The 142,289-nt window shown below is 41.0% G+C and overlaps 1 protein-coding gene across 5 annotated transcripts; it reads right to left on the reverse strand.

The window, feature by feature from the left end:
- Positions 1 to 5,447: 5,447 nt before the first annotated feature.
- Positions 5,448 to 108,999, reverse strand: NIN (ninein). Of its 5 annotated transcripts, XM_069596134.1 has the most exons (33): positions 108,516 to 108,999; positions 107,968 to 108,020; positions 99,017 to 99,220; positions 87,842 to 87,923; positions 73,406 to 73,575; positions 58,949 to 58,988; positions 57,284 to 57,474; positions 52,523 to 52,669; positions 51,878 to 52,045; positions 51,302 to 51,438; positions 50,850 to 50,990; positions 50,425 to 50,599; positions 46,894 to 47,004; positions 46,428 to 46,517; positions 44,260 to 44,398; positions 42,330 to 42,451; positions 40,733 to 41,238; positions 37,493 to 39,637; positions 36,070 to 36,195; positions 35,892 to 35,961; positions 32,494 to 32,709; positions 29,849 to 29,962; positions 27,064 to 27,186; positions 25,635 to 25,748; positions 24,697 to 24,843; positions 22,803 to 22,982; positions 21,369 to 21,518; positions 19,345 to 19,446; positions 14,831 to 15,031; positions 11,224 to 11,337; positions 8,926 to 9,128; positions 8,126 to 8,194; positions 5,448 to 6,004 (listed from the first exon to the last, which is right to left on the reverse strand). In XM_069596134.1, exons 3-32 carry the CDS (start codon positions 99,197 to 99,199, stop codon positions 8,143 to 8,145), a joined length of 6,459 nt encoding a protein of 2,152 aa, XP_069452235.1. In that variant the 5' UTR covers positions 99,200 to 99,220; positions 107,968 to 108,020; positions 108,516 to 108,999; the 3' UTR covers positions 5,448 to 6,004; positions 8,126 to 8,142. The 5 variants fall into 5 exon arrangements, with proteins under 5 accessions (XP_069452235.1, XP_069452236.1, XP_069452237.1 ...); XM_069596135.1 differs by lacking the exons at positions 5,448 to 6,004; positions 8,126 to 8,194 and having other exon boundaries at positions 8,205 to 9,128; XM_069596136.1 differs by lacking the exons at positions 5,448 to 6,004; positions 8,126 to 8,194 and having other exon boundaries at positions 8,504 to 9,128; positions 11,211 to 11,337.
- Between the last annotated feature and the right edge of the window lie 33,290 nt (positions 109,000 to 142,289).

Below are 142,289 nucleotides of genomic sequence, written 5' to 3' on the forward strand. Positions count from 1 at the left end.
ATGGTGAATGGAATTGTTTCCTTAATTTCTCTCTATTCTCTCATTATTAGTGTGCAGGAATGCAAGGGATTTCTGTGTGTTGATTTTATATCCTGCAACTTTACTATATTCATTGATTAGCTCTAGTAATTTTCTGGTGGATTCTTTAGGGTTTTCTATGTAGAGGATCATGTCATCTGCAAAGAGTGAGAGTTTTACTTCTTTTCCAATTTGGATTCCTTGTATTACTTTTTCTGCTCTGATTGCTGTGGCCAAAACTTCCAGAACTATGTTGAATAGTAGTGGTGAAAGTGGGCACCCTTGTCTTGTTCCTGACTTTAGGGGAAATGCTTTCAATTTTTCGCCATTGAGGATAATGTTTGCTGTGGGTCTGTCATAGATAGCTTTTATTATGTTGAGGTATGTTCCTTCTATTCCTGCTTTCTGCAGAGTTTTTATCATAAATGGATGTTGAATTTTGTCAAAGGCTTTCTCTGCATCTATTGAGATAATCATATAGCTTTTATTTTTCAATTTGTTAATGTGGTGTATTACATTGATTTTGCAGATATTGAAGAATCCTTGCATCCCTGGGATAAAGCCCAGTTTGTCATGGTGTACGATCTTTTTGATGTGTTATTGGATTCTGATTGCTAGAATTTTGTTAAGGATTTTTGCATCTATATTCATCAGTGATATTGGCCTGTAGTTTTCTTTTTTTGTGGCATCTTTGTCACGGTTTGGTATTAGGGTGATGGTGGCCTCATATAATGAGTTTGGAAGTTTACCTTCCTCTGCAATTTTCTGGAAGAGTTTGAGTAGGATAGGTGTTAGCTCTTCTCTAAATTTTTGGTAGAATTCAGCTGTGAAGCCGTCTGGACCTGGGCTTTTGTTTGCTAGAAGATTTCTGGTTACAGTTTCAATTTCCATGCTTGTGATGGGTCTGTTAAGATTTTCTATTTCTTCCTGGTTCAGTTTTGGAAAGTTGTACTTTTCTAAGAATTTGTCCATTTCTTCCATGTTGTCCATTTTATTGGCATATAACTGCTGATAGTAGTCTCTTATGATCCTTTGTATTTCTGTGTTGTCTGTTGTGATCTCTCCATTTTCATTTCTAATTTTATTGATTTGATTTTTCTCCCTTTGTTTCTTGATGAGGCTGGCTAATGGTTTGTCAATTTTATTTATCCTTTCAAAGAACCAGCTTTTGGCTTTGTTGATTTTTGCTATTGTCTCTTTTGTTTCTTTTGCATTTATTTCTGCCCTAATTTTAAAGATTTCTTTCCCTCTACTAACCCTGGGGTTCTCCATTTCTTCCTTTTCTAGTTGCTTGAGGTGTAGAGTTAGGTTATTTCTTTGACTTTGTTCTTGTTTCTTGAGGTATGCCTGTTTTGCTATGAACTTTCCCCTTAGCACTGATTTTACAGTGTCCCACAGGTTTTGAGTTGTTGTGTTTTCATTTTCATTCATTTCTATGCATATTTTGATTTCTTTTTTGATCTCTTCTGTGATTTGTTGGTTATTCAGCAGCGTGTGTTCAGACTCCATATGTTGGAATTTTCAATAGTTTTTCTCCTGTAATTGAGATCTAATCTTACTGCATTGTGGTCAGAAAAGATGTTTAGAATGATTTCATTTTTTTTTTAAAATTTACCAAGGCTAGATTTATGGCCCATGATGATCTATCCTGGTGAATGTTCCATGTGCGCTTGAGAAAAAGGTGAAGTTCATTGTTTTGGGGTGAAATGTCCTATAGATATCAATTAAGTCTAACTGGTCTATTGCATCATTTAAAGTTTGTGTTTCCTTGTTAATTTTCTGTTTAGTTGATCTATCCATAGGTGAGTGGGGTATTAAAGTCTCCCACCATTATTGTGTTATTGTTAATTTCCCCTTTCATACTTGTTAGCATTTGTCTTACATATTGTGGTGCTCCTATGTTGGGTGCATATATATTTATAATTGTTATATCTTCTTCTTGGATTGATCCTTTGAACATTATGTAGTATCCTTGTCTCTTTTTACAGCCTTTGTTTTAAAGTCTATTTTATCTGATATGAGTATTGCTACTCCTGCTTTCTTTTGGTCTCTATTTGCATGGAATGTCTTTTTCCAGCCCTTCACTTTCAGTCTGTATGTGTCCCCTGTTTTGAGGTGGGTCTCTTGTAGACAACATACATAGGGGTCTTGTTTTTGTATCCATTCAGCCAGTCTTTGTCTTTTGGTTAGGGCATTCAACCCATTTACGTTTAAGGTAATTATTGATAAGTATGAGCCCTTTGCCATATACTTTATTGTTTGGGATTCGAGTTTATACACCCTTTTTGTGTTTCCTGTCTAGAGAATATCTTTTAGCATTTGTTGGAGAGCTGGTTTGGTGGTGCTGAATTCTCTCAGCTTTTACTTGTCTGTAAAGCTTTTGATTTCTCCTTCGTATTTGAATGAGATCCTTGCTGGGTACAGTAATCTGGGCTGTAGGTCATTTTCTTTCATCACTTTTAAGTATGCCTTGCTATTCCCTCCTGGCCTGAAGAATTTCTATTGAAAGATCAGCTATTATCCTTATGGGAATCCCTGTGTGTGTTATTTGTTGTTTTCCCCTTGCTGCTTTTAATATTTGTTCTTTGTGTTTGATCTTTGTTAATTTGATTAGAATGTGTCTTGGGGTGTTTCACCTTGCATTTACCTTGTTTGGGACCCTCTGGGTTTCTTGGACTTGGTTGACTATTTCCTTCCCCATTTTAGGAAAGTTTTCAACTATTATCTCAAGTGTTTTCTCATGGTTTTTCTTTTTGTCTTCTTCTTCTGGGACTCCTATGATTCGAATGTTGGGGTGTTTAACACTGTCCTGGAGGTCTCTGAGATTGTCCTCATTTCTTTTAATTCGTTTTCCTTTTTCCTCTCTGATTCATTTATTTCTACCATTCTATCTTCTACTTCACTAATCCTATCTTCTGCCTCTGTTATTCTATTTGTTGCCTCCAGAGTGTTTTTGATCTCATTTATTGCATTATTCATTATATATTGACTTTTTTATTTCTTCTACGTCCTTGTTAAACCTTTCTTGCATCTTCTCAATCCTTGTCTCTAGGCTATTTATCTGTGATTCCATTTTGATTTCAAGATTTTGGATCATTTTCACTATCACTATTTGGAATTCTTTATCAGGTAGATTCCCTCTCTCTTCCTCTTTTGTTTGGTTTGGTGGGCATTTATCCTGTTCCTTTATCTGCTGGGTATTCCTCTGTCTCATCTTGTTTATATTGCTGTGTTTGGGGTGGCCTTCCTGTATTCTGGCAGTTTGTGGAGTTCTCTTTATTGTGGAGTTTCCTTGCTGTGGGTGAGGTTGTACAGGCAGCTTGTCAAGGTTTTTTGGTTAGGGAAGCTTGTGTCGGTGTTCTGGTGGGTGGAGCTGGATTTCTTCTCTCTGGAGTGCAATGAAGTGTCCAGTAATGAGTTATGAGATGTCAATGGTTTTGGAGTAATTTTGGGCAGCCTGTATATTGCTCAGGGCTGTGTTCCTGTGTTGCTGGAGAATTTGCATGGTATGTCTTGCTCTGGAACTTGTTGGCCCTTGGGTGGTGCTTGGTTTCAGTGTAGGTATGGAGGCGTTGATGAGCTCCTATTAATTAATGTTCCTTGGAGTCAAGAGTTCTTTGGTGTTCTCAGGGTTTGGACATAAGCCTCCTGCTTCTGGTTTTCAGTCTCATTTTTACAGTAGTCTCAAGACTTCTCCTTCTATACAGCACCATTGATAAAATATCTCCTTTCGAAGACAATGGACTGCTTTTCTGGGTGCCTGATGTCCTCTGCCGGCATTCAGAAGTTGTTTTGTGGAATTTACTCAGCGTTTAAATGTTCTTTTGATGAATTTGTAGGGGAGAAAGTAGTCTCCCCGTCCTACTCCTCTGCCATCTTAGGACTGCCCCCCTATTTATATTCTAATATATTTATTTATTGCTTGAGATCTTAAAGACAGATACTCAAACAGGAAAGAAAAATGATTGGTAAATGTTCATCTGGGCTGTAAGGACATTTCAGAGTGTTTACTTTTCCTTAGCTAGTAAAGTACATCTCATGTCATCATTTCTCAGAATTAAATATTATTTTAACATAAGGGTATCCTGTTCTATTTTTATACTGTTACCTACTCTTTATTTCACTGATTCAGTTTATAGTTCCTTGAAGTTTTAATTTTTTAAATATGTCCATTTTTCAAAATTAGTCATTTTTCCTGATTGCAAATGAGGCAAAACAAAACAAAGAATAAACACTTTTTTGACTTGTAGTAACTATATTAAATTTAACTTCACAGGTTACAGACATTTTGCATTAGGTCAAAATTTTGGTCTTTGGGACAAAATTCAACATTATTATGGGAATATGTATATCAGGTATATATTAGAAAAGTTAAGACTTTTTTCAATGCAACATGAATAAAAGAGACTACAAAACAATGAAGTACAGAGTTATATTTAATGCTAGGTTAAGAACTTTCCCCATTTTCTTTGTTAAAATAACTGAGGACACTTATCTTGCTTATCTTAGTACCTGTAGTGCTGAGTCCATCAAGAAAACTGGGTTGTTTTCTCCTACTGATCTAATTTTTTCTATTTATTTTGTGTGTGTATAAATTTCACTACTCTACCCCAGTTTATAAACAGAAAATCAATAATTTTTATATTTTTCTTTAGAGAGCAGTGCACATGGTAGGTAGTTAATTGTACCAATTAAATGTTGTTTGCTAGAAGGAGAAATGGATACCTGTTACACTGCAAAATACTAGAACAGACAAACCTGCCTAGTGAGTCCTGAGTCCCTTACTGAGCTGGCTGTGTGGCCTTGAGTAAGTCATAATTTTGCTAATTTTCAGTTTTTTCACCTGTAAAATGGGGTTAATAATAGTTCCTGTCACATAAAGGCAGTGTGAGATTGGTATAAAAGCTTCATAAATAAAACATGGCTTGTAAGGTCTCATTTGGCCAATATTTCCATTCTATATTTCAGTACTCAGCATTATTAACTTAATGTGCTTTTAGGTCAATTTTTTTTTTCCAGTAGTGGCAAATAACTGAAAATTATGAATCACCCATAAATACAGCCAAGTGAAATAAAGGCATGCCTGAAGCAACCAAAATCTCAAGTAGGGCCTCACCCGAGGTTGTCAGGATTTTAGAAGTAAATTATGAACCGCCATAGGGGTCTCCAATTGGCTGGTGTGATGGTCGTTGATTCTGTGACAGAAATGGAGAAGCAGCGCTCTAGATCACATACAAATCATTTTGGGACTTGGGGAGGGTGGGGTTTAAATACAGGCTCTGAGTCAGTAGGTCTGGAGTGAGAGCTCCAGAGATTCTGTATTTGTAAAATGTGTTAGTGCAATGTTTTGATGCTTTCACTCTAAAAACCGATGATAAACATACTGAAACTGTTTACAAAAGTTCAAGGTGTATAGAAAACAAGGGCCATATTTGCAAAATTATTTATTTACATTTTAAGCTCATGGTAAAATAATTCTAGGATAGAACTGCTAAGATGAAATACACCAAGTCAATATCAACACACACACATTTATCTTTACATGCAAAGAATTCTAGTGATGGCTATAGATGAATTCAGGTTTTCCTTTACAAAACCAATGTTCCTTTCAATCATGCTGTGATAACGTCTTCCAATAAGAACAGATTTAATGTATATCATTCAAAAAAAATCTGAGAAACAAAAAGCTGACTTGGATAGATTTATTATTAAACTGCTATCCATATGTCATAAAACCAAAAATGTTTTACAGGGCTGAGATGTTCAAATAGGTCCAAACATGATATAATTAATAACTTTTAAGTAAGGAATGCTTTGGCTATTAAGTTTTGACTTAGTTTTGGCATTACTTGCATAATTTATATCATTTCAGTTAGCCAGTAATCCGTTCAAACAAGACTTGCTTAATACTATCACAAAGCACTTAGCCTTACCTTGAGTAGGAATATCTTTAAGATTCTGACAATAGCAACACATTTCTCTTCTCCTTCACTCAGAGAAAAAGAAATCACAAAAATAAATTCATTTTCACATGTTGAAGTTTTACTCATTCTTAAAACACCAAAAGTTCCTCATCATAATACCTACTCTGGGTATTGGTACATTATCAAAATGCTAGACCTGTAAGAACTCCTCCTATACCTCGAAAGCCTATGACTTTGTGATCTACATATGTTTAAGGTTAAATATATAAACAATGCATTTGAAGCTTCTGGGAAGAATTCACATTTACAATAGTTTTTAAAAATCTGGGTTTATTACGTTTTAGAAAAATAAATACTGTGGTTGGTTCTACCCTCCCCATCCACTTTTCTCCCCTTACAAATTTGAGCTTAAGAGTTCAGGCTTCGAAAAAGCAGAAGAAAGCAAAATAGAACAACGTAGATTTTATTATTCACATTTTCCCTTTCTAAGGGTAACATATTATCATAATGGCAAACTTGATTCTCTTTCCTTGAAATGAAGATCCTATCTCCTAAAACTAATTTAAATAACTGTTCTTAAGAAATCAAATGAATTTAACAACCAGTACTTTTAATAAACTAGGAATTAAATGACTATAAAATATATAACATGATTTTAAGGAGTTCTATTATAAAGTCTGAAAGCAAAATCTAAATATTTAATAGTTTAAATTTAATCTCTTTAAATTCTTTTAAAAGCTGAAGCTATATTATAAATTGCCAGTTAAATTCCCACTCTAGTCTACAAAAATAATCTGCTGCACAAATATATAAATTTAAGGTAACTCTATTTCTTGTATTGATCTTTTTTCCAGTCTCATAAGTTCAGTAAAACAAAAAGTAAGCACCTAGATATTAAATTAAATTTCATTTGAGCAGCATTTTGATTTTAGATAAAGGGATTCCAGAAGTAGTCTAAAACTTTCCAGAAGTCATATTTACACTCATTGTACAGCACTTTATATACATATAAATACAGATTTATAAGAAATAAAAATTAACCTACACTTTTCATACTGTAAAAAATAAAGATAAAAATACAACATATGTGATCATATGGTAAGCCATCTATTTGAGAAGTATGTTTGGTGTTCAGTTCTGATGGCAAAAGCCTTGAATAACTTAAGGCATATCATATAAAAACACCACAGGCGGTTAGTTTATTTATGATCTTAACCTAGGCCTATCCACAGTTTTAAGTGTTAGTCAATGCCATACAAGTAGTTGAGTTTACTAGTAATGTCTGCACTGGACAAAAATGATTATGGAAGGTATGACAGCAGATATCAAATGTTTTAAAATATAACTATAGGGAGGGATTAAAATTAATTCTTTTCCGGGGAAATCAGGAATTTCTGATAATAGAACTTTCTTTAGCAGTTTGTCTCACGTTTTGTTCCTGCCCATAAGGTAGTGTTTGATTTTGCTGTGATACCTCTTATAAAAGATTGATGGACTTGACTTTCCTCTAATACAGCAGAGTGAATTTCTGTGATCTAATTACTCTTCCAAAAAAACAAATAGGTGGCTGTGATAAGCAGCCCTGTTTGTGTCCCACACACAGTAAATTCTTTACCAACCAATTCCTGGCTAGAAGCAGGGATTTTACCTGGGGAAAAAAAGTTACTCAAAACGTTTACTGTTTTATAATGTTCTAGTCTTGAGACTGATTGGAAAATTCTATTTGGCACTCCTTTACCTCAGATGGCATGCCAGTTCTTATCCCAGTAAGAAATTCTTATGATCAGATTCAAGGTACAGAGGAATAGGAAGCATGGAAATTTTGACCCACATTAAACAAGCAAATAATAACTCTTCCATAAGTTAAAAGAGGCTTTTAACTCTAAAAGCAAGGCCCTTTCCCCAGAAAATTAAATTCATTAAAAATGTAGAAATAAAAATCCCATTATGGCTCTAAATATACAACAAATAAATAGTCATGTATTTTATACATTTCAAATTTTTTAAGAGCCCTACAGTATTTCAGGAAGATGACTTAAAGTGTTGTTCCCTGAGTTTCTGATGCAACCCCAAATATAAGTTCATGAACTCCAAGACCTTAAAGAGAGAAAAATCCACATGGTTTGCTTCCTCTCTCTTTTAGGATTAGCTGTTTACTCCAAAGCAGTCTGTTCAGTGCTTACCCTATAGTTCAAATGCTTTAAGAATGTGGCTTTATCCATTTCTTAGAAGACAAACTCCCAAAGAAACTTCTAAGAAAGAAAAAAAAAAGGCTGTTTAAAGAAAGTAAAGTTTTAACATTAGTTTACAGTGCAGTTGAGTAAATGAGTTTTATATCTACAATACATCAAGAGTGGTAATACTGTCATAGGTATTAGAAGGTAGAGTTCTATGAATTCTGCCTTTTCTGACCTCAGTGGTTATTGACTCTAGTTTCTGTTACCAAACAGAAAGTCTAACAACTAAAAAAACCCAAACTACTAGAAACAGAATGACTCTTCCATATTTAAGTGTATGAGAAGACATAGATTTGGTTTTAAAATAAAGATCAAAACAACCAATTAATAATATCTCAATTTTTAAAAATCTGCAATCTACATAATAACTTGTACATAATAGTTATAACTTGTCTATAATAGTAATTTTCAAAAACTCATTCAAAACTGGGGGTTTAAAATTCTTGAATTGTTTTCATATCACCTTCTTGATGGTTATTAGAATATTTTTTAAAAATTCAAAGCTTGGGAATAGTTCAGTGAAATAAATATTTGTTTACAACTTCCATTACAGTCTATTTAGAAAAACTAGTTACAGTGAATAGAGACTTTAACTCTGTTCCTGGAAGTTTTAGGTTAGGCTTAACTTTAAGCCACTAAAGGTTTCTAAGAAAACAACAACAACAGTTGAGAGAACATCTGAAATGTCCCATCCATTTCAGTAAAGTGCACAATCATGAGTGTTCATCCTTTGGCTTGGCTATGACCTCAAGGGAGGTGTAGAAGTCAGTGGTGCTGGTGTCAGATTCCTGACTATATTACTGAGGCTGGCAATCTTCTCCTCTAGGAGGTAATTTTTCTTCTCTGCTGTTTTTTGTCGCTGTTCAGTCATTTCCAGAGCTTTCAACAACTGGGCATTTTCCACATACAGATCTTTCACTATTGCATCTGCTTTAGTATTCTTACAGAGCTGGAAACAGAACCAGAAACATCTTGATGCCATTTCTGTTATTCTTTTAAAAGATCTGACATAAGGACAGTTGTTTATAAAGGCAAATGACTTCTATCAGTTACATTCTTTTATTTTACAATACAGCTTTAATATCAGACCTGGTACCAGGTATACAAGTAAAACAAATCTACTTATTCCAGGCTGTTTCTTTGGATAATTTGTTTGTAGAAGTCACTAATAAAAGAACAAATTGATATTTGAGGATTCAAAAGTGAAAGGTATTTTTCAGCCTAGGTATTATTTCTTTATTCATTCTCTAAAAATATCACAATAATTTTATATTTAAATTTCTGAGGTTGTGAACTGTTTACCTGTTATGAATGGGAGATAAGCCTCTATTGTTAATAACTACATACAACCTACTGATTATTTTAAAATGTGGCTCATGTATTATAACACAAAGATTCAGCAGTTACTTCCTTTTAAAATAAAACCTTGTCTAGAAGAGATATTCTAATCTTTACGGTTAAAATATATAGTCTTGGTTAGGGTGGGAACACTCTTCAGCAGAATAGGATAATTTGATTTTCGATCTCCTTAGTTAATATTTTCCAATCCCCTTTTCCTTGTTATACCTTTAACTCCTCATTTTACACCCAGTTTCAGGCAATGCATCTACAACTATGAAGGTTTAAGGTAATATAACTTAGAAAGAAAGTGAAGTCGCTCAGTTGTGTCCGACTCTTTGCGACACCATGGACTGTAGCCTACCAGGCTTCTCTGTCCATGGGGTTTTCCAGGCAAGAATACTGGAGTGGGTTGTCGTTTCCTTCTCTAGGGGATTGTCCCAACTCAGGGATCAAACCTGGGTCTCCCACATGGCAGGCAGACGCTTTACCATCTGAGCCTCCAGGGAAGCTTAAGAAAACTTAAGGTGTGACTAATTAATTTACATAGCATCATTTCAAACAGCAATGCTAAAGACTATCACACAGAAGCCCAGAACCTAGGTGACTGGCAAGTTTAATATAAAACTAACATTATTTTCTATTAAACCGTTTTAGTGTATAATCTTTCCTCTTTCCCCTCCATTAAAAAACACTTCAGTGACTTTTATCCACTACACAACAAAATCCAAACTCTTGTGGTTTAGCACCAAGACCCTCTACTATCTACTCTTCCCTCTCTAGTTTCTTTTGCTTCTCCCAGAATAGGATGAACTGTTAATGCCAAAGTGTTTGTAGATGTCCACACCCCATGTTACCCATTTTCTTGGTTTTTCAACTGCTGCTGGAAGTACTGCCAAATGGCAGTAGTACCATGTAGGTGAACTATACTCCATATGGGCAGGGATTTTGCTAGTATTTCTAGTACTTGGAACAGAACCTGGCATGTAGTGACTATGTGTTGAATAAACGATTAAGGGACTGGATCAATAAATATAAGAACAGGACTTTCTCTTTCTCTCCATTCTGTGTACTAAGATTTAGGACACAGGAAAGTTCCTGTCCACCATTCCCTTGGGATTATTCTTCTCAGATTCTACATATCTAAAAACCCAGGTTGGGCAATTTCTACCCTCCTACCCCCTGCCACAGTTTGTCTCAATCTCAGATTCCAGAGAGGTTATAAAATTCCCTAGAAAGTAGTCTTTTCTGTTACGTCTCTTCAGTGGATGCACAAATAATTTATAAGCACTCAGGCCACACCTGCTGCCAGCAGGAAAAAGGATCAGCCTACTTGGTGGTCCTGAATTTGAGAGTCCAGATTTTGATTCAATACAGAGCCTTTTGGGGTCTGGCTATAGCCACAAGTTAGATTTTGAGGTTGTCATAGTTGTTGCAAACAAGAAAGCTAAAGTTACATTTATTATCCCCCCATTTTTTTACAAATATAAAATTTCTGTTTATTTGGGGAAAAAAATCTATAAAAATTCAATGTGGATTGAACCTCATTAGAAATGCTTTAGAAATTCTTCTAATTTAGGAGTTTATAATAGAGTTTGCCTTTATTAGACAACAAAACTTAGCAAGTTAGTAGCAATAAAGGGATGTAAAACTGGAGTTAAAGCAGAAAGGGAGATGGGTGGGTAGATATGACCTGGGAAGCTCACTTGTTCTTTGAGCTGATTCACTTTCTCCTGAAGAAGCCTTTTCACTAGTTTCAATTTCTGTTCAACTTCCAACATTCGTTCCTCCATGACAGTTACCAGGTATTCCTGGTTTCCCTGAAGGAAAAGAAAAAAAATTGTATTGTTATTTGAAAATCATGCCATGAGAAAGCACTAGTAGTTAATTTTCCCCATAAGATACCTAGAGAAAGGACAGCAAATGTTTGCTTTTGAATAGCAAGGGTGGATTTCTGATGAAATGGGAGTTCTGAACACTGCATGGGTTGCACAGGTTAGAACGGTAACCCTATCAAAGAAAGAAATCAAAGATAAAAAAAAGACTCTTACCTGTGCTACCATCTTCCCTGAGATAAAGCAAAATTCTTAAAACCAATACTTTAAGATCTATGTGTACTTATTGTAGTAAAATAGGTATCCAAAGTAAATTAAAACATGGTTATCAACCTTTCATCTGTGATTTGGGTCTTTGCAATACTGTGGGACTTTCAACAACAAAATGAATAAAAACTGAGTTTAGTCAGGATCACCTAACATTTCCAATCAGCTTGCAGTATGTGTGTCTGTTTTTATCTTCAAAATGGCTAGTTACTGTGAGGGTGTTAGTGTTTCTAGTAGCCTCTTCCCACTAGTTCTTCTAATTATTGGTTTTCTAATTTGATTTGTCAGTGTGGAGCAAATACCTGAATTGGAGGATGGACTTATCATTAGAACATATTTAATTTTCTCCCCATAAAGAGCTCCTAGATGAAACAGGGCAGAAAAAGGACGCTGGCTTCTCCTCTCCTTATACAACAGTGATGGATTAAGGTGTGTGTGGGTTTTGAAGTGCACAGGGACCTAGAACAAGATTTAGAGTGCAACTGACTACCCCTTCTCTCGGTCTACCAAAATGTTCACATAAAGAATTTCAGATTTTAAAAGGTTCTTCAAATGTTTAAGCAAGACTCCAGTGTTAGTAGCTGATGGCATAACCTGTCCTTAAAAATATAACCCAAAGTGTCCTTTAAAAAGCACAAAGAATGACCAAATGTGAGGTGAAAGCCAACAGTTTGTGTATTAAATAACAGAATTTATTCAAACATAAAAGAAACAGCTAAGCCATGCAACTAATTTAAAGATAAAACCTGTAGTCGGCAAAAGACTAACACAGAATTTTAAGAAACCAGGTCCTAAGAGCATCTAAAAATCCTATATTTTAAAAGGTATAATGGCTTTTAAAAATTCAAACGTAAATGGAAAAGGCCAGATTTCCACTTGCCTTATAAAAAAGAAGAAAAAAGTATAACAACGCAAAAAACCTGGATAATTAATTCAAAGAACATGGGGCATGGCAAAAGAGTGCGGAAAGAGGAAAAACAAAAGCAGTACTATATTTAAAACTTATTTTATTTCATCAAAAATGTCCTTTTTCCTGTCAAAAAAGTTTATACATCTTATATAAAACAATATAAATAATCCTGATTTTCTTCAAATTCCATATATAAAAGCAGTACCTTTTGTTAAAAATATTTACAATGTATGGAATGAGAATATATAGAATACATCAAGAATCTCAAATCTACACTCTTTAGATGGTATAAATAATTAAGTGTAACAAGCTGAGATTTGTGAATTTGATTCACAAAATTCACATCCTTTCAAGAATCTCAAATTCATACTCTTTAAACGGTATAATTAAGTGTAACAAGCTGAAATTTGTGAATTTGAGTCACATAAATAAGAAACATAATACTACAAAGGCTTAATAATAAAACTTAAAAGAGCACTTGATTCCAAAACATTTCTCAGCTTATATCTATATTAGTGTGGTGTGTGTGGGTGTGCATTTGAGTATCTGCCATGGTAACAAATGCCATCAATAACAGCCCAGTTTTCACAGGTGCCCAATCCTTCTGTAGGAATCTGCATGCACTGCTCGCTGCTCCGGTAGCAAGGCCTAGAGAAAGAAGGCAAGTGGTACACTTCACCCTGATGTCAAGATTATGCTTTTGGGGGGGATCTAAATTCACACATTTACAATGCAAACAATTTTTGAAAGCACACATCAATACTACATATGCAAGCGAAGCAACACAAGGCAGAAGAAATCATATCACTCCACACACAGAGACAACATGCAGATTCTAACAACATTCTCTATTCTTAAAATCGGTGTCAGCTCACTCAGTTACCAGAAACAAAGATAGCCTGCTGTCAGAGCCTGCCGTCACCTTCTCGTGAGAGCAATAAGCAGTCCACTCTGCCATCTGGCTGGAGAAATCCTCTTTCTTTTTAAGCACAAAAGTCTTAACAGTTTTTGTCTATCTAATCCTCAAGTAATTGAAGTAAAGGGATACTTTTTACTTTTAAACACTGGTAGGTGGGTTGGGAGGAGCATGTTTTAAAAGTAGTATATATGAGAGAGTAATGAGTAGGATCTTAGTTTGATCATTTGATTTAAAATGTCTATTAAAAACTGAGACCAAGTTTTATGATTCACTTCTATAATGAAGAGCTGAAGCATCTGTCCAATACCTACCATCACAATTTTACTTCTGGAATTAGCTTTTAGTATTTGGAAATTGAATGTAGTTGACATAGTTGAATTGAATGTCAAAACATGGATTTTAAGCCTTTGCTGGAAAGAATAGATGATGATTACATCATGCAAAAGCATAGATATATACTAGTAGGCAAAGAAAACAAAATTGCTCCAATGTACAATTATGGTGCTAATAAGACTTTGCAAAGCCACTGTGACCAGATTACAGAAAAAGAATTGGGAAATTCCTTGTCAAATGTCACCTGAGAGGCAAGGTACATTTTGAAAACAGAAGAGTTATTCAAACTAGAATGAACTAATCTAGAATTCTGCAAATTAAGGAATGTTTTTAATTTTAGTTGTAATTTTGAGGAAGAATTAAGAGATTTTTGAAAGAAGAGAATCACGAATGAAGCACTAAAAAGAAAATTTAACTATTTGAAAACTTAGGTAATATAAGATTGTGTCTGGTAGTGAGCTGGGATAATGCTAATTCAAAGGGAAGAGGAAGAAGATCTTTATTTTCTTAAAAATAGTTTTTCAAACTAGATCATTTAAAAAATAAGTTAAATGAACTATGTCAACTTAAAAAAGTCGCTGATGACACATTCTACTTTAATAGTTGTGAAAAGTCCCCAATTGTGAATTCCAAGGAACTCAGGCAGGCCACACCCTCTGGTACAAGAAAACCCAGGATGCTTTGTTAGTAGTAATACATATCCTAGAGTTGCACTTGAATTCTGTAATATTTTTGGCATCAGACAAGAATGTTAGGTCAATTGCACACTATGCTCAAGTGAGCCTGACACTTCATCATCACTTAGCAACTTGCATGAGACCCAGAACTCTTAATTACCCAGCTTAGAGGCTGAGAGCTCAAAAGTAGCACTACAAAAACCAAGACCAAAGCCAAAACAGCACTGCAGTTCTGTGGATTTGTAATACAGGTAAGGTGTAACTGACAAAAGATTGAGGTTCTTCATCCCCACCTTTGAACTGGTGTAACTTCCAAATAGGTAAAATTAAATTAGGTGATCTGCATTTACTATTAGAAAAAGATCATCATACCTGTGGTGTGTTGGTTTCAGAAGTCCTATTTTCAAGTTCCTCCTGCAGGCACTGGTTTATCCTTTCTGCCTGCAGCAGCTGATGCTGAAGCTGCAGAAACTGCTCCCTGGGAACCACTGGACAGGCTTGCTGCTGGAGCAGTTTCAGTTCCCAAGCATGAGGGGATGGGCTAAGCATCACAGTGGACCTCAGGTGCTGCATCTGGAGAATAAGAGCAAAGCCCTAGTCAGCTACCATGCCTTCAGTCACAGAGCTGCCTTGAAAGTAGCAGGCAGAGAGAAAGGAAGTCTACGGATTCATTAATGGCCTCTCAGACTTACTGATAACTTTAAAACAGGCAGCACATGATCCCAAGTAAGAATAAAAAATCATTTTGCTTAGGAGGTAATATATTTAATGAATAAGCAGGCCTTAAAAGTTTTAGACTTAAACTATACTTCCTCAGTCTTAAGCAACAATAAAACATGAGGTACATGGTGCACATATGTCTGGATTTTCCTTTTTTCTTCCCACACTAGAACATTTAATTATCCCTCTTTAAAAAAAAAATGGTGGAATAGGCAAAGGGCAGAAAGAGGTTATGCTCTAGAGTTTTGCTACTTACCAGTCATAAAGATTCTTAAAAGCAGTTCAATGACTACTTTTTTTCTAAGTTAGCAATTTGTTTTGAAAATCTCATCTTGCATCTCAAATTATTTTCATCTATCTTAGTTTATCAGACAGGCAATTCTGGGACGTAAGGTGATATTCCAGAATATTTGGGAATTGAAGTACATGGAATGAAAGGATTTATTCAAGACAATGAAGAAATAGTATATGTATCACATGCCAATCAAATGTGGGGCAAGGGAAAGAAGGCATTGCATTTGGTCAGTGAGGCATGCCACTTCACATTTGTGGACACATTCAGCAGACACAGAGCTCAATGGAAGACATGCAACAAATATGACCAAGTACTAAACTCATGAGGAAGTACCCCCAGGCATGTGAGAAGGGAAAAAGGCCCTCTAAGACAAAACTAGAATTAAATGTTATCATGAAACTTCAGAGCCACTATCCATTTCCTTAAATTTAAATTTCTGAGGTGGGTTATTACCCATTTTGAAATATTTCTAGTTATAGATTTAGAAAACCCACCACTTTATGATCCCCTGATTTTGTATCAGTGGGATGATTTTCTTCACTATGTCTTTAAATATTGAGGGAAATCCTGATGGAAATGTAAACAGATGTATTCCAGAGTTAAATGAAATTGAATACTGGCTCTTAAGTATTTATTAACTGTCACAGTAGTAGAAATGATTACATGAAAAAGGGGTTTAATGAGATGTCTCCATGCTATGAAATTCATTGAAAGAGAATGTTCTACCTTCACACACTATCTCAGGCAGAGAACTGCACCCTTCTCTGCTAGTTCCAACCACAGAGTTCTAGGTACAGGTTAGCCACAGATAAAACAAAAACAAAAGAGAATTACAGGAGTTAGAGAAAGGAAACATGAGTTATAAAGAGAAAGAACAGCACAAAACAGGGTATATTATATACTTTAACATGTATGCTCCAGTCAGTAGGAACTTAAAAAGACCAACATTTACATTTCTCTGTATATAAATTCTACAGATATTAAAATGTCAAACAGCTCTTAATTTTGCAGCCACTTCCTCTTCTATTGTAATTTGGTTGGTTTATGAGCTTGCTTCTTTACCTCAATTCATTCCAATATAATAATTCAGAAGATTTCAAGTGTAGTATGGAATAGACCTGATGTTAAATGCCTTGTGGAGATGCAGGATATAAACCACAAAACTATTGGCTATCAGAGGTACACATCAGACTATAAGAACTGCTAACAATCTTTAACTTTTTCTTTAAGTGTTCAAAACAAATTGTTTATGGAACATTGCCTCATATAGTTAAAAAAACCATGGAGTGGGAGGCGAATTCTTCCATTTCCTTGTCTAATAATTTGGGATCTTTAATTGCCTTGGGGTAAGGGTATGTGTTATATTAATAATGAGTTTAAACTATCATATAGGGATAAGAAGAAATTCCTTCCCCCAAGGGAGTACATACATCAGATAGAATCACCTAGAAAGCTTTCCCTAAATTACTTGATACCAAAGATTCTGATGTAGGACTATCTCCCTGCCTGCCTACTGTCCCTCCCCTAAACCTGATAAGAATCCATGCTGGAGTGAGAGGAATGTACCTATCCCCAGGTGAGCTGGGCAAAAAAAAATGGTATGAAAAACCACTGTACATCCTGAAATTTGGCCTAATCTTTAGATATCACAGCATAAACAAAAATTCAATTTATAGGCCCAGTGGGAAGGGGAAATGAAGAGTTATTGCTTAATGGTTAGAGTTTCTGTTTGGGGTGATGAAAAGGTTTTAGAAGTAGTGGTGACATTGTGAATGTAATTAATGCCAGTAAATGCCACTTAACAAAATTTGCCATTTTAATAATTCATGTATATATATATTTCTATATATATAACCGCTGAATTAGACACTTTAAATGAATGAATTGTGTAGTGAATTACATTTAATAAAGCTGCTAAAGAATTATGTCTGCACAGAGTCCACAGCTCAGTCTTATTTCAATGGAAGTTTCATTAGAATAGTGTATGAGGTGTTCTTTACAGTGTTCCAATTAAAATTTCATGCTTTTTCTTTTTTCAGCTCCAGTGACAAGAACACTCAATCTCCCTCATCCATTACCAAATATTTACTACTAGATCAGGGAGAAAAGTAATGAGGGGAAATTGCTTATGATGATTAATCATGTAAAGTATGATTGGGAGAGAAGGGGCCAAAGAGAGCAGGTGGAAGAAGACTCAGCCTGTTGGAAGAGCATTTGGAAGAGCATATACTTAATCAAACAGTGATTAAGTATACCCTGTTACTTTTCAGTTTGGTACTAGACATGTCATATGTGGCTTCAGATATCTCATTCATTAGAGTATATAATTATTTCATCAGAAAAGCATATCTACATCTAAACACAGCCTGCAGATCAAAGTTTTAATAAATACATTTATTATATGCAGAAAGAAAAGCAAATATGGTTTGGATTTCATTCTGTACAGTTTCACTAATCTCCCTATTAGTAGATAAATCAGAGAACATAAAATTGACAGAAACCTTAGTGGTCATTTAAATATAAATGCGATATGTTTGCCCATATTTCATATTTAAAAACCAAGCATCTATTGAAATGTAATTACCTTTGCATGTGTCCAGCTTCACGAAAGAAAATATTTACACATCTCTCTTCCTATAATTCTGGCTTTAAAATATTTGTATACACAGAACTTTTTTTTTCATTCATTCATTTATTAAGTGTCTTCATGAGCCAGATACTGTTCAGATGCCTTATTTGACATATCAACATTTATAATCTATTTTATAATAATTACACCCTTGCTGATTTAAATTTCTTTTCTTCTTTTCTTTCTCACTTGTTTCCAAAAATACAGCTGAGTTGGGCTTTAAAAAATGAAAGTTCAATTCAGCTGTTCAGTCGTGTCCGACTCTGTGACCCCAAGGACTGCAGCACGCCAGGCTTCCCTGCCCATCACCAACTCCTGGAGTTTACTCAAACTCCTGTTCATTGAGTCAGTGATGCCATCCAACCATCTCATCCTCTGTTGTCCCCTCCTCCACCCGCCTTCCATCTTTCCCAGCATCAGGGTCTTTTCAAATGTACACAGAACTTTTTAAGAGCACAGAAAGATTTTTTACCTGTACCTCTCTACCTTATATAAATGTTCAGTTCAGTACACAGGTCATCAAATGCTGGAGTAACTAATATTTTTATTACCCAAAGTAAAGTACCTCAATGAAATTTTTACTTATTAAGGAAGATTTTACATAAATTGTTTTATATCCTATAATTGCACTTGGTGTTCAGAAAGCAATCTATTAGACTAGAAACTCAATGTCCAAGCTGACAAGTTTTACAAATCCACTTTTATATTTAACAGATGTACCTCTCCCAAGGCAGTGCTGCGTTACAAATATAGAAATGAACAATGGCAACACTTGAAAATTAAATGTCTAAATGCTAATGCTCTTAAACTCCCGGAATGTACTTCCTAACTGAATAGGCTGTAACAGAGCACATCACATCTATAAAACACTACACTGCAGGAGGTATTGGGAAACTATTAAAACCACAGCATTGGCGAGAGAGCTCCGAGGCTCCTGGTCAGTACTGGTCAGAGTCCCTGCCCCTTGAATTTGTTGAGGCACAGGTCCTTGCATTTTAGGATAGTCAACATTATTATTATCCCTTCTTCTGTGAAGCAGTATATATTCCTATGGCTGTGTAATTAGCAAAAATATCTATCAAACTTGGTAAGACCAACCAAAGAGTCCAGCTTGGCAATGTACTTAGATTTTCACTGTTTTCGTAATAGGAATTTAATGCTATGCTAGCCTCTCTCAACAAATGGGTCCTTCATGGATTAAAATATTCTTCATATCTCAGGTCACTTCCCTTAAAAACTTACCTCCATTAGCTGTTCATCCAGTTTTACTTGTTTCTTTTTCAGGCCTTCATTTTCCAAATGAATTGTTTCTAATTCTCGCTCAAGGGATTTCATCTGACTAACCTGTTGAAAAACATAAAACTCCCTTAAAAAAAAGAAAGCAACCTGAATTGCTCAACTTTTTTTTGACAAATTTACACTAATCAGAAATCTCAACTCTTGGAAGAAAGCTGAGTTCATTCATCAAGGGAAAACAACGAATAATTCAGTGCACTGATTGTACCTCACATAGAACAGAGTCCTAAGGCAGGTAGCTTTCAAACTTCAATGCCACTCACTGTGCGAAATACATTTTATCTTGCAACCCAGTACATCCACACACCCCCACATGTACATACATGCATAATCAGCTCTAAGTATACATCACTAAAAGAAAACTTCCATGAAATAATACTTATCCCTACTACAAGCCACGTACTTTGATATTTTATAGTATATTTTATTAAAGATGCTGTCACAACATTGTAAAGAAACTATAATAAAAATTTTTTTAAATGCTGGTATTTCACTAAACTGAATTCATTATCATCTATGGATCTGCAGTAGGGGAAAACATCTGAAAACATAGTACACAAAACCTGATTTATTTAACTCTTTTCTCAATTTTAAAGGAGAAATTTGAAAATTTTATGAGGATCCACTTTTGGAATTCTCTTTGGTATAGAATCTTATGAGAATCTAATGAGCTAGAGGACACTCAAGGATTCAGAATATTGCTAAGTAGAAAACATATGACACAATTCTAGAATGCTGATCTTTGCCTCCATTAAAAGAGCTGAGGAGTGTAGCAAGAACTGTTAAATGGAATTCGGGTGTATGCTTTTCAGGCACACTTCAATTCATTGTTATTTTAAAACCAATCGTTAGACTTTCCCCTTGGTAAGCAGCTGGATGAAACCCAACATCCTTCTGAAAAGTTTACTTGAATATAACCTAGACTTTAAATGACATAATTATGGAACCATACTTTCATTTGCACTGGGAAACTAAGAAATTCATGTGACTCACTTTACTGTGGTTGTCTGGAACCGAACCCGGAATATCTCCAAGGTGTGCCTGTAGTGAAAACTCTTGAGTTTTAGTTTAAAAAAAGAAAGAAAGGAAAACAAATACCAAGAACTCCCACAGTAACACTGGTCTAGAACTCAAACTTAATGTAACAAAGAAAACAAAGCAAAGGGAATCGTGTTACAGAGGTTTAACCATGTGGTAGCCAGCCTCTAAGCAGTCTGAGTGATCCCTATCTCACACCCTTGCCTGGTCCCCTGCCCCCACTATACCTGAGTTAGTCTGTGTGACCTATAGAATACAGAAGTGATGTTGTGTGACTTCTGAGATTGGTTTATAAAACATATTACAGTTTCCATCGCGGTCTTCTGGAATCTCTCTCTTGCATCACTCATTGCCACATCCTGAGAAAAGGTCCAGGTAGGGAGTGCCTGAGCCTCTGGCAATCAGCCAGCAAAAAACAGAAGCTTCTTCCTAACATGTTATCTGAATAAATCTGGAAGTGGATGATCTCTAGCACCAGTGAAGCCTTTGGATATTGCAGCCTCAGCTAATATCTAGAGAGCAATCTCAGGAAAGACCTTGAGCCAAAATCATTCCATTAAGCTGCTTCCAAATTCCTGACCTACAGAAACTGAGACATGAATGTTTTGTCTTTCTATTATACGGCAGTAGTTAACCAAATTAAAATGTTCCTAATATTCAGGTATATATGTTTTACTAACTTAGAAAGGTTTATATACTAATGAAGATGATTAACCATCTTCTTTATGAAAACTTAAATTGCTCCTTTTTAGCAATCATTCAATCAAAAAGAACTATGATACTGCTTTGACAAGATGACAAAAGTACAGATAAAAGGAAGAACCAAAATATGCCATTAGTCATTTCTTTGGAAGCACACAGGGGAAGAAACATACATTTAGAGATGCATCAGAGTCAGCATATAACCACGTGGTAGTAACTCAAAAACTCACCTTCCTGTTAGTAGGAGATCGCTCCTTTTGAAACTGTTCACATTCTCTCTTTAAGCTCAACTTCTCCTGCTCTGTGGGCTTCACAGTACCTGATGAATTTAGATGTTTTTGGTGCTTAGGAGAAGGAAGGTTGGATTCCAGCTGATGGACCTAACAAGAACCAGTATAACAGGAAGAAATGCTAATATAATCACCCAGCCAGGAAAAACAAAAAGCTAACATAATGAAAGTTTTTATTCAGTGCTTGGGTTTTGTTGTATTAAAAAAGCTTTTTCCAGTCAAGTCTGCCAATTTTTGAAGCTAGCTTTTTTGGATTTCCAAAGATCCTTTCTAGGTTAATCTATTTTTAGCCTGATTCAACACTAAGCATCAGGGAAGAGGGGACTTCTGGCTCAGCCAAAGCACTGGGAATCAATAGAGCCATGTGGCCACCAAGCAAACAGATGTAATCTGTAGGCACCTGTGTGCCTAACATGCGCATAACTTTCAGGAGTGAAGGGGGTGACAGTTCCTCTGACTCTGTATTGGCCTGTTCACACCTGAACAGTGCATTTACATCAGCTAGGTTCCATGAAGACAGCGACCATGTTTAGTCTTGTTCAACACTGCAACTTTAGTGATAGTAGTTTCTGGCACAGGGTAAGAGTTCTAGTGAGTATCTGTGACTCCTAGGAGTTCTTTCTCAAAAGAGATATTTAAGCATAGGTTAAAAATAGTTGCTCGTTCATACTGATGTATGGCAGAAACCAACACAGTATTGTAAAGGAATTATCCTTCAATGTAAAGTGGGAATTTGCTGTATGACACAGGGAACCGAAAGGCAGTGCTCTGTGACAATTTAGAGGAGTGGGAGAGAGTTTCAAGAGGGAGGAGTCATATATATACCTATGGCTGATTCATGTTGATGTATGGCAGAAACTATCACAATATTGTAAAGCAGTTATCTTCCAGTTAAAAATAAAATACAATTAAAAAAAATGCAAATAAATAAATAATTTCTTGACTACTCAGCAGAGGTAAAGAATTTAAACATCAGCTGAAAAACATGATCTTTAAATACCATTCTAACCTTGAAATGCTGAGTCTTTAAAGAGAGGCAACTTTTCCTCTTACAAGGAGTTAGATCAACAAGATCTGAGTTTAGTTTTGTCATTTTTGTACTATCAGTCTTGGTGGCTAGCCTATTTGAATGAGGAATATATGGTTAACATAATTTCCATTTATAAAATCACAGATTTAATATAGAACTGCTTATACAAAAAATAGTATATAAACATATCATGATAAAATTATATTGCAAGTAAATGATAAATTATACATTCTTAAAATAAGTCTGCCACACCAGAATACTCAAATCCATACCCTAGAATCACTGCAATCATATCAAACACTGACTTTCAAACCTAGGCTACCACGTGCAACTTTTCAAGTTACCTTTTCCCGGGAGTGTATGAGTTCTGGTTTGGTATTCTGTACCATGGTTTGGACTCTCTCATTCTCTTGCCAAAGTAGCTGTTGTTCCTCGTTTATCAGGTGATCCAGCTTGTCCCAGGACAGCCTTTGCTGTTGGTTATGGAATCCTGATGGATGGGTGCCTATTTCTGGGGCCCGGTTCTTAAGAGAGAATTAACAGAGTTAAGCCTTAAAAAACAAGCTGATTTTTTGTTTGAGTGTCTTCTAATGTGAGTGAGCACAGGTATATATAGATAAAAGTAAAACAATATTCTTGAGTTTTTTATTTTAAAAAAGGTTTGGAAATTCTGTTTTAAATGGTCTTTGGCAAAACAGCTCTATCAGATCTAATAGCAAAGCTGATTGTAGGGCAATGCCAGGTTCCACATAGGACCCAAGTGCATAGAGACTAAGTGTCCTTAAAGATTACCTCATTCTTATGAAGTTATGCTTTGAATCCATATAAGCATTCTTTTGGTAAACATAGGACACAAAGAGAACTCTGAAATGCACAGCTAACTTGAAAGGGTTCACATGCCAAACTCTAGTTTCCTTTTCACATATGCAATCATATCCTTTTTAGAATCCAAAGCATGTATCATCCATATAATTGAGACTTGAACTCAGGAATATGCTTTAAGCTACCACAGTGCTTTTTTTTGCTCCTGAAAGATGCTTTAAAAAATATTTTTTTAAGGTATCACAACTAGGTAAGCCTTTTTCTTTTCAAGCCAAAACATGAAAAAGAAAAAAAATGGTACAGTCTCATTTTGAAAAACATTTCAGCCCCAAAGTCACTTTTTAAAATGGAAACAACTATTATTTTTTTTTTTAAAGCCACAGTTAAAAAAAAGTATCAGCAAGAGATAAAGTAGCTGAATTTAGCACCAGTTTTTATGGTAGGACAAAATCTTAACATCTATCCAAGGCTGACATACATCAATTCAGTTCAGTCACTTAGTCATGTCCGATTCTTTGTGACACCATGAACCGCAGCACACCAGGCCTCCCTGTCCATCACCAACTCCTTCGAGTTCACTCAAACTCATGTCCTTTGAGTCAGTGATGCCATTCAACCATCTCATCCTCTGTCATCCCCTTGTCCTCCCGCCTTCAATCTTTCCCAGTATCAGGGTCTTTTCAAATGAGATAGCTCTTCGCGTCAGGTGGCCAAAGTATTGGAGTTTCAGCTTCAGCATCAGTCCTTCCAATGAATATTCAGGACTGATCTCCTTTAGGATGGACTGATTGGATCTCTTCACAGTCCAAGGGACTCTCAAGAGTCTTCTCCAACACCACAGTTCAAAAGCATCAATTCTTCGGTGCTCAGCTTTCTTTATAGTCCAACTCTCACATCCATACATGACTACTGGAAAAACCATATCCTTGACTAGATGGACCTTTGTTGGCAAAGTGATGTCTCTGCTTTTTAATATGCTGTCTACATATATTGTTCTTAATTTATTTGCAAACAGATGAAGCAGCATTGTGATATATTAAAATGAGACACTTTCTATAATATCAAAATGTTTTTACCCATGGTCTTTTGACTTGCACAATATAAAAAATTACCTTGTCACTATGGTTCCATTTATGTGAAGTTCAGAAACAAGCATCCCTAACCTATGATGGCAGAAGGTAGAGAAGTTGTTCCCTTGGGGTTGTCAACTGAAGAGGACGCAAGAGAGCCTACTGGGTGCTGGAAATGTTCTTTATTTTGAGCTAGGAGGTGGTTACACAAACATACCTACACACATTTCTAGGTAAAATACACATTTATATATAGATACATATATATGTGTAAAAATAAGTTATAAACTAAAACTGTGTGCATTTTACTGTATAAAGTTATACCTCAATAAAGAAGAGAAATTACCTTGTCACTGGCATTCTGAAGTTGCTTGTGTAGAGACATCACTTCTTGCTTTAAAGCCTCCTTTTCCTGCTGAGTCACTCGTAGATCAGATTTAATTCGGGACATTTGTAGGTTTACATTCTGAAGAGTGTCTTCTAAATTCTGAACCTACATCAGAACAAATGACAAATCCTCATGGTCTCAGGTATAGCATGTGCATGTATGAATGAACTAGGACACAGAACTTCAAAGTCCCTTCTGTTTCTACTTACTATATCCAGCTCTTTTCAGTTGCTCAGGGAAAACCAGGATATTATGTATCTTTACAGGATGTTACGTTATATTTAAGAGAATAATGAAATATACCTTGAGCAAGGTATTGCTGGTACAGTCATCTAGTGTATTACCAAGTGATATCTTACAGAACCAAGGAGTACCAGCTGGCATCACAATAGATAATTTTACTGAATTTTGCAGAAATTACATTTTAGACTGTGGTGGTGTTTTGCAAAGGACCTCTCAGTTTAAAATAAAACCATATCTTTGTAGAACCCTACTCCATGCTAATATCTCATTTATATTTCAATTTTTAAAATTTTAAATTGGTAAATGGAATGTCAATAGATATCTTTAACTATAATAGGGCATGAACCTGCCTTAGAAATCCTAATTCTAAATTAGAAATAAGAAGTCATTTTTGCACACGATTCTTAAGCTTTCATAAATAAGTAATCTCACAGCGATGAGGCAATCTCATGATTATTTCATAATAATGAACTTTGGAGGAAACACTGTTCAACTTATTTTATTATACTGTAACGTGTGAAATATTAGTTAAATTGAACCATTCTGAACCCTTTTAGACCACATCCACTTAGAACATTGTTTCCACTTGGAGTTCTGCTGGAAGATATAGGAAAAAATTAACTATATGGATGAAACAAGAATTGTCCACATACCTTTTCCTGTGAAGCCACTAGTTGTGACTTTAAGCTTTCACTCTGGTGTTCCCAAGACTTCTGTTCTTGCTTCATAGTAGCAATTCTGTGCTCTAAAAGACTTGATTTTGCCAACTGTTTCAGGAAAAGAAAAGAGGTAATTTTTGCAAACATGTCTAGCTGCAATTCATAATTATATGCCTCCATTTACACTGAGAAGATCAAGTACCATCTTTTCACATAGTGGACTGGGGCAAGGTAAAAGACAAACGTCTCCTTGACTCTCTTTTCTACTTTAATTTTGAAGAGTCTCTTTTCTTTGGGGATTTCCAGTTTTCTTTCTCATTGCCTCATGTTTTGTGGGTGAGACATGAAGGGCTGGAAGGCAATTAGAAATCCCAAGAGTGTGCCATAATAGGAAAACAGAGTGTGTCTATTAAGGCAGATATAACAAAAGCAGTGTTTCTGGATTTGGCAAGGAAAATATAGCAGGAAAAAAAGAAACTATGCAACAGGCTTCAGATTGTTAAATACATAATATTCACGTTATATGTAAGTAAACTAGTGATATATTTAAGCAATATATATTAAGTAACAATGATTATTAAAATGAGACAATCTTTATATTACTGTATTTAATATTTATTAAACAACTAATCTAGACTCCTGTTAAAATCATGGCTTCAGCAATCTACAGATTTAATGTGATCCCTATCAAATTATTGATGACTTTTTTACATAGAACTAGAATAATCCTAAAATTTTTATGGATTATAAATACACATGTGGTAATACATATACATATGGTATATTACTCAGCCATAAAAAAGTGAAATAATGCCATTTGTAGCAACAGGGATGGGCCAAGAGATTATCATCACAAGTGAAAAGACATAGCAAGTGACAGACAAAGACAAATATTACACGATATCACTTATATGTGAAATCTAAAAAAATAATACAAATAGGCTTATTAATACAAAATAGAAACAGACTCACACATGGAAAACACACTTACGGTTACCAAAAGGGAAGAGTGGGAGGGATAAATTAGGAGTATGGGACTAACAGATATACACCACTATATATAAAATAAATAAGGATTTACTATATAGCACAGGGAATTATATTTAATATCCTGTAATAATCTATAGTGGAAAAGAATAAAAAAAAAAGAAGTACATACACACACACACACACACACACACACAGCCAAATCACTTTGCTGTATACCTGAAACTAGCACAATATTGTAACTCAACTATACTTTAACACAAGAAAAAAAAAACAAAACTAATGGCTTCAGGAGCTCTAAGGTCACAAAATGCCAGCAAAATGCTGTTCCAGGAGACTTTTAGGCTAACACAGTGGGCCCATATGCCACTGGCATTACAGAAATGTTCATTACAGTACATACCATACGATGATGGTAAAGTCTTATTTTTATTACCTTATCAACACAGATATTTAATTCTTCACTTAGAGCTTCCTTTTCTTTCAGCAGTTTTTCATTGTGGCTTAGAATACTAGAAATTTTTTGCTGGAAGTCAGAGAGATCAGGACATCTGCAGAGCTGCAAGGGATAAATAAATGAGCCCACCCATCACATCTCATGAATGTATTTATAGACAGGACATTTCATGGCTGTTGCCATTTCCCTATCTATTTCCAAGGACATATAGACTCCAGGGGACTATAATTAACTTTGACAAAAATCTTCCCCACTTCTCTCAATTCTCCAATTGACTGCCGAAATGTCTGCTCAGGAAAAATCTACCAGACGTTGTGAAGTAATGGTCCCAGCCTTCTGTTTTACCTTCAGGATAAAATAAATAACATATTGCCATTCTGTCATCAATTTAACGTGGGTACATATGACAAAACATTTTCCTCATTCTTTTTTAACTAGAAAAAAAAATCTTTTTTCAATCAAGAATACAGAATTGGCAACAACCACATATAATGTATCAACCAACACAAAGTCAAGTTTAAAGATAAATCAGTCTTTTTCAGCTCATTTTACATACCCTTCACTTTGGGAGATGCTTAAATTGACTGGCTTAGAAAAATGTTGCTGGTATGGACACACTTGCTTCTTCCTCTGCATTTTATGGAATCATGATAAACCAAAAACTTTTTGTTCCTTTTCATCATCAACTTGAGCACTACTGACCCTCAGGGCCAGGTAATTTCTTGTCATGGGGGACTGTCCTATGCACTGTAGGATGGTTGACAACATCCCAGGCATTACCTATTAGATTCCAGTAGCACACACTCCCTGCCTTGTATACCCAGTGTGGAAACCAAATGTGACCCCAGATACTGCCAAATATCTTGGTGTGTGGGAGCAGTCTCCACCCACCACAAACACTGCCTTAAAGAGACTGATTGTTTCTTACACTTTTAGAGTTCATATGTTTTCCATTTCCCTCTGCTTCATCTGGCTTTCAATTTTCAATTATTTACTGTCACGATTTTATGGCCACCTTTAATGTTTTACCTGAAGGTCTTTTGGAACAGTATAACAAAACAGACGTTAAGGATTGAAGCTTGTCTTCAACCGGCAACAAATTCAGCATAATTTACAAATCTAAACAAGTCAGAAAGATGAAGAAAAATCCATGTACCTGGGCTCGGGTTAATAAAGGACTTTTCTCCTTTACTCACTACCTTGCCTCCCTATCCCGAGACCCTCACAAAGCCTGGTACCAGTTTGGGTGTCTACAGACTGTCATGTGACTACTGCTGGTGCTAGTCATGTTTCTTTTCAGTGCAACAGATAATACAAACAAAACTGTTTTGTGAACAAGAAATTATTATGTCATACAGAGCAGCATGTGCTTTCTAGGTCCAAGCTGTACGGCAGCAACAGCTTGACACCATCCTACTCCTGTGATCTAAGAGTCCAGGGACGATGAACAACTTCCTACCGAAAGCAAAAGGGCTCACATGCAAGAAAAATGTGCCAAAATGATGTCCTGATCATGTTGCTGTACTCTCAACTCTGCTCCTTTTCTTTTGATCCATAGCTTGACAAAATCACAGCACATACATTTCCCATGCTTGGACATGGGACCCATCATTATCATCCGAAAGGTTGAACAACAGAAAAAGGAGAAAATTATGCCCAAGTTAATTAGGATAAATTTGGTAACAACAGTCCTGGAATACTTATATAACACAGAAGGGCCTTTTAACTTCTGGAATGTTTATAAGGGCCAACAGCTTCTGCTATGGCAGGACAGCTATACCTTGCATAGCAGCATCTGACTGGAAAAGGTTCTTATAAAGCACCTATTAGATAGCCGTACTCGATTAGGCACTGGAAGAGATACAAATTCCCTGAGTCTAACAACCTTATTAGGAAATCAAGACTTATGGGTGTCAATTAGGGATCAACGCAAACGTAACACGCCCAGGGGTACAGGCTCTATTTCAGCATTCAGAGAAGGACACCTTTATGCTCATAGGCTGGATAGATACAAGAGAATTTTATAATCTAAAGATATCACGGTCTTAAAGTAATCCTTTGGTGAAACAAATAAAATGGAAAAACTAAATTCTCCTATTAGATATCAAGATTGCATAAACTGAGAAATTCATGTACTCACTGAAAGGTTCAGAATAAAGAATAAAATTGGACAGTGTTCAGCATATAAATTTTAAGGTGGACTTAAAATTATACTTAAAATTAGGTCTTTGCTTGAAACTCTGAAATATGCTTTTTAAAGCCAAATTCATAGGTGAGACCACATCCCTCATAATGCTTTAGAATCTATTCTTCTGCCTAAGATAGATGCCTCAAACTCACTATGAGAAAAAGGGAGAACCTGGATCTCACAAATCTGGGTGAATAGTTATTAAAGTTATTAGCAAGAAAGTCACCAGTTTTTTAGGCAAATTTATATTACCTTAACATCTGGCTGGGCAAAGGTAGAGCAAAACATTTCTTAAACTGGTGGCTGGGATTCATTTATAGTAAATTAATAGAATGTCAGCCTACAACACACATAAGTTAGATAACTAGAACAACATTTGGAGAATTAGTGATAGGAGCTCTTATAAATTAGACTTGTATTGCATGCCCTGAACTTCACTAAGCAATAAGCTAGTTAACACGATTCAGTAAAAGGGACTCTCAATGGCTAGAACAAAAAAAAGACAATCTGGTACATGTTATTCTATGACTCCCACACATATCTCCTTGCCCCCACCTAAGCTGCACACAGTCTTACTCGTTTCACTTTCTCCAGTTCATCTTTGAGAAGGAGGTTTTCCTGTTCCACGATGTGAGTCTGTATTTTAACTTCAGAAAGTTCTGCCTCCAAAGAAGACACTAAAGTGGAAGACTAAGAAAAAAAATTAAAAAGTCAAATAACACACTCATTTAGCCTAGGGAAACTTAATAAGGTCACAAAAGGCAGCATTAAGGAAAAAATAGTGCATACTCAATGGCACACTGTTTTAAGATCATTTGTACTCAGTGGAACTAACCCACACTATCTTTTAAAAAACTTTTCACTAAAATGGTATAAACATGATTTCTTAAGTTTATTTTTGAAGATTCTCCACTGTAAAGTTACTATCTTTCTCTGGGGGGCAGATGCTTTGAGACCATGCAAACTGTGTTTTTTCTTAAGCATTTGCTTATTAATTTTAGTGTCTATCAGTGGATTTTATCGACAACAATTACTACTTTGGTATTGCTTAATGAAGACTTGCTATTTCCTTCCTTCCTTCTACATTTATTAATTGGAATTCTATGGTAAGGAAGATCTGTTATTTCTCTCTCCTTTATTTACCTATTCCATCATAACAGTATGGACCTATAGATATTAATTTCATTCTGTATTTTATAATTATGCTTATTTTGTGCTATGCTTTATTTTGTTGATCAAATTATTTCAGCTTTGGCCATTAGGAGCTTCTTCAGGTTGTGTCCTGTCCTTTTGACATGCCCCATTTTTTTCAGGGGGTACCTTTTTCTTTCTGGCACCATGAGATGTTCCAGGCTCATTTTGAATTGATCCTTCACCAGCCTTGGGATCAATCATCTCTTTAAGAAGCCCGGGTTTCTCATGTAGGAGAACAGTGTTCAGGAATCAATAATTGGGTGCTCCATTAATATACACACATCTACATTTCTGTATCTGCCTATATACTAAACAAATAATGAGTTTATTCTATTAACTCAAATTCCAGCCCAACATCAGAAGGTTCATTTTAGCCTTCCTAGTTTCCCCACTTCCAACCTCCTTGTCCCAAAATGAGAAACTCAGTTCTTACTATCTACAATATATTTAGTTATTTGTTCAATTCTGGTACATACAGACTAGTTCCAGAATCACTAACATACACCCTCATGAGAAACACATTTAGTGACTATTGTAGCATTTATGTACACTTCCTTTTGTCTTAACCTTACCATGTACAGTCAAGACACTCCTTTCTAAATTACTTATTTTCTTCCACATCATGGTTACGTTATCCACTCATAACACTGTTAGGTTCACTTGCTAGTGTTTGTGTTCCATCTAGTTCCCCCTCCCCTGATCTTTATTTTCTGGATTGGTTTTGCTTATTTATTTGAGGGGGTATGTGAAACATGACCATGGTTCTAAGCATCAGACTGTATGAAAAGGTTCTCAGAAGTGTCACTCCCGTCCTCACCCCTGCTATCCCATTCCCATTCCTCTCCTTCATTCCTTTCCCATTTGCCCCCTATACGGAAGCATCTCTTTAGTTAGCTGGTTTATCATTCCTGTATTTCTTTTCCAAAAATTCTGTATTTTTTTACACAAATACATGTGTATTGTCTAATATCCCCTTCTTTCTTACATGGTTGGAGACATACTAGAGAGACTCTTAGATATGCTTTTCAGCTTTTCCTTTTTCACCTGTTTCTAGTGTGTCCTGGAAATAATTTCATACCAAAAGATCTTTCCAATTCATTCTTTTTCTTTTTTTAAACCTGTATAATACTCCTCCATGGTGTGACTCCCTCACATTTACCCAACAACTCTCCTATGTGAGGGCATTTAGGTTGTTTCCAATACTTTGCAGTTACAAACAATGCTGCAATGAATAGCCAACCCTGTGCATGTGAATTTTCATATTTTTGGAGGAATATCTTTAGGGTAAATTCCTAGAAGTAAGATTGCTAGCATACAAGTAAGTACATTTATAATTTTGTTAGATATTGCCAAATTTCCTTCCAGAAATACGGTACCAGTTTATATCCCACCAGCAATGTATGAAACTACCTGTTTTTCCAAACTTTTGTCAACAGAATATGTTGTTATATTTTTAAATTGTTGCCAATCTCATAGGTGAGAAATGAGATATCAGTGTTGCTTTATTTGCATTTCTCTAATTCTGAGTAACCAAATATTTTTTCATAGGTTTGAGAGCCATTTTTATCTCTTTTTCTTTGTGTGTGACTATTTTGTTCATGCATTTTTCCCATTTTGCTATCAGATTTTGATCCTAAGTCCTTTGATTTTTAAGAGTTCTTTACATAGTAGGAATATTAGCCCCACTCTTTGTGGCATATGATGTAAATATTTTTTTCCCCAGTTTATGAGCTGTCTTTTGACTTTAATTCTGAATGTCTAATGAGTTGTCCAGGTACCACTTATTAAAAAGTCCACCTGTACCCCAGTGATTTGAGAACCCATCTTTGTTATATATTAAGTTTTCATTTGTTATATACTAAGTATCTGGGTCTAGTTCTAGACTTTCTGTTCATCTCTCTACTCATGTGCCAACACTACACTGTTTTAATTATTAGGACTTAAATGCATAAGAAATTAAATGTAAGCATTTCTTTTTTTTCACTGGATTTCCTCCAAAAAGGCTATAGAGTAGCTATAGACCATACCTGCAATTTACAGTGTTCCAGTTCTTCTTTGAGATTAGACTTTTCTTGTTCCCATTCCTCACATGCACTGTGTCCTAGCTCTTTGTCCTTCTGGCTTAGCATTTCTGCCAGACATTGATTAAGTTCTTGCAGCTCTTTCTGATTCTGAGAGTTCTTTTGGCTAAGCTCCATATTTTCCATATCCAACTGCTGGTTTTTGGTTTTTAATTCTGAAATCTAATTAAAATTGAAATAAGTGTTTAAAATTTGTTATCCTACTTCTGCTAAAACAGCTTATTTAGAGATTGTTTTACCCTCTATGTAGATAGTTTATATATATATATATATATATATATATACACACACACACATACACATTTAATAGCAGACACAATTCATACTCATTATTACAAAGTCAATTAGACACTTGTCCAATCCCACTCCACAGGGGTAGCCATTGTCCACAGCTGGATGCATCCCCCTCCAGATTGTTTTCGATGCATATACAAACCCATATGAGGGCTTCCCTGATAGCTGAGTTGGTAAAAAATCTGCCTGTAATGCAGGAGACCTGGGTTCGATCCCTGGGTTGGGAAGAACCCCTGGAGAGGGGAAAGGCTACCCACTTCAGTATTCTGGCCTGGAGAATTCCATGAACTATAGTCCACGGGGTCGCAAAGAGTCGGACATGACTGAGTGACTTTCACTTTCACAGACACATATACACATAGTGTTTTTCTTCTTTAGATCGAAAATTTGCATAATTTCAGATGTTTAGATACTCTGCTTTCTCCACTTATAATATCTTATAGACTCTTATCTTTCCAAATCAGTGCATTCAGAAACTGCCACATGCTGTATTTTTATGCGGCTGTGAGGTATTCCATGTAGCAAGACATTCCATACTGCATTTATCCATTCTCATATTGACAAAAAACAATCTTTTGGAAAATTTGTTTATACATGGTGGCATTTAGTATTTAGCATCTCATTTTTGGAAGTTGGGCTGCTGGGTTAGAAGGTATGCATATATATTACCATTTTGATTGACATCCCCAAAATGTGTTCTTCATAGCACTACCAACTTATAGTTCTATCAACAATGTATGAGTAGATTCATTTTCTCACTCCCTTTTAATACTAGATGAGATCAATCTTTAATTTTTACCGATCTGATATGCAAAAAAAGGAAATATTTAATTTGCCCTTCCCTAATGAATAATGAGGCTAACTTACTTTTTGTATGTGCTTTTTTCTGACTTGACCATTCATATCAGTTATCCATTTTCAATTGGGTTTTGCAGTTTGTAAGAGTACAAAATATATTTTGGATGTTAACACTTTGTCTATTTCAAATGCTGAAAATACTCTTTTCCCAGGATGTCCCTGTCTTTTGACTATTTCAGACTGATTCTCAAATGGCCTTTCTTCACACAATTGCACATTGTTGAGATTATACGAATTGGGCATTGAATGGCACACACTATCTAAATAAATCATAATTCTGTGAAAATATACATGGACTAACTAGTATTCTATATCTGTAAAATTCTATTCTTAACCTACTGCTTTTAATCATGCTGAAGAAAGAGGAAGGGGCTAACCTAAATGAAAACCACATGAGGAGCTGCAGTCCTTGAGAGAGTATGGTACTGGCACAAAAACAGATATACAGACCAATGGAGCAAGGTAGAGAGCCCAGAAATAAACCCAAGCACCTACAGGCATCGTATCTTTGAAAAAGGAGGCAAGAATATACGATGGAGAGAAGACAGCCTCTTCAATAAGTGGTGCTGGGAAAATTGGACAGCTACATGTAAAAGAATGAAATTAGAACACTTCCTAACACCATATACAAAAACACACTCAAAATGGATTAAAGACTTAAATGTAAGGCCAGAAACTATAAAACTCTGAGAGGAAAACACAGGCAGTACACTCTGGCATAAAGCACAGCAAAATTCTCTCTGACCCATCTCCTAGATTAATGGAAATAAAAACAAAAGTAAATAAATGGGACCTAAAAAAACTTAAAAGCCTTTGCACAGCAAAGGAAACTATAAACAAGATGAAAAGACAACCCTCAGAATGGGAGAAAATAATTGCAAATGAAGCAACTGACAAAGGGTTAATCTCCAAAATATACAAGCAACTCATATAGCTTAATATCAGAAAAACAGCCCAATCAAAATATGGGCAGAAGCCCTAAACAGACATTTCTCCAAAGAAGACATACAGATGGCTAATAAACACATGAAAAGATGCTCAACATCACTCACTATTACAAATTCAAATCAAAACTACAATGAATTATCACCTCACAGCAGTCAGAATGGTCATCATCAAAAAATCTATAAACAATAAATTCTGGAGAGGATGGAGAGAAAGGAGAACCCTTATGCACTGTTGGTGGGAATATAAACTGATACAGACATTATGGAACACAGTATGGAGATTCCTTAAAAGACTAAATCTACCATATGACCTAGCAATCCCACTACTGGGCATATACCCTGAGAAAACCACCATTCTCAAAGACACATGTATCCCAATGTTCACTGCAGCACTTTACAATAGCCAGGACACGGAAGCAACCTGGATGTCCATTGACAGATGAACGGATAAAGAAGTTGCGGTACATTTACACAATGGAATATAACTCTGACATAAAAAGGAGCAAATCTGAGTCGGTTGTAGTGAAGTGGATGAACCTAGAGCCTCTTATACAGAGTGAAAGTCAGAAACAGAAAAACAAATGTCGTGCATTAACACTTGCATATGGAATCTAGAAAAATGGTACTGATGAACCTAGTCGAGAATGGACTTGTAGACACAGCAGGAGGTGAGGGTGTGACGAACTGAGAAAATAGCATTGACATACATACACTATTATGCGTAAAACAGACAGTTAGTAGGAAGTTGCTAAATAGCAGGGACCCAGTCTGGTACTCTGTGACGACCTAGAGATGTGGGATAGCGGGAGGGAAGGGAGGCTCAGGAAGGAAGGGATATATATGTATGTATAAAATTATGACTGCTTCATGTTGCTGTATGGCAAAAACCAACACAAAATTGTAAAGCAATTTTCCACCAATTAAAAAAAAACAAACATATAAGGGATAGAGCTAGTTTTTCATAGGTTTGGTTTAGATGTTATCATCTCCCCATTTCCACAGATTATACGGCTTGTATTAAACACCCAGAAGTCTAGAAATAATGTACACACATTTTGAAAATAATAAATATATTTTCAAAAAATAGAAACTGAATTTAGAATTAGCATAAGGTAAGTTTCCATTTTTAAACTCAGAATTACAACCTTACCATTATTGGCTATGTTTCCAGTGGCATGTGCTATAAATTTCAAATTTAAAAAAAGACAATTTTAGAATCAGGAAACATTGAGAAATACCTCTTACCTGTTTCTTTAAATTTTCAACCATCTTTTGAACTGCAGCTTTTTCCTGTTTTACAGTTTCTATTTTTTGCCTAAAGGGACAATGAAAATATAACTTAAGAGTTAGGCTTTAAACAGTGAAGTACCACAGTTTTAGTCCTTGCAAAAATGCCTTTAGAATATTTAAGTATATATCTTACCACATTTCTTCCTCAGATCCACTTAATTTCCCTAATTTCAGGTTAGAAATGCTGTCTTCTTCATTTAAAGTAGTAATTTCACTTCTCAAAATAGAATTTTCCTCTTGAAGCTTCTCAGATTCATATCTGCAGTACAGAGATTTTTAAAATAGTTATAAAAAGGCCATCATCTGGCATCTTTGGAAAACACTTTCTAGTAACTTCCAATTAAATTCATATTCCATACCAGTTAAAGAGAAAAGCCTAAATTAGTAGTCTCTTGGTACTTGGAAATCAAGCTATGACAGTGACTCATTTCTTTTGGGAAGTAAGAATTTTACTAAAAGACATTAGGGAAGTGTGACTAAAACACTTAAGCATTGAGACACAAAAGAGACTCAGTACCCATCCTACTTGGTGACTTTCTCATACTGCTTTGAGCAAATAACTCTGTATTTCAGTCTCAAGTCCTGCCTGCTCCTCAAAGACAAAAGCCATATCACTAAGCTGTATGAGCTTTAGTTTTAAACCCCAAGGTACCTAGAGAAAGAAAATTCACTACATAAATGAAAAGGACATATCAAAACATGTACACTAATGGTTACCTTCTAATTTCTTTCATCTCATTATGATTTTTGGAACTAAGAACTAAGAATTTTGGAACTAAGAATTTTGGGGTCTAAAATAAAAAGAGGAAAGACTACACCTAGAATTATTTTGGGTTTTTTCCCCCATATCATTAAGATATTTCAGACATGAGGTAAATTCTACAATTTGTTTGAACCAAATTTGTTAGAAGACAATTGCTATCATATTTTATAAAGTCAAGTGAGCAGTGGTTCAAATTAGTATATTTGTCTTTTTTCTTTCAGCACATGAATATCTGATAGGTCCTCAAAAAACTGTATGTTCTAAGATGAATTTCCAATATCTATAGAATATCAGCATGCACTTTAAGTGATGTAAGTGAAAAACTATAAGCCATGAAACAACATTTTCCCCCATATTAGTATAAGAAGAAAGTTCTTATCTACCAAGTGAGTTAATAATACACAAAAGGCATTCATTCTCATATAACTGGTTTCATCAAAATGAGGAAAATAACATTTAGCCAAAGGAAAAAAGTCTGTCCATCCCAGTGAAGTGCTAGAAAGGAGTTAAAGACGACATAGGATGATGATGCACGTGGTTAAACAGCCAACACTCTCCATTGTGAACTTTCACCCCCCAAATGAACAACATTTATTTCCTATAGAGGAAGGAATGCCTCCTAGGCTGGGTTATTCTACTTGTTAATACAACAAAGCAGCAGAAGGGAGTCTAAAGTACTGCTCTCTTTTTGAAGACTACCAGGTTAGTTTCTCTAGGCACAGCAAGCAGCAGAAGTGAGATGTGGTGCGGTGCTCTGGGTGACTCCGTGAAGCGCGGAAGGTACATACATTACCTCAGAAGCTCAACTTTCTGCTGCATCTCACTGCATGTGATTTGCAGGTCATGCATCATTGCCTTCAGCTCTTCCTCCTTTTCTCCTTGAGAAGGTACATCTTTTTGCTTGACTAAAGCAGTGACTCTTTCCCTCAACTTTCTAGTCAGCTCCTGCAGCTTTTTTTTCTCCCGTTCTAACTCTGCGATGGTGGCCTGGTGCTGAAAATGCTTGTCTTGAAGGCCGAGGAGAGTAGTGTTTTCCTCCAGTATAACTCGGTTCTGTGCTCCAGGCTTGTCTCGATGTGTCTGGAGTGTTCCGTGTAGCCAGGCAATTTCATGTGCTTTTACTTTCTCTAAGAGCTGTGTATTCTCCTGTTCTAGGTACTGGTTTTCTTGATACAAATGTTCTTCTATAATATGGTGCACACTCATAACATTTGGTACACGCTCATCCAGTGTTTGGTTTAGTTCAAAGACCTTCGCATCAGGTCCGACTTCCAGGTTATCTAAACGGGCTTCCCATAAGGAGAAGCAGTCACCCTGCACGGCTGCTCTTTCTCGTAGCTTCTCATTCTTGCCTTGAAGTCTCAAAACCAGAACATGCAGTTCCTCATTTTCTCTTTTGATCTCATTGTAACTCTTTTCCAGGCTAAGGAATGTGTCAGTCATTTTTTCAGCCTTCTTCAGCTCATCCTGTAATCTGAACATTTCTGAAGTGAGCTCTTTGTTACTTTCTAGTGCTTCCTCGTAGCGCTTCTCCATCCTCCTCAACTCCTCCTGAAGATACTCATTTTCTCTACTGGCATCTTCGTATAACAGTTTATACTTGGGGGAAGCCTCAGGAATTCTTTCAAGCATCTTCAGTTTCTTTTTTAGCACAGAAACATCAAACAGGAGGTCCTGTTTCTTTTCAGACGCTCGATCACAGTCTGCACGTAAGATCATTAACTGCTCCCGAAGCTGGCTGACCTGATTCTTCAGGTCCCAGCTTTCAGTTCTGGTCTCCTCACTATTTTCAAGCTCGGAAAAACTCTCTATTGATGCTTCAGACTCCTCCACTCTGACCTGTCTCTGACCAGAGCTCGTCCCTGTACTTTCGAGGTCACAGACCTCATCGCCTTGTAGGTCACTGAGAATATGCGGCGTGGTTCCACCTTCTGCTTGATTGATTCGGTTTGACTGTAAAAATGGCTCTGTTTGTTCCACTGAATTTCCAAAGAGCCCAGAAGCTGGTTCATCTAAACAAGGAGACATTACTGACTCTGGTTCTAATTTTTGCAGCCTCTGCTGCAACCTAGAAATTTCAGTTGCCATTTTCACATTTTCCTTCACTGCTCGTTCATGGGCTCTTTGCAGGCTTAAGAGAACATCTCCATTCTCTTCCAACAGCTGTTCTCCTTGCTGAAGCAGGGACATGGCGCCATTTTCTTCTGCCTCCTCCCCTCCTATCACCTGACAGCTATTCTGAAGCCTGGAGGGAGGAGACACTACCTGCTCCATCTCCTTGATTTTATTCTGGAGCCTGGAGATTTCTGTGCTCATCTCAGCCCTCTCTCGATCTGCTTTCTCACAGGTTGCTCTGTGGACACTCTCCATGACCAGAAGCTTGGACATCATTTCCTGCCTCTCCTGGTCATGTTCCCTTTGCAGCTGTTCAAGCCTCTGGCTGACCAGCTGCTCTGAGGTGCCTGCCTGGCACAGGACCTGCTCACGGTCCTTCAGCTCTCTTTCATGACTGCCCTTCAGCTCAAGTATCTGGTTGGACAGGAGACTTTGCTGACTTTCAGACACGTTTCTCAGATCTTCCAGGTCCCGTAGTAGCTGCTCTCTCTCTACAACCATACTATTCAAATGCTCCTTGTATGTTTTCTCCAGCATCTCTCTCTCCTGGGTGAGGACCAAAGAGGTTGTTTTCTCCCTCTGGAGAGTCTCTTTAAGCTGCTCCTGGGCTTCCGCACATTCCTGGGTGAGCTCGTCCTTCTCAAACTCCCACTGGGACCTCTCCTCACATTGTTGGTCCAGGAGCTCCTTCAGCTGTTGGCGGTAGTGCACCTCCAAACTCCGCAGGGCGTGTTCATATCTCTCAGTGACTTTCTGACAATCGGCCTGAAACTGGGCTTCTATCTGAGAGGTTCTTCTATTACACTCAGTTTCCATTTTTTCCCTAAATGTGGTCAACATACAGCATTACTGAAACTGTCATCAACTCCAGAAGCAAACAAAAACACATTTTCCCATGCATAGAAGAAGCAGCCAAGCAAACAATGTAAATATTTTCTAAAAAATGGTCTTCACTTATTTCTATACTCAGAAGGGATCTCATTTCTGAGTGCCAAACAATGGCAGCCATAATTAATTTAAAAGACTCACTTACCTCTCTCTGCATTTAAAAAGATTTAGAAACCAAATTCTCTGGCTTATTCCCAGATATTCATGGAGTTTTAGCCGAAAACTTACAGTGCTTTCTCATTTAATGTTCAAATACATATCACCCTAAACCCTAAATAGGAAATACATAAAATTCTTTCATTTTAATTATGTATACTCTGGTGCCTCAGATGGTAAAGAATCTGACTGCAGTGTAGGAGATCCAGGTTTGATCCCTGGGTTAGGAAGATCCCTGGCAGAAGGAAATGGTATCCCACTCCAGTATTCTTGCCTGGAGAATTCCATGGATAGAGGAGCCTGACAGGCTACAGTCTGTGGGGTCATAAAGAGTTGGACAAGACTGAGTGACTCTCTGTCTGTCTATATGTAGTTATATAAACCATACATATATGTTTTGCTTTCTATTTAATGAAGTACCACTGAGATAAAGCATGAAGCACCAAAGCCCTCAAAAACATCTGAGGTTTCACATGAGGAAAGTAAGCACAAAACAGTGTTTCATAACTCTGGGAGGAAACGTAACTTTGCCCAAATCTAATAACTTATAAAAGGCCTTTCTCAGAAAACAACAGGACTAAACAAAGAAGAAATCACATTTGTGATAATCTTATTCTCATCTGGAACCTTAAAAAGTATATGTTTGATAAAAAACAAAACAAAACCTTCCTCTTAAAAAAAAAAAAGTTTCAACAATCCCAAGGTAGGCTTATATCTGAACAAGGACAAAACAAGTTGAAAAACTAAAAAAGAATTCTAGTCAGTTTAAGTGGGTGCTTACACCTTCTGGTTTTTCAAAGTCTCCTTTATTAACGGGGACTTGTGGTGCCCCTGAGGACTGGTGCCCCCTCCTCTTCTTCCCCCGCTTTCTTACCTTCCCTCATGTAGTTCCCTTTGGTGTTTTTCCAAGAGCTCTTTTTGCAATTCCTCTTTCTCAAGAATGTGTTTCTCCACCAGGCTTTTCAGCTGCTCCTGGTGAACTTGTTCTAGTTTCTGAGTCAAGCCCCTCACCTTCTCCTCTGTCCAGGCGCCATTTTGAATGAGTCTTTCCCTCTCTCTGTTAAAGCCTTCCTCCACCTGCTCCAGCCTAGCCCTGAGTGCCATCTCATGTTCCAGCCGCAGCTCCTCCTGCACGTGAGCCTTTTCCTCATCCCACTTCATCTGCAGCTGCTTTTTCTCCTCCTCATGTCTGCAGATAGCCATGTGTTGTGCCTCCTTGAGTAGCTCTGTCTGGCCCTGAAGTTCTGCAATCTTATTTTTAAGGTCACTTATTTGTTCTTCTAAGATGTGTACTTCATTCTCACACTTGAGCTTCATGTTCTCCTGCTCCTTTTCAAAGGCAACTTTGGTTTCATCTAGCTGCTTTTCATAATAGTTCACCTAAAGCCAGAAAGCAAAACCACCACAGTGTTATTCAACTCAAGGCCATGGAAAGGCTCTGGGGCAGTAAAGACTTTTTTCTTACATTTCTCAGTTTTCCTATTTTTGTTTTAAAGTAACAATTCAAAACACATTAAATAAGATATTTTAAAGTCAGGTTTGATTTCCTTTGTAAATTGGTTGAATTTTATTAGTTTCTAAACAACTCTGTTAAAACTAACTAGACCTTCACATAGACACTGTATTTCTTCATAGGCATCCTTTCCAACTGCAAACTGCAAGTCTTAACATAGATAATTATATTCAAGTATTTATTTAACACCTGTCAGGTACTCTGCAGGCCTCATGGGGACACAAGTTGGATAAGACACAGCCCCTTCTCTAGACATGGTTATGACGAATATAGAGAAAGTGTACTACCAGTTAGAATAAAACATTTAAAAACATGTGTAGGAAAAATACCTACAATGTAACCTGGGGACTCCAAGGAGGTGAAAATCATGTTTGGTTGGGAGAATTCAGGAATAGAAGAGGTAGCATTTGATGGAAACTCTGAAGGTTAAGTAGACTTTCAAGAGGTAGAAAGAAATAATAACATAGCATGCAACAGCATGAGCAAGAGAGGACAGTTTGGTGAAGAGCAGCAAACTACCAGGTCTGGCTGGAAGATAAAGTAACTCAAAGGATGATGAGAGAGAAGACTGGAAGCATAACCTAAAGCAACACGCTAAAGGGTTTTGAAACCAAGATTCAGAACTTGTACCTAATTCAGGAGGTGATGCTGTATCAAAGGACTTTTTTTTTTTTTTTTTAATGAGTTTGAAATAATGTAATGACCTTTCAGCTCCATGCTGGCTAGGACTGAAGATATTCCATTTTTAAGAATCTCTCTCCTACGAAGAAGAGCCCTCAAAGGCCCCTTGGCCTGGGAAAGCATCCTTAGGAAGTGAGTTCCTGGTAGCCACCCAGACGCATGAGGAAATGTACAGAAAGTGCTGCTCTGGGAGAAAAAAGAATGGAGAGTGTCGTACATGCAAAAGCTTGTCAGAGCTCAAAGAAATCAGAGAACAGGATTGAGAAGAAGGTCTTACTTTATCTTCAAGCTCCAGTCTTAGGTGACACACGTCCCTGTGATGTTGTTCTTTCATCTGTTCGATGACCAGCTCTGCCTCGATGCTCATATTCAGTGGATTGCATTCTTCAGAACCAAGCCCTGAAAACACATGGGATCTGTTGACCCGGCTGCAGGTTCTTTCAATAACACAACTGGTATTACTTATGGAATCCTAAAGTGCAATAGATGATATCTACTAGGAAACAGCAGAATCCAAGAGTGGTCTCTTGTTTTCAAGCATAAGGGAAAATGAGATACAGGCAGTGTATCAAACCTTAATAGAAGTCAATAGGACAGGAGGTGGGAGCAGATGGGGAAAATGTTTCTTAAAAGTGACCTCCTGCTAATGAAAATGCTGCCAAGTGAAGCAGTATGATCAGACCAATCAGCCTTCTTTCCACCCAACAAATACTGGGTGACAAATCAGCAGAAGGGAATGTGGCAGGGGGATGAAAGGCCAGCATACTTGCTATGCTTCGAGGTGTTAACTTCATGGATCAAGATATCCAACCCACCACTCAACATTAGAAGATTGAGCACTACAATGCTAATTTCCTGTAGTGCAGGTGGGGCCTCATCTTCAATTATCAGCTAAAGTTATTTAAAAGAATAAAGCATAGGTTAGGAACCCAGATACAGACAGATTCTGTAGAAAACTATCAACTCATTCCATAGGAGTTCACCTCTGCAACTGCCCACAATGGTGACTGAGACAGACATTGAAATGTGAAGCATAAGCTGAGGGCTGAGCTAGTACACAGATGAAATGATAACATCGAATACTAAGGCAGGGGACTAGTATTAAGGCAGGGGACTCAAAGTTTTCATGTGGAGGGACACAGGCAGATGCAAGAAATAGTGTAAGTCTAACATCTGGAATTGACAACCTTTGGGCTTTCTCTACACCTGCCATGGCGTTCCCCATCTGAGAAGTGATACCCGGGGTGTAAACCATCCCAAGATGGCACAGCCTCATGTACCCATGATTAGAACTCCCAGTCCTTGGTCATCTACGGAAAAACCCAGAAAAGCTTCTGAGATATATTCTATCAACTGGGCTCCATCCTTTTACCACAGTAAGGCTACAGAGTACAGACTTAGAGGAAGAGTATTCAAGCCTCTTCCTGTTCCCTCCTCACTCCCTTATTTACTGTAGAATAAATAGGTAAGGAGAAGAATAAACAACCATTGTGAGAACCTGTACTCCTGTTCCAAGTAGCAGTGGGGAAAGCTATATATAATGAAGAATTTATTACAAACCCTTCTGAAATTCATAGTCAACCCACTGGAGGAAAGAGGCAGGATATGAGGAGGGAGGAAAAGAGCTGATAATGAACATAGGAGGGTTCCCAAACAACTCTGCCTTCCATCTGTATTACTCAAAACCCTCCCCAAGGCACAGGCACCAACATTTATTTATCTTATTTGTTGTTTTGCAGGCATTTAGCACAACCAGCATAAGGAAATCAAATTCTGGGGTTTCTGGCTGGCTCACTCTCCAAAACATTGTCATACCAGTCAGGCACTCTTTTAGAAAGGGAGGATTCAGCAATAACTCAGTGACTGAATTCTAACACTCCCAAGGCCTGGATTCGCGGACTCGTAGCCAGTTTTTTTTTTTTAATATCCTTGTGGTTTGATTTTTCCATTTCTTTGTTGATGTGTATCAAAATCAGATGGAAATATTCTCATAAAGACTTCAGGACAAATGAAAAAAACATACCACAAGTGAAACAGCTCAAGAAAATAGCACTGCCAAAGTCTTTTTGGGGGGGTGGGGGTGGGGTAGTGCTGTGGGGGCGGAGAAGGCAGGGTTGCCAACATTTTGCAATTTTACATTCAACTATGGTTTTACAATCAAAAGTCAAAGGCACAGACTCTGAAAAGATGGTGTCTGAACGGCTTACCCTGGTCAGGCTCGATGCAACCACTGTTAATATCAAGTTCTTCTGACAGTGAGTTCTTCAAGGGAAGCCTGAATACTTTGCCCTGTGTACGATATTCTTGCAGTTCAGACTGGAGTTCGTCTACTTGGTCTTGTAATAGCTGGAATTTAAAAACCAATATAAATCTTAGATGTGATGTCAAAAACAAGCAATGGAAGAAAAAACAGATATACTGTACATCATCAAAATTAAAAACTTTTGTGCTTCAAAGGATACCAACAAGAAAGTAAAAAGACAACCCACAGCATGGAAAAAAAGTTTTTGCACCATATATATCTGATCAGGGACTTGTATACAGAATATATAAAGAACAATTACAACTCAATAATAAAAAGACAAATAACACATTTAAATATTCAGCAATGGATCTGAAGAGACATTTCTCCAAAGAAGATATATTGACAAGCACATGAAAAGACACTCAATGTTACTAGCCATTAGGGAAATGCAAATCAAAGCCACAATGAGATTCCACTTCATATCCACTAGGATGACTAAAATAAAAAAGACATATAGTAACAACTGTTGGCAAGGATGGAGAGAAACTGGAACTCTCTTACTGGTGGGAATGTAAAATGGTGCAAATATTTTGCAAAAAATTTGGCAGTTCTTCAAAGGTTAAGCATACAGTGATCATATGATTCAATTCCACTCCTCAGTACATACCCAAGAGAAATGAAACCAGATGTCCACACAAGAGCTCACACACAAATTATTCACAGCAGCCCATTATTCACAATATTCAAGATAACTCAATGTCCATCAACTAAGGAATGGATAAATAAAATGCGGTATGGCTATGCTATGGAATATTACGCAGCACTAGAAATAAACAAAGTACTGATACATGGTACTACATGGACAGAGCTCAAAAACAATATGCTAAATGAAGGAAGCCAGTCACAAAGGTCAATATATTGTATAAATTCATTTTTAGGAAATGTTAAAAATAGGCAAAACCAAACAGACAGCAAATAGATTATTAGTTGCCTAGGGCTGGAAGTCATGGGAGAGATTACAGCTATGTGGAGTTTCTTTGCGGGTGATGAAAATGTTCTAAATTTATTATGGTAATGGTTGTACAATTCTGTGAATATACTAAAAGAGACTAAATTGCATACCTTGAGTTGGTGAATTGTATGGCTATGAAAAGCTATTAAAAAATATATAAGCAGATGAATTTGGGGAATTTTCGGAGGTGGAGCTGACAGATTTTACTGATGAAATAATTGAAAGCATAGGAGAAAATAATCTATATAACTGAAAGCATAGGAGATTAGAGACAAGAGCCAAAATGTATTTGTAAGAGTGACAAATATTTCATTTCTTTTCTCAAAATCTGCGTGTATGTATATTTCCTGAGAAGGCAGACTATGAACAACCTCATAAGGAGGTGATTGTTTTCTTCATTTTTGCCCAAGTACTATGTTCATCTAAAGCAGGCTGAACTCAGTTATGCTCACCATGTTAAAATACACAAGTGTTTGTGGTTTAAGAAAAAAATAAAAATCCCAGATTCCTGAGCTTAGAAGAGTTACTTTTCTAAAAAAGTCAAAGATTCTTACTTATTAGGATGTTTTTGTGTCCTCTAGTAGTAATGACTTACTACTTAAAGACTTGAGTGGTTTCTGCTCTATTTGCATTTTGTAAATAAAGTAAGGAATCTATTCAGGAAAAAAACCCCACAGAACAAAAGCAAATTATATCAAAGTAGGCCGGCACTCAGGAAAGGCTGGTTTTGGAATAAGCATATCAACATGACCACAGTTTCCTTCTCTTAGAATAAAACTTTATTTTCCTCTAATTACTGGCAATTTCTGACCCAGATAAAACAGACAATGGCAGTTTGCACGACTCTCTCGTATATCAGGATACTGAATAATATAATAGCCAGCACTTAGGTTAAGTGTTTTCTGTGTCTCAGGCTTTGTTCTACGCGCTTCACGTGTACTTCCTGACTCTCCACAACAACTCTATTTTGTGGGTTCATTTATTTTTGTCACCTTGTAGATGAGGAATTGAGATACCCACAGGTTACGTTTACCAGTCGCTTGGCTAGTAAATGGTGAGGCAGGATCTGAATCTAGGCACTCTCCACTTACTAAGTTAAGTTCTCTTCAGTCACTCACCCGGCACTGCTGCTCATATTCATTTCTCATCTGCGTCAGCCTTTCTTCTTGCATGAAGAATTCAGCACTGTTGGGATCAAGGTCACCAAACTAGAAAATGGAAAGTGCAAAGTTGTCATTTTTCCCAAGTATCCTTCTTTGACCTAAAAAATACCAAAGGCCCCAATTTCTGGTGTTCACTCAGTCTCTTGAGTATGAAAGGAATGTGACTTTTGAGCAGAAACACCATCCACTGGATGATGGAAAGAACATTCTAGAGTGATGTGTTCAACTAAAGCAGAGACCTTTTCTCAGTGCCATGCAAAGTTTTCCTCGTATAAATTAAATCCCTGCAAAAGCTGACAACTTCCTTTAGTCACATAAATAATTCCATAATAGGCATTTTCTTAGTGGCACTGCTTCTGGTCTTTTGAGTAAACTACATTTCGGGGTTACCTTTCAGGAAATCACATTTAAACAGATTTACCTTTTCTGCCAAAACATTTTCCAAATTTCGCTGAAGTTTGTTTGTCAGACTCTCATATTCTGCCAACTTCTCAGTATTCTCCAGAAGCTCATTTTCTAGACGACTGTTTTCCTGAAGAAATTTTGGGAAATTCCGTGGATTAAAAAGGAAGCTGTTGTACCGTTTAATTTCATGCATAAATCAATGCTCTAGATTGAGAAAGTTTCAGTACATTAGAGGAGAAAAAGTAAATATTAAAAAAAAAAACAATATTATCTTATAACCCCAAAGCGTGCCTCTTCTTTTTCTTGATCCTACAGAACCATGCTATCCAATAGCAGGCACTAGCAGTTCCAGGTAAAGGAGCTGTGAGTATGAAACACTCACCAGACTTTGAGGATTTAGACAAAAATGAAAAGAAAGCTCAATAACAGGTTTTCTATATTAATTACAAGTCAAAATGATAATGTTTTAGAGATTACAGATTAAAATGATTTAACATTAAATTCACCTGTTTCCGTTTACCTTTTAATGTGGCTGTCTGAAAATTTGAAATTACATATATGACTTGCATTGTACTTCTATCTGACAGCTTTGCAATTGAAAATTTAATGACATGAAAAGCGTTCTCATTAGGATGTCAAATGAAAGACTGGTTGCAGAATACCATGTTTATTTGACAGCAAAAGAGAACTCAGAAAAACTACAAAAAGGAGAATAGCTCCAACAATTTTCATTTAATGATGATATAGACATGGTTTACATTTAATTTGCAATTTGATTTTGGTTTAAAGATATAAAAGCTACACATACAGTTTTTTCATAACTTATGTTTAAATTATTATAATAACATGTCAACCTAAGTCCACAAAATGTGGGTTTTTTTCTGTGTATTTTCAAAGCATATCTTGCCAAAATATAGAGATGATATATTGTTTTTTAGAAAACTTTTAATTTTGTATTAGGGTATAGCCAATTAACAAACAATGCTGTGGTAGTTTCAGGTAAACAGCAAAGGGATTCAGTCGCACATATACGTGTATCCATTCTCCACCAAGCTCTCCTCTAATCCAGATTGCCACACAACACTGAGCAGAGTTCCATGTGGTATACAGTAAGTCCTTGTTGGTTATCTATTTTAAATACAGCAGAGTATACATGTCCATCCCAAACTCCCTAACTATCCCTTCTCCCCATCCTTCCCACCAGCACCCATAAGGTCATTCTCAAAGTCTGTGAGTCTGTTTCTGTTTTGTAAGTTCATTTGTATGAATATCATTTCTTTTTAAATTCCACGTATATGGGATGTCATAGGATATTCTTCCTTCTCTGACTTACTTCACTCAGTAGGATGCTCTCTAGGTCCGTCCATGTTGCTGCAGATGGCACTATTACCTTCTTTTCAGTGGCTGAGTAATAGTCCGCTGTATATATGTACCACACCTTTATCCATTCCTTTGTCATTGGACATTTAAGTAGAGCCAATATGTTTTAAATATATTCTTGTTCACACCCTTATACAGTTAACATGGAGTGAAAAAGCATGTGCTTGAAGTGTTTAAGAAAGAAAACTACCTACCCCCCAAATGACAACTCTAGAATTCTAATCTTTCAAAGTATGTCTAAACTTAGATGTGAAAACAATCAGGAGCAATCTCTATGAACTGGGCCTGTGTGGTGCTTTGGAAACTAAGAAGTCAGCTTCTGTTGCCGACCACAAGTGAGTGAAGTTGCTCAGTCGTGTCCAACTCTTTGAAACCCCATGGACTGTAGCCTATCAGGCTCCTCCGTCCATGGGATTTTCCAGGCAAGACTGCTGGAGTGGATTGCCATTTCCTTCTCCAGGGGATCTTCCTGACCCAGGGATCGAACCCGGGTCTCCCGCATTGCAGGCAGACGCTTTACCATCTGAGCCACCAGGGAAGCAGGGACCACACAATTGGGACCATGGCAGGGGAGACAGATATGGATACAATTACCTAAGATGTGATAGAAAATATGCTACATGCTACCTTCTGGTGAGAAAAAAAAGTTAAGTGTAATGGGAATGAATAAGCACTTTGGCCTGCGGTGTTGGAGAAAGCAGTGGAGGAGCCTAAAGCCCACTGAGAAACTGAAATTACTGATAGCAGGCGCAGCAGAGGTCACGCGTGGGCTTGGGGTTGCTGGCAAGACCTGAGATTAGGCAGGTAGGAGCATGAACCCCTCTTCAGGGCCCTTCAGGCTGCCACGCTGCACTTTTACAAAGGGTGTAGCATGATTTTTAAGTTTCTTCAGTAAGATGGCACCCCACTCCAGTACTCTTGCCTGGAAAATCCATGGACGGAGGAGCCTGGTGGGCTGCAGTCCATGGGGTCGCTAAGAGTCGGACACGACTGAGCGACTTCACTTTCACTTTTCACTTTCATGCATTGGAGAAGGAAATGGCAACCCACTCCAGTGTTCTTGCCTGCAGAATCCCAGGGACGGGGAGCCTGGTGGGCTGCTGTCTATGGGGTTGCACAGAGTCAGACACGAATGAAGCCACTTAGCAGCAGCAGCAGCAGTAAGATAACTCTGGTGACCAGGCGGAGGGAGGTTGGATAGATGGAAGAAAGGATGCACATAAGTCAGTTGAGAAATTGTGATGAATTCTGAACCTGTTCAGAAGCTGTGGAAATGGAGAAATGGGATAAATCTGAAAAGACTTTCAGAGCATCAGCAGGACTCAGAAAGTGAGAATCCAGGATGACCAAGGACGGTGACTTCTATGACTTAACAGCACAGGATGGTGATGGAGATTATGGTAAAAATTCAGGAGAGGAAGCAGTTTGATGGTTAGGGAGGGAGAATTGGCTCAGTTTCTGATTTGTGGAGTTTCAGGAACCTTTCATAACCTCAAGAAAACTAACTATTCCATAGGTTCTTATTACTTTCACATACTGTATATGTAGCAACTCACTCAATCTCCACATCAATGCTATGTGGTTGGTATTATGATGGTGACTCTTTTGCACATTAGGAAACAGGCTTGAGTAACCTGATGAAGGTCTTATGTAAGTGGTGGTATCCAGATTGGAACCAGGCAGTCTCGAGTCCAGACCCCTCCTGAGAGGGTCCCACCCACCTTCAGCTCCAGCTGACACTGTACCACATTACCTGGTGTCAGAGCTCCATAAAGAGAAGGATCACTTCCTCTACTGAGACACAAAAAAGAGGAGGAGGATGTGCAAGGGAAAAGGTAGATTTGGGAGCAGAGAAACAAAGTGGATGGCCTCAGTGTGGAAGGAAAAAAAAAGCCATCTGCTAAGGATGAGGAAGGGGACAGCATCAACCAGGTATCAAACAGCCCTGAGGACTCAGCGCAGCTTCAGCAGGTAAGAACAAGATATGCTGTTGGCAAACCAGAAGCCCGGACACCCCGGAAACCTGGATCCCAGCGGGGGCTCTACCATGTCCGGGTGTTGACCCAGACTTACGAGCCCTGTGCAGACCTGTCCTCTTACAGAGCTGTGGTTTTCCACGTGGTATTCCCAGAAGGCACACAGACCACATAACTAAGAGGATAATTACCTTTAAAGAGAGGGCGAGGCGGTCCCGGATGTAATTCTCTTCTGTTTTTGCCTTTTCGATTTCTTGCTCAAGTTCCGTACGCTGCTTTCCCACCTGCTGCAGGATCTGCTCTCTCTCCTTTCGGAACTCATTCTTTAAGGCTGCTATTCGCTCCTTGTACTCTTCATCCAGTTTCCTGTGAGAAGGAAAGACTGACAGGCTGCCATCAAGTCCCTCAGAGGTCCCTCTGTAGAGCCACCAAAAACAGAGTCATAGAGATGGGAAGCCCCTTGAGAAAGTGTCCAGTGAGCTCTGCTTTCCTGTAGGCTTGGCCACGCCTAAGTCACCCCAGCCAGGTGTGGCCAAGCAGGCGGGCAGGCAGGCAAAACCCCGCTGCTCTGGGCCAGGGTGGTGGGAAAGGAGGGCCCTGGCCCCGCCCGTCCCACCTGAGGTTGTGCTCGTTCCGCCGCTCTATGGCTGCGTGGTGGTCGTCCACCTCTGAGGCCATCAGAGACTTCAGCTTCTCGGCTTTGTCCAGATCAGACCGGAGCTTCTCCTTTTCTCTGAGCATCTGATCAACTCGCTCCCTAGAATCAGAAAGAAACAAAGTTATAAGGGAGACTGTTACTAGGCAACAAGTAGACCCAAAGAGCTCTCCTCTGGCTTGCTCCTCTATAAAAACAAAACCAAGACAACCAGAGCCCTTCCAAAACACATTCCACAGCCCTCTTCAAAAGCCTACATGCAGATCTAAGCTCCACCTCACTTTCACAGAAGTGAGATGGTAGGCGATTAGCCACCACTGCCTTCAGAATGGAATACACGCCACAGGCATCTGAAGCACTTGCTCAACAAGCAGCAAAGGGGACAGAGCAGGTAAGCTTTCTGCTCAACTCACAGCAAATGCCGAATCTCAGCCTTAAAACTGGCCAGAGCTGCCTGGTGAATGCTGTTCTTGGTGACCAAAAGTTCGTTTTCAAGAGCCAGTGTCAACTCTGTCAAGTTGACATTTCCATCAAGGCTAAAATCCAAGGCCTAGAAATCAGAACAAGTTCAAGATAATCACAAGTTCTATCCTAAGAAAGCAGAAAATGTGAAGGTTATACAGATCTGGGGAACTGAATTTATAATCTACAAACTGGATGTTTACATTTCTTTAACAGTTGCTTCGGAACAATACTCGACTAAGGTCTCTCTAAGGAAAACATGATTATTTACGTCTTTTTTAAAAATGCTGTCTGGCATTGTAAATAAACACAATGGCAAACCTCTACCAACCAGAGATCAGTTAAGAAATTTCTTGTCAATAATTTAGGGGTTAAAAACATGAAGTCAGCAACACTCCTGGTTAAAGGGGGGAGCAAAAGTTATCTCTTATGTCTGAGATCTTGTGAACAGAAGAATCATTAAGGAGAAATCAAATCAAATCACAAACAGAATTTTTCAACCCTTCCCAATTTGTCATTTGCCACACCTTCAGGATCTCCTGGCTGTTCTCAATGCCTTCTTCCTGCCAGGTGTCAAGTATTCTTTCCACTGATGCATAGCCCATCCCATCATCCAGGCAGGAGAAGACCCGAAAGCCAATGGTACTCATCATTGCAGATGGGGCTGTGGTCCGTCGTCCACTCTCATCAAAAGACTAGAAGAAAGAGACTTGAGCAAGCTCAGGCATTGCAACATGACATTGGTCAAGACCAAAAGCAGTCAGTCCCGACCACAAGGGGCAGAGGCATGCTTCTCTCATTTATGCTGCTAGGATAAAAAGCCATGCGGCCCCTTTGATCTTCCTTTCCCATGTCAGTCAAGAATGCAAAGCTGATCAACAGCTGACCTGGCAGACAGATCCTGCATACAGATGAGATGCATCTCTACTTAACATCAGGTTCCTTCTGGCCCACAGCTAACATGAAGGGGCATAATTAGTGGTCTTCCTACTATAATTTATGGTCATTTCTCAAACCCAACTTCCTCAGTGGTTTAGTCTTTCTTTTCTGCTCTTCTTTTGCTTCTCTTTCTCCTCAGTATTTTTCTTCAGACAGCAGATTAACTCACTAGAAATTATTCAAATGGATGTTAACCTTACTCCCAAAGAATCCACTTCCTATTTATTTCTTACCTGCATGGAGATGTGCCTTTTCAATTGTCTATATGGGGTAGATGCTGATGGTGTAAGAGGTTTTCCATTTTTGAACAAGCCATAGAAAAAATCTTCTACACTCATCATACCATCAGGATCAAGATTATGGAAGACTTCTTCAAGCATCTAGAAAAGGGTAACCGTACATCTTAACTATTTCTCTCAACAAAAACCCCATGAAGTTCAAAGTACACTTCTAGTCCCAAGTGGCTCAGTGGTAAACAGTTCCTCTGCCAGTAATGGAGACGCTGGTTTGATCCCTCGGTCTAAGGAAATGGCAACCCATTTCAGTTATTCTTGCCTGGGAAATCCAATGTACAGGGGAGCCTGGCAGGCTACAGCCCATGGAGTCACAAAGAGCTGGACATGACTTAGAGATTAAACAACAAAGCCAACAGATATTGGCACCACTCTTGATCCCAGGACTCCAGAAATATGACATGTCCCTTTATTCTCACTTCACTAAATATATTTTCCTTTCTAGTAATCTGTCCTTCCCCCTCCCATAAACTGAATAAAATTCATTTTCAACATCTTCATAATTTTATGCAATTTAGAAATTAACTGTTTTCTCTTTTGCTCATACTCTTAGAACAGGTTATCTTTAACGTTGCTATGCATTATCTTGTGAGTTAAAGAATTACTGAAAAATATAAAGATATAGCTTCCCAGTGTTGTAACAGCAGAAAACAGACATTCGTTAAGCCAGTATATTACAGTGACTCCACATGATATTTTGCTTATATGAAATTTTGGAAACTAGCATAATTGGGTCTGGGACAGACTGCAATGATTTAAGAGCTTGGGTCTGAAACCCATGCCTTGGAATTTAGAACATTACTTGGAACCACACTGTGGTGTTTGGGGCTTTTAATTTCTTTTAATGCTTTTGCACAGCCCAAATGAGGACTGGATAGGAAGAATTTCACGTGTGTGCAATAGAAGTGTTCCGAGAGATGTGAAGAGAAGGAAATTCTGCCTCACTACTTTGCCCTCTCTGACAGTAATCAAGTGGTCCTCATCATATGGAGTCTCTTCTAGAGGCATGCCTGGGAGATGGTTTGTTCCCTAACTCACAGAGGAATGGAAAAGGGAATAAAGCAACATGAATCACAGACACCACAAAATAGGGAGGGAAAGCAAAGCCTTCCATTCTCACAGTCAGCTTCCTATTTGGGGGGCTGAAATTTTTCTATAGGATATGACCCAATGTACAAAGCAGAAATCACCTGAGGATCTTGTTAAAGTGCAGACTCTGATGTAGTTAAATCTGGGGCTGGGGCCTGGGAATTCTACATTTCTAACAAGATGATGCCTAATTTGCTGAGTAGCAAGGAACCAAATAAGCAACAAATTTACCATTAGTGCCTGCAACTGGGTCTCTTCTAACAAAAGCCTCTTTGTAACAAATCCTCAAATTTTCAATATTTATTTCATAAGTCTGGACTATTGCTAGGATTCCTGTCATCTCCTAATTGTTGATTTTATCCCTCAGCTAAGTCCTTGTGGCATTTCTTTTATCTTGAATGCTTTTTTTCCCCCAATTCATATCCAATGGGAAACATCTGTCTCTATTCTTGTTTTTCTACCACTTCCTCTGGAGAGGATTCCAAAACAAAACCATTTTAAAGGGTGAAAATCTTTGGAAGACGTGACAGTTCCCATAGAGAATCACACGAAGAAACAGATGGAAAGATATTTGGGGCAAAATTCGGAGGTTGCCAAGCTCCCTTAGATTCTCTGTCTCATTTTTATCAAACAAAAGAACACTTTCTTAGAGGACTAGGCTTTTAGGACTGTCAAGCCAGAAGTCACAGTAAAATCCAGCAGTGATGACTTAAGTTAACCAGCATATTTTGCCTTTAACATTGGAACATTCCAACATATCTGCCTTTAACACTTTGCTCCCCATCGTTAGCCCTGTGACCTTGGCCAAATCAATGTACAGCTTCTCGACTGCCTAAACACCCATCACCTGATCCATTCCAAGTGGTGGAGTAAGCGAGTCCTGCCAGTTATTAGACATGGGGGTGTGGCAAGTGGTGAGTAAATGACTGTGGATTCAGAAGAGGATGGATGGACTGGGTTGGCCTGATAAGAATGCAAGTCAGTGGGCAACTGGGACATACCCTGCAGCCTATGCAGGAGCTGAACCTAGAACCCTGAGGACATTCTTCCTCTCTATCACCAGCCAGGTCTTTGGATGGCTGATTTCCCAATGTGTAAGTTGGGAAATAGCCAGAGGGGCCAGGAAGGTGATATAAATGAATGAGGCAGCATGGTCTTAAGACATTTAAAAGGCTACAGTCCTGATGAGATGGATGAAACTGGAGCCGATTATACAGAGTGAAGTAAGCCAGAAAGAAAAACACCAATACAGTATACTAACACATATATATGGAATTTAGAAAGATGGCAATGACGACCCTGTATGCAAGACAGCAAAAAAGACACAGCTGTGTATAACGGACTTTTGGTCTCAGAGGGAGAGGGAGAGGGTGGGATGATTTGGGAGAATGGCATTCTAACATGTATACTATCATGTAAGAATTGAATCGCCAGTCTATGTCTGACGCAGGATACAGCATGCTTGGGGCTGGTGCTTGGGGATGACCCACAGAGATGTTATGGGGAGGGAGGTGGGAGGGGGGTTCATGTTTGGGAACACATGTAAGAATTAAAGATTTTAAAATTAAAAAAAAAACAAACAAACAAACAAAAAAAAGGCTACTTGGAAGCCTTTTAAAGCAGTGAACGGAACATTTGAGCGCATGCCCTGTCCAGAGGGGCTAGCCATTTCTCATTACCAGAAAAATGGAGACAAATCTTCTGATTTTCAGAAAAAATCTCCGATTTTAAAAAGTATAGCAAATAGTTCAATTTTTAAACATTGTGTAGGTCACCTGGCCTTTGGGTCATATCTGGCCTCTAGACTTCCCAGGTGGCTCAGTGGTAGAGAATCCTCTTGCCAAGCAGGAGACCCAGGTTTGATCCCTGGAGAAGGAAATGGCAACCCACTCCAGTATTCTTGCCTGGAAATCCCCCAGACAGAGGAGCCTGGTGGGCTGCATGAGTCAGGCATGACTTGGCAACTAAACAACAAGGGTGATGGTTCGTCTTCACTGCCTTACAGCCATCTTGGCTTCTAGAAGGCAGGGCACTAGCTTCAGCTATAAGACAGTCAATCCAGTTTCCCTTCATGCTGATGGCAACATGCAGCAGTGACCTCTTTCTTTATCTATAAAATGTGGGGTGACTAAATCTAAAATTGCTTTCAGTTGTAAAATTCTAGGATTCCAAGCTGTGTGTTAGTGAGATCATCATGAACTTTCAGCTCCGCTGTGGTCTAGAGCTAATAATACAAAAGCACTATAGTATTTCATGATTTTGGCAGGGAGGAAAAACACTAAATAAAAGCTACATTCAATTAGCAATCCTTCACTCATCCTCACAGCAGAGGAGAATAAATGTGCTGCTTCTTTTCCTGGATTCTGGAAACTCCACCACAGAAGAAAATGCAACTCCCCATAAACAGCTACAGTTTATTCCAAGATTTGTTCTTAGATAAATAATCCCAGTTTGTGCAATATTTCTTGGCAAAAACAACCCAAGGTTCTGTACACTGCACTGGTTTATAATTTAGGAGGACGAATTTAATTTTATGACTCAACAGTCACCACTGATAAATAAATGACTGTGGAGCCATTAAAAGGTAGTCAGAGAGTGTGCAATGGTCACGTACACAAGGGAGGAGGAGGGAGAACTTTTCTGCAAGCTAGGCTCCTTGGAAGCTTTTGATAATAAATCTCATTCTGGTTTAGGAAAATAATATCACTTCTCCTCTGAGCAAGCAGATAACATGGTTTTGAATATCATTATAATCAAAGTTTCCCAAAGCTTGTACAACTGTAGCCCTAACCTCTAACTCCCTTCGATCCTTATTTTCAACTCTTTGAAAGACGTGTCTTGGAATTAATTACAATCTTTTGTTTCATGGCTGTTCCTGCACCCGGTCCTGCCACCCCTCTTAATTTTTTAGAAAATGTGAAGTTGAGAATTTTACCAAGCAAGAGCATCGTGGGGGCTTCTTCAAGACTCTTTTGTTGTACGTTTTTAAAATCACCAACGTACCCTTTTCCATTTCCTCATGACCCAGATTATTGTGATGACTCCTGGCTGGTGTCCTAATCTATGGCTCTCTTTACACCAATATACCCCATAAAAGAAGTTCAGACCAGCCTTAGCAAGTAAGTTTTTCCAATGTATTATGTAATCTGCTAAAGAACTCTGGGGTGATATGGAGATTCTCTCTCCAAAGACTAAACTCATCAGCCTGGCCTTCAAAGTATTCCCGCAACTCAACCCTTCTGAACTCTCTGCCTTGTCCTGCCTCCACACCTTTCTCACCTCTGACTCTGTGAATGCCACACCTACAAACAGGCTGACATCATGGCTGCCCTGAGCTGGGGTCTGATAATGATGTGGGGTAACATGCTTAGCACAGTGAGGCACACACAGTTTGGGTTCAGTAATTATCAGCTATTGTCGCTTCTTTTTTTCCCATGACAAACATGAGGTCTTCAGAGACAGAAACTTGATGGCTGACTTGCCAGGAAAAAAAGAGAATGGAGTCTCTGTAACCTGCGGCAGGAAACCAAAACATGGCTGTCTCCAGCTTGCGGCCAGGTTAGCTTGTATCACGATTACTATCCCTGAATAAAAATACAACGCAACGCTCACCTCTCCATCGACATTCTGCAAACCATACTGCTCGCAGATGGAGACCAGCTTCTTTCGGTTTAGGTGGCCATCACGAGTGATCCCCAAATCTTCACAAACCTCCTGCAGTTTCTCTTCTATCCAGTCTTGGGGAGCCAAAGACCCACTCTGTGAGGCTTTCAAATCATCTGGGTTCCAAAATCTTAACTGGCCTAAAATAAAAGCATATATTATATTGTCCCTAAAAGAACTGCACAGAGAGAGCACCTATACTCAAAGAAAAATGTGCTTTTTGAAAATAAATGCTCTAAAAAAGAGATCACCAAGTGTTGATTTGATCCAGAAGTTCAAATGAAGTAGAACCATTGGTTCTTAGGCTGCAATGAAGGCCAACAGGCACTCTTTTGTTCACTGGCAGTTATACCCCTATAAGAAATATTCCGGTGCAGTCATGTCAAGGTTCTAGGTTTGTTTTATTTCAAAGAAAAATGTGCACAGGCTTAGGCTTTGGTGTGACTGAAAGAGAAGGCTGGTTGAGGGCCATTCTAAAGAGCTTTATACATCCTACCTCAACTATAGCTACCGGACTTTATTATCTCTACTCTCTTTCTAGTCTAAGCACTGTTTTACTGAAAAGGAAATAATTTCATGGTAAATATCATTAAGTAATGATAAAAGTCTCAAGAGTAGCCTGTTTCTAAATCTTTACACATGACTATTATAAGCAACCTAACTTAAAAAAATCAATGGTTGCAAGTTATTATCTGTGCATTAAGGATAGTGGATTCCCTGGTGGCTCAGTGGGTAACAAATCTGCCTGCAATGCAGGAGACCTGGGTTTGATCCTTGGCTCAAGAAGATCTCCTGGAGAAGAGAATGGCTGCCCACTCCAGTATTCTAACCTGGAGAATTTCATGAACAGAGGAGCCTGGTGGGCTTCCATGGGGTCGCAAAGAGTCAGACACAATTGAGTGACTAAGCACATATTAAGGATAAGTTCTATTTGAGGATACAAGGATCAACCTACTTATTTAAAAATAAATACTTATTCTCTATGAAAAGTTCCCACTTCTGGTTAAGATTTCTACTTTCACATTAGAGATTCTGTCATTACTTAAACATGAGCTAATTATTGGCATGATACTGTGTGTCTCCAAGAAACTTGGAGGTTGAGAAGAGTATTTAGCGCTACCCTTAATATTTATTAAGGACATTAAGCCCATTACTGCTGTGTCTTTACAGGTTGGAGACCTACAGAATTTGTAATTACACTGAAGTACAGCTAATCCATGGTAGGCTGTGAAGTGGGTAGAGATCTGTCAGCTGAACCACAGTGCCATCTGCTGGTGAGGAGATCACCATGAAACTTGTCGAGGGACGCATTTAATCAGTAAATTGTTTAGGATGGTTTATAGATTACTGTGAAAGTCTATGTAAGACAGTAATTAACCCATAAGTGAAATTCCACATCTCAGTTGCCATATCTTGCATGATGTTAAGTCCAATGACTTAAAACTATGAGGTATCAATTGGGAGTGAATTTTTTTGTGGCTGTTGTACTTCAGGTTGCTTCTTAGCTGGCCTCCAGCAGGTAGGGCTATAGGAAGACGGGAAGGGGTTGTGGAGAACGCCCTGTGAATGCAGCCCTTCCCTCCCAGGCCGGCCCGGCACACCCTCAGTTCCTACCTTCTGCTTCATACTCCTCACTGTGCTGCGCCTTCCAGTGCTAGGGGAGGCAAGAGGAGGAGGTTAGTGTGCTTCAGAACCAAGCCTGCTCTTCCAAGACCAGATCACTCTCTGGCTCTGATGTCATCATCTGAGTAAGTCACATGATTCAGGACCCGCTAGCATTTATCCAGGCAGGCTCTCTTCAATCAGCGAGCCAGCAGAGAGCAGATGACTAAGAAATACCACGCAGCCTTCTGCAGCATCTCACCAAGGATTTGCCCTGTGAGCTGACGTCACTTATTCAATAGCAAAACCTAGCACAGCCAATAAAATCAGGCCAAAGCCAATATTCAGAATCCACCACCTGAGAAGAGTTTATACACATGCGTTTATGAGTTTGTTCTTCAGTAAATGTTTAATAAGTGTGAGGTATCATGCTACATCTTTGGAAAACAACCATGAACAGGACAAGCACAGTTCTTTTCTCATGAGGTTTATATGCTGACAAAGTCGGGCAGACAAGAAAACAGAAACAATACTGTAGTGTATTAAGTGCTGTTATGGAGGAGTTCAAGAATGGGTACCTAATTAGGGTATCCGTCAGCCTCGGAAGTTCAGGGTAGACTTCCTGAAAGAAGCAAGCTCTGACTGAGACTTGAGGGGTAAGCTGGAGATAGCCAAGTGGAAAGATAGGAGCAGACTGTTTGCTGACCCATGAGACAAGAATGAGACAGGTGTGTTTGTGGCACAATGAGGAGACAGAGGTGCAGCCCCAAACAAGTAGGCTAGAAAGCTCAAGTTAAAATGTACATTATCAGTGAATTACTACATTAAAAACAGTGAAACTGATCTGCACTGGATCATTTTGCCCCTTATCATGCTATGTTCTACTGAGTCTTTTCCAAGTCACAGCATACAGGTGTAGTTTGTATATTGCACAAAAGCACCCAGCCCAGGGCACCCGTCAGAATCAAAATTCAGCCCTCGCTCCATGAGCCAAGCATGGCACAAATCTGCTTCCAACCAGTGGCCGTGAGTAGGTACACAGTGATCTTTGACCTCATCAGCAAGGTTCCTAATTACTCTTGTTAGGAGGTTCTACAACCACCGCAGTCAGGTAACCCTGTTAAGAAAAGTGTATCCCCCTTTTAAAACCTCCTGCTGTCTCAGCAAAGATCCAGCTTTATGAATGAAGAAGCTACCTTTGATAACTGATGCAAAGAGTCGACTCATTGGAAAAGCCTCTGATGCTAGGAAAGATTGAAGGCAAAAGGAGAAGGGTGCAGCAGAGAATGAGATGATTAGATAGCATCACCAACTCAATGGACATGAATTTGAGCAAACTCCATAGTGGAGGACAGAGGAACCTGGCGTGCTGCAGTCCCTGAGGTTGCAAAGAGTCAGACACGACTTAGTGACTGAACAGCCTTTGACAACACATAAATAACCAGTCCACTCTCCTTGGTGGCCGAACTGTGCAAGGGGAACTTTTTTCTTAGATTCTTGAAATGAACTCAACAGGGAAACAAACCTAATTAACTCTCATCTCCAGAGCTTGGATCCCTCATGGCAGACAGTGCACAATCTAAAATTCTTCAGTTAAACGTTGATTTCTTTTAGTAACTTGTTCAAGTTGATACGAGTTGAAGTTCCTACAGCTAACCTAGGCGCATCTATTTTGTTCCTCTCTTCTTAATTGAAGGATAACCATCTACCAGGATTTCACAGCTCCATATTTCACTCAGAAAGATACTGCATAGAGCACCGATTCAAAGAGCTCACCAAGATTCGCCACACTAACCTGAAACCCCAAACTGACAGTGCTGAGATAAGTTATCCTTGCCATAGAGAGACATTCAAAGGCTATAACTCAAAATATAAAAGCTCACTACAACTCACAGATTACAACTCAAAGTCACTAAAACGGATGATAAGTATAGGGACTGTGGCACAATGTGATTTTTACTTGATTGTGATTACAATTTTATTGGCCCACATTTCCACACCGCAAATCTGATGAATGGGTGATGTGTTGGGGGTTGGGGAGGGAGCAATGGAGGAAATAGACCTCCATAGATTTTTCTTACACTGTTGTTTCTAGGCAGAATTCAATTGTTTTTATTTGTAAAGTATACATTTTTATGCCTCCTAATAAAAGCATCCTGCCTGTCTATCCCTCCACATTTATTTCCTCAACCAACAGAGCAAATGCTCATATTATTGCAGCACCCAAAATGGTGAAAATTCATCATTCAGCATGTAAGTTGGAAACACCCTAAAATGAAATCTATTCAGTCCACCTGAAAAAAATACAGTAGGTTGCTGTGATCTAAGAACCATCAGTCAAAATAAAACCTATCGAATCACAAGCAGGGGATGATTTTTTAACAGCAGAAATGAAATGAGACATGGCAGAATAGGTACCACTGGACAAGCCGCTGCCGGGACAATAGTTGGAAAAATGCAAACACACCCCTTCAAAAAATGTTCTGCAACAATTCCTAACACAACACGGTGTGTGTCTTGCTATAGAAAAATGTATTTCTTCCATTTTCTCACTTCTCAACTCATTAAAAATAGTGAACAATTAATTAGTTCAGAGGAGCAAGAGGCTTCAGTGTACTATTTCCAAAATCTCATGAATCTATGCAACTGGGTGCCTCATCTGATTCCCGCTTCCCTGCCACCCCTCCTCCCCGATTCTCACATCTGACTATTGAGGGTGGGAATCAGACTGTCACCTGGCTCTGAACCCAGGCTTACCTACTGGGTTTGAGCTTGAACACATTTCTTAATCTCTTTTGCCTCAGTTTCTCCATCTATAAAATGGGAATAAAGTAGTACATATTTCACAGAGCTGGGTAAAAATGCCTAGAACTGTGCCTGGCACTAAATAAGCAAACAAAATTTGATATTATTTTTCTTCTCACTACATGTGTTTATGTAGTACATGTTTAATTTATATTTGCCATTTCTTTTCATTACCATGTTTAAACTTAAAGAATTAATTTGATTTCCCTTGGGAGGTACTGGTTATTTATAAAAATTTGTAAGAAAAATGCCAAGTCTCCAGCAGATATGCAAGGAATACAGACAATTCACATAAGAGGCAACCCAATTAAATATGGGGAAAGGTTCATTTCAGTAGCATTCAGAGATACATAAATTAAAACCAAGCAATCATTTTGTTCCCACTAAATTAGCCAAGTATTTAAGATATGATTCCTATTACCAACAGGTTATGATTTAAAATAGGCCTGTTTGGGAAAGAAAATAAAACAGACCTATTAATGTTATTGGAAACAATACAAATGGATATTACTTTTTAGTAAAGGAAATGACTTTATGTATCAAAAGCCATGAAAATGTTCATGCATTCTGATCCCATATGATTTCTGATGGTAAAAGTAAAGTATTGAAAACAATTTAAAAACAGTTATATAAACCATGTTGGAGCATGAAATACATCTGATGAAATGTTAAATGAAAGACCACAACAAAAATGCCGTCAACACGAGGCCACTGGAAAAAAAAATTTCATACAATTAGACAAAGACTGGAAGGAAACAGAGACAATAAATGTATATTTAGTTGAGGCGATGTGGGAAACAATTTCATTTCCTTTACTGTTATAAATGTTGTTTATACCATATAAATAGGTACAACTTCACTACTTCTTTTGCCTACCTGCCCTCGAATTCTCACTGAATGAATTCCCTGTGAGCTGGGGGCAGGGGAAAGGGAAACTTCTGCCCCCTGGGTATGTACCACTCTGCTAGTCAGCAAGGTCCTCCTGCACAATGACTTGTGATCAAGAGAACAGGCTCAGTGGGAAGCCCAGGTGCTTCCAGGAGGGTAAAAGCTGCTGGTGCCAATGCCTCCTAAATTTAGCAGAGTGTAGGAAGATCAGGGACACTCATCTGAGACCTGCCTTGGGGGCTATGACTAGAGTCATCCAAAGAAGCACCCTTCAGACAGCCTAACCAATGGCATCAGGTACAGCAATGTAAGTGATTTCATGCAAACTCTTAGGGTGAGTAGTGACAAGGTAAGGAATAATTTATTTTAACATCTCCAGGGGTAACTATTTTCCAAGGGTTTCTCTACAGCCCTGTGTAAGAAGCACAGATCCAGCTAAGACCAGCCCTGTTAGAAGAGGAAGCAAACTTATCCTAAGGGCTATATTTTCATCCCAAGACCACTTCAACTGGAGATTGAGTTTACCACCCAGATGTTTTGCTATGCTTCCAAGTCTCCCCCATAGGTCTGTTCCTTTAAGGGGAGATAAGCACCATCACATAGTGGCTGAATGTTTGTTATTAAATTGCAGTTTCAGGGCGTGAGGGTGGGAGGGAGCAGATCCAATTCATTCACAACTCATTTATTTTCATTCTCACTGCCTGGAACCAGTAGTTCCAATTAAAAAGCAGGGGGAAAGAAAGGGGAAGGCAGGTTAGAAAGTGGGGGAGAGGGGGGGTTAGATCTCTGGACTACTGGAATACCACCAATAAAAAGAGCCATCACTCTGGAACCAGGTCCTTTAATTGCTGATGCTTTCCCCAGCAGTAAAGCCTGGCAGGTCGCCTCCAGACACTGGTCTGCCCTGAGTGTTGGAAGGGAGGTAATCATGAACACCTCTGGAAAAGTGGGAGAGGAAGGGGTGGCAATTGCTGGGATGTGTTCTCTACTAATTAATGAAAAAGGATTTTCAACTTCTTTCCTTGAAATCTTATAATAGCCTCTCCCTGGAGAACGAATGGATATTAATAAATTAAAAAAAAAAATCATCCTGTGGGAGCCCAGCTATTCCTGATTCTGGAGGCAAAATGGTAGCTGGGGGAGACTGCCAGGGTGAAGCTCTGCCGCTGTCTGCAGAGGGGGGCTGACCGCCCCCTCCCATAGGGACATGGAGGCACATGCCTGGGTCTTAGGAAATGTTAGCTCTTGTTAATATTTCAGCAAGAACGATGATGTGGTAAAGGGTTTAGGCTCCAGAGATGGATTCTTCACTTATGGGCTACGCAAGCCTGGGCCAGTTACTTAATCCCTGCGTGCAGTTTCCCTAGGGTTAAGTGAATAGCGGCACCTACCTCTGAGAGTCTGCTAGTATTTGGAAAGCACTTAAAACAGTGAACGCTACAAATTAAGTGCTAAGTGTCTGTTAAGTAAATAAATGTCATAGTTTTATTCCTATGACCTGGGTGTGCAACACTAGGACAAAGGCAGAGGAAAGAAACAGCAGACAGACCAGCATCAGCTTTAAGAACAAACCCAGAAGAGACTGTAGAAATGACAGCTTTGAGCGTGTTAGCTGTGCTGAAGCAATCAATCTTTGATTCAGCATAGGAGCGAGGCCTCCTTGGGGGGCCTCCGCACTCTGAGCAGTGTCCCCACAGCTGACAGGGCTCAGCATGTCATGTGTGCTGGCCAACAGCCTCTGTGAGAGTGGACAGAGGGGAGATGGTCAGAAGCTGCCTGGCCCTAAAACAGCTGCTGCAGAAAGCAGCTCTCCCCACCCCCCACACACACGTAAGCAGACAAAGGGAGTCCCGCACCCACCCTGTGGGCTGCGCAGCTCAGTCACACTGGTCATTGTGGTCAGCTCTCAGGCTGTCTTACAGCTGGACGAGGGTGTCTCGCACATGCGGGCCATACAGGCGGCCCTGCTTTCAGGAATGTTTCTTTTGGAAGGACACCTGCTTTGCTGGACTGCGGAGCAGATGGCCCGAGCCTCTGGGATGCCGGAGCTGCTAGCCCCGAGGCTGGGCCAGCATCTGCAGCCCGTGGGCCCGGCATGGCCCCTGGCCACAATAGCCCAACCTCAGCCCCCAGCAGCCATCTGCTCCAGTGCAGACCTCTGTGCCCCTCAGAATGTACGGCTAATTAAAACGATTGTGGTGCACACACGGGGCTATTCTTTCCAGCAAAGGTTGCTGAGCTGAGCTGATCTCAGCAGACTTCAGCAGATTTTTTTTTTTTTTTTGGAAAGGGGAAAGTCTTGCAAGCCCAGAGAGAAAAGAAAGGAAATTTATTAAAGGAACAAAGCTCCCCCAACAAACTGAGCCATAGTATCCATTTTACATGAACAGCACACTTAAGTAAGCACAGGAAGTCTCTACACAAAAACAGGATCACTTTAGGAGAATATTTATGATGGAAACCTTAGCACTTTTAAAAGTGTAGCATCTATGGTATGGCCTATTTAACTAACAATTCTAAATATTTATAAAGCCATGCTCTGGCCAGGTACTGGAAGCTAAGTGTGCCCAGCCAGGCTGCTAATATCCCTGCAGGGACACACTTTCGAGAACTTCATCTCTAGCTTTCCAGCATCTGAAGGTGAAGGGGCGAGGAAGGGCGCCCCGACAGCCCCACACTCTGATCTCTTAACCCAGGGACAAGCTGCTCAGTTGCAGGGCTGTCACAACTCGAATGCAAATCAGTCCCTTATCTTTAAAAGCAATTAAAAGCTACAAGTGCGTGCTGGGGATAACAAGAATCAATGTATGATTTTAAAATGCAGGCACATTTAGATAAGTCCTGCTGCAATGCCAAACAGCCTGCGGTACTGCCAGTGTGAAGAAATGCTGAATTTAAAGTCTGAGCCTTAAGCCTTTTCTACCAAGTTTGAGGACTGGTTTCAGTTCACTGGATTTTAAAGTCCTTAAAGGAAAAGGATTCTTTCATACATCTGCTTGTGGTTTCCTGCTCATCCGAGTCACTCTCAGATAGTGGATACCCCTTTTCTATTTGAAAAATACTTTCTAATGCTATAGTTGGAAAAATGTTACTATTATCACTTAAATTAACTTGTTAATTTTTCTTTGAAGTGTTGTTGATTCTGTTTTCTAGTTAGAAAATAAGTATTAGAAATTGTTGACTTGGAAAGAGGTGAGAATGAGGGCTGGATTCCAAAGGAACCTCCTCTGTGATGAAATCAGGAGGACTTATCAGAACAACAAAACCTGAAAATCTGAGACCTGTGTCTATGTTAGAATGAAAGCATCTTATTAGCTTTGAAGGGGTGTCTTTATATCACTTTTATGATCTATATTTGCATCTTGAATGAGTGTTTCATCTCTGAGAATAGCCAGATGATCTAATAATACTCAAGAAATATGAAGGAGATCACTGGAATTCCATGAATAAGGAAACCTCTCCTGATAATCTCACATCATTTGATGGGAGCAAATGGCATCAGTAATGAAACTGCTTATTTTATCTAAGACTAGAACAAATAATGTAACAGGCGAGGAACTGAAAAATAGGTTTGACTACAAAAGCTCTTAGCAGAACGTCTCTAAGTTACTAAGAAGATTGCTCCAAAATTAAATATCTGCTCTATACAACACAAATGAATAATTCATGAAGTTCAACTACAAAGTTATGCATATATGAAAATGAACAGAAGGATAATTTAAGTCAGTTTCGCACTTCTTGAAGAAGTTCGATTTTATGGAGGGTAGTAAAATCAGCGTTGGGATTCTTCATTTCTGTTTTTGGTTTTAAACAACCACCACCACTCATCCTCCCACTCCCACAGACCTGACACAAAGGCTTGATTTCATGTCCATTCTCGGCTGAATGAAGCAATTGGCTTTAACTTTTCTCTCAGGTCCTCACTTAAACTGCAAGGTTTTGACTTACACTCCTATTGTCTGCAATTGAAGAAATCATTGTTTAAAGCCTCTGGCTCATGATAAGAATCTTACTAGACCCGATTTATACCCTGTGGAGGAGAACAGTTAACAAGGTATCCCGTGTTTGGAATGAGGGCAGAAAGCAAAGTGGCCCTGGTCCAACTGTGTTCATTGTCAGCCTTTTCCACTACATCTGAATAATACAGAATAGAACCAAGAAACAGTTTTCTCCCCCACTTCCAGCTACTCTTAGGAGAAAAGTGAATACAAAATTCAAGGGTAGTTCAGTAGCCACCGCATCTGCGCATTTAAGGGGGGTGGGGTGGGTATGTACTCTTGGAATCTAAAAACTCAACTGTTTCTTCACAAAGTAAAGCAAAAACTACCACCACCAAAACCTTCTCATTAATCATACCTTACGTTGGAATCAAGAAAGTGCCCTTTGTTAGTCTGGATTAATTCAGAATAGAATGTCCAACTGAACTGCCTTGAGTGAAAATGATCCTACGAACAAAGAAAAGTCACCATTTTCCTTTCAATACCCTAGAAGAGAGGTCAGACTCCCAAGGGATCTATCTGTCAGCTAAACACACTAAATTGAAAGGTGACTGCACATCTCAACCTGATGGTGGAACCTACCATCACTTGTGAACTAGCACGTTTTGCCTTCAGGGTTTCTAAGTGAAATTCTAAAATATCATTTTAGTGCTAAAAAACTGAGCAGGATTACAGCGGTCTTTCCCTATGCAATGGCTTTATGGCCTTGTAAAGTAAACTTGGTAGGGGAGGCATGCTTAACAGTTAGGTTAGGTGTTTTCTGCTTCATCAGGAAAGAATCAAATTGCCTGAATAAAACTGGGGGAGGGTAGGATGGAGATGATTAAAATGTTGACAATTTATGTTGGGGTTTTACCTTATGTGAACTGAAACAAAAGTCAAACACAACCCCAAACACTCATAACAAGGTGTTATAACTCACAGAACTCATGTATTCTATTCAAAGGATAAGGCCAAAATGTGATCCCATAGTCATAACATGGGTTCTCACCTAAGGCACAACACACAATGGCTGGTGCACCATGAATGGTCGTGGGGGCAATTTGGATCTTCGCATGTAACTTTTATTTAAAAAATTTACGTGCTTGAAAGCAATCTTTACCATAACATCAGGCTTCCCTGGTAGCTCAGACCTTAAAGAATCTGCTTGCAATGCAAGAGACCCAGGTTCGATCCCTAGGTTGGGAAGATCCCCTGGAGTAGGAAATGGCAACCCACTCCAGTATTCTTGCCTGGAAAATTCCATGGACAGGGGAGCCTGGCAGGCTGCAGTCCACGGGGTTGTAAAGAGTCAGACACGACTGAGTGACTAACACACACACCACAACATCACTCTCGCTTGCCAGCATCTCTGTTTTCTTGGGTGGGAGGAAAATGGTGGAGTTACAGGTAGACATCAGAGAATTGTGGCTACTGAGAATTACCCATAATCTGTTGTACATATGGGAGAAGGCCTTCCAAATAAGGATGCTAAAAGGACACTGTGCGTAACTAGACCAAGAGCCTAGGAATTAAATGTCCACCCTTAGCAACACCCCTACTCTGGAACAACGCTAGAGGGAAACTCTGTGTGTGTGTGTGTGTGTGTGTTTGTGTGTATGTTAGCTGCTCAGCTCCCATGTCCATGGAATTCTCCAGGCAAGAATACTGGAGTGGGTTGCCATTTCCTTCTCCAGAGGATCTTCCCAACCCAAGGATTAAACCCAGGTCTGCTGCACTGCAGGCAGATTCTTTACCATCTGAGCCACCCGGGAAACTGGGTAGGGATTATTGTTTATCCCTTCAGATGACTGCTAACATATCTCTACAGGATGAGTTCCTAGAAGGAAACAAGCTACCCTGAGGCTAGCATTTAGAGGTGACTTGTGACACCACAGCTTTATTGACTATGACAAAGCCTTTGACTGTGTGGATCACAATAAACTGTGGAAAATTCTGAAAGAGATGGAAATACCAGACCACCTGACCTGCCTCTTGAGAAACATATATGCAGGTCAGGAAGCAACAGTTAGAACTGGACATGGAACAGACTGGTTCCAAATAGGAAAAGGAATACGTCAAGGCTGTATATTGTCACCCTGCTTATTTAACTTTTATGCAGAGTACACCATGAGAAACGCTGGGCTGGAAGAAGCACAAGCTGGAATCAAGATTGCCAGGAGAAATATCAATAACCTCAGACATGCAGATGACAGCACCCTATGGCAGAAAGCAAAGAGCAACTAAAAAGCCTCTTGATGAAAGTGAAAGAGGAGAGTGAAAAAGTTGGCTTAAAGCTCAACATACATATAGTTTTTCTAGTAGTCATGCATGGATTGGAGGGTTGGACTAGAGGAGAATGGGACAAGAGGATGAGATGGGACTCAATGGACATGAGTTTGGGTAAACTCCGGGAGTTGGTGATGGACAGGGAGGCCTGGTATGCTGCAGTCCATGTGGTCGCAAAGAGTTGGACACGACTGAGCGACTGAACTGAACCGTGACACCATTCCATTCTACTGCCCACCTCTCCAAACTCCTTAAATAAAGAGGATTATTACTTGATTCATCCTAGAGCCGAAAACTATTCTCCTGTTGGGTAATAACAGCCGGACTTCCTCATTATTGAACTTCTGATAACAGATTCAGGTCCTGTGGTCTTCATCAGAAAAAAAAAAGAAAAAACTCTCAAATCACTTTAGAAGAAAAAATGAGGCTTGTCTGAGGACAGGAAAAACTTCAGTCTATGGGCAAGCCAGGGCCCAGGAGTCAAAGAAAACTAGAACCAAACCAAGCAGACTTGTCTGGAGCTTCCCATCTGACTGCTCCTCATGAAATAGTCATGGCGCAGGAGACCCAGCCCGCTCCTGCCTTTAATACTGCAAAGCCACATGGAAATATGAGTCCCTGATAACAAACACACCCAAGGAAGAAATTCTTAACACCCAAGAGCAGGAGATAAAAGGGCCAGAGGCAACCAAGAGGAAGAAAAAAGAAAAAGAACTCCTGACAGAATGGCTATCATCAAAAAATCCCCCAACAATAAATGCTGGAGAGGGTGTGGAGAGAAGGTAACCCCCCTAACACTGTTGGTGGGAATGTAAATTGGTACAGCCACGATGGAGAACCGTATGGAAGTTCCTTAAAAAACTGAAAATAGAGCTACCATATGACCCTGCAATTCCAACCCTGGGCATATATTTGGAGAAAAACATCTGAAAAGAAACATGCACCCCAGTGTTCACTGCAGCACCGTTTACAAAAGCCAAGACACAGAAGTAACCTAAATGTCCATCGGCAGAGGAAAGGATGAAGATGTGGTGCACATATACAATGAAATACTACTCAGCCATTAAAGAGTAAAATAAGGCCATCCGCAGCAATATGGGTGGACCTGGACAGTGTCACACTGAGTGAAGTAAGTCAGACAGAGAAGGAGCACTGTCCTGTGACATCCCTTATGGGTGGAACCTAAAAAGAGACGATACAAATGAACTTACAAAACGGAAAGCGACTCACAGACTTAGAAAACCAACTCATGGGTGCCAGGGGGAAGGGACAGTTAGGGACTTTGGGAAGGACATGTACACACTGCTGTGTTTAGAATGGGTAACCAGTGGGGGACCTAGTGCATAGTACACGGGACTCTGCTCAATTGTATGTGCCAGCCTGGATGGCAGCGGGGTTTAGGGGAGAATGGATATGTGTATGTATATGGCTGAGTCCCTTCACTGTCCACCTAAAACTACATTGGTAACTACATTGTTAATCAGCTAGACCTCAATACAAAATTAGTTTAGTTTGGAAAGAAGTGACTTGGTAGCTTGAGATGCAATAAAACCCATTTATTCATGCAGAAATCTGCAATCAGGCTGTTTGTATAAACAAAAGATAAAGACCTCCTGACAGACACTGAACTTGTAAGTTAAGAATAAATCAATCCCACAGTTCATTGAGAACACTGCCCTCCCCATCTTCCCCACCTGAGGGCCACTCTACAATAGGGAAGATGCCCCAGTACTCCAAGGAGTGCTACATAGCTTCTGTAGAAGAGACAAGGGTGTCTAGAGCAAGCCAGTGCTGCCCAGAGCATGAACTGAGTTGACCAACAGAGTGGCGTTCGATTGCTGAAATGACTACAGAAACTGGCCAGGAAACCAGAGTGCCACCTTGACACCAGATACAATTAAGACCAGTGGTGACGAAACTAGGTTGCAGATCGTCCGGAGCCAAGGCTGCTGCATGGAGCAGAGGCCGGCCCGTCTTACTGCCAACAGGAACATAAAAGCCTCACGCATCATGCTGTGAATGTGATGAATCGATCTGAAAACCAACAGGCTCCATTCAGTTCACAAAACACTTCATTTTTAGACAAGAAAGCAGCTGGATGAACTTTGAGTCCACTTTTAGCGATAAACAAAGAGGGAGGTAAAAACGTGTTATCTGATTTGCTACAGGTTTTCTGGTTGGGCTATAACAGACTCTCGAAGTCAAGTCAGTAGAGTCCTTGGGGAGAACAGACAGAGACAAATGATGTTCTCCAGCCCTCTATTTGCTGCTCTTTGATGGTGGGTTGTTAACACCAAAGCTTCTATATAGTGTCAAAAGGTCACACCTAAGAGGTTTCTAGAGGAGTTAGGGAAGCTGAAGTTTATCAGGGGTGAAATGATTCTCCCAATATACCCTCGTACTAAGTATAAGCCTCAAGATTTTGCCCAGACTCTGGCCTCAACCCTTAACTTTATTTACACATAAAGCCAAAGTCGTACTTTTTAAACAGTAAATCTCACTGGAAATCAGTAGATGAAATTAAATAAAGACACAAGAAATATCCTACCAGCAACAAAATCAGTTCTCCCCAAGAACTTTCTGGGTCTCCCCAGGTGGTAATTAGAAACTCGCCTCACATACGAAAAAGTAACCATTTAATTTCTTAGCACCAAATAACAGTATCTCAGTACTGAAAACAGTTGGAGAAAGGAGGTACTAGACTTAAAAGTGTTTTCCAGATAAGAAAATCTTCCCCCATCAAGTGTGAAGCCCTATTTTAATCAATTCTTTTTTTCACATGGAAATGTCTCAGATGCATTCCACACTAGTTAGGGCTATGAAGCAGGTTTCACACTGTAACTTTGATGCCCTTCCTGACAGCGAAATAAACGGCACACACACTGCAGTAACTGAAGTATGCAAACTACTTGCTCACCTGAAGTAGTAAATGGAACACTTGTGAGTGAGAGTCTATGTGTTTTACTGTGGAAAGGGCCCTATCTAAATTCTCAAAGCGACCCAAGAAAGGGTCTGAAACCTACTGAACCAAGATGGGTAGAGGTCTCTGCCCCAGACCCATGGGCCCCTAGTGCTGTGATCTTTTAGTAGCATCCTTGTTGCTTCTCATAGGCTTTCTATTTTTAGCCATCACCTCTCACCCACACTATTCACACCACTTTTGTGGCTTCTATCTATCTTACCCCCTTTAGCTGCTTTTCTTCCTCTCTTCTCCCTCGCATTTCTGCCACTGCTCCTTCACTTCTATTGTGAGGACAGGTATCACTTGATTCTAGAAAGCAGTGCGAGCCTCTTCTCGTCAGCAGACCAATCACGTGTCTTCTAAACTGCAGCACTTGTGGTTGGTCTCATTTCTGCTCAATACTGGGATTCTCTCTGGTTACCTTTGGGTTTGCAGGTATTCTAGAAAGTTGAAGATGAGGTATCTGCTTGCAGGGGACATTATTGGAGCAAGCTTCTCATGGATATATCAGCAAGCTGAACGTGAAAGTTAATGGCAACAAACACTCCCTGCTTAAACTATGATCTACAGATGACTTTAAGGAGGTTGAGGCTCTTTGTCTCTATTCCAGCGTATATGAGCATCTGAAATATCTGCATCCCCTGACTAAGCTGGGATTTGCAAGGAATATTTAGAGCTTGCTCAGCATGGCACTTTCAATCATGTTCTATAAATGGGACACTGGTAAATGAGCCATAAAGAAAAAAAAAAAAAAAGAAAATGCTATTGCTTCTTCCTTATTGGTAGAGTATAGCAAAATGTAAAATGAAAAGAGGGAGATGAGGGAAGCAGGGGGATATCTGATTGCTGGGGAGTCAGATGCGCCTGGGGGCGACAGAACTGGTAAGAATCCTGGCAATTGCTGAGCCCTGTGCCAAGGACAAAGTTGCAAAGCTGCTTTGCTGCTGCTGCTAAGTCGCTCAGTCATGTCCGACTCTTTGCGTCCCCATGGACTGCAGCCTACCAGGCTCCTCTGTCCATGGGATTTTCCAGGCAAGAGTACTGGAGTGGGTTGCCATTGCCTTCTTCTGCAAAGCTGCTTTACCCCACCACAAAAGATAAGATGCTAGCTCCTGAAATGCCTGGAAACTGCTTTCACTTCTTACCTCTCACTGCAGCTGTTTTATAGTTTGCGGGGAGGGAGCTGATTAGCTTTTTACATAACTAAAAATGACAGTGCCGTGGAGGAGAGAGATATTCCCAAGAGGAGCTAGAAGTGGCAGACCTCAGACAATATAAAAATAACGGAATTAAAAACTATATACATAAAACATGCACAGAAACATCAGCTCTTCAAAAGCTGAAACAGAGATGAAACATATAAACAATAGATAAAGCAGTCATAGATATCCAAAAGGCAAGTGTAAGATTAGCATGTAGTTGAAAAAAAAAAGTGACTGAGAAAAGCCATAGGCCCCTCAGTCCTCCTGTGTTTGCGCCACAAGGGTGTGGGTGCCCACAAGTCTCCACACCTGTGGTCCAGGTGGATGTGTCTGTCCAATCTCTTACCTCGCTGCGCTCACTGGCTGGGATGTGTGAAGGCTGTGCTTCTTCATCAAGTGGCTCAATGACGGTCACCTCTGCAAATTCCTCCACGGATTCTTGAAATTCAGGTAAAGATCTGCGTCCATAACGCTTCCCACCTCTAACATATTTGGGCTGAGCTTCGAGAGTGCAGTCTGGGCAAGGAGACAAGAGTTGAGGCCACATTACAAGACAATCTCAGTCCCTATTTGACAACTCCCAGCCTTCGGACACAGCCTCTTATATACCAGCCCCAAAATAAACCACCACCATTTGCCAGTTGCAGTGGATGTGGGCGTCCACGAGCCAGCAGGTCAGATGCATAGCACAGCTTCTAATTCCAAATGATTTATAGTGTGCCCCAAGTAGATCTCAGCATATGGTGGGAGAGATGCAGAGCCCACAGTAAGAAATTTGCTTAAAATCATGGAATTAAGATCAGGACAAAGCAAGCAGTCATATTTGTTCTTCTGTTTATCATCTCTGTTTACAGACACAGGGGAAGGTAGAGGGAGGGATCATACCACCAAAGAGACACGTTGGAAAATGAGGATAAAATGAACACTCTATCAGCACTGTAAAGGCAGCATTCACACCAATTAGTCTGGAACACACCCCTCTTGTACCTCAGTGACTCCTTTGTTAACCATCCCACTTTCTGATCCATCAGATAAGCAAGATGAGAGAACAAAGAAATTGACACAGTGCATCCTAATCAGTTAATGACAGCTCATTGCTTACACGAAACTTGGCATCAAAATCTCATTATAAAATTAAAAGCTGTGGAATAAAACAGCAACTGCAAAACTGCATTAAGAAAATTATATATTTTTTTCTCTTCATGAGCTTTGTGTATTGCAAAATAAATAAGAATGTGCATATAAGGGGAGAGTCATCTCCTGAGCTTGAAGAAGGGCTTCAGCATTCTGCAGAACATGTCTCAGGTTCAGCCTTCACCATCATCACCACCTTCACCACCACCACCACCTTCACCACCACCATCACCATCACCACCACCATCACCACACACTATTCTTCCTCTACAAGGGTAGCTTTAAAGCAATAATACTTCACTCATTACGAATGTCAAATTAGAGACAGACTTTTTTTTTTTTTAGCATCTTGAACAGAATTTGGAGAATAAAATATTCCATTAAATATAAGACTGGCAATACTTTGATTTCAGTTCTTATCACCCATATAGACATACTGTCTCTCTGGAGAACATATGTGTTCTGTTTGCAGATGACAGTCTTAACAAGGTATGTCTGAACTCAGACATGTGGATTTTTAGTTAAGGGCTGTATACATATCAACAAAACTAGGGTAGATGATTAGATAAGAACTAAGAAAATAAAACCCTACTGCTTAACACGTAAATGTTAAGGGGTAGCCGTTACTTTGAAGCTTCCCTGGGAGGACTGGTGATTCTATGTGACTAACTCTGTCCTCACTCCCCCAGGCCCTTTTCCTGGGATAAGCTCTGATTTCACAAATGTGCTCAGAAACATCCTGAAAATGCTCAGCAAAGCTCAGAGTGAAGTATTTATGCTTGCTCTATAAATTCTAGCGATATTTATATCTAGCTTTTTCAAAGTCCCAGCCAAGCCACTTTATTAGGCCGAATGATTCTCTTACAGAAAGTGTTCAAGCATACAAAATTTATACTGAAAGGCACATGCATATTGGAAGGTACCTTTTATCAGAAGAGAGTGTGTCAGCTTGTGAGCATTCAGGAGCGGCCCAGACACCCGAGCTGCTTGTTGGCAGCTAACACCCACAGATGCTAGTCAGATAAGAGGCAATGTAGAACCATCCTTAATTTATTACATATTCTTAAATTTTAGTGGAGGACAACAAGATACACCATTTAGTGATGACGGGGGCTTAGAAAAAATTAAAGGGAAAATGTAAAACATCAGAAAATAGAACATGGGACTTCCCCACTGTGAGAAGATGGTCACAGTCTGGGGAAGGAAGTGACAAAGGAACTCTTAATATATGCTGTACTTTTTCAGACGAAAAAAGGCAGTGGGACAAAGCCACTGTTTCAAACAAAAAAACAAAACCCCCCAAAATCCCACTGTGATTTAATCTAAAACCCATCTGTGGATAAAATGGTGCCCTAGTTAGTGAAAGTGTTAGTCGCTCAGTCGTGTATGACTCTTTGCAACCCCGTGGACTGTATGCTGCCAGGCTCCTCTGTCCATGGGATTCTCCAGGCAAGAATACTGGGGTGGGTTGCCATTCCCTTTGCCAGGGGGATTTTCCTGACCCAGGGATTGAACCCGGGTCTCCTGCATTACAGGCAGATTCTTTACCATCTGAGTCACCAGTCACCAGGGAAGCCCTAGTTTTTACCACTAAATATCTCACGCTGTGTAGGGAGCAGTGGTAGATTTGAAACAGTTTTTTTCCCTACACAATGAAAGGTAATACGTAGATTGTGAAACACTAGGATCCTTTGGTGTTTTATTTATATATGTACTTATTTTTGCATTGCCAGAAACTTTAATTTTTAAGTTAATTTTTATTTTAATTATAAAAACAAATTCTGAGTAAACTCTAAGTTAATATCTTTCACAGACTGTACATACATCACAAAGTCAATTTCTAGAGAGATCTATTAAAATATAAAATCTCTTAGGAATAAAGATATTAACACAGCAAAGGAAAAACGAAGTATTAAAGTTTCCTCACAAGAAATTTCACAGATCATGCAATAAAGTATCAGACTAATCACATCAATTAAAAATAGTTACATTTTAGACTTACATACTCACATATCCTTTTTCTGTTTAGAGCATCAACCTCATTGTATTTACAAAACAAGAAAGGGAAGAAAGACATTAAATGTAAGGAGGTCTAAAAAGAACATTCATGGCCAACAGTCATTGCTGTGTTAAGGGTTTGAAAACTCCAACATTCTCCTTATTCATTTCAAGCAGGGCTTTACAAGTGTTCACCAGCAGTCCACCAAATAGGAGGCCTTAGTGGGGGTTTCAAGACATTCTTGCTCACTGAAACTAAAGAACACCTTGCCCCTTCCTTACCTCGCCCAAGAAAGCCTTGCCAAACCATAGCCCTGGGGCAAAGTTTCTTTGCTTTAGGAGCACATCTAAATGTACTGTACATAATCTTTTCTGTGTCAAATAATACATGGTTATTTAACCTATTAAGAAATGAAATTATGTACATATAGCTTCCTTTAACCTAAGTGTAAGTAACTGCTTCAATCATGAGCTTTAAGGAGGGACATGAAGTATCAGTGGTGGGGGGTGGGGGGGTGGGGGGCAGCGGCAGGGGGGAGGGGGGAAATAAAGGACTGCTTTTACTTTTAGTCTTTCAGTTCCTTGAATGTATATTTATGATTCTACCTGGGGTGTCAAGCTTGTGAGCCATTTTCCCTTCTTTCCTATTTTCCATTTCCCCTATTTGGCATCACTACATGAAAGTACAAGTGAACTCTGAAGGAAAGCAGACAAGCCCACATTGCCTAGAGGAGTCTTGGACTCCACTCTCGTGGAGAGCTCAGGATGAGATGTAACAAGAAGAGAAACTCCAGAGCTGTGACAATGTTCACTTTCCAGGATCAGCATGAACCACAGTGCACACATTTAAAGTGACCAGAAGATCTTGTACTCACACTAAAAGAAAAACTGAAATACAAAGTTAATGAGAATGACCACTTGGAACAGGCTAGCTGCAGGCAGGGAAAACAACCAACAGCCACCCACCCCCTCTCCCTTCTCCCTCTAACTGAGCAGGGCAATGTACACTCTGTGCTGTCTCCCAGAACTGCCCCAGGCACCTGCGTGATGCGAATGGCCACTTGGAACACTCAGTTCTTGCAATGGCCAAAGACAAAGCAACGAGGACCCAAGAGGAAGCTGAAATGGTTACCCCAAAGCCTAAACACTATTTATTCCATCAATACTTTTCATGAAAAACACAAGCTTAGAACCTGGGATGCAGTGCCATCCATAGTACATACATGCGAAGTTAAAGGAGAGTTTCAGAGACGCACTCCAGTATTAAATACCAGACACCAGCCACGGTAGAGCATTCTGTTGTAGTTGTTGAGGGATCAGTTCCGTTCACTGGCTCAGTCATGTCCAACTCTTTCCAACCCCATGAATTGCAGCACACCAGGCCTCCCTGTCCTCACCAACTCCCCGAGTTCACCCAAACTCATGTGCATTGAGTCAGTGATGCCATCTAGCCAATCTTATCCTCTGTTGTCCCCTTCTCCTCCTGTGCCCAATCCCTCCCAGTATTAGGGTCTTTTCCAATGAGTCAACTCTTTGCATCAGGTGGTCAAAGTACTGGAATTTCAGCCTCAACATCAGTCCTTCCAATGAACACCCAGGACTGGTCTCCTTTAGGATGGATTGGTTGGATCTCCTTGCAGTCCAAGGGACTCTCAAGAGTCTTCTCCAACACCACAGTTCAAAAGCATCAGTTCTTCAGTGCTCAGCTTTCTTCACAGTCCAACTCTCACATCTATACATGACCACTGGAAAAACCATAGCCTTGACTAGACGGACGTTTGTTGGCAAAGTAATATCTCTGCTTTTGAATATGCTATCTAGGTTGGTCATAACTTTCCTTCCAAGGAGTAAGTATCTTCTAAAAAATGTCATGGCTGCAATCACCATCTGCAGTGATTTTGGAGCCCCAAAAAAGAAAGTCTGACACTGTTTCCACTGTTTCCCCATCTATTTGCCATGAAGTGATGGGACCAGATGCCATGATCTTCGTTTTCTGAATGTTGAGCTTTAAGCCAACTTTTTCACTCTCCTCTTTCACTTTCATCAAGAGGCTTTTTAGTTCCTCTTACTTTCTGCCATAAGGGTGGGGTCATCTGCATATCTGAGGTTATCGTTGAGGGATAAGATGGCTATTTTATCACTTTTTGATTCAAACTTCCCTTTGCCCTGAAATGATCTGAGGATATTTCCAGGATGAAGAAGAAAGCTACACCTTTGTGGTGCTGATCTCGGAATTGCTCCTGCAATCCGTGGCTTCCTGCCTCCTTAACCTAGGAATTCATTCCCAGAGACCCCACCCCTTCTAATGGACCTGGGGACAGGGGGATCGTCTGAGACCCTCTAGACTACATTTTGGCTGACCTCACGGGATTCCTGAAACTCTTTTGAAAATTAAGCAGGTGTAAACCTCAGGACAAGCCTCCCCCTCCTACTCCACTCCACAAAGCTTCCCAGGAAAAGGCAGTTGCACAGCAAATGAGCACCCCCACCCCCACTGTGCATCCCACCTCCTCGCCCACTCTGACACACTGCTGCACAGGGATCACACAGTCAGAGAGCAAGTGCATACCTGATACTAAATAAGAGAAAAGGAAAGAGAAGAAGCAAAGTGGAGAACAGCCCAGAGAGAGGAAGACACAGAGACAGAAAGAGAACCAACAGCAGAGGAAGTGGGTGAGGAACAGAAGCAGGGCAGAGAGCAAGAGGCCGACGGAGGGCTGGGAGAGGAGAAGCAGGAAGAACTGATGGGTTGGGGTCCAACCGGCAGAGGAAGAATGAGTGAGAGGAGAGCGGGAGAGGTGGGAAAAGAAAAGGGATGGAGAGGGAGATGTTCCAAGGAAGGGAGAGGGGAAAAAAAGGCATCTGGAAAGCCTTGGGACATTATATCCATTCCTCCTGCCTCCCAGTGCAACCCCACCTCTGCGGAGACCATCTGCAGGCAGGGTCCTCACCCCCATTTTTGTGTCCACACAGCCCTTTCCAAGGCAGCTGCTTCCTGAACCCTGGCAACCCACTCCCCAATCCCGCCTCTCTTCCAGCATCTTCACACAAAATGCAGGTGCCAATTGGAGCTTTAGTGTCCCCTCCCCGGATGCAAACCTGGAGAAGGAAATGGCAACCTACTCCAGTCTTTTTGCTTGGGAAATCCCATGGACAGAGGAGACTGGCAGGCTACAGTCCACGGGGTTGTAAAGAGTCAGACATGACTTAGCAACTAAACAGCTGAATGCAAAGACAGTATTTTAGTTGCAGTCTCCACAAGCTCTTAACAGTTCAGTCTCCACAAGTTCCACTCAGTTCTTGGCAATCTGAGTGATGCTTCCTGCTCAAACACAGGGGCTTCTGGGCACAAAATGGGGTGGCTGTGATTAGCTTTGTCTGGAAGGGAAATGTCAAGGGGAAGGTTAGCACTCTCCCCAAGGGTAATGAGGATGGTGGATAGGTGTGGTCTAACAATCCCCAGGGGTGACTGGTCTGACCAGATGATCTATCTAAGCCCTAAAGCAGGTGAAGATCTGTCAATAGGGAAAACTCTTTGAGTTGAAAATGATGATGAGATTGTTCACCAACCTTCTCCTGGGAGGCTCGGCCTGCTAATTCCTGTTAGAAGGCCCTGCTTCTTGAGCCATTTGGGGGAAGAAGCCAGAGATTCACAGATCATCTAACTGAATCCTCCCCATTGTTCAAGGCTCAGCTCAAAACTGACTTCTTTCAAACCTGGTACAACTTTTATGGGACCATTTTTCTCCTGTGAATTCAGTACAACCCATATATTGATTGTTCCATGCTTAATACTGACTGTGGTCATATTTTTCTATAAACATTTTACTTGTTAGATTTACCTTTCCAGGGCAGCAGTGCTGCATGGAAAGAGACCATGGGCTTTGGAGTCAAAGAGACCTGGACCCTTAGTCCTTACTGAGGTGAGGAGTACCTAGCATCCTGAGGTTTAGGGAAAGCCACAGGAGCTTTGTGGGGCAAAGGCACTAGTCAGGTAGCTTCTGCCTGGGGTTGGGTCCTCCCACCCAGGGTCCTGGGGGTCAGTGGTGGCCTGGAGCCCATGGAGCAGACTCAGGGAAGGCCTCACAGCCCCCAGTCCTGCAGCACATTCCTTCTCCTCATGTGTTGTGACAGGTTAAGATTACTGGCAAACGCACAGTGACAGCATCCTGTCTGTCTCAGGAACTGAAGCTGCCTTCATCCCATTCGTGCCCTAATTTTCTCCTCCTTGTCATCTCCTTTCCCTTCACCACAGCATTGACATGAAGGCATGTGTGCTAAATCACTTCAGTTGTGTCCGACTCTTTGTGACCCTATGGACTGTAGCCCACCAGGCTCCTCTGCTCATGGGGATTCTCCAGGCAAGAATACTGGAGTGGGTTGCCATGCTCTCCTCCAAGGAATCTTCGTGACCCAGGAATCGAACCCGAGCCTCTTACATCTTCTGCACTGGCAGGCTGGTTCTCTATCACTAGCACCACTGACATGAAAGGACACACCAATTCTCTAGGACTCCCTGCAGAAAACTACCATTTTTGTGTCCCTAATTTGGAAAGGATTGCATAGACTGGAACTGAAATAAACTTAGGTCAGCACAACGTCCAAACAAACTGTTTCATTAGCAAAATTCTCCCCAGACTTGTTTAATTTTAAATAACAGTAATATCCTTTTTGCATATACATACACACACACACATATTTTTTTAAAGTGCCTTCTTGCTCCTTGGAAAGTCATAACAATAAGTATTCTTCCAGAGGACAACTGAATAGCTGCCTAGTCTTTGATTATACAGGTACATCATAGCTTGCCTAACCAAAATACACAGTCAAAAATTTCTGCTTGGGGGCTTCCCTGGTGCCTTAGTGGTAAAGAATCTGCCTCCCAGTGCAGGAGACATGGGTTTGATTGAAGAAGGTCCCACATGTCTCAGGGCAACTAAGCCCATGAGGCACAACTACTGAGCCTGCGCTCCAGAGCCTGTGCTCCGCAACAAGAGAATCCACTACAGTGAGAAGCCCGTACTCCACAGCGAGAGAGTAGACCCTGCTCTCTGCAACCAGAGAAAAGCCGTTGCAGCAATGAAGACCTATCGTAACCAAAAATAAATAAATAAAATTACTTTAAAAAAACTTCTGCTCAAGATATATATATTAGTATTTTAACTATTTTAAATGACCATCCTTACACACACATAATTATTTCCATAGCATAAAATCTGAATCTGGCATTGATTGGACAAAAACACTTTTATAGTTTTTGATGCTTATTGTTTTACAAAAATCCAGGGATGTCCCACTATTTTACATGATCACCAGTGGATGTGAACATTTCTAGTTCCCTCTGATCTCAGGAAATGAGTCCTCACATGGTCTTTTGATGGTGGTGGTGGTTAGTGGTAGTGCCTTTATGTTGCTTTTAACTTTTGAAGAAATCTTTTTGGTCCTCACTGATAGCATCCCATATATACCAAGGGAACCAAGGGCTAAGTTCTTAACTGAAGAGAGGACAAGAGGACACTCCTGCTGACCATCTGTGCGTATCTTCTAAACACAGGGCCCTCAAAGGGCCTGGCCCACGGCCCCCAAATACAGCTGCAAGCACAAATCTTCAAGCCCTGCAAACCGGGATCTAGCCTGCTGTCTGCTTCAGTGCACACTTGCCAAGTGAATGAGGAAGTATTTGTTTATTATAGTCACAGCTTCTCCAAAATACAAGGAAAATAATTAGAAATAGGGCAGTTTCTGGAGTGAAGAATGTTTATTACCAACAAAAACAAAAACCAAAAACCCAATCATCTGCCTTACCTTATTTTTCTAACAGTTTAGCTTTTCCAAACCTGAGATTTCCCTCACCAGATAAACAAAGGAAAGATATTTACATTAACAGTATGAGGGGAGGAAGCGCTTGCTGCGTCATGCTAACATCTACCACAGAACAGAAACCTACGGCAAGATGCATCAGATAAGGACAAAAGTCTCTGGAGAACAGATCTGGACAGCGTAGGCATGTAACTATGTAGCTTACAGTCGTGTAGCTTGGAGCCCGTGTCAGCATCTCCGTTACCCAAATCCTATAATCCATAAATAATAATTAAGGTGTCCCTCTCTCTCTCTAGGAAAATAACTTGAAAATTAAGCTGCACACATAGATGCGGGGGAGCTCTGCCACCGGTGATGTTAATCAGCTTGGAATCCACAAAGGACTCCCTATGTTCCCAACCCATTTTTCTGACTTCATCTAAATGTTAGTACCTTCATTGCATTGTTGAGTTTTTAGGGGGAAAAACTCTCTGTTAAAGAGTTTTAGAATCATAAACGTCAGAATTAAAAAGATGCTGCAAATCATCTATACCCTCTAATTTTAAAAATAAAGACACTGTACCTCAGAGATGTTAGAAATGGCAGAACCCAAGATTGCGGAAATCATGACTTAATTCCATCTCCTCTGAAATCCTATTATAGCTTTCTTTTGTATTATTTATAATAGCTGTCTTTCATTAGAAGAATAGGAAAGCATGAACTATATTGGGTATTTGCCTTTAAGAAGTAAACCCTTGTAGTGTCAATTTATTTGGGGTGAAATTTTACAGAAACACAGAAGCTAGCTTTTTCATACACGTAGATGTCATTTAGATAATAGGAGACAACACAGCTGAATCCTGGAGTTGAATGGATTTTAAGTATTTTCTAGTATAATTACCTTCACATATGAGGTAACCAAAGACCTCAGAGGTTTTAATGTATATAGTTCAGTTCAGTCGCTCAGTCATGTCCGACTCTTTGTGACCCCATGAATCAAAGCACGCCAGGCCTCCCTGTCCATCACCAACTCCCGGAGTTCACTCAGACTCATGTCCATCGAGTCAGTGATGCCATCTAGCCATCTCATCCTCTGTCATCCCCTTCTCCTCCTGTCCCCAATCCCTCCCAGCATCAGAGTCTTTTCCAATGAGTCAGCTCTTCGTATGAGGTGGCCAAAGTATTGGAGTTTCAGCTTTAGCATCAGTCCTTCCAAAGAACACCCAGGACTGATCTCCTTTAGAATGGACTGGTTGGATCTCCTTGCAGTCCAAGGGACTCTCAAGAGTCTTCTCCAACACCACACTTCAAAAGCATCAATTCTTTGGTGCTCAGCTTTCTTCACGGTCCGACTCTCACATCCATACATGACCACTGGAAAAACCATAGTCTTGACTAGACGGACCTTTGTTGGCAAAGTAATGTTTCTGCTTTTGAATATGCTATCTAGGTTGGTCATAACTTTTCTTCCAAGGAGTAAGTGTCTTTTAATTTCATGGCTGCAATCACCAACTGCAGTGATTTTGGAGCCCAAAAAAAGAAAGTCTGACACTGTTTCCACTGTTTCCCCATCTATTTGCCATGAAGTGATGGGACCAGATGCCATGATCTTCGTTTTCTGAATGTTGAGCTTTAAGCCAACTTTTTCTCTCTTCACTTTCACTTTTATCAAGAGGCTTTTTAGCTCCTCTTCACTTTCTGCCATAAGGGTGATGTCATCTGCATATCTGAGGTTATTGGTATTTCTCCCAGCAATCTTGATTCCAGCTTGTGCTTCTTCCAGCCCAGCGTTTCTCATGATGTACTCTGCATAGAAGTTAAATAAGCAGGGTGACAATATACAGCCTTGACATACTCCTTTTCCTATTTGGAACCAGTCTGTTGTTCCATGTCCAGTTCTAACTATTGCTTCCTGACCTGCATACAGGTTTCTCAAGAGGCAGGTCAGGTGGTCTGGTATTCCCATCTCTTTCAGAATTTTCCACAGTTTATTGTGTCCACACAGTCAAAGGCTTTGGCATAGTCAATAAAGCAGAAATAGATGTTTTTCTGGAACTCTCTTGCCTCTTCAGTGATCCGTCGGATGTTGGCAATTTGATCTCTGGTTCCTCTGCCTTTTCTAAAACCAGCTTGAACATCTGGAAGTTCACGGTTCACGTATTGCTAAAGCCTGGCTTGGAGAATTTTGAGCATGACTTTACTAGCACGTGAGATGAGTGCAATTGTGCAGTAGTTTGAGCATTCTTTGGCATTGCCTTTCTTTGGGATTGGAATGAAAACTGACCTTTTCCAGTCCTGTGGCCACTGCTGAGTTTTCCAAATTTGTTGGTATATTGAGTGCAGCACTTTCACAGCATCATCTTTCAGGATTTGAAATAGCTCAACTGGAATTCCATCACATCCACTAGCTTTGTTCATAGTGATGCTTTCTAAGGCCCACTTGAGTTCACATTCCAGGATGTCTGGCTCTAGGTGAGTGATATAAGGCCACCCAATTAGGGGAGCATGGGGTTGGCAGAGAGTTGGTCACCACTGAACACACATGCCAGTATTACATAGTTCCTGGTTCAAGGGTCTTTCTACTATATCAGGCTGGATTTTCTATATTATAGTTAGGTACAGCACTGGATATTTTTAATTTATAAAGATTTTGGATGTTACAAAATATCAGTTCATGACTCATTCAGTGTCAAAGGCTGTGCACTATGGCCCTCCTATTTTTACTAATTTAAGAGTAATTTTTCCTCTCAAAGTCCAGTAGGTCCATTGACTTCAAAACATAAGATAAAAAGACCACAGCCCTGGCCCCTTATGGTGGAAGATGAACTAAGTGCTGAACAGCCAAGTAATGCTGAGGACATAGAACCCCTGTCACTAACAATTAGGTGAAACTTGCTCTTCTCTGCTCCTTCCTTCTGCTGCTGGCCACTTGTCAGAATCTTTCTGGCCAGGCTGCACTGACTGAGACTGCGTTGCCCGCAGCTCATCCATCTGAGGGTGAACACCCTAAACCAAAGCCTCCTGGACTCCCATCCCTTGGTGATAACAATGTTAGCATCTTCCTCTGCCCCTATCTGTGAGACTTAATCCACATTCCTCTTTGAATCTCAGTTTGCTCATGGATAAAATGGCAGCATTCAGTCTAGCCTTGCAGTCATACAGTCTATGACTTAAGGGATTGTTATGTTGATAAGAGTTCAAACCAGTCCATCCTAAAGGAAACTGGTCCGAATATTCATTGGAAGGACTGATGCTGATGCTGAAATTCTAATACTTTGGCCACCTGCTGCGAAGAACTGATCCATTGGAAAATACCCTGATGCTGGGAAAGACTGAAGGTGGGAGGAGAAGGGGACAACAGAGGATGAGATGGCTGGATGGCATCACTGACTCGATGGACTGAGTTTGAGCAAGCTCCAGGAGTTGGTGATGGACAGGGAAACCTAGCGTGCTGCCGTCCATGGGATCACAAAGAGCTGGACATGACTGAGTGACTGAATTGAACCATGTTCGTACAGGGGAAAGAGGGGGTGAACCCAGGTGGCCTCTTGATATACAGCATTTAAGTCCTGATCCTTCTTTCTCTGCCTCTCTCCAGCCAAGCCAGGCAGTCTGTAGGGGTGGAGTCACATACTTGAGTGGGTGGGAGAATGTTTGAGTGAAAAGAAATGCATGATCCCCAGAAACAACTGGAAGGGCCAGGGAGGGACAGGCAAACGTCAGAAAAAGCAGAGATGCTCAGGAACAAAGAAGGAATGACTCAGCCTCATATGAGATAAAACACTCTTAAGGCACAGGCTCAATCCTAGATTTTATCCTTCCAGGTCAAATGTTAGGGAAGTCACGTCCATGCTGGAGGAAATGCTGTCAGTAAGGACTTTGATGCTTTATTGCACTGAACTGGGGCAGCTCAGTAGCAAAGCGTTGCTGTAGTCCACCCAAAGGATGGAGCACACAGTCAACTATTAAAACCCATCTGGAAGACTTGTCCAAATGATGCCTCCTCCGGCCCAGCAGTGAGGCACACGTATAAATCTGAAACCACTGACCGGAGTTGGACTTACAAACCTTTCTTTCAAACTGTTACCAAGCTCAACCAGACACTGTCTACCTCCTCGTCCTATGATTCAGATCCCAAGATGGTACAGTTCTACAGGGAACCCTTCACATTTGTGGTCTGTTTATTTATTATGATAATTTTCTGGCAGGTATCAAGAACAGGTTTTAAAGAAAGAGCAGCAAAAGGACAAGAAACAGGGCAGCCTATTCCAAACTGACATAAACACCCATTACGGGCAAAGAGAACACAGAGCTTAAGTGTATGTTACCTATGTGCGCACGAACAACAATAGATGGGGTGATGTCACAATAGCTCTAGTTAGGGTCCCTAGATCTTACACTATTTTTATCAAGATGACAACCTTAAACAAGTAAAACTACTAACAAAATGTGAGAACCAGTAAGAACAAAAGTCCAGATTCCAGCACTGGGTGACCTACAGAAATTCTATTTTTAGTCTGGAAAACCTCTATGATGCAATAAACTCCCTCCCACACTCACTAGGGGCTTGCAGAGAGCTCTGGCAAGCCTCAGAATTAACAATAACCTTAATAAAAAGGGAGAGACTCAATCCAAACCCAAAATACTGCTTACCGCAGAGTTTATACATATGACACAAATCTGGAGCATTTCAGAAGGTCTGATGAACTGGATCACCGGTAAGGATAAGACAAGAGTTCCCACCTGTGCTTCCAAGTAGGTCACACTGAATGACTGCTTGTAGCAACAAAATGTTAACGATCTCTTCTCAATCTCAAAACTGGACTATATTTTTAGTGTTCTCTTTTTTAAAGTCAGGTTTATTGAGGTTTAATTTATGTAGAGTAAATTTCACCTTTTTACAGAGCAATTCTGTGGGTTAGAAAAAAACTTATAAAATTTGTGGCCACCATCACAATCAACATATAAAAATGGTTTCATCACACCCAAAATTCCCTTGTGTGCCCCTTTATAATCAACCTCTAACCCTAGCTTCTGATTTTTAAAAAACCAGACTGTATTATAATATAAATTTCAACACTGTTTAGACTTCCCCTTAAATATTTATCATATATCACTGATCCTAAGACATTACCCCCAACACACACACTCCTAGATTTGAACATTCTCGAATTATGATGTGTCTTATAATCAATGGCATTTTACCATTATAACTGAGAAAAAAAATTTTTTAGGAGTATATAAAATAATGATGTGTCATAATCTATAGTACCTTAAAAAAATCAATGAAGTATAATATCAAGTTTTTGTTGAATACTTACTATGTGCTAAGCATCCTACTGGGCACTAAAAGTACAAATATGAACAACAAGGACCATAAAGAACTATCACTCAAGAGGAGAGAGAAAAACAGTTATAATGTGGTCCTGTCTGTAACACAGGGCTATCCACTCGCTAGCACTAAATAAAATTACCCACCCTTCTTTCAGACAAAATTCTGCCCCAGTTCATATTATTTCATGTTCACAGGCAATGAGGACGGAAGAAGGACCATTCAGTTCCACTCTGCTCATTCCGGGAATGAGTTACGGCCACACCATCTGACAGATCTCCTGGGAACAATCCAGTGATTTCTTCCCTAATTCGCTGCTGTGGTAGAGGAGGCTCTTCCTAGTGTGAGACAGCTGCACGCCTTTTATGACCACGTCAAAAGACAAGTCACTCCAAATAACTGCTCAATCTGGGGGAGGCAGATACTCCGAAGCTTTCACACACATGCCTCAAAGTCCCCAGATTCTCCCCTGGACACATTTTAAAGCAGAAAGAAGAGAAGAAAAGTTAGCGTTCTTACCTGGTTCTTGAAAGTGCTCTTCATTTGATAGAGTTCTAGACAAGATAAGTATTAATGCTTCTTTAAACTGGTCAAAATGCACCTGAAAATAAAGAATTCAAAATAAATTAAAAATTCCATAGCCTTAAGGAAGCAAACCCATGTACAAGGTTCCAGAACCATTTGTTAGCATCCTGACAGCCTTGAAGGGAGTCCTAGAACCTGTTTTTGTTCCCACTTCTTCTTTTCTCTAAAGCACTAAAGACAAAATGGGATAATCATTTTACACACCAGAGTCACCAACACCAATGTCAACATTTGTTCAACCCCAAGGGGAAATAACACAGCAAAATCCTCTTTATAAACTCAGAAGAAGATAGGTTTTGAACTCAGTTTCTTTTATTTTTCTGAACGAGACCAGAAGAGAAAGATGTTAGGTGAGACACTAGAAAAAATTTTCCAAGTAAATGACCCTTTTTAACAATGTGCCAAAAATGCTTTCATCTCTTAAGACATTCTAGAAGAGAGTAAACTACCTTTCAAGGATGACTTGAAATACAGTCTTGCCTCAGGCAAGTAGATGATATTTATCTCCCAAGGCCCTAATTCTATAAACAAGTAGAAATCAACAGCATACACAAAGGATAAAAGAACCTTGGGAAGCATGCTCCCGAATTCTTAAAAATACAATTACCTTGACTAAAGTAGGATGGAACCTCAGTCTTACTGAAGTAAATACTCAGAATTGGTTATTGAAGCTTTATCTAATGTTTCGTGAGTACAATTTTGCACCAATATCCTTATCAGTTTCCTTGGCACATAAGGGAGAGTCCCTCTTCTCTTGGTGTGGTCCACAAATGGGACTGTTGGTATCATTTACTACTTTCATTATTAAAAAGAAAAAAGGGGCAGAGGATTGTACAATTCTTGAAAAAAACAAACAAACAAGCAAACTCAGAACTGGGATATTAAAGTAGTAAAATGGTTTTCTTTATAGCCAAGTACATTATTCTACAACTTAAATTCACATGATCTCACCATGGGGCAGAAGCGAGAGTCGGTATTTCTTCTCACCATAATTATAGTTTAATAACATGATACCTATTTATACAGAAGCCCATATGTAAATACAAAGTTGATAAATTCATAATGTGTGCTGCTGTGGGTCTCTTTGGGACATCATTACAAAACATTGCCTAGGAGTTTAAATATAGGTGACAGATAAAAACCACTTCTGAATTAAATGTGGAAAAGCAGCAAACCTCATTAGTTATCTAAACAACAAATCATATGTCTTATTCATGCAAATCAATGCGAGAGAGGAATCCACTGAGATTCACCTCGGGGTGTCATAACACTGTGTATGCTTGCAATTTACCACACTCCCCCAAAGTACATGTGATTTCTCTACCACATCCATTTTGATTACTTGAAACTGCTTTCTAAATCATATTCCTTTAGATCATACAGACTAAAAGCATATTTATGGAGCCACAGCAGAAGTCTATTAAGGAAGGGCGGGCATCTGCTAAGGAGCCAGTGAAGGATTAAAAGATCATAGAATTATAAACTGCTCATTAGGTTTCACATCTGACAAATCACAGAAATACCAGGGAGAGGAAAGAGGGCCAGCTTTTGGCAGTGGCAGATGTGAGTCAGGCACTGTGGCATCCAGATTTGGTTAACCAGGGGCAAGACCATCTTCCCAACCAGCCAGCTCACAAACATCACATACCCAAGCCCCTCCTACTCAGGGCATCTCCCACACTGGCATCTACTACTTCTTACCAGGATCATGCCTTCCTCTGAGGGTGGGCAGGAGAAGGGTGAGGAGCGAAGGCTCTATATGCCGGAGCCAGCTGGCTGGAGGTTCTGACTCTGGCTCAGCCACTCACCTGCTTCTGTGAAATGGCTCAATTACTAAACCTCTCCAAGCTTTAGTCTGCTCCTCTTGAAAAGTGGGGCTATGGAACAACTAATTTTTATGATTCATTCAGCAGATATTTATTGGGCCACTGCTATGTGCCAGGCCCTATCCTAGGCCCTGGTGATAGAGCCTCCATATTCTCAGAAATGGTCACAGGGAGTCAGGCAGGTACTTTGCCAAAAGCATTACATGTATTTTATGTTATGTATGCTACCACCTCCCTCATAACAGCTTTAGGGAGATAAAATGAGAGTTACATAAAGTCTCTCAAACTTCCTAGCACTCGTGCAGTTCAGTTCAGTCACTTAGTTGTGTTCAACTCTTTGCAACCCCATGGACTGCAGCACACCAGGCTTCACTGTCCGTCACCAACTTCCAGAGCTTGCTAGGTACTCAGTAAGTGGTAGTAGCCACTACCAATAGGACCAGTAATAGGATGACTATTTTCACCACTTTCACAGAGAAATGGCTATGTTTTCCAAGCAAAGCCACTGACCATGAGAATGACCCAGCCCAACCAAGTGCAGGGTGGGGTGAGAGCGGGAGAGCCGGGAGCCTGCCTCCCCCAGGATCTGTGCAGCTGCCCAGCACCGGAAAAGCAGGTCTGGTCTGCTGTGTTCGGGGACCCCAGCTCCTTGATTCTACTCTCTCTTAGGGAATCAGTGGGCATGACCAAATGAAACTGGAGTCCCTCGTTGCCACAGTTAGTTAATGAGTTGAAGAGAAGGAGGCTCCTGTTTCAAAAGGGTGGTTCCTGATTTGAGACTTTCACATCCTTTCTACCTGACTCTGTGGGCCTCCGCTGGGTCTTCTCAAGGTGGCAGTTTTGATAGAAGTCATTGGAAAGAGCCCTTCAGAATTTTGTCCTAATGTAGTTCAACCCAGTGAGGACTAGCCGCACAGATGACTCAGGGGTCTCTGTATCTCAAATTTACTCCCCCAACCCCCACTGCTAAATGGGAAAGAGATTCAGTTACTAGAAAATTATATTAATGCAAGTCCTGGGGGCATTATTGTAGGTTCATTCCCTCCTGGACATTTAGCCAGCTGACTTGCACAACATCCAGGAGCGACAGGCCCCTATACGTGTGTTATTAGTCTGTTTGATAGTGTCCCATAAGTCCCTTCTGTTCTCTATGTCTGTCTTTTGCTCCTGTGATTAGACGAATTTTACTGCCCTATCTCAAGGCAGGCATCCTTCTGCTAAATTGAAAGGAGAGAGGCTCAGAGGAGGCATGTCCTTTCCCAAGGCTGCTGGTCTTGAAGTGACAGAGTACCAGGAGAACTCAGGCCTTCTGCCTGGACTCATCAAAGTCCAGCCCCCTGCCAGTCCCAGCTCCCCCCACCCCTCACTCCTGGTCTGACCTCTCAAGGAGATCCCTCTGTTGCTCCAGGTCACATCAACTTTACACAACGTCACCAGGTGTAAAGCCGGACACTGAGGCTTCAGGACACGAAGCCTCTCCTGAAGGACACGAAGGCAAGAGTATACATAACCTCTGCCCTCAAGTGGTTTACCAGCTACAGTCCAGATTCTAGAGGGTGTGGTGGGGGGGAGCGGGGCGGACAAGGGAAGAAAGTTGATTAGCAACTACAAGGCTGAAACTGACAAACGTTTGAGACACAAAAAAATGAAAAGAAAAAATAATTCCACTGTATGTGTGTGATTTTATATATATATATATATATAAATATATATATTATCTATCTATCTCACAACTTCTTTATCCATGGACATCTAGGTTACTTCCATGTACTGGCTATCGTAAACAGTGCTGCAGGGAACACTGGGGTACCTGTGTCTTCTTGAATTACGGTTTTCTCAGGGTATATGCCCACTGGTGGGATTGCTGGGTCATATAGTAGTTTTATTCCTAGTTTTTTAAGGAATCTCCAGCCATGATCATGGTTGTTATCAATTTACATCCCCACCCAGAGTGCAAAAGTGTTTCCTTTTTATTCAACCATAAAAAGGAACAAATGTGAATCAGTTGAACTGAGGTGGATGAACCTAGAGCCTGTTATACAGAATGCAGTCAGAAAGAGAAAGACAAATATCGTATATTAACACATACATGTGGAATCTAGAAAAATGGTACTGATGAACCTATTTGCATGTCAGGAATAGAGACATAGCTGGGGGAGAAGAGGCTGGGATGGATTGAGAAAGCAACACTGACATATATACTGTGTAAAATAGCTAGTGGGAAGCTGCTATACAACACTAGGAGCCCAGACTGGCACCCTGTGATGACCTAGGGGTGTGGGATGGAAGGGTAGAGGGAGGCTCAAGAGGAAGGGGATAGACATATAGCTATGACTGATTCATGTTGTTGTATGGCAGACACCAACACAACACTGTAAAGCAATTATCCTCCAATTAAAAAAACAAACAAACAAATAAACAATCAGTAGCTCTAATTTAAAAAAAAAGCTGGTAGGGGGCTCTGATAAAAGAGTATGTCCTAGTAGGCCAACAAGGAAAAGAAGGACAGTTTTTTGACATCTGACTTCAAGATATTCACAAGCAGAGCGTACAAGTTTCCAAAATGGACTTAGGATGTATTAAATCAGCTACATCTTAGAAGGAAAAAAATTTATAAAAGACTAAACATGATTATTAACTCAGGGGTTCTTCATAACCCAACACTGTCTATCTGGGTAACCTCTTCTTCCTCCACAAGGAGAACCTACAGGTCTAAAGCAAATGCCTGGCAGGCTGATCGAAACAGCTGGAGCAGCTGTAAGTCTTAAGTTGATCTTTATTTTCCTTCTTGTGAGGACAGAGACATTGGACCCTCTGCCTTAAACAGCAGTAAATTCCACATCTTTCAAGAGAGTTCCCTAAAAGAAGCAGGTGACTGCTATTTTTCATCAGAGCTCAAGATTACTGATGGGGCAGAAAAGCCCCTCAGGGCACAACTCAGAACCAAAAAACGTGAATAAACGCTCTCTATTGTGAAGAAGTGGGGATCCAAGGGGCTCACTCAGTTCAGTCCCTGAAAATTTTTAAGTACCATTTTTATCCTCCCAGGGAGCTTTACTATTGTGTTCTGTTAAAATTTAGAAGTCTTCAGAAATATTCAATGTAATTAAATCTCACACGGTAACCAGCTTTGATAGCCATGCATACCTTGGTCGGTCCCCCCTCATTTGAATAATAACTGCTGCCAAGCATTTTACAAGCATCCCTACACCCTGTATGCCTCAAAGGGCAGTTTGCAGCAATGGGAAAATTACCTGACTGACTGAAAATACACATGACATTCAAACTAAATTAACAGGAAGACTAGTCAAGTCTGATATTTTCTGTCATGTGTCACCAGTGCTTAATAGAAATTTACTTCATCTTTCTTCCTCTCCAAATTTCATAGGAATGCTTTTTGAGAAACACAATTTGCCTCTCTGAAAAAAGAATTTAAGCATGGCATAATAAACAGATGCTATTTCAAACCACACACACAAAACCCTGCAACAGGAAACAGAAGGAGGAACTTAAATTGCATGAAATCATCTCGTGCAATCATGGAGATCAGATGCACACACATTTCCCCATGTGAGCAGGCAGAACTTCAAACAGACCCGAGATGAGAGGGCTTAAGCCAGGATTCAACATAGTGCACTTATTGGACCAAAGGCCTACGTAACTCTCATCACACTTAGGAGGTTTGCATCTATTAATGGAGAAATCAAAGAAAGGACTTTCAAAATGTTAAACGTTAGCTGAAATGGGTATAGAAATACGGACTCACCAGAAGGCTGATGTAGAGGAAAAAACCATTGACAGCATTATGCAAAGAGAAATGACACAGAAGAACAAAGAGACCTGGTTTCGTAATGAAAGATTCAGTTACAAAATATTTTCTTCTAAATACAGCATTTGGGTTATTGGAGCTTAAAAGTCATTTACTAGAAACAACGTGGAGAGAAGCCAAGGCCATTTTCAAAGGTGGGTTTGTAAAGGCTAAAGCAACCATATAACTCCAAGACAGTTCCAAGGAGTTCTGCCTACAGATGGAAATAGATACAAACCACTGCCACTCAAGAGAGTTGCTAGTGATTCCATTCTCCACTTGAATGAGCTTTCTCAAAAAACCATTCCTGGGAATTCATCATATATCAAAAACCTACTCTCAGTGTGTAAGGGATAGAGGAGGGGAGTGTACAGAGAGACACAGGACACAGAAGTTACCTACCTGCCTGGCTCCAAAATAAGCTTCTGACACGCACAGTCTAAGGCAACTTCATCACAATCTAATAAGGAGGATATTATTTTTTCCATCATACAGATGAAGAAACTGAGGCTCAAAGTATTTAAGATAACAGGTATACATGGCTAAAAAGCAGCAGGAATCAGTACCTGAATTCAGGTCTGATTCAAAGACTGCTTTACAACATATGGTCTCCATGTGGTGGGTGTGAGGGTGAGGGGTGGGAGGTGGAGGGTTGAGAGGTGGAAGGTGGGGGGTGAAGGGTGGGAGTTGGGGGGGAAGGGCGAGTTGCAGGGAATGGAGAATGAGATCCATATTTGTATATGTGCAGTCTGAGGAGAGATGCATTCAAACTCAGGGACTGGAAAATCTGGGTTCCCATCTCAGCACTGCTTCAAATGAGTTGCCTGACCTTGGACAAGTCATCATCCTTTTTCCAAGTTCTGGGTTGTAGGTTTTTCTGTCATACAGATGGACACTGAAGAACTTTCAGTCCCCTGCATCCAAACAAGAAGCTACTCATAAAAGTATAAACGGAATACTGTAGAAGCCTAATGACCATTCCTGATCATATCACTATTTTCTCTGGTGAGACTGACGGTCATTACTGAAATAGAGTAGGTAGAAAAGAACAGCTATTTAGCACTTGCTCCTGCCTCTTGTTGAGAATGGAAGGTCTTTCCAATGGGCTTCCCTTTGCTCTTACTTTATGCCAGATTAATGCCTCGCGAGGGTCACAGTACACAATACCAAAGGCAATTTTGCTGTGAGGTTGATAAGAAAGTATTAATAAAGAAAAGTAGCAAGTCTTGTAATCTCTTAATCAGGTCTTCTTGTCTATAAATGTGAATTATAGATCCTTAGGAGTTCAAATCAACCCCAGATGACATGGTTGTAAAGGAATGGAGTAATAGACATAGAGTCACAAGACCAAAATAGAACCAGAAAATGTCCCTCAGAAGTATAAATTATCACCACCAGAAAGTACTGCTGTACTTCTGATCCACTTTTCAAATGGTTAAAACGTGTATTGTTCTTGTTGTTCAGTCACTAAGTTGTGTCTGAGTTTTTGCAACCCCATGGACTGCAGCATGCCAAACTCCTCCATCCTTCACTATCTCCTGGAGTTTGCTCAAATTCGCATCTGTTGAGTCGGTGATGCTGTCTAACCATCTCATCCTCTGCCACCCCCAGTGAAAGAAATCTTAAAAAGCTTAATGAAGTGGGAACAAACAAACCAGCAGATCACCATATAAAATTAAACATGATGTTTATAAAAGAACTCCAAGCACTTGAAAATGAAAAGTGGGGAAACTGGGTGGAATTATATATTTGTACAGTTCTCAAATTTTAATACAAAAATTCCAAAGTGCCTTTGATGACCGAAGTCCACATACGTTTGGTCCTCTTTGGAAACCAGGGGTAAGTTCTGCTACCAGATTCTAGAGAGTGTCAAGGATGTGAGATGCTAATTCTTTATCATCCAGATTCATATTAAAGAGGACATCAGGGCAACTCAGGAGGCAGCTTTGTCTTAAAGTTAAAATGTTCCATGAGGAAAAGAAAATGTATTTTTAAAACTGGAACTAACTAAAGGCTTCAACAAAAGCAAGGTAAATTATCATCTTTATGTTCTGATTTCTAATAAAGGAGGTAGAGAGGTACATGGAAGCCCTTCATTTAAAAGACAATAAACAGGAAGCACCTACAACTAGAGTCAACTGCTTAGATGAAAACTTGGTTTAATAAATGAGCTAATATGGTTCTCTTTCGCAAATGTTTGTAGCAGTTACTCCCAGTACTATTATTCACCTACCAGGAATGTTACCTAATCAGTGTATAAGTTCCCAGTATCTTGAGGGGTCTGACCCGCCTGACCAGTGCTTACCTGATAACAAAGATACAAGTAGAGCTCTTTTGATAATCTAGTAGGAAACACCTACCAGCAATGTCCTCTTTCCTTTAAGTCAGTGATCCACAATCTCCGGGCATTTCAAACACTTACAAGATAACTACCAAGTGCGTGCAGGCTAAGTTGCTTCAGTCATGGATGACTCTTCGTGACCTTACAGACCATAGCCTGCCAGGCTCCTCTGTCCATGGGATTCTCCAGGCAAGAATACTGGAGTGGGTTGCCACTTCCTCCTCCTGGGGATCTTCCCAACCCAGGGATTGAACCTACGTCTCTTGGGTCTCCTGGATTGGCAGGCAGATCCTTTACCACAAGCGCAACCTGTGAAGCCCACCCACCCTGGTCAGGGGAATATGACTTCAAGTCTTTGCAAGAGCAAAGAGGGCAATCTGAGGGCCAATTAATAAAATATATAAAAATGGCAAGTTGATTTAAGTTAGTTTCCTTAATAACTGTCAAAAGAAACATTAGGATTAAAAAAAGAAAAGAACAAGAAGCTACAAAAGATGGATCTTAAGATAAAAAATAAACAGATAATATTCATCTTCTTAGGTGAAGGGGGAAATGATTTTTACCATATTTCTTTTTCAAGAAGAAAGATTAATTCAGCCAAATTCCAAAGGAGGTAAAAGTTATTTATTTTGTTTTGTTTAAAAATTATACTTGGACTTCTCTGGCAATTCAGTGGGGAGGACTCTGCACTTTCACTGTCAAGAGCCTGGGTTCAATCCCTGATCAGGATACTAAGATCCTGCAAGTCAGGCAGTGCAGCCAAAAAAAAAAAAAGGGAGTAAATGTATCAGTTCTTTAAAAAAGAAATTATATTTGTTATGATATAAAAGACAGAATTAAAACCACAAGCATGCAGGAAGCTGATGGATATTAATGTACTCAAAAGCCAATTTAATGGAAAAGTTTACAATAAACATAAGTTGCACCCATACCAAAAGGCCATTAGAATGCTGACATATGGGACACAGATAATACATATTTGTCAAATTAGTGAGTAGATGAATATACTTAGGTTTGTCATGCTATTATTCTTTCTCCCTTTTTATTAAGCCAAACTGCTAACTCTGACATATTTTTCTATAAATACCATCTAAAGAGAGGGAAGATGCTGGCATTAGAAACAATTTATAATTTTATAATTCTACAACTTATGATCCGTATTTAATATATCATGGTGGTAGAACTTAGAATTCTCCAGTGAAGTCGAAGGAATTTTTTTCCTTACAATTTAAAATTGTAGACCATATAGAGTATCTTAACAGCATATGGCGCAGTTTATGTGATCATCTGAGAATAATTCAGTTTCATAAAAAATGCAAATTTAACAGTAGTGCATTAATTCATGCCAACTCTGCTCTCAAGACAACCACCAGGGACCTTCCCCATGAAATCAATATGCATACATCTATTTAACTTTTATCACTGGATAAGTAAATATCACGCTATAGACCACTTAGGTATTCATTATTCACAAGCCAAGAGCAAATTTAAAAGTGGGTTGGTAGTGTCAAGTTGTTAACGAATCAATCAATAACTGGTCCACTGTGTTAGTCTGCCAAATGAGGGCAAAGACGCACAACACCTGGAGAGTGGGCTGTCAGTCTGCTGCCAAGGGGCAATCTATTTACAGCAGAGGGTTCTGTGTTTCACTGGCTCTCAAGGAAACCTGAAGTCATATTCTGTCTTCTCTGGTTTTAATAAGCTTGATACTATCCCTCAGATACCGAAAGGACTCAGATCCCAAAGGACCACAGTGGGAAATGAGATTCTGTGGGCTTCTGATAGTGTCTGAGATGAAGAAGGAACAAGAAAACAGTTGAATGCCTTACACGATGAGGAGCAAGTGGTTTAATTCTCAACGCTCCCATTTTGGTTGCTTTCAAAGCAAGATTTTTGCCTTTTTTTTTTTTTTTTAGGGATCACATGTATTTATAAGCAGCTAATCCTCCCCCAAAGTTACCAAAAATGGTTTCATTTTTGCAAAAATCTCATACTTTCTTTAAGTGGGAGTCCTGTTAGATGCCACCTTCATGGTGCCAAGCCCCCAAGAACATCATCCCCTGTACATTAACTTCAGGATGATCATCACTCCTATTTCCCATCACAGAGTGCCAGTACACTGCCCTGTGTCTGAGGTCACCTGCCCAATGTTTCAGTTAAGAGACAGCGAAAATGAAATGAAGAAAAGGAAGTTTGGTCACTAGAATAAAGCTGAGCTTCACAGTTGCTTCCTCGATTTACACCCTGTGATAAAAACAAACATCTACAAAGTGTCGGCAATGGCAGCAACAGAGCTCGAAAAGTACTGCCCATTTTTCCTTCTCATCCATTCAGAAAACCAACTGCAAGATTCAACTCAAAGCCAAACAAATGATGCTTTCAATTTTAGTTATGAGAATTGAAGACACGAGCAGGTCATGACATCCTTCCCACTAATAGCAAGAGGAACCGCTTTCACCTCTTACTCATCTCTGTGACCTGATCTACAGGGAGAACATGGCTATTTGTTTTCATAGGTAAAACTTAACATCAGCACACATGCACATCCCTGCTGGAAGCAAGTCATGCTGGGTTTTAAATGAATCTGCACAGTATTTATTTACCCTCCTGTCTTATTTCCTGGGTGAAAGGTTTAATTAATACTTTATCCTACAAACAGTCCTCACAAGAAATAGCTTTATGTTTATAGTTTATAAACGTCCTAGTGAGCTGCTCTTCCTGGGAAGGCAGTTTTCTCACTGTAAGTTCCTTCACTTCAGTGGAAATCTCAGCCTCCTCCCTTGATGAGTGTGGAGTCCATAAAACGCACCGCAAAGAGTTGGAAAACATCCTCGGTACCTTTTTCTCTTCTCGTCTAAGATGCTCAGTGTACACTTTTTTCACTCCAGAGCACAAATTAAAGCAGGCCCTGGTCACCGCAGCAAACTGCACTGCTGTGTTGCTTCCATTACATCCCATCTCCCGCCCCCCCCCCCCCCCCCCCCCCCGCTGTTCATCAGGTTAACAGCTAACAGCACACAAGGCTAGAATGTTAGAAACAAGTTGCAGCGCCTGTGGTTTGCTCCACCCTCCCCCAACCCCACAGCACAGAAACCGCACCCACTTCCCACCGCCCGCCTCTCTGCGGGCCTTACCCGGCCCAGGAGGTTGTCCTGAAGCAGCGTCTCCTGCAGCACTGGGGCCACCTCCTCCAAGCTCAACATGTGGCAGAGGTCGGTGAGTTCCTCCTGTCCCAGGGACCCGGTGCCCGTCGTGTCAAAACTGTCAAACAGCTCCTTGAGTCGGGCCTCATGCTGGTCCTGCTCTGCCTCATCCATCCCATCGCCCGCAGCGCTCACCTGTGCGGGACATAGACAAGGCCTGGTTATGGCAGCGCTGGAGTCCTGCCGCCCCTTGCATGCCGCCCCCACGCTTGCCAGTCCCTTGGGAATGCTGGGTGTGTCCTGGGCCCCTCGTTTTGGTCGATCGGGGCCTTGTGAGGGTCAGCGGGGGAGGGAGGTAACACTGCACACCTCCCAGTGAAGCCTTTGGGCCTCCAGGACCCAGTCCAGGCCAGGGGAGCTCCCACACACACTCACACCAGGTGCATATCCACAACGTCGGGTCCTGACAGGGTCACCAGAAGGAAGGAGTCTCCTGGGCAGAAAGGCGCCTTTCTCTCCTGCCCAGCCTCAGGCAGGCAGCCAGTGTGTCAAACTCAAGACAGAGTGGTCAGGACTCAGAGAAGGTGAAAAGCCACTCCTGCCACCCACCCCTTCCAAATGCAGTGATTGTTAGTGACAACAGACGGCAGGACCAGAGCATCCACGCAATACAGCAAGCTCCAGAAGACCTGCCAGATGTTGCAATCTGCCAAACTGTTTCATTTCTCTCCGTCCAGCCTAGCTGCCCCTCTTTGTAGTCAGACCAGAGGGATGCAGCAAAGAGGCACTGGGTGAACATGTCTGATACAAAACCACCCCTCTTTACATGAGACCAAATGCCTCTTACATGAGTTGCTCAAAAATGGCAACTCAGTTAACTTCACTGCTGCAATTACGTGTGGTGTGACAGGAAGAGTATTCCCTGAAGCTTGCTTTAGCCCCAGGGAGCTTTAGGTAAGGCCTAGTTGCCTAGAGAAAGAGGAAAACACCACTTCAGCCTTTTAGAAAGACAGTGAGATTCGAAAGAACCACAGACCACTTGTGAATCATGCAGAATCTTGGGACCCTCTACAATCTAGACCACTGAACCTCTGTACTCCTGATGAAGAGGTCTTCCATCTCTCTGACCCACCCCAATTCCAGCCTTTCCATTTTCCCATCTTTCACAGGATTCATGAAAACACAGAGTTATCAATAACTCTCAGAGTCATTTTTGTTAAAATATATATCATAAAAGTCTAGGTCCCTTCCAGTTGAAGAACGAAATTTGGTTTTTTGCTTGCATAATCATTTGCTTCTATTGTGTTGGGATTTCCAATGAAAGTCTGAAACATTTGCATCTAAAGGTACCTTCACCATGATGCAATGGAAGCCAAGCATGACAGACATATATACCCTTGAGAGGGTGACCTCAGCCATCTCAAACACGACTTGCAGCATTAGTCCCTTGACTATTAAAAGCAGCACCCTAAAAAATAGATAAATAAAGTATTTATCTTGCCAATATAATTTTTCTTGGGATAAAAAAGATAACATGGCCACTCTATTAACAGAATTTTGGGTGTGCGGTATCGTAATGTTCACTATATATGCGCTGCTATACAGCAGCTCTCTAGAACTTTTCCATCTTGCATGACTGAAACTCTGCACTCACTCCCCAGTAACCCTCCATTTCTACTCTGCTAGCCCGTGGCACACCAATATTCTACTTTTAAAAGCACACATTTAAGTAAACCAAGTCCTGGATCAGAAAACTGTACCTTAGAGGCGATGTTATAGGGCACATCTTTACAATCACGGGGACCACACACATTAAGATGTTGCACACAGCCAGACCTGAAAATAAACAAGCCTTCTAGAACACATCAGTGCTGCTCTAGGCTGGGTTGCCTTCTTTCCTCAGACGCCTATTCAAAACATGACAAGCTAACACAGAGCGAACAACCATCCCAAGGCTCTCAGCAGAACTGAGTGAACTCAGAAGATGGATTGAACAGCTAGGCTGCGCATTACAGGGATAGAGGTAATGTTCTGCTCCAGGCTCCTGGTCTCCAAGGTCTCCTCTCCTAATTACCAGTTTCTCTATTATGGTGCTGCTAGCTCTGGCTGCCTTCCCAGGATTGGTCTGTTGGCTTAACTAATCAGCACATAAATGTTTACAAAATAACGTGAGAGTGTGACATAAACATCAAAACACCAGAAAGGAACAACCAAGGTGTTAGGCAAAGCTATAACCCACTCCAGTATTCTTGCCTGGCACAGAGGAGCCTTGCGGACTACAGTCCATCGGGCTGCAAAAGAGCTGGACACAACTGAGCAACTGAGCACAAAAGTTAGGAAATTAGACAATGCCAAGGCTTGGCTAATGAAATTCACTTAGCATCTGCCCACCTCATCATCAACTAAGATCTGTTGAGAATCCCCAAGATGCTCTGGGATTTTCAAGGTTATCACAGCTCTCAGACTTAGTCTGAGTTTTACAGTCCCCTGGGCTAGAATTTTTAAAAATTTATTTATTTTTAATTTTTTGGCCATCTTTTTTTAATCCCAGGAAAAATTATATTAGCAAGATACACGTTTTTTTTTTTTTTTAAGGTGCTGCTTTCTATAGTCGAGGGGCTAGTTCCCGTGGCACATGGGATCTCAGTTCCCCAAGCAGGGATCAAACCCAAGAGCCCTGCAGTGGAAGTGTGGAATCTTAACCACTGAACTGCCAGGGGAGTCCCTAGGCTAGAATCTGATCAACTTCATAAAAGTTAGACTATTCTGCTTCTTCCTGATTTTGCATATTTTTTTAAAACACAAAAGTGAAAGAACTCTAACACTTCCCCTTTTAAAAATTACTTTTAAGGGGTAGAAACTTGTCCATCTAAACCAATGAAAGAAGACCATGAAAGTCACAACAGTTATGTGTATCTGAGTTTATTCACCCATTGGCAACTGTAACCATATTTGTTTTCTAGTCTGTGAGTCTGTTTCTGTTTTGTAAATAAATTCATTTGTACTTCAATTTAAAAAGAAAAAACACCTCACGATGTACTAAGAAGTCTCAATCTTATTCATGGCTTTGAACCTGATAAACTATCACATCCTGCTCTTTACAAGGTCATGGGATTTTCACTAATTCAAACCTTTCATCTCATAGCAATTTTCCTTTTTTATCTCTTTATTTCATCTCCCTCCTTCCCAAGAACTGTGCTCAGTAAAACAGTCTTTTGACTTAACAGGAAAAACAGCCCCACCCCTGCAGAACAAATGATCATATGGAAACGTCCAAAAGATGTTACATATGGTGACAAGCTGTCAGTACTCTTCTGGCACAAAAGGCGTTTTCACTGGTTGATATTATTCCCCAAATGTTCATCAGTTATTTCATGTGCAAGAACTATTTTTCTCCTCATTTGGCAGAATTTTCTTTAACAGCAAGGTCCATGATTTCAGTTTCTTTTCTAGCTTCCCAATGCTTAGTACAGTCTATTCTTCAAACCAGGAACTCAGTAAACGTCATGCAGTTAGTATATGAGATACCTTGCAAGGAAACTTACCCTGAATGAACATTACAGAAATGAGCCTATGAAGACTTTGAAACACCTACTTCTTCCACAAGAAGACACAACCAAGCATAAGTTGAAGGCGAACACTCACTGTCAAACTGTGCCATGGAGACCATCTTAAGTTTGATTCTACAAGTTAGTAATTAAGGATTCACAAACTTCAGCTGCATTTTGTTGTTGTTACAGGGTATGATTTTGGAGGAAAATCTGTTTAAAATACTTTCCCAAGTTCCCTTGTCTAGAGAATGAGAATAATAATACCAAGCTGGAAGGTTGTTTTGAATGTTAAATACAGCAAGCAAGAGCAGCTAATCCCAGAGGAAATAGCTACAAGAGGTTAATTGAGAAAACAACCAAGAAAATACCTGCAATTTACAAAGGAGAGGTAAACTGAAGAGGGGTAACTTATATACATCAACCGGCCATAGTCCTGCCTTCCAAAAATCAAAACAGGAGTTGTGGAATACCCTAGAAAGCAAGAACAGGTGGGGGGATGTATTATGCGTATAAGCAATACCATATTACTAAATGGTAACAGCAGTAGGTAATGTTCAGGGCTTCCTCGATTTTCAAAGGCAGATTATTGATAAATTTAATGTCAAACATAAGCAGAAAGGCTGAACTATAGTTGAGAGCTCAGAAGATTTTTTGTTTTTCTTTTTAACTTCTGAGAATTTACTATAAGTCTGTCCCATGCTGAGTACTTCACAAAAATTATCTCATTTAAAGCCTCCTAATTCTTTAAAGTAGATATCATATTCCCATTTAATATGTAGAAACTGGGGCCTGGCAAAGTCAAGCTACTTGTCCAGTGATTTAACATTAAATATGGCCATGGGCCCGGGACTTGAACTCTGGTATGACTTTAAATTATACTGTCAACCTTACACATGCACACAGAACACATGAATGGGACCTCTGGAACGGTATCATTGACAAATCTCTCATCTCCACTTTTATGTATTAACCAGCTGTATCGTACAAAGCACCAGAAACCATCATTTAATACCTGGTGGCCACAAACTCCTCCAAATTGGAATAGGGAGGAATTCCATGGGGTGCCTTCCTCCCTATATCCTTTGATTCATTTATTGAATAACTATGGGTTAGATAGCATCACCAACTCAATGGATATGAATCTGAGCAAACTCTGGGAGATAGTGAAGCCTGGCGTACTGCAGTCCAAGGGGTCACAGAGAGTCAGGCACAATTTAGCGACTGAACACCACCAACCACATAGCCCATGAGGCTCTAAGGATGCACAGACTAAGCATTCTCTATTTTCTAAAGTAGCTTTGGGATTTATGGCAAAGAAGAAATACATTTTTACACAAAATGTTCACTGTGTCTTCAATAATGGGCATAGTCCAGAAACAGATAATTGTTAACACTTAAGCATGTCTAATCTGTGCAGTTCAATGCTTTCCAGAGTGAGAGCTCAGCTGACACTCACCAGTGACAGGAATCTTACTTAGAGATGAAGAAGTTGGGTGTTGATTAATATATCATCCCTCAAATTTCCAAGGACAATTTCAGTTTTATAAAGGCTGCCACAAGCCTGGACCTCTACCATATACTTTTTCAATCAAATTGCCAGAAACCTTATGACACCTTTAGAATTAAACAGCCAGTATGGGTAATATTTTGGAGTTCTAACCAGGGATGGTTAAATAGGAGGCAGATGCACCAGGCCATTAATCATAACATTTACCACCCAACAACCACCCAAAGTGAGAACGATTCAGAGCATTTTCCTTCCAAATAACTCAAAACAAGGCCGCCAGGATGTGCTGTCCCTGACAGGGATGTCCATCAGCAACCGCTGTCACTGTGCTCCCCTCGGCAACCCCAGCTGATGAAATCACAGTGTCGTCTGGGACTGAAAAAGAGTGAGGTGGAGGTGCAGGTGGGACAATGAAGTCCCTAATGTAAGGCCAGCATGAAGTAGAGCCGTGAACTTGTGAACTTTCCAGCTTCCAAGGTATAGAAAGGAGCTTGTAAGCATGGCAGACCAGCCGAAGGGAACGTCTGCTCTGGCCAAAAGGAGTGAAAAGGGGACAAAGTCTGGCAAGAGAAAACCAAATAATAAATGAGCACAATGCCAGAGTCCCTAGCCCAGGCCTTTTATTTCGCCTCCAGATGGTTCAGCAGCTGAACAGCTACAAGGAATGTCTGGATGGCCCTCTTGGCTCAGCAGCTTTCCCTGAGTATCATAATAGATGCTTTTGGATCTGTGTTCAGACATAGCTGTTGGGGGTCCATAGCCCAGGCAGTGACCACTAAGTGACTAATTTAGTTATTTTATAACTAAAGTGATGAACATAGACCAGCTCTGCTTTGGCTAAGCTTTCAATTCATGCCTTTTGCTTTTACTGTTTGCCACTTCAGAGCCTCATGATACCAATGGTCAAACTAGAATGTTTCTTTTTCTTCACTCTTTTCTGCAAACACTTTAATTTGTTGCAAAGATTTCCATTTTGGACCAATTTAAGCATAAAATGACACAGTGACAAGAATAAATTTAAGTTTAGCAGAAGCTTAACAGAAAAGCAATGTGCCCCCATCCCCCATTTATGTGTTGATGTAGAATATTTCTGCCAAAAACTGCTGCTCATCAAACCTATTACTGTCAGAGAGTCTTCTCTCAGCTCCGATAGCACCTCACTTCTAGCTGGATACTAAAAGCATGAGTATCAGCAAGAATAAAATCGGAATGTAAAAATATAACACAAAAACTTAAATGTCACCACACAATGGAAAAAATCACATTAAATTTGAAAGAAAATAACAAACTTTGCTAACTACAATTAAAAAAATTTTAACTAAGGATATCCCACTAGCATTTATTCTAAAACATAACAGGCTTTAGTATTTTACTTTCCTGAAATGACGCAACAAACCCAAGCTTTTGTTAAACCTAACAGCTAGGTAGATTACCCCATCAAGTCTTAACTCAGGATGGCTGGAAGAATAAAATCATTAGCCTGGCACAGGGTAGCTTCAATAACCTGTAATTTCAGAAGTAGAAAACAGAAGTTCATGTTTGTTACTCTCCTAAAAGAGATAGCTTGTAACAACTTTCACTCCTTGAGCCACTTTTACTTAATTTAGAATGTCTGCAGCTCTGACTATGGCTCCCTGGAGTATAGCCTCAGTTTGTTCTTGTCTTCTCATATCTATAAACAATATTTTCCTAGCTTTGTTTTTTAAGTGAGCATTACATCATAAATAGTTTATAATTTTTCCATCTAAAAGCTTGAACAAATGGTTAATTGCTGATATGCACTGTGATAAAAAAGTGTCCTGATTTCAAATAAAGTTGCTCACTAGCATATTCCCATCTTTCAAATTTATTTTATTTGTGAATAGGACAAAAATATCTTCTTGCAAGCTTCAGTAAATCTCTCCACAAGCCCCTGCCCAACAGATGTAAGTTCAATAGCCAGAATTCAAATGACATAATTTATTGGCTTACAAATGAATTGACATCTATAAAAATAAACCTCCTGAAAAGGCTTCAGGCTGTTTGAATCATTCTAAAATGCTCTAAATATGCCAACCCTCTATCAATATAAGACTGATAAAATGTATTTTCATTATCAAAGTAAAACAGAAGCATCAAGATTGGTGAAATGTTAGTTTAGAAAGTCATTTGCAGTGACATTTAAAACAATTTATTTGAACAACATTTGACTTATGATAAAAATGTTGCCTATTAAGACTGGCTGTTCAAAATTCATTGGAGCCCTATTCTCCGCCTCTGTGACAGTTAACATCTTTTGATATTAAGGCTCATCACATATCTAAAATGAAAAAAGAACAAGGAAAAAGACACCCATGGCATTCTGAGCAAGGGCCTATAAAAATGACTGATTCTGACATTTGACTGCAAAGACCATGCCTGTAATGGCCCCCTATAAAGCCTCTTCCTGCCTTGGCAATACCTTTGCTGATGTCCAACCCATCTGGAACATCTGTAAACTCCTACCCTTTATCTACACTGCAATTCAGAATGCTTTCCTCTAAAGAATCACTAGAAACCAGCTGAAAATAAACAAATCTGCCAAGAAACTCCCCAGCAGTTCACTTCACCTCTCTGAGGACACTGACAACAGCTGAGGAGGCCACAATAAATGGTTTTGTCAGCCAGCCTGTCATGTCACTGTTACAAACAGTCTGGGAATTTTCACAGCCCTCTTCAACTTCAGAGCAAAACCTGCCAATATTTCAGGTCAATTACCAACACGCTAGCCACCAAAGAAGACTCAAAATTAAACTGACACTGAAACAAACATGTCCTTGCAGACTGTCAAGCCTCAGGAAACAAGTAAACATATAAACTTATGTTAATATATTTTAGGGGTCTGGATTGAGAACCCTCCCTGGTTTCAGAAGCTTAGCCTGAGTGCCTCTGTGGACTTTATTGGGATTCTAATCCTAAAAAAGCTATCACCTCAGTCACAACAGAGAGTGACGGTGATTCCTTTTGATTTCACAAATCCAGGAGTTAATTTCTATGACAAGCTTATGTCTGGAGTCCCTCAACACCAGGAAGGGATCTGCCCCAGTCAAGTAAAGATCACATAATAGCTAAGCTGTCTTGAAACAAGGTACACAGTAGCACAATCTTTCCAGCTCCCAATTCATTTACACTTAAGCTTGGGTTTGTCAGGGTTGAGGCTGGGAAATCGCCCCTTCCTATCTCTGTCTCTTTCAACTTCACAGAAAGAGCTTTCAGCAGTAAACTGTCTCCACCAGGCTTGTCCTTTTGTCAGGGACCGGTTTGGTAGCTGCAGAACCCTGGAACCCTGGAAGCTTCTCCGGCTACGCTCCACACTTCATTCCGTGGGTCTGGCGGTCAAGGGGTTCAGGCAATAAACCGAGCGTCATTTTGTTCTCCGCGTTTTCTTAGCAGTCGCACCGGGAAGTCTTTCTCTATGCACTGATCACCCACACCTTCTAAAATTCCCACTTTACTAAACAGCTCTCCGCGACTCAGTCCAGACTAACACCTCGGGGTCCCCCAGGTAGGTTTCCCTTCAATTTCTCAGTCACAGGGCTGCCTGGGTGGCACAAGGCAACAGAACCACCACCCTTTCTGCTCCCTCCAGGATTCAAGTCCGGTCCTGGACCTGCACACAGTAGCCGCTTTCAGCCGGCAGTGCGGGCGGGGACCCTGCGGAGTACGGAGGTGCCCAGCCCCGGCTGAGCTGCGGTGCCGGCGCAGGGCGAGGCGAGGGCGGAGCGCGGGTGCGCCGCCCAGGTGCCCCGCAACTCGTGATGCAGATGCGCCCCCGACCCGCCTGCCTATCGCTACCCTCGGACACCTCGGGCACCCCATTGTGTCTCGAAGCAGCAGCTCCCTCGGCCCCCGCCGTCCTCGCTTACCTTCTGTCGGCCTCTCCGTTGCGCTCGCACAGCCGGCCGCTGCCTCCAGTGCTCTGCAAAGCGGGGAGGGACGCTTTGTTAGGGCTCCAGAAGCCGGACAATACTTCGCAGCCGGCGCGGGGGTTCCGGGCGGGCGTCCTTCAAAAGGACGCGAATGGGGACCAGCGCGAGCGTCATTTCCATATGTAAGGGGCCAGCACTCACAAAAGCGCGGCTCCGGGGGACTGCGGCGCGCATCCTCCCCGCCCGCCGACCCGCCCCCGCCGCCCGCGCTCCGGCCCCTCCTCAGCCTCCCACGCCGCCACCTCCCGCCCGGTTCTCCGCTGACGCCCGGGTCCGAGCCGGCCGCCTGGCCACGCGCTCCCTCGCTGCCGACAGCCACCCCCCGGCCGCAGCCCTGGGGGAGGATCCCCAGCCCGTCCCGATGCCGGGGCTGCCCGGGCGCGCAGGGCCCCGCCGCCGGCGCGGGGGCAGCACGAGGCCTCCAAGCCCCCCCCCCCCCCCCAGGCCGCGGGACCGGGGTCCCCGGGAGCCGGCTGCGCGCTCACCGCGCCCCGGAGCTCAGGCGCCCGGCGCCGCCGCGGGTGCCATGGCCGCGGGGCACTCGGGACTCGGAGGCGGCGGCGGCAGCTGGCGGCCGCACCCAGCGCGCTCGGCTCCGGGCTCTGCCGCGGCCACCCGAAGCCTTGGGCGGCGGGGAGGAAGGGCCAGGCCCGCGCGGGGAGGAGGAGCCAGGGCGACGCCGGCCCGGGCGCGACTCCTCCTCCGCGGCCCGCGCAGCTGGGGCCGCTGAGGGCGGAGCGCTGGGCGCCGCCCGGGCCCTCTCGGAGTCAGCCCCCCACCCTCCTCCCCCGGGACCGCTCCTCGTGCGGCCGAAGCCGGGAGCAGCTCGGTCCCGATCGCAGGGGCGGTCGCCGCGGAGATGTGAACTCGGAAAGTCCGGGGAGGGGGAGGGTGTGGGGGAGGTCGGCGACCTGAAGTCGACCCTCTGCCCCTTCCTTCCTTCCGGAAACTCGTGCACACACCCCTCCGCGCCGAGGACGCCCGGCCAGCAAAGTCTCCGGGTCGGGGAAAGGGCCCGCCTCCAGCCCGTGGGACCGTGAGATGGGGATTCAGGTGCCTCTTTTGCCCCAGGCGGCCTTGGATCTCTCGGCCCTCGAGCGCCCATTGGCGGTCATTGGAAGAGGGTCCCCGGAGGCTGAAGAGCTCCAGGCTTGACCCTGAACCCTATCCAGTGAGTGCGACCCTTCTACCAGTCCAGACTGGCTTCCGCACCTGCCCACCATGTCCTTCTGTGGCTACATCCAGCCCTCTGCCACTAGCCACACCGGAGGGAAACTCCTTGGAGTCGGAAATCCTCAGGCCTGTGACTGCGCGGTATTTACCCCCTCCTCCCTCCTCCCCTTACCCCACCGGGTGCCCCAGAGTCTCAGCTTCTCACTTCCCGCGTCTCTACACTTCTGATCTGGAGGCAGACCCGACTCCGGGCCGTGGGCCGGAGGTGACACCACTTTTCTCTCAGGGCTGCAGAGTTCAATGCGTTGCTCTTGCAGAAGGAGCCGCCTGATTTAGCATAACCCACCAGCTTGGTTATTTCAGCTGGAAACTAGAGAATGTTCCCTTGCTACTGAAGGAACAAGGGGTAGACAGGAAGAAACTAGCATTTTCTGAGAATCCAGTCTGCTGGAAACTTGACAGGAATGATTTTATCGAATCCTCACAGCACCTTTAGGAGCCAAATCTTATTCCATCCATTTGCAAATGAGGGAACCAGGCCTCAGAGAAGTTAAGGAGCTTGCTCAGGACCACACAGCTAGTTGGCACAGCTAGGCTTCAAAACCAGATCACATTTGTGACAAAATTGCACAGAACTAAATATTCACTCACAGGAAGAAGTGAGCATAAAACTGGTGGCATTTGAATAAAGCCCTAGGGTTGTTTGGATGTCATTTTGCAGGTTGTGACATTATATTACAATTATGCAAAATGTTATCTTTGGGGAGAATTGGGGAAAAGGTCTATAAGGAACCTCTCTGTATTATTTCTTACAACTCAATATGAATTGACAGGTAACTGAAAATAAAGTTTGGGGTTTGTTTGTTTTATGCAGATCAGCTTTATTTTATAAACCAAATGCTATTCCCTCAACACATGGAACTGGAGAATAAGAAAAAGGAGAGGTTCATGCTCCTCTCTCCCCACTCTTTAATAGTCTTGTGCAAACATGCATGCACACACGCACACACACACACACACACACACACTCACACACTCATCTACTTTATGCATGGCTGTTCAGTCCAGTAATAATTATACAACATACATACACACTGCCTGTTATGGGAGGACTAACCTGTTACCAGAATCCTTACATAAATGTCATGTTATAAATAAGAGAATATGTTCCCTGGGGACTAAAACAGCCAACAGTCCTAGAAGGTGAGAATAAAGAGTTTTTTGGTTTTTGGTTTTTTTCCCAGAATGAAATATGCCATTTGCAGCAACATGAATGGACCTAGGGATTATCATGCTAAGTGAAGTAAGTCAGAAAGAGAAAGGCAAATACCGTATAATATCATTTATATGTGGAACCTAAAATAAGACACAAATGAACATACCTGTGAAACAGAAACAACCTCACAGGCATAGAGAACAGACTAGTGGTTACGAAGGGGGAGGAGGGTGGATGAGGGAAGGAGTGGGAGATTGGGATTAACAGATGCAAACTAATATATATAGGATGGATACACAACAAGGTCCTAAGTATAGCACATGAACTATATTAAATATCCTGTGATAAACCGTAATGAAAAAGAATATATATACATATGTAACATATATGTGTGTGTGTATAACTGAATCTCTTTGCTCTACAGCAGAAATTAACATTGTAAATCAACTATGCGATAAAACAAGATTTTTTAAAGTTTTTTTTTTTTTCTTGTTTCATCTAGTTTCTGCCATGAGAGTCTCACCATACAAGTTCTCTCCCCAGGCATCACTTTTTTTTTTTTTTCCAGGCCCCACTTTTTAACTTGCAAGAATCCTTAAGGATGAGATTGTCATTCATTTCCAGCAGTGATTCTTGGGGTTGAGGAGATGTCCCCTATGGAGAAAACTCAGAATTGGCGGGGATTGTGTCATTTCAAAACCACAATATACTGTTTCACAAGGGGAGTAAGTGGAGTGGAGTTAATGCTGAAAATTACACACAATCCTCCTTCGGCACAAAGGAGGGGAAAGTGTGCAGCATGGCTACTTCATGGTGTAGCTTTGCAATAACAGTCCTGCCAATGAAGATCATTTAATAAAGTGTGCCTGCAATTTAGGTTGCACAGGGTGAAAGGTTAGTCTTGGTCCAGACTGAGTCACTGGAAGAAAGCAGGGAATTACCTTAGAAGCTATCACTTGAGATTTTCTCTGTTAAACAAAAAATAAAGATAACAGCAGAAATAGTGGCCAAGCATCAACTCTACATTATATGCAATGTAAGAAAAAAATTAAAAGAAATGTAAATGTTTACCCATAGTTAATACCCGTCACAAACCACATTCCTTATCTCTTGCAGTTTATCTGCCACTGATATCAGCTCTCACTTTAAGAAGAGCCTTGTTCAGGGACCTAGTGTCCTGAAAGTTTTTGTAGTCGACACTTCCCAATGGCTTTCTGCTACATTTTCCAGTACTGGATTGGCTTTCTTAGATTGTTAAAAAGCTGTAAAAAGTTAACTAAAAAATAGTCCAGGGAAAAGAAAGTTATTCTTTGTGTCTTCCTGCAGTAACTCTGTAATGATTAATTTAGAGTCAAGATAACAGAAGTTAATTTAAAAAGGGAGTGAGGGTGGGAGATTCAAATTTCGTAAATGTCCTGGAATCTGCAGAGTTATCTTTCTCTGATTAAGGAAAGGCTACAGCTCTAACCAAACTGTGTACTCTCCCTTAAAGTCATAGTTGGCTTTATGTTATTTCATAATTGCGGAATAGTAAAAAAACAAACAAAAAACCTAAACTAAAACTCTCCTGCCACTCTGTGGTAACTCCCAGCTCCTTCTATACTTAGTGTCTTTCTTATTTCTCTGATGGTTTGAACTAATCAGGACGGTGTTTGTGTAAGCAGCAGAGCTGCATCAAGGAGGGCCAAACACATAAAGCAGATTATCGGTAATAATCCAACCCAGGGACTGTCTGGGTGAAAAGGACATCACCCTCTCCCCAAAGGCCTAAGGAAATGGATGGTGAAAGGAGGAAGGGGAAAATCTGGGTTCCAGACTTACAAGTCAAAGACCACGAGTTTGCAAGACAAAATATTGATGGTAAGAACCCAAGAATATGTCAGCAAGAAACAAGAGATACACAGAAGAGGGATGGGAAAGAGACAGAAAGCAAACAGATTTACATTTACATTTCCTAATTTGTACATTAGGAATTAGGATGCCCTTTATCTTCCTTCATTCAGCAAAAATAACTTATTTTTAATTGGAGGACAATTGCTTTACAATATTGTGGTGTTGTGTTTCGGCCATACGACAGTGTGAATCAGCCAGAAGTATACATATACCCCCTCTCTCTTGAGCCTTCCTGCCACCCCACCTACCTGCCTCACCCCTCTAAGTTGTCACAGAGGACTCTGTTGAGCTTCTTGTGTTATACAGCAACTTCCCATTACTTACCTACTTTTACATATGGTAATGTATATATTTCAATGTTACTCTCTCAATTCATCCCACACTCTCTTTTCCCCACTGTGTCCACAAATCTGTTCTTTATGTCTGTGTTTCCATTGCTGCCCTGCAAATAAATTAGTTCATTAGTACCATTTTTCTAGACTCCATATATGCGTGTGAATATATGACATTTTTTTTTGTTTTTGTTTACTTCACTCTGTATAACAGGCTCTAGGTTCATCCACCTCAGTTTAAATGAGTCAAATTCATTTCTTTTTGTGGCTGAGTAATATTCCAATGTATGTATATATGTAGCACAACTTCTTTATCCATTCATTTGTCAGTGGACATCTAGGTTGCTTCCATGTCCTGGCTATTGTAAAGATTATTTTTTTTAAAGTAAGCTTTAAACACCTACTCCATGTCCACTACTCTCCTGGGAGTCAAGAGGTGTTCAAAAGAAACCTCAGCCTTGGTCCTTACCCTTGAGGAATGTGTTACTGTGCCTTGGGGAGGCAAAAGTATGCCCCCAGGAGAGAGCGAGGGGACTGTGAGGTGGTACTGGACGCTAGTCTGGTCCTGGAGTCGGGGACACACATGTATATAATAAGAGAGAAGAGAGGACTGATTTCCCTGAAGCAGGTCTTCTATCAGGTCCTTCAGCCCGTCGCCTTTCATATCAAGTCCTAGATCTTGTTCCTGATATTCAAGACGCTACTTGATCCACACAAATGTGTGTATCTTCACTGTCTCCAGACAAGCAACCCTCCTCCCTCTGTGCTTGTGAGTGCCCCTGCAGCTCCCCTCTGCTGCTCTCTCTGCCCAGATCATCAGTTCCAAGACACCTTTGATGCCCTGTCTCTGTCCACTGTTCTTTGTTTGACCCAGCAAGTTCATGCGCAGAAGGAAGTAGTTATTGAACATGTATCCTTGGGAGCCCACAGATTAAACTTTGAGGTGCTTTCCAAATACTTGGACCTCACGTGGAGAAGAGATGTCTCCTGTGTGTGCATGGCGGGGTAGGGAGGCTGGTCTTCACTTTTGAAAAATCTCTTTTTTTCATGTGTCTGGGATCTGGAAATACTCTAGTGTTAAAAAGATGTAAGGTCTAAAGACTGACATAGTTTCCTTCAAAGCAGAAGAGATTAAAATTCTAATTTAAGAACCATTGGTATTCCTTCATCTCATACTCTCTTAAACATTCAGTCATCATGACATGAAATCTCTACCACTTTTGTTTTCTTTAAAGAAAGAGCCCTTTGAATGGAAAATGATACAACATTTTCCCCCAAGCAAGAATACTTTAAGTTTTCTAGATTTGAGGCACACACAAAAGAAATGAGAATCTGGGAACATTAAAAAAAAATAGTTTTTAAATAAATAAAACAGTTCTGTTGAAAGAAAGTGAGCTATATGTGTAATTCAAAATTTTCTAGTAGTCATATTTTTAAAGTAAAAATGAGCAAGTAAAATTTTTATATTTTATTTAATTCAATGTATGCTCAATACTATCATTTAAACATGTAGTCAATATAAAAATTATGAATGATCTGATTTACATAAGTGGCTGTACTAAGTCTGAAATCTAGTGTGTATTTTGCAGCTCGTCTCCACTCAGACTAGCTGCCTATGGCTGTGGTTGGTGTTTCAGGGAGTGCAATGTTAGAACAAGAAGAGGGTTCTTATTCATCCCACCCAACACCTTGTTGTGATGAGGAGCCTGTGTTCAGGAGGGCTTGGCGATTTGCTCAAGATCATGTATCAGTCCCCTGGGCTGGGCTCATCCACATCTACACTCACCCTCCTATGCAGGCTCATGGGTGATGCAAACCACCTTCTTGGAATGAAACACAGTTTTAAAATATTCTTAAAAACTACCACCCTCTAAAACCTTTGAATGCCTAAAAGTATTTTAAAAAAACAAAATTTCAGAAGAAAATAGCCCAGTGCTCCCTATTCTAACACTTGGAGATGACAACCTTGTAGGCCATTTGCTAACACCTGCCCCATCACCTACCTGTTTTGTGCTCAGCTGTGCCTCCACCTGCAGGGGCCTCTTAGAGAGAGGGCTGGAGGCCCAGAAGGTAATCGCTGCTGTGTGTGCCTGTCCTCTGGGGATGAATGGGAGGGGTGCACTCCATCCTCCAGCCTTCATCCTGCCCACATCAGCTCCTGCTGGCATCCCAAGGAGCTGTGTTGTTTTCCATGATTAATCTCAAAGGCTTTGGAACAACTGGGTGACTTTTGTCTTCCACTCTGCACATTTTCCAGTGTTTTATATTTGGAACCAAGTCAAAGCTGAATGCAGGGAAGATGACCATTTCAAACACAGAAAATGAGACCAATAGGAAGAGAGTGTTGCCTCCAATAATGAGAACATTTGGGAGTAAACCGGATAATGAGGTCATCTTTTGCACCTGGATTGATGAGAGAGCAATGAGATCCTTCATTACCAAAAACAACATAAATCTTTGATTTGCATTTTGTTTTCAATTTGGACCAAATGTGCATGGTTCTCTAAAGATATAATCTAGACCTCTTCACACCAGAATACTGAGGTCAATGTGATGATAAATCTTATGGCAGTGAGTTTTAGGAGTCATATTTCAATCTGCAAAAAAAAAAAAAAAGCTTTCTTGGAGATGAAGTTTTGAGATTATGATGAGATGTCCAGATGCCATGCTCAAAGCTATAACAAAAAAGCACTTTGTCTGATTTCTGTATTATTGAGAAGTTTTCTACTGCCTCCCCTCCACATCATGCAACCTATTTTTGGATTCTCCCAAAGTACAAATAAAAGGGGATTGGGGGACTAGAAATCAGCAGGGGAAAAAAAAAATGAGTACCTGTTTATGTGTATCTGGTCACACAGCAAAGTGTTGTGTGTGTGTGTGTGTGTGTGTGTGAGAGAGAGAGAGAGAGAGAGAGAGAATAGGTAGGTAGATGTGCCTGTTTATCCTTCCAAATGCCCCCTTTGCCTCCTCTACTTGCTCTATTCCCTAAGAAGCCAACCGAGATGAGCTGTATTAAGGGTCTCCTTTGCACCCAGCATCCCATTAGGTTTGGCTGACGGGGTCAATGGCAAATGATTGGATGGAGGAAAGAACATGAGGTTGGGGTATTTACTCAGCCTGCTACCTCCTCTCGGGTCTCTATAGGCTGGCTGCATCCCTTAAGATCACAGCCTCTGTGGCACAGCCAACTCTACACAATGCTCTGTCACCAGTTCTGCCAGTGAAGCCAAGGGTTGGTAACGGTGCCCTCTGGTATCAGCTGCCAGGCAGGTACTACCCTTGCTCCTGTGCACTCAGCTCACCCCTTTGTAAGTAGTCCCTTTATTAACTGTTCTCCAAATCCCTAATTTTAGTTTATCCACTATATCCTTCTGAGACTTTGATTAATAAAGGAAGTATGCATACATACATTCCTTGTTCCAGACAAAAACAAAAACTGTCTTCCCTCTATTTGCACAAATGCCTTGAAGTTTTCTACTGCCCAGAATTTTAGGTCAGTTCCCCAGAAGGAGACCCTGAGATAAGGATTTGTGTGCATGAGTCTTATTAAAGAAATGCTCTAGGAGAAGCCTGTAGGGGAGGGTTAGGAAGAAAACAAGATAGAGTAGAAGAGACAGTCAGCCAAGGGTACAATTGCAGGCAAAGTCCCAGCCTCAGCCTAATCCTGAGTGACGTTCTGGAGCATAAATTGCACCTCAGAGTTAGCCCTGACTTGAGTCAGAGGTGCTGGGTTTTCCACCTCCTGCAACAGTCAGTCAGAGACCCAAGGGCATCCAGGCAGAACACCATCAGTTTATATTTCACACACATCCTTTGTAATGTGACAGAATCAGAGAGGGGAGACATACTGTTTATTAATTGGCTTAATAATGGAGTTACTGGTGGAGAGGAAAGAATTGCCTCCAGATACCAAAAAAGCTCACAGCAGATGCTAAAGGGACACCTCCTTTGAAAAAACACTGCATATAGACAGTATTTTCTTTTAATGGATTTGGATAATATACTTTAATTTAGTAAAAAACAAAATCATATCAGGGCTGATAGTCTTCTTAAGCAAAGTCATCTTTGTAGGAATCTTAGTTACCAGATGCAGGTAGTAGTTCTGTGGTGTGTGTGCATGTGGTTGGGAGGGGGCTATATCAACACTTGCCATTTCCCTCTGAAGCTTCTAACACTTAGAAATTTGTCATAGAAGCTTTTCTCATCTGCAGTTCAAACACTTTTTTTTTCAGCAGGAATTTAGCTGAAGTTGAAATCACCATCTGGCATCTCATATTGAACCAGGTTCTTTGTGTGCCAAGAACCTCTTCTCTTGGCAGTGATGTTGACTGTGATCTTTCAAAAATGTTTCTTGGGTTGGCAGTCTTGACTGAGCAGAGCAAGCAGCCTGTCTTGGAATTTAGGGAGAGATATGCTGAGCAAGTTGTTGCTCCAGGAAGAAAAGCACAAGGTGAAAAGTTGAACCTTAGGTTTTGAAACCCCAGAAGTCATGTCTTCTATTATTGAGCTAAAATCAGCTAGGAGGGAAAAAAAAAAAAAAAATCTCAGCTATATGATTAGTAGTAGCAAAATGTTCCATAAGACCTAGGAAAGGAATATTCAATTTGAAACAACAAATGCTATTTAAGCACCTTCCAGGTGCAAAGTCATATCCTCTGTGCTGTAGGGACAAAAGGATGACTAAAAAGGGACCTCCACTCCTTAGTGGTCCACCATCCAGGGGCGGGGAAATGCTTAGGTGGAAACCAGGCAGCTTATACCAAGGAGCAGAGCTGGCGCTGTCTGCCCTCCTCCCGCATGCTCAGGGATCCCTTTCTCCATTTCTGTGCCCCTCATCAGCTGACAGGTTTTGCTTCCACTGGGCTGCACCTATGACTCTTCTTTAGTGGCTGCCCCTGGGTACAAGGTACATATTCAGAGAGCAGCCAGTGCTGGGGAGCCTAATTCCTAGCAGTGAGTGCTCAATGTGGGAATACAAAAGCCCAGTTCCCTTTGCCTTGGAGAAGGGCTTCAGTTGCCGTCCCACCAGATCAGGCTGAGCGGCTGCTCCTGGGTGCTTGCCTAGTCTCACACAGTCTGGCACATGCTCTGTCTCTTCTCTTTCCCTGTCCCACTCCCCTCATTCACTTGCCAGTCTCTCTCTTCTGGAACATCCCCTAAGTAAAACCTGACTCTACAAACCTTCCTCTCAGGATCTTCTACTGGGAACCTGTCTGAGGACAAGGATATAATGATATAAACAAAATGTTACAAGAGCAGGAAGGAGTGACTGATTTTGCCTGGTGCTTGAGCACCTCTCCATAAAAGGAGGGGTATTTGAACTAGGCCTTGAAGGGTTATTTGGATTTCACCAGACAGATGGAACTGAGGGAGGTCATAATAAATCTGGGGAAAATGCATACATGTGCAGGGATAATGAAGGTAATGGTGGGGTGAGACCACCAAGGTAGGCTGGGAGTGAATGAAGAAGAGTCTTGAATGTCATTAAAGAGTTTGGGCTTTTAAAAAATTGTTCATCTTAGATGTCTGAGCAGGGAAGAAATGATACACTTCTCTTTTAGAAAATAATTGAGCAGAAATGTAAAGGATGGGTTGGAGGGATAAGAAACAAACAACAGAAGTCAGTTTGGGGATCACTGCAATATTCCACAAGGGGATGATAAGTGACTGACTTAGAGCAGTGGGTATGGTAATAGAAAGGAAAGGATGGATCCAGAGATCAAAGCAAATGGTCTTGTAAACTAACTGGATGTAGGTGGGAAAATGAGAGCAATCAAAAGTGGTCAAAGTGTTGCACTGGATCCAAGGGTGAAGAATGGTATGGTACCATCAGCAAAGTAAAAGAATCGAGAAGAAAAATCCAGTTGGAAAAGAAATCAATGAGTTCATTTTTGGATATGCTGAAATTGAAGGAGACACTAGAGAACCCTAATAACTCAGACATTTGAATGAAATCAGAAAGTAATCTGAGAACAAAGAACAAACAAACACATATTCAGAGACTCATGAAGTTCTAGTTCAAGGTTAGACCAAAGAGACACTTTTAAAAATTAGCTTTCTGGATAGGAACCAAAACAAGAAAATCAATGACAGAAACTTGGACACCTTTTAGGAATAAGAACACTTGAAATTCACTTGCGACAAAAGTGCAATATTTCGGTTTCAATATGATTTTACTTTGCTGATTAAAATGAGGGTGGGGAGTCTATACAATCTAAAAATTGGATCTGATATATCAAATTTGTATGGCTGTTTCTATGGACTATGAAATTCTGTGAACAATGAAAACAGAGTCTTATGATAATGGTGCTGAAAGAAGAAAAATAGTGCTTTGAATGTTCACAGTCCATTACCCAAGGGGACACATTGCTGGTGGAGGGGCTACTGGAGTAATAGTTCCACTAACTGACAGTGGCCATTTCCTGGCCCTTAATTATTGCTGCTCATTTGCTTATGGCCTTGCATTGGTTTTTTAAAAATTAATCAGTTTGTCCACGTGGGAACTGCCATTCCTGTGTTGCACTGACATTTCAAGAGCACACAATTAGAAGAAAAAACACAAGTCCAAACTCTTTAAAAATGTTTCCAAAAAAATGTTTCAGTTGAGGAAAAGTCTACTGTATATAAGATACATTGTTTCAAAAGCCAAGTGAATTTTAGGGCAGCAGATAGGCCTGGGTACCCTGCAACAATGTTCCATTTAAACTCCTCTCTTTGAGAGCATTTAATACTTAGGAACAACACTTCCTCCTCTCCTTCATAGGAGGCTGTAAATTTCAGAAGCCAAGTTACCCATGGAAACAAGAAAGAGGAAGAGTCAGTGGAAAATATAGAGGAAGGAGGGCATTCGTTGTGTTTATTCATTCAATCTCTCTTCCTTCCTCCCTGGCTCAGTCCCACCTTCCTCTCTCCCCCACTTTAAGGAATATTTGAGGACCTACTGTGTGCCGTGACTGTACTAAGTGCCAGGGAAACCATACTGAATAAGGGAAACACACATGATCTCTACCCTCAGGGAATTTACACCTGTCAAGCTTGATTTCAGATTCTACATGTCAATAAAAGCTAACAGCACTTGTTCTTCCCTCCTATGCTCTCTCACCTTCGCATTGTTTATTAATGTATGTTAGGTTCGCCCATTTGTCAAGCTCACGTGCAAGGCATGACCTAGCTAGGCTGCCTCCATTTGAAATCCAACTCTCTCACGTAATAGTTGTGTCCATTTGGTCAAGTGACTTGACCTTTTGAACCTCCGCTGCTTCATCTATAAAATATCGATAACAGCAGCACAGACCTCATAAGACAGTTGTGAGCATTTTAAGAATTAATTCATTTAGAATCTGAATGGGCTCTGGTACATGGTGAACAATTAACTGATGTTATCCATTGTTATTTTTAGCACACATAGGAAAGTAAATAGTTGAAACAGACTGTATATTTCAAAGAGCTTACAGTCTTGCAGGTGGAGACAGACAGGTACACAGATAAATGTGAATAATGTGTGGTGAGTGAAACGATGAAGAAAGTATGCTGAAACTATGGTGGGGGATCACAAAGAAGGGAGTAGTGAATTCTTTTGGTCAACTCTTTTGAGACGGATGTAATATCAATCCAAAGTAGTGTTTTATTTCCCTGACCCCTTAGGTAAATGATCCTTTCCTATTAAATGCCTGTTTTGCTTGCTTTATTTGCCCCTAGTTATTCCACGGTGATAATTATGTAAGCACAAATGAAAGCTTTTCACGGCGGGGGTGGGGGGGTGGACACTGTGGTCCCTCTTTATTTACAGTCTGAGTAAAGGAGCTTGCCATAGCTGGTGAAACTAGACTACATTTTTCTGATTTCTTATGTTCAGTGGCATGTCTCTTATATAAACCAGACTTGTTTGTGTGAAGGGAAAATAAGCCTTTTCTCCTGCAGGAGGTGGTCTAATTCTTTTTGCCAGTGACTGATTAAGACATGGCCATAAGGACTGTGCAAAAAAGATCTTCACGACCCAGATAATCATGATGATGTGATCACTAATATAGAGCCAGACATCTTGGAATGTGGGTGGGCCTTAGAAAGCATCACTATGAACAAAGCTAGTGGACGTGATGGAATTCCAGTTGAGCTGTTTCAAATCCTGAAAGATGATGCTGTGAAAGTGCTGCACTCAATATGCCAACAAATTTGGAAAACTCAGCAGTGGCCACAGGACTGGAAAAGGTCAGTTTTTATTCCAATCCCAAAGAAAGACAATGCCAAAGAATGCTCAAACTACCGCACAATTGCACTCATCTCACATGCTAGTAAAGTAATGCTCAAAATTCTCCAAGCCAGGCTTCAGCAATACGTGAACCATGAACTTCCTGATGTTCAAGCTGGTTTTAGAAAAGGCAGAGGAACCAGAGATCAAATTGCCAACATCCGACGGATCACTGAAGAGGCAAGAGAGTTCCAGAAAAACATCTATTTCTGCTTTATTGACTATGCCAAAGCCTTTGACTGTGTGGATCACAATAAACTGTGGAAAATTCTGAAAGAGACGGGAATATCAGATCACCTGACCTGCCTCTTGAGAAATCTGTATGCAGGTCAGGAAGCAATAGTTAGAACTGGACATGGAACAACAGACTGGTTCCAAATAGGAAAAGGAGTATGTCAAGGCTGTATATTGTCACCCTGCTTATTTAACTTCTATGCAGGGTACATCATGAGAAACGCTGCACTGGAAGAAACACAAGCTGGAATCAAGATTGGCAGGAGAAATATCAATAACCTCAGATATGCAGATGACCCCGCCCTTATGGCAGAAAGTGAAGAGGAGCTAAAAAGCCTCTTGATGAAAGAGAAAGAGGAGAGCGAAAAAGTTGGCTTAAAGATCAACATTCAGAAAACTAAGATCATGGCATCTGGTGCTATCACTTCATGGCAAATAGATGGGGAAACAGTAGAAACAGTGTCAGACTTTATTTTTTGGGGCTCCAAGATCACTGCAGATGGTGATTGCAGCCATGAAATTAAAAGACGCTTACTCCTTGGAAGAAAAGTTGTGACCAACCTAGACAGTATATTCAGGAGCAGAGACATTGCTTTGCCAACTAAGGTCCGTCTAGTCAAGGCTATGGTTATTCCTTTGGTCATGTATGGATGTGAGAGCTGGACTGTGAAGAAGGCTGAGTGCCGAAAAATTGATGCTTTCGAGCTGTGGTGTTGGAGAAGGCTCTTGAGAGTCCCTTGGACTGCAAGGAGATCCAACCAGTCCATTCTGAAGGAGATCAGCCCTGGGATTCCTTTGGAAGGAATGATGCTAAGCTGAAGCTCCAGTACTTTGGCCACCTCATGCAAAGAGCTGACTCATTGGAAAAGACCCTGATGCGGGGAGGGATTGGGGGCAGGAGGAGAAGGGGATGACCGAGGACGAGATGGCTGGATGGCATCATGGACTCGATGGACGTGAGTCTGAGTGAACCACGGGAGATGGTGATGGACAGGGAGGCCTGGCGTGCTGCGATTCATGGGGTCGCAAAGAATTGGACATGACTGAGCGACTGAACTGAACTGAACTGATAAGATTTAATTCTGACCAATGGGACCCAGGGAAGCTGAGGGGGTTCTGGAAAACATTTTCTCAATAATGTGAAGCTCGGGGAAGGAAGCATCATTATTCTTCTCCAGATGTCATTGGAGTGGCATGTGATGGCTGATATTGCTGCAGCCATTTTGTGATAATGATGGGGGATAGCAAAGTAGGAAGATGGAAACAAAGTGGGCCCCTAAAGACCTCCTTGTACAGCTGGATTTACAGACTTGGGCCTGGATCCACCTCCAGACTTCTTGTTGGGTGAGGAAATATCTCCCCCTTCCTTTTACTGTTTCAGCTAATTTCAGATGGGTTTTCTGTTCACGTTCAGTTAACGCTTTGTGGAAGCTTGTCCCTGAGTACTTGGGGGTACCTCCCTGCAGGAAGATTGTACACTCTCTACCTTTCAAGCCCAGGCATGGCTGTATGCCTTGCTTTGACCAATGTAATATGAGCAGCATGATGTGGGTATTTCTGGGCATTTCTTGAAGCCTGTGTGTGGCTTGCCTTGCTTCCTCATCCCTGCCCCCATAATCAGGGAAGCATGCTGAGATGGAGCCTCTGCCAGCCTGGTTCTTCAGTGAATACAATAAGCAAACCTTCTGTGACAAGTTGTGGCACGAAGAAGAAATAAACCTTATCAGACTTCCCTGGCTGTGCAGTGGCTAAGATTCTGGGCTCCCAATGCAGTGGACCCAGGTTCAACTCCTGGTCGAGAACGAGATCCCACTTGCTGTAACTAAGAGTTTGCATGTTGCAACTAAAGATCCTGCAGGCAGCAACTAAAGATCAAAGACTCCATGTGCTGCAACCAAGACCCAGTGCAGCCAAATAAATGAAAATGAATACTTTTTAAAGCAACTAAAAGAGTGTTTATATATACATAAACCTTGTCACTGAGCTGCTGAAATGTAATGTTACTGTTGTTACCACAGATAAAACCAGCCTACTTAAACTGGTAAATATCCTAAATACTGCAGTGACTAAAAACAATGAGGTTAAAGCAAGAGCTTGAGATACAGACCTTTAACCCCAGGTAAATCAACAGTAACCAGAAAGAACAGGCTCCCCTCTGCCTGCTCCGCACACTTCCTGGTTAGTGAGATGAGCCTCAGAATGGTAAGTAATTTAATCTAAATACCACTTTAAAAATGTCTTCACTTCAATGCATTATTCAGAGTAAATTAATCACAATGTATTGAGTGTCTCTTTAGCATCCCTGACACTTGCCTCATCACTTTGCCCATCAACTTTTTTTATAGTGACCTCACTATGCACTCCTCTAACAACCTCCCCTACCATGACATCTGCCCAGGGGCTTCTGGAAATAGGTCAATGATATAGCTGGAGTTATGCAGCACAAATAAGACATGAAGGTGATATGTCAGTGGGAGACAGGAAAATGATGACCGTGATATTAGCAGTTCATATCTGTGCAGCACTTGCTCCACGTCAGATGCCATTCAAAGCACTTTATACATAGTAACCCACATAATCCTCACCTTAGGAAGCAGGTATTATCATTATCTCTCCTCTATAGAGGAGGAAACAGAGGCACAGAGGGGTTACATGTTGTATTCAAGGTCATGTAAACTAAAATGTAATGATACTTGAGTTCTATTGTAGGTAATCTGGCTCCAGAGTGCTGTTCTAAAAATAATGCTTTACCAAGAGTGGGTGGGGAGGAGTACTCTTTTAGGGGCAGCAGTTCTTGGAGAAGCACAAGGTTAAGAGACCAGCTGAGTTTCGCCTGACTTCTCTGACCAGGGATTGATCCCACCCATGCCCTCATCAGTGAAACATGGAGTCCTAACCACTGGACTGCCAGAGAATTCCAGGGTGTTGTTTTTCAATTTGCAAAAACACATCTACATCCTGGTTTCCTCAGCTACATGATCGTGGTGCTGGTAGCTCTGTCCTCTGCAAGGTGACTGAGGCATGCCGAGATTCTGGTATTGAGCTTGCCTGCAAAACCACCAGCCGAGTGTGGTTGGGGCTGCTGTCACATGCTAAGGACAGATCCCCAGAGGGTGCAGAAGTCTTGGGTATGTGGAGAGTTATGTAAAGGTGTGAAATGACATCTGGGGATTTCTCTAGGAGTCCATTGGAGGGTATGAATTGTAAGGTGACAGGACCAGGGGAAGGCTGTCTGGAGAGTCACTTCTGAGGCCTGCAGGCACAATAGCTGCTGAGGCGCACCCAGTGCCCTGGGACGGATGACGGGATAAGCCACTGGGATCAACTGTGATTTGAGAGAGTTGAGAGGGCATTTTCCTGAGCACTGAAAGGGGTACACAAATGTGCAGAAGGCTAGGGAGGGGAGAACAAGGTGCTGGGATCTAAAACTGTTTCAGAAAAACTTGGGAAATGTAGCTCAGGAGAGATAACTTAGTTTGGGGAGCTGCAGTGAATTGTCAGAAAGCCCCTTAGGCTGTATCTCTAAATCATACTTCCAATGTGAACACTTCTTACCATCCCCACTGTGGTCACTGCTAGCACCTACAAAGGGCCACCTAGGGGTGTCTCTGCAAGACTCCTGGAAGTCTACCTGACCTCCCTGCCTCCATTCCGGTCCCTTCCATGTGCCTCTCAGAAAACAAAGTCATCTTTTTAAAAAATGGAGTCCATTCCTGTGATTTCTTTCCATTCTTAGAATAAACTCCAAATCTTGACTCCATAATCAACCTGCCTAACACCTGGAACTCATCTCTCACCACCAGCCCCACGCTCAGTCCACCGCCCCCCCCCCCCCCCCACCACGGGGCCACAGCTTTGACATACAAACACACCAGGCTCCTTCCCACATTAGCTGCTCTCTTCACCCGCAATGCTTCCCCCTCTGTTCTCTGCATAGCTGGCTCCTTTGGTTACCCTGTTCTTGATCCATACATCATTTTCTCTGATCTCCTGACCACACTGTCCCCTGGCCCTCACACTCTCTCACTCACCCTCCATCCCATTGGCAGGGTCCCTCTTACTCATAGCACTCATCACTATCTGAAACAGTCTTGTTTGTTATAGGGCTGCTGGGGCTGTTAGCAGTCTCCCCTATTAGTCTGAATGGGCTTTGTCTGCCTCGATCGTGGCCATATCCCCAGCAACTAGATCAGTTCCCAGTGCACTAAGGCTCCATAAATTAAGAAATAAGTAATTTACATTTAATTTCCGCTAGTAATACATTACAAACAGTTTACTTATATGTCCAGTGGGGAAAAGAAGAAAAATTAATTTTATTTATATTTAATTGAATATTGATGCATTCTTCAGATGATGGCAATGGTACAGCCATATTTGAACACAATTTTGTGGGGATAATCTACTACTAGAAAATTTGAAATTACATATGGCTCGGAATAAATTATTTTTACATAGAAGATTAAAAACCCAGGAGCCACGACTGATAGGTTCCTATTTAAAAATATTATGAAAATATAAAACTTAAATATTATGAAAATGTAAAATATAAGCCACAATGTTTCTATAATGATGGCTTTAAAGTTTGTAAGGGTAAAGAATACAATGTCAAAATCTACCTCACCATATTTTCTTTACTGATTTTTTTGAATAATGCAATGGAAATGAATGTTTATTTGAGGTCTGTTAAAATGTTAACATTATACTTTATAATTACATTTGACTATTTGTCTTATTTCTGGATTCGGTACAACATTTTTAAAGATTGTTAATGGAGAGCCCTCTGGGATATAATCATTTTCAATCCACATATGACTAAATTTGGTCATATCTGCTGATTGTGCAAAGAGCTCTTTCTGAGAAGTAAATATTAATGCTGACTAGTTTTGAAAAAAGAACCCTTTGGAGCACCTCTTCTTTTTTCCATTTTTAGACACCTCTGTTAGCTTCTTTAACACTTGGATGGAAGTGTTTTTAAAGGAGCTTGTGAAGATTCGGAGAAGATTTTATTTTTAATATCCCAGATTGCATCCCCTGCACTGAGTGAGTTTTGTTGCATGTGCTCCATCTGTCTTGGAGATATGGAAAATTCAGCAGGAGAAAAATGGAAGGGCAAAATTGCTTCCCTAGCTTTACAGAATGTCTGAAAATGACTTCACATGTAAAAGCTAGAGTATGGATTCCTCCACTTCAAACTTCCCGACACTACCCAAGTGCCTGGCACTCTGCCTTCTTAAGTGGGGAAAGGAGAAATTGTTTAGTTATTCCCTGGTTAGAAAGTTTGCAAGTTTGAATACCTTTTGCACAATCTCTATTTTGTACAACTTCAGTAAAATTTCTTATCATTTTAGGTGACCTTAATGAAACACAGGGATTGCTTCTCTTATTATGAATATTCCCTAAACAAGAATGTAATCTATTAACTTGCTGGCTACAGTTGATCTAGAATTTCTGATAGCTTTCTTTCATGTTTCAGGCTTAGTATTGGATAAAAAACTTGAAAAACATAGCATTTCTTAGCCTCTCCCCAGCTGCACCTGACAGTGAAAAAAGCTGAAATCTCACTCTTCACTGGACATTACATCAAATTTCAAGCTTCTATTATCTTTATCAAGAGCCATTAGAGAGTACTTAGTAAAGATTTTGTTTCTCTGAAAATTGGCCTATTATATTTGTAACTGGAGCACTTCATGGATTGGGTGTCTAGGAGATCTAAGTGCTTTTTTTCCATCCAACTATTGTTTAGCATGATATTTGCATGTTTACTGAGAGTCTTGTAGGCTTAAAATGTGGACTTCTGGAGACTAAGGATCTTTTACGATGTGTGTAGCATCAAATAAAATATAGATTCTTCAGTATATTCTCAAAAGGGACTTTAACCTGAAGCTATAAAGGGATCCTCCTTTGGTGTGTATTTATCTGCAAATAACTTTTTGAACAGAATCAAATCTTCAGCAAGCAAAATTCACAAACTCATTATGAACCTACTTAATTGAAATGATGCTAGAATTAGCTTGTTAATTTGGGGAGGACTGTTATTTTAGAATTATTGTAAGTAAAGTATTTTTGAGCAAAAGGCAACTGTTGGAGAAGGTGATACTTAAACATCATGTGATATTTAAAGCTGGCTTTGCAGTCTCCAAATCATTGCCCAAGATGATAAAGGTATCCATCAGTGCCTAACCCACATAATATCAAGTTTTCTCATGTCCCATGACTCATCTGGGAGCTCTACTCACTTGCTATCAATATCTCCTATCCTGTTACAAGACCTTGTCATCACTTAGAACTGCTTCACCTCTGAAATCCTGAACTTGGAAATTCCACTGTGACCTCAGCCCTACACATTTCCTCCCCCTTCACCTTCATCCCACCCATCTTCAGTCCTACCAAAGCATTGGTCTTCAATCTTCCTGTATAGTAGCCCCCAGTCTTCATGGATTTAAGACACTTCTCATTAGACACAACCCCCTATTCCTTTGACACGCTGGCACAGCCAGTCAACAAATCCTCAGTCTTGCACCCACCCCTCCATCTGTTTTCTTTGGCCCTTGAGCACTACAGGAGAAGATCACATAACACATAATTAGGTAGTCAGGTGCTAGCATGAATTTTATTTCAAATCTCAACTGGGTACACACCACCACCTGGAGTCCTTTGATCATTCCTAGATGGTTCCCAGTATAATCTACCAGATCTGAGACATGTAGGACTGGATAACATGAATTACAAACATTTGAAATAATACTAACTTCTTATTCAAAATATATAAAGTTCACTTTCTCCTCCTGGGTTTTATGTGAGCCAAATTTACCCCATTTTTGTGTTTCCTCTTATTTTCATTTTCTTTCACAGTTTTACAAATAGATCACTTCTTGGAGTGATTAAAGAGTTTAGGGGAATATTAAAGAGTTTAAGATGATCACAGGATATTTACTATAGACCTACTAGGTTCCCATCTCTATTTTAGGCACTGGGGATACAGCAGTGAGCAAAATAAACAACTCTGTCTTCATATAGTCTACATTTTAGCAGCAAGGGACAGAAAATAGGAAATCAGTAAAGTTATACTGTGTCAGAAAGCGGCAGGTGGGACTACAGAGTCCTGGATTGGTTGTGCCTGCTGGGAGGCACACTGTGGAGAGGCTGCTCTGTGCAGACTGCCTGGGTTCAAATCCCAGGGCTGGTACTTACTACATATGTGACCCTGGGCAAGTTACTTAACCTCTCCATGATTCAGTTTCCCTGCCTGTAAAATGAAGAATTTCATAATGCAAACATCATGGAGTTTTTATGAGGATTAAAGGGACTTAATACACACATAACATTTCCCCTGGCAAGTACTACATAACTGTCAATGATTTTATTGAGGTTTTGTTTTTTCCTGTTTTTGGCCGTATTGCATGTGGGATCTTAGTTCCTTGAACAAGAATTCGACCCACACTCCCTGCATTAAGCATGAGGTCTTAATCACTGAACTACCAGTTATGCCCTAATGATCTTATTTTAAATTTAAATGATGTGACTGACAGGGAGTTACTATCCAAAATATACAAACAGCACATACAACTTAACATTGAAAAACAAACAACCCACTCAAAAGATGGGCAGAAAACCTAAACAGACATTTCCCTGAAGACATACAGGGATATGAAAAGATGCTTAACAGTGTTAAATTTTAGAGAAATGCAAATCAAAACCATAATGAGGTATCACTTCACACCGTTCAGAATGGCTATCATCAAAGTCTACAAATAACAAATGCTGGAGAAAGTGTGGAGAAAACGGAACCCTCCTTTCACTAAGGTGGGAAAGAAAATAGGTGCAGCTACTATGGAAAACAGTATGGAGGTTCTTAAAAAAAATTAAAACTATAACTACCATATGATCCAGCAATCCCACTCCTGGGTATATATCCAGAAAAGATGACAGTTGTACCCCGACGTTCACAGCACCGCTATTTACAATAGCCAAGACATAGAGACACCAAGTGCTCATCAAGACAATTGATTTAAGAATATATGGAATATTATTCAGCCATAGAAGAATGAAATTTTACATTTGCAGCAACATGGACAGACCTAGAGAATGTTAAACTTAGTGAAATAAACAGTGAAATAAAACGTGATGCAAAAAGGTGAAATAACAGAAAACATGAAGATGAAGCCCTTCTCCCATAGGAGTTAACAGACCCTTTGAATCCCACCCAGTTGGGCGCTTCCGCTTTAAAATGACGTCTGGCACTACTGTCCTCTTTTCCCGTCCTCCTGCCACTGACCTACTTGCGTCCACAAGGAATCCCCACCCACACCTTAACTAACTCCTCCCGTTCTGAGCCTGCTCTTCCTCCAGCGTGCCCGCCTACTCAAGAGGAGCCAGCCTCCACTCAGTCACCTAAGCTGGGTGCCCCATGTCACACCTGCCCCTTCCACCCTCCGTCGTGGACCTGGCCCAACTCGGCAGGAGAGCTCAGCTTGGCCGCCCTCTCCGCCCATCTCCACCTTCTTCTTTCTCCCTCAGATGACTACAACCGCCACCTCCCCGCTAACCTAGACTGGCCTCACCCCCCCCACACCCCCCCTTCTTCCAGGGGCACCGACAGATCCACCTAGAACCTAGGTCTGGTCCTCCGCATTGTGAACCTTCTGTCCGTCTTGCTAGCAAGCTCCTGCAACCCTGTGTTCCGGTGCCTCTACACTTCTTGTTTCTTTTGGCTGCCCTGCGGGGCAGCATGCGGGGTCTTATTTCCCGGTGGTCCAGCCCTCACCCCTTGCATTGGAAGTGCAGTCTTAACCACTGGACTGCCAGGGAAGTCCCGCCCCCTCAATTCTTGAGTTACCAAGGTTACCGAGGTTTAGAGAGGGGCCTCTAGCACCTCAGCTCAAATCCTTGTTCTCCCTGCGCCACACTTCAAGGTCTTTGAAAAATCCCTCTGCCATCTGTGTCTCAGGGACCCACGCTTTAAAATGGAGCCGCAAGAGCAGTTGCCCACAGGGGTGTGGGAACTAGGTGAAATACACGTGGAATGTTCAGGGCACAGCCACGGTGTCCTGAAAAGTTCAAGAGCCTCTTTCTTATTTCATGTTTCCTTCGTGAGGAATGGCCTTTCTCCTGTTCTCTGCTCTGCCAACAGGTCCTTTAACGCTCAGCTTGGACATCTCCCAGTCCAGGAACCTTCCACCCCCCACCTCCCCCGGGCTGGGTGGGGCTGGGCCCTGGGCTCTAGGGCGCCCCCGCCTGCTCATCTCACCAAAACGCACCACTTGGAAGCGTCCTGCTGGAGAATTCCTAGACCTCCCTGCAAGGACTGAGGCTTCTTCCCTTCTAACCCAGGAACTGGTCAGAACCAGGCATAGGTGGCTGTTCAGCAAGGATTTGGAGGCTGAATGGATTAAAGAGCGAATACAAATCAAAGAACAAAGTGTTCAAGAAGAGCCAGCTCTCTTTCCACTCTCCTGACAATTTGCTTTTCAAAGTATCGCACAATACACAGGTTTATCTTACTACTTTTCTGAGCGGTCCTGTCTGCTTCCAGCCCTTTCCTGGCCAATTCTTGGGCCTGATAGCATCGGGTTTCTGAAAAAAGAAAGGGGAAAACAGTGTGTGTGTGTGTGCAGGAGGGGGCAGGAAGGAGGCCCTCAGCCTGCTCTCAGGAAATGGGTATCTAGGGACACCAGAGGCTTAACAAAGAGGACTTCAGCAGCAGGAGCAAGAACTAAAGTATATTTTTAAGAACAGAAGAGAAAACCCTGCTGTGCTGAGTCCTGCCTGAGGGCATGACCAGCACGGCAATGGCCCTGACTGTAGTTAGAGCTATCCTCATTCTTTTCTTTTCAAGCCCTACAAGAGAATTCATTTCTTGGGAAAAGATTAGACAATGCAGAAGGGCATAAAGCAAAACAGCCTTACCCACCTACTCCCAGTCCTACTCTCCATAGGTAACCTCTGCTTCTGGGCAGATTTTAAAATATACACAGGGACACAGGGCAGTCACACGTCTTTATGGCTGAAATCATGTTCAAAGAAGAAGAATCGCAGGTCTAGATTTGTTCAGAGAGAGACACTGGATGGAAATAGGGCAATAAACACACACCTTTCCCTGCTACTAGTGGAAGAAAGAAACTATTTGAAATAGAACACATACAAGGAACCCTTTTTATCTGAGAGGGCCTGTGGTGTGGGACCTGAGGGGAGAGCAGGCTTCGGAGGTCGAGTCCAGGTTCTGTTCTTCCTGCTGGCTTCTCAGCAGGTGAGAAGTAGGTGGAACGCCCCACATTCAGAGTGGCGAGGGCATCTCAGGATGCTCAAAAAACAGGCCGTCTCACCTGGGCCTGAGATCGCTTGGTTGAGAAACGCCTGGATTGGAGGTCCAAGAGGGGAGGACGGAGGGCTGGCCAGTGCAGGGCCCGCTGGGAGCAGGAATCTTGGTCCCTGCACCCTTCCCCACCCCCTCTCTTTAAAGCCACCATCACGCTTCCAACTTGGCCCAGCCAAACAAAGGCAACGGGAAACACAACAGCTGTTGGCTTGGGCTTTGGAAAGCTGAAGCAACAGCTGTGCGAGGGGGAAGCCGGGAGTGGGAGGGCAGCCCGGCTGAGCCTAAAAGTAAAAACCAGCCTGACAGCCTGACAAAGGCCTCCTGTCGGGTGCAGCAAGAGGGGCTGACCTGGTGGCTCCTTGCCAGGCTGTTCTGGGGCCACCGTGGGGAAGAGCCCAGACTCCCACCCTCTCCTCCCTCTCTGCCTCCCCAACACCCGCTTTGGAGGACCAGCCTGCCCTCAGTAAACACCCCTGCAATCTGCAACTTTGCTTCTAGGCCTGTCTCACTGCCACCCCGTTCTGGGATGTGAAGATGGACTGGCTGTAGTACCTTTATTTACAACATCTTCCAGCAGTGAAAGCGAACCAAGTACCGGTACTGGTCTGTGGTCTTCAGTTTCAGACAGGCGGGGATGAGATGAGCCGTCTTTGGCGAGGAAGAGGGTGTACCACCACATCCCCCTATTTAAAAAGGAGCCCTCGCCACCGGCTTGCTCTGTGATGTTGTCAGCACTGGGCATTGTGGGCCCTCTACACAGCAAGCCTCCTGACCTTCCACACCACCCAGAGCTTGCTTTCCTTCCCCTGCCATTGGGATATCGTGTTCAGCACCCTTCAACTTGGACTGGTCAGGAGGAACTTTCTCAGCTTTAAAAGACCATCAAACTCCTAAATGGACACTAAAATGTTTGAGAAGGACATTAAGCACCTGTAGGGAGCAGAAAATATACACCAGGAAGAGTAAATGTTTCTCATATTTAGTTTTAAAGTTTGAAAAAAAAGTGTTTCTGTTTGGTTTAAATGATTTAAAACAGAGCTTGGCCAGCATCAATGTCTAGAGTCAAACTTTCTGGTTCAGAAGTGTCACCATTGCTATGCCTCCTCATAAGCGCACTGCTGCCCCCGCGTGTCTTATCTAAACATCACAACACAATTTTCTACTCTGCAAATAAATGGTGGAAGCCCTCCACCAGTCTTGTTTTGCTCCCATGACAATAAACAGTACAGAATTAACGCTTGTGAGTGAGAGCTGTGTAACCCAGGTGAATTTTCAACAAGTCTTTAGTTTTGGAAGGCTTCATTATATAGTGTTTCTCTCTCTCTTTCAATTCATTGTGCCTTTGATGAACTGATACATTTAATCCTTAGAGGGAGTGGTGATGATTATATGAATGATGTTAGTCCTACTAATGATACCCTTTCCAGAAAAACCACATGACTTATTCATTGATGTGCATTAGATTTATTTTACAGCCTTCACCAGAAATCTTATATTCAGCATGATTGAAGGTTTGCATCAAGAGTCTCTGATGTGAGATAACTTCTGATACAAGGCTCAAACAAAACACACAACAAACTGTAACCTCCCTGGGCTCACCTGGTACCTTTATCTTCAGTGGGGAGATTGGATCCCCATTTTGATGTGGACTAGGCTGCTTTTGTGGGTGTGTGTTAAACACCAATTCTTCCTGTTTCTGGCTTATCTGTCTAGTTTATCTGAGTGGCTTCTTGCTCCACAGAAACTAGGGTCACAAAGAATATCACGTTGTCATGGGTGGAATTTGGAAAATGCCTTCCATCTTGAATAGATTAAGAGGCTGCTCCCTTATGTAGAAAGGTTGAAATAGTCTCCTCCCCAGCATGCACGGAGGGGATGGCTATTTGCTCCCAATGTTCCTTCCAGAGCCCTCCCATACTGCAGTGGTAGCCTTGGTGTCACTTCTCAAAGTCACCTGCTGAAGCAGCCTTCTGTGGTTCCTGAGTGCTTATTTATGGGTCGTATTGATTGTTCACTGTTCAGTCCAGGAATAGCTCTGAGGGAGAGTGCTCAGGTTTTACTTCCTTCAAAACAATCAAACAAGTTTGGTCAAATTCAGTGCCCACATAGGACCCACTGGGGAAGATTCTCTTAGACCCAACCCCATGTCTACTCCCAAAGGAAAGTTGTGAGGGGTGTGGTCTGAATGGGCAGCCAGGATTACTGAAAAAAAAAAAAACAACAAACCAAAAACAGCTCTTGATGGAATGTTCATCATATTTTGTAATTCTGCCAGTCACTGATCTTGTGAACTAAGGTCAAGATCAGCTTTACTGCCTCAGAGGGGAAGGCTGAAACTATGGGATACAAACTGAGATACAAGTTCAGTGTTTCTGAGCCTTTTAAATTACTCTGACCAAAGCCTACCCTGTATGGCATATATGGAGATATTGAACTCTGAGAGCCAAGGTACCAGCTGAGAACCAGGCAGCAGGGGCTCCAGAATCTCTACAAGGAAGGAGCTCTGAGGAATTATCTGACTGAATGTGGGTGCCGGAGAGAATGTCCAGAGGTTGCATGTGCATTTAAGCACAGTTTCAACCGTGTCTTTATCAGAGGTTGCTCTGGGGGCTGTTGATGGAGTTGCCTACTGAACTGCATTGAAAAGACCAGTCCTCCAATTTTTCAAAGAAAAGGCTCTTTCTACGTATAGAGACCTGGTGTGAAGTGTTTAATCAGTCTAGGTTGAAGTCTTCAACAGAGCAAGTGATCTGTTGATTGTTTGACAATTTTAGACATTTCGGGGCGGGGTGGGGGAGGGGGAAATGTCACCAAGACTTGAGACTTAGCAGCTTAGCCTGGAGGGGTCCATTTCCCCAAGTGCCCTCAGGAGGGAGGCAGAGGAGGATCTGGAGTTCAAACTGACCTTTAGCCTTGTGCCCCTGCCTTTGTCACTGACTTCTGCTGTGTCCACCCTCCCTGCCAGTTGGGAGCATGCTGCTTGTATTGCTGTATGTGTGATTATAGAGCAGCAGGGGTGGGTCAGGCTCAGCACAAGTTTTTTTAAGCTACAGGATGAATACAGTAGTATCTCCTTGGATTACTGATTTTTATTTAGAGGTTGGGGAAATGTTATAGTTCTATAAGAGAAATAATGATACAGAGTCTGAATTAGTTAAGACTGAATTCTGCTGGAAGTAGCAGAAAAATCCAAAGTGTCAGCTGCTTAAAGAAAATGGACGTTTCTCTTTTTCTTACATTCAGAAGTTTGATAGGTAGTCAGCTCAGAGCTGGTAAGACCTTCTGCAGGGCGAGGATGCGGGCTCTCTGTTGCTATTTGGCCTTGAGTAGCTTCCATCCTCAAAGGCATCTCATGGTCCAAAATAGCTGCTGGAGAAGAAGCCTTTGAATTTGTATTCCAGACAGCAGGAAAAGCAAGTTCTTTAGGGACACTTCCAGAAGTCACATTGATCACTCCCTTTATGTCACATAGCCACAACTATCTGCAAGGGAGGTTTGGAGAAGTGATCTTTGTTGGAGGAAGATGTCTACCATCTGAAATTTGATAGTCCTTTGATTGTGTAAGAAGGGAAATTGAGATTGGGGGTCATTTTAAGCAGACTCCCGGTGATGCTGATGCTACTGGTCCACATGGACTGCATTTTGAGTAGCAAGGGACACAGAACTGCATGAGCCAGCCCCTGCCGACCCTACCTTGCCTCCTTTCTCTCCCCATCATCCCCGTGCTTCCTTCTGGTTGGAAGTCTGCTCACAAGCCTTGTCATTAAAATCTCAGCTAAATTAGTTTCTCTATGACCCAATTTCAATTTGATAGCACTTAATCTGAATTTTTATCATGTATTTATCTGTTTGTAGGATTGGGACTTTTTGTCTTCTCCCTCTAGAATGTCAGCATCATGGGGGAAGGGAAGATATTTGTCTTCTCAACACTGAATCCCAGGCACTTTCAATAGCACTAAGAACATATCTAGAGAAACAGTACAGATGAACCTAGTTCCAGGGCAAGAGTAGAGACACAGATGTGGAGAATGGATGTGTAGACACAGGTGGGGGGAGGGGAGGGGGGGATGAACTGGGAGATTAGATTTGACATAAATACCATGTGTAAAACAAACACCTAATGGGGACCTGCGGTGTAGCACAGGTTGCGCAGCTCAGTGATCTGTGATGACCTAGATATATGGGATTGGGGGTGGGTGGTAAGAATGAGGTCCAAAAGGGAGGGATATCCATATATACATATGGTTGATTCACTTTATTGTACAGCAGAGACTAACACAACGCTGTAAAGCGATTATACTCCAATTAAAAAAAAGAACATATGCTCAAATGTCTGTGGGACAAATGAAGAATGATGCAGTCTCCCTAACTATAATATTAGTTTTGAGATGACAGGCCTTATCTTTATTTACACTCTCCCCCACAGTGCCTAGCAGGGTGTAATACGTACACTAGGCATTTGATGAATGTTGAGTGGGGTCTCACAAGAGAAGGAATACCTGTCAATTCCTCAGATGGGTCAAAGGTAGAGTAGGGCATGATGACTACACAGAGCCAGGATTTTGGCTCTGGGTAGGGAAGGTGAGAACAAGCGGTGGGCCCTGTAATGGCTTTCACAGCAGAGCTTCCAGCCCTGGATTCTTCCTTTCTATCATCATGCAGTTTAGAATTTTATACATGTGAATCAGAGGATGCCAGAGGGGGTTACAGAGAATGCATGAGATGTAAAGATTGTAATTGTGTGGTACTGGACTGATTGCAATACAGAGAGATTCAAGTTTGGCAATTATGCAATTACTCATTCATGTACTTACGAGCACCTGCTTTGTGCCAGGTGTTATGCTAGGTGCTGGGGATACTTACAGCCTGTGTGCATGACATTTTGTTCCACGCTGGACAAAGTAATGTCAAGCCCAAGGATTCCTAATTCCTATGGTGCAAGACTATAAGGTTGCATGTTAAACACTATAGCCTTTCTGCTTAACAATTGTTCAGTGGGTCACCTCCCAATACTACTCGCACTCATGACTGGATTAATGAACCGATGTTTGCTAAGTCATCTGTGATTGCTGGGTTGGGTGGGCTCCTTTGTGAGTTCCCACCCTCTTTGATTCTCGGCAGGAGGGAGAGGGAAGAGTACCCCCACCCCGACCTTCTTATGTTCCTTTGTCTCACACACAGTAAGGAAGGGAGGGAATCCCCTGATGACATCAATTTTAATTCCTTTCAGTAGACCGTGAAGTAGAAGAGAGTTTCGGCACAGCCTCCTCTGTGTGTATACTTGTTTATATACTAGCATTTATTAGTAATTAAATTTCAGTGTTAGTCTGTAAGCCATAATGCTGATAATCATCTTTTTAAATTAATTCATTTGGATATGGCTAGGAACCAGACAAAGATACTATCAAATACATTCATTAATAAATAAGATCAATACTGTGAATTTGTGGGTTAAAAATCTTAGCTTCAAAAGAAGAGTTCTTGTATCTATGATCTCATTTCACACTACATATGATTATTTTAAAACTCCTCTCTAGGGGCGGGTTGTTCCACACATGCACAGCCCGGGTGAGGATAATGAAGACCTGCCTCAGGCTACCTGACTTGATTCTGCACCACAAGTCAGCAAGTACTCCTGTCTGGGTCCCCTTGGGTCTCTCCCTGCTTGTTAAAAAACTAAAGGCAAAGATGAAAAAATATACTAATTTCAAGATGTGCTGAGAGCACACACTTGGGGCATGAACAGGGGAGCTAAGGAAATGAGGCTACTTTCAGGATCGTCTTTGGAGACAAATAGAGACGCACACAAACTCAGGCACAGACGACGTCAACTAATATTAGGCATCCAGAAAGCCCAGAATTGGAAACCTTTAGTCTCTTGGGACTGAAAAGCCAGTTCCTGTTTATTTTTTCTACAGCTGTGACTTATTTCCTGTCTTCAATAATTTCTCTATGCATGTGCCTTCAAGAAGATATTTTTACAGATTCTTGCCATATCGGTTAGCTTTTCCTGTAAGACTTCCTCTGGAGTCAAAGCCCCATGTCTCTGTTTCCCCTATGACTGGAATGTGGACCAGGAAAGTGCTCTAACTCTGAGCTTGTTCGAGGGGCATTTAAAGAACAACTCAAGTAGAAGAAAAAAAAGAATCCTCGATGATGACTCTCTTCTCCCCTCCCAGTGTGTCTTGTCCTGAAATCAGCTGCAGTGTTTCCACTTCCCAAGAATTCAGCTGCGTCACAGGGTAAAGATAGCTTCAGAATCTCCTACCCGGATGTCTAATGAGACAACAGGACCCTGTAGGTGGTGGTGAATTCCTTCACCCTGACTGCTCACAAAACAGTAATGACTAGCCCGTGATTAACTGTTTTAATTCTTTTCTTTTCAAGGGTTAGTGGGAGGACCAGTAACCCAGCTTACAGCTTGGCCGTCACAGCCCTGCCCCTGGGGATGCTCTGACACAGCTTTAGTGTCCTACTAGATCCGGGTGCCCTTGGAGAACCAGCCTCACCTTGCCCTGCTCTTCTGAGTGTGCAGCGCATGCTACGTGTTCACATGCAGTGGGTGCTCAACACACACTGAATGAATGCAGCTTATCACCCATCGTTTGGTGTCGCTGAGTCTCATTTCCTCCATGTAAACTGAGAATATCAGCAACTGATTGCTTATATATCTTCCAGTCTGAACGTTCTAAGGGTCCTTTTGGACAGCCATATAGAATTATATCCCCTCTCCAAAGCTGTTTCTAAGCAACAGAATAGTACTTCCCTGAACTCCTTGTTTGACCTCTTCAGCCTACAGAGATGTTTATCACTGAGCCTGCAGCACTACATTATCTGTAATACATATTTTTCATCTGGTGACACATCTCAGATTGGTATTGAGCTTTTCATCTGTGTAGATCCTGTTCTTTCCTTACATTAGAGTGTAAGCTCCCGAAGCCAGACATTTTATAAAATGTGCTCTGTAAATGTTTGTCAAATAAATAGATAGCACATCAAGAGATCATCTTAATTTTATCCAGAGGAAATTCTGGGCTTAAGAGAAGCAGAATAATTCAAGGGTGAATTCCAAGCTTGTAGTCTGGGAAACTTGTGTGTGATGATGCTGTTCTTCAAGAGAGAATCTCGCAAGAGGAACAGGTTTGGAGGAGGGTGTGGAGGAGGTAAACTTAGTGACAAGCTGCATTCTATACCTCCTTCTTGGAGATTTTCGAAGAACATTATCCAAATCATTATTTGAGATGAGATCCTGGCCAAAGGAATGTATTTTACTGTGTGTAGCCTAGAGTTCCCCAAATAATTGGACATGACTTCGGACACACTGATATAACATAAGAAGAGAAGCAGGGCTGGGAAAGAAGCCTGCAGAACAACTAACTATTAAGGAAAGTCAGGAGGAATTTGAAAAGGAGCTGTTAGAATGGCTGTTACCAAAAAGACAAGAAATACGAAGTGTTAGTGAAAATGTGGGGAAAATGGAACCCTTATGCCCTGTTGGGAATGTAAATTGGTGTTGAAAATGAAACTACCATATGATCCAACAATTTCATTTATAGGTATTTATCTGAAGAAAATAAAAATATTAACTCAAAAAGATATGTGTCCAGTGTCCATTGTATCTTTATAGTAGTCAAGACATAGAAACAAGCTGTGACCATCAATGGATGAATGGATAAAGAGAATGTGATATATATATATATGTATATATACACAGTAGACTATTATTTAGTCCTTAAAAGAAGGAAATCTTGCCATGTATGTGACAACATTGATGGACATTGAGAGTATTATGCTAAGTGAAATAAGTCTGAGAAAGACAAAAGACAAAGGTCTCACTTACATGTGGAATCTAAAAATAAACAAAAGCTAAATTCATACATACAGAGAACAGACTGGTTGCTTCTGCCAGAGGTGGGAATGAGGATGGATGAATGGGTGAAGGGGTCAAAAGATACAAAACAATCTTCCGGTTATAAAATGAATAAATCCTGTGGATGTAATATACAGCTTAGTGGCTACAGTTAATTATACTGTATTATGTATTTTAAAATTGTTAAGAGAGTAGATCTTAAAAAGGTTCTCATCACAGGAAACAAAATTATAACTGTGGTGATGGATGTTAATGAGATTTAATGTGGTGATCATGTCAAAATATATAAAAATATGGAACCATTATATTGTACACCTGAAATTGATTTAATGTTTCATGTTAATTATATCTCAATAAAAGAAGAAGATGAGAAAGATGTGGGCTTGATCTCTGGGTTGGGAAGATTCCCCGGAGGAGGGCGCAGCAACCTACTCGTATTCGTGCCTGGAGAATCCCCATGGACAGAGGAGACAATCCATGGGGTCGAAAAGAGTTGGACACGACTGAGTGACTAAGCACAAAGCACAAAAAAGAAGAAAATTCAAAGTGAATAAATACTTTCCTTCCAAGACAAAACATTCTCCAAGTAATGGAAAAATCAGTGATTTGTTGCTTGCTAGGTCTTCGTTCCTCAAACGCTTTCTCACCAGTGGTTTACCACCACAGCTGTATAGGACAGCTGTTTGGGACACTCTTTTCCTCTAGAATAATCTGAGGTGGTAAAATTAACCTATCTCTAAGTTGGATCTTTTTTCCTACTAGAAGCACAAATAACGTTCAGCTATCGGTTTCATACCCATAGCCTTGTCTTGCCATTTCTATGACATCAGAAAGGATGTGTTCACTTACACAGTTTATCTGTGCATTTCTTAGGTCACTTGTCTACAAGTCAGGCTGTTTAAGGTATAATTTATGTTTAGTCAAATTCCACCTTGGAAGGTTTCCAATTCAGTGAATTTTGGGAGCGTGTGCAGTCATGCAGTCACTGTCACACTTGAGAGGTAGGCAGTTTCCAGCAGCCTAAAATGCTCCCTCGTGTCCCTTTGTAGTCAACCCCTTTCTCCAGGTCCAGGCCCTGGCACGCCCCTTCCCACAACTGTATTGATTTCTGTCCTGAGGGCCCTCTTCAATCCCTATTTTGTGCTATCATTTTATCTGCAGGTAAGTGTCTCCGCCAGACAGGATCCTGCTTTGTGTCCCTGTAACACCAAATGTGGTGCCTGGCACCTAACCTGTACACAGGAAATAGGTGCTTAATGAATAAATGAATCACTTGCTTTTTATATTTTGCCAAATCATTGCAGACTCTGCTCTCTGACTTATAGGATGTGTCTTTTGAAAAGGGGCCATTAATGCTGGAGAAAGTTTTCTACCAGGACTTTAAAAAAATTTTTTTATCTTTTAATTGGAGGTAAATTGCTATACAGTGTTGTTTTGGTTTCTGTTGTACAAACAAGCAAATCAGCCATAATTTTACTATATATGCATATATATACATATATATGTATATATATCTCCTCCCTCTTGAGTCTTCCTCCCCTCCCCTCATCCCACCTCTATAGGTCATCACAGTGTCAGGCTGTTTTCTCTTAAGGTTTTAATTTATACAGTCTTTAAAAGAAAAAAAGGGCCATAGTGATTTCTAACTTCAGAGATTTTGCTGAGCATTTCAAACATTTCCATAGACTTGGGGCTTACAACTTTGCTCAATCAGCACATAGGCCTCTGAGCTTTCAACCTGAATAAACAGATGGACATAGAATCTGGGACCAAAAATATCTGCTCTCTCTCCCTCCCTGTCTGCCCCCCATCTCTGATCCCTCCATCTCCACAAGGCATGCCCCAGGGGATCCTCCGGAGCTCCCCAGAATAAGACCTAGGAGATTCCAGACCCACTGATGAATGACTCCAGGTATGGAATCTGATGCTGGCATAACCTTTCTCACCACGCAGGGTGTGACCCACCTGCAGCTGGCTCATCAATCAGGCTTAGAATCCTTTAGTTCTTCCTGATCTGAATCGGTTTCTATCTTGATGTGCAGCCAAAAGTTGACATTCCTAGAGCAATTCCAAGAAGCAGTGAAGAAAGCTCCTCCTCCTCTGACCACTTATCTGAAATTGCCCAGCCCTGCAAGGGCTTTTGGTGCTTTGCTCCAGTCTGGCCAGTTGCACTTTCTGTGGGTGAGCAGTCCCCCCTTGTGCCTTCTGCTCAACTGGCAAAGCCCCCAAAGCTTAGACACACTAGAGACCACATTTTCCCTCTGAGAAGGCTGCACCTTGCCTCCCAGATGTAGTCTTGGTGCTGACATCAAATTGCTTTCAGGTGGAAACTCATTCTCTTTTTATCCCTTATCGTCACACTTTGCCTGGTGGCTTCCCTGGAACAGCTTTAGCGGAGGACAGTTTCTGCTCCCAGGAGACAGTGCGCTATGCAAGCATAAGCGCATTCCCACCAAATCTTTCAAAGCCACAACTTCTGATGCAAGAGGGGTGAGTTGGGGGGGGCGGTTTCTGCTACCTGCAGCTAGGTAAACAAAACACCAAGAAGGTGGTGAATTTGGACACATGGAGGAACTGTGTAGTTCATAACCCTGCAGACAGATAAAGTAGTAGTCAATGGAAGTGAGCCAAAGACATTTTTACTATAGTAATGATGACAGGTGTGTGTGTGTGTGTGTGTGTGTGTGTGTGTGTGTGAGAGAGAGAGAGAGAGAGAGAGAGAGAGAGAGAGAGAGAGAGAGAGAGAGAGAGAGAGAGAGGGAGGGAGAGAGAGGGAGGAGATGGGGGTTAGGAAGGGAAGATTCCGGAAAAGGGGGAAAACAAAAGGGAGAAAGAAAAAGAGGGGGTTAAAGTGGAGGAAAGTGTAGATTCTTCAGGAGGGTCTTCTAAAGCTGTAACTCTCAGACTTTTATTACTATCAGAGTAAGAAATGTATTTTAGTCCACCCAAGGCGCGCACACACAGAGACGTACAGGATG

Source organism: Ovis canadensis, chromosome 7, assembly GCF_042477335.2.
Source record: "Ovis canadensis isolate MfBH-ARS-UI-01 breed Bighorn chromosome 7, ARS-UI_OviCan_v2, whole genome shotgun sequence".
Lineage (NCBI taxonomy): Eukaryota > Metazoa > Chordata > Mammalia > Artiodactyla > Bovidae > Ovis > Ovis canadensis.

Coding starts and splice junctions, on each gene's coding strand:
- NIN (XM_069596134.1), bottom strand. CDS start 99,199: ATGGATGAGGCAGAGCAGGACCAGCATGAGGCCCGACTCAAGGAGCTG. Junction 87,924..99,016: donor AGGACAACCTCCTGGGCCGG/GTAAGGCCCGCA, acceptor CTTTATTTTCAG/GTGCATTTTGACCAGTTTAA. Junction 39,638..40,732: donor AGGGAACTACATGAGGGAAG/GTAAGAAAGCGG, acceptor GACCACATTTAG/GGAAAAAATGGAAACTGAGT.